A 129,555-nucleotide genomic window follows, 5' to 3' on the forward strand; every position below is an offset into this window, starting at 1 on the left:
CATTACTTGGCTGTCATGTAGCTTGCATCCTCTGCTTTTTCACTTTGAGCCTTTCAGGTGTTTTGGAGTACAATTCCATCCATCCCAATCACAGCACCCAATATGTAGGCAGGCCTGGAATTACAGTACAGAATACCTGAGGCAATAATCAGGAAAGCTTTTTTAAGTGGCTTGTGCCACCCTGCCCAATATTTGGTTTCTCCTGCGTATCCTAGATAATACAGATAGTCCTCAACATGACCGCAATTGAGCCCAAAATTTCTGTTGTTAAATGAGACATTTGTTGAGTTTTGCCTTATTTTACCACCTTTCTTGTCAATTGTTGTTAAATGAATCACTGCAGTTGAGAAGTTAGTAACCTGGTTATTAAGTGATTCTGACTTTCCCGTTGGCTTTGTCAGAAGGTTGCAAAAGATGGCCACGTGATCTTGGGACACAGCAATGGTCGCAAGTATGAATCAGTTGCCACATGCCTGAGTTTTTATCACATGTTCATGGGGATGCTGCCAAGGTTGTAACTGTGAAAAATGGTCATGTCCCTTTTTTCAATGCCGTTGTAACTTTGAACGGTCACTAAATGAACTGTTGTAAGTCGAGGACTACCTGTATCTATTTCACACTTTGACTCAGGATGTTCTTTTGAACAACAACAACAACAACAACCCAGAAATGTATGCCCCATTTACTTGGATGGCATATTGGTGTTCCTCCTTTCCTAAAGAGGAAAATAGCACTAGCACTTAGAGTTGTATACTGCTTCATAGTGCTTTACAGCCCTCTCTAGGCAGTTTATAGAGTCAGCATATGGCCCCCAACAATCTGGGTCCTCATTTTATCTGACGTTGGAAGGATGGAAAGCTGAGTCAACCTTGAGCCTGGTGACATTTGAACTGCCAAATTGCAGGCAGCCGGCAGCCAGCAGAAGTAGCCTGCAGTACTGCACTTTAACCACTGTGCCACCACAGCTTAAAATGTGCTGACTCCTGACCTACAACGGGTAGAAATCATTTAGCAACTAAGAACAAACCTGCAATTGCTGTATGGTTTTGGAGGGGGACAGTTACAGAGAAGGCTTTACCGTTTCCCTCTTTCCACCTCATTCATGTTTCCTGTGTAAAACTTCTTCAGTGTTTTTCCTTCTCCTGATCAACCCGTTTTGGAATTGTCTCTCTGGAAAGCCAAAGGGCTGGGAGGTAAGAAACCAGGTCACGTATGCTAGAATTCTGGGGAAGAAATGACGACTTGTTCTCCATACAACTTATGAAGGGAAAAATACATCGGGAATTGTGCTTCAATGATATTGGTTTGACCCATCTAAAGAGCAAATCACTCTTTGGTTTTGAAATGAAAGGGTTTCAAAATGCTTAGTTTAGGTTATTTTCCTATAAACCATTTCATAGTTCAAAGCAAGATGTAGTCCATGAGGTAAATTAAATTACCTAATGAGGGTTCTTAACTGTCTATTAAAGTTCACCAAAAATGCCTTGTACAGCAAATGCTAAATTGGGAGTGCATAGTTTTGGGATGTGTGTGTGTGTGTGTGTGTGTGTGTGTGTGTGTGTGTGCATCTGTTCCTTTTGAAGGCTAACAGAAGCAGCAGCACTTTTGGAGCACTCAAGATTACTGAACAGGATTTAGGAGTTGGACAGAGTTTTTTGATAATTTTGCCTGATGCAGATTTAGGATGGTTAGGCTGAAGTCAGTTTAGCCTTTGTGGCCAGTGTGGCTAGAGGGATTCTCAGTAGAATATTCAGTCTAATTGCTTCTAAAAAAAAAAAAGTCCCAAATCCTTGTAATTGTGTTGTACACAATCCCTTGGATGTGGAAAACTAACTTTGTGGGCATCCTTGTGATGGGACTTTATTAGATTTTTTTTAGATCCCACTTTTATTATTTAGAAGTAATTCAGGTAGTGAAGCTACCATTAGGTATCCTCCTCTTATTTCCCACAACCACAGTCCTTTGAGATGCTTTGGGCTGAAAGAGTGATTGTCTTAAAGTTACCTAGCCAGCTTTCATGTCTGACGAGGGATTAGAACTCATGATCTCATGGTTTCTAGCTTAGTACCTTAACTAATAGACCAAACTTAAGAAGTCAGTGATTGGGGTTATTTGTAATTTGGAGATAGCTTTTCCTTCTGTTTTTGAGTTTATTTCTGGAAATTGTGTTCTAGTTAGGCTGAGCACACATGCTTCAAAAAGAAAATTTAAAGAAATGAGGAGTGAGAAGGACAATCTAATTCAAATACATAATTGCTGTAGATGCTACCTCTTGAATTGCTAATGTTAACAATAGAGCAGCTTCAAACATTTGCATCATTTTCCTTTCTCTTTCCAAAGCCAAAAAAAGAAAAAAATCCAAGTTGAATTGTCAATAAAGTGTCTCAATAACAATGTTGAAATATTGAGTTGACTTGAATTATATTTTTCATAAGGTTGTATATATTTTGAGAAGGATTAGGCCACTTTGTGTGTCATCTTCATGTGTGCAAAGATACATGTATGCAGATTTAAAAAAAACATCTTATTACAATCAGATTTTTGGATGGTGTAGATCTGTATTTGAATAATTCAAGACCCACTGTATTCTGACATGAGACTATTTCTCAAGCTCTGTTTGATAACAGTGAAGAACAAATCTTAGCTTTGTATTAAAAATCAATAAATCAATGGCTTGCACCCCAGCTGTGTGTGGATGTTTCCCAATTTCTCTGAAGCATGATGTGCACATGTTCCAACAACCTCTTTCATCTGCCCTTCTAAGGTTACCTTTATTTTATCTGAACTGATCTTTCTGCATCTAAAGCACCTTCAAATTACAGACATACAACGTTCAACACTGAGCAGGTAAAATAACTATTTTTTTTACCCCACTGACAACATTTTCTCTTACCAGCATGAGGTCTTCCTCTGCGCTAGTCAAAAGCCATCATATGCACCGTAGTATATGTGAGATGGATTGTTCTCCACATTCACATAAAGTGTCCTCTGTAGGGAAGCTCAATTTTCTTAGATTGCCCTTTGATCTTCCTATCCTGATGCATAGTCTATTTAGCTATTTCCATACAGGCCAAGCTTACTCTTGACAAGGTGGCAGACAATCTTATGGTTTTGCCAAATTGCCCGGTAGATCTTTTAAAAATTATGGAGGATTCCAAAAGAGGTCTTGTTTGTGTGGATTATATTTACCCATATTTACTGTATTAAAATTAAAATAGATGCATTTGTGGTATGTATATTTATTGACTCCTATAAAAACATTAAACCTATTAGTTATTAACAAAAATGTTTTTCATTAAAAACCTGTATATTTTTTAACAAATAAAAAATAGCAATGAGAAGAGTACTTTTGTTTCAAACGTTTGTAAATTTGGCAAAGAATTTTGATTTCATGGATCCCTGAAAAGGGCTTTGGACACCCACCCCCCTCCAAGGGTTCCTTAGATCACAGTTTAGTAAACATTGGCTTACAATGATTAGCTGTAACAATGTTCAAGTAGTATTTTCTCCTCCATGCTGCATCGAGAGCCCAGGATGGGTTGACTCCTTCCTATGACGTCATTTAGCTGAGTCTGTACTAAGATATAAAAGCCAGACCCCGGAGGTTATCCCAGCTTTTGACTCAACTCCTTTCAGTCAGTAGCTGTGTCTCTGAAAGCGTTCTGTTAGTTAGCACTCACCAGCGATCTTCAGTACCTTTTTTCCTCGCTTCAAGCAGCTCCCAGGGCAGCTGCTCTTCCAGGAGAGCAGGGCTCTCTCTCTCTCCTGCAATGTTGGGAGCAGTGTTGCCAGAGCGCTCTTCAGGCAAGTTGGGCAGCGTCGGTAGTTGGGCAGCGTCTCCCCCATGCCTGCGGTTTGAGTGATCTAAAAAGAGATCAGCAAACCGATAACATCGTGTGGCCAGAGCCTGCCCTTTCCTTTGCTGACTTTGCTCGGGGCTCTTTATAGCCTAAGGAGTGATTCTTTGATCTCGGAGCCTGTTTCCCATAGTCAGTGGCCATCTTGGATTGAAGCCTTCCACCACAAGGTGAGCAGCCATATTGTAAGCCCGGGGGCCATTTATACCCTAAGAGGCTTAATAGAAAAATTGACAAACAGTTTCTTTCCATCGCAAGAGCCTTTTATTCTACAATGGAGCAAGATAAGGGTCAGGCAGAGCTCCCCTCCCCCCCAGTGAAGCAGTCTCTTTAAGCCCAATAAGAGAAAAAGACGTAGGCAACGCACCTAATAGGTCCAGAGGGAGGTGGCTGTTAAAATCAGAGCTAAGGCTGTAGCCCCTAAGAAGGCAACTGAGGCTGAGTTGAGGTTAGAAAAGCGCAGACATGAAGCCCTAGAGAGGCAGTTCAACAGAACTATTCAACAGAAGGGAGTGCAATCACAGCAGGTTTCAGGTGATACTCGTGGGCCCCAGCCAAGCCCTCCCAGGGGAGGAGAAGTTATCTTGAGCCTTTCCATCCTCCATCCTGGTCTCCTGAGGCTTTAGCAGTACAATATGATCCTTAGGATCTAAGCAGATCTGGGCCTTATTTCCAACAGGCTTCTGGGCCCTATGCTCCTCCCCCTCCCCCCAGGCCTCGAACCTCTTCTCAATCTAGGCCTGAAGGCACCTTCATTCCCACAGCAGCGGGCCTTCTGCCTTCTGCCTCTACCTTTGAGCATAGACCAGGGAATATCCAAGATATTGTCTCATTGGCCATTAGGCAAGGATTGGCTGAAGGCTTCAAGCAAATTTTTCGACCTCTGGAAAGGGCTCAGGCCCTTCTCCCTTCTCAATCTATAAGTTCCCTGCCTCATCACCCTGATTTAGGGCGAGACCTTTGACCAAAATCTTTCAGAGGAAGAGGACTCTTGCCCAGAGCAGATATCCTCTGCATTGGTCTTCAATCCTTCTCTCTTCAGGCCATTACTCACTGCCAAGTTGTCTCCAGAGGAAGTGGCTCCTGAGCCACAAGGAAATCCCTCTAGCCAGGGAGACGCACTCTTCTCCAAGCATGTAGTGAATGCAGGGGTTTTGCCTTCTCCCACTTTGCTCCTGGACATGGTCAAGGAACAGTGCACTTCCCTTTCGGCAGGTCCTCGCCCATCTTCTCTGGATAAGCATTTCTACAACATCAGTGCAGCCCTGGACAATGCCCTGGCAGTGCCTTCTGTTGACATTCTCGTGCTGCATGGGCTGTTCGGCCTTCAACAGCAGCATCCTTTTTTTACGAGGGCATCCATACAGTGGCTGCACCAACTCCAGATTAGATTGTCTACATCTGACCTTCGGTCTCATCAAGACCTTAATAAGATTATCACAGCGGCAGAATCCACTGCAGATGCCACCCTCAATTCCGCCAAATTTGCATCTAGGGCCATGGCATCTTCAATAGCAGCAAGAAGACTGTTATGGCTCAGAAATTGGCAGGCGGAGTCACGCCGTAAATGGAAGATGGCTTCAGTTCCATTCGCAGGTGATAAGCTTTTTGGCGATGCTCTGGAACCTTATTGCATTGAAACCAGAGATAAACGTAAGATTCTCTCTTCCTCTGGAAAGAGAGCCAGCTATTGCCCAGCTCCTTATCGCTCTCCTGCCTTTCGAGCGGAGACCTCATCCCACTTCCCCCAGTCTCAGAGTCCATACTCCCATCGCCAAGACCAATGTGTGGCAATCTGGCAGGCAACAACCTACTGGTAAACAGCCCTTTCGGGGGGGGGGGGTCTTCCTTCCGTTGCTCTAAGTAATCCCTCATTCTCTCCACCCATTGGAGGTCGCCTAGCCTTCTTTGCCTCCAAATGGGAGGAGTCAATGATGGATGCCTGCGTGCTCTGCACTATTAGGTCAGGGTTACGATTGGACTTCCTAATGCCACCCCCAAAAGGGGGAAAATTGTTTTTTTTGAGCTGGCATGTCTCTCGGGACATTTCAAGGCAAGACCTCATGAAACAGGCCATTCAACATCTTCTTGAAATCCGACCTATTCAACCTGTTCCCCCCTCTCAACAGGGACGTGGGCTTTACTCTCTCGCCTTTTCATCATTCCCAAAGCCTCCAGGGGGGTGGCGAACTATCCTGGATCTAAAAATACTCAACCAATTTGTAAAATACAGACAAATTAAAATGCAGACTCTGCATTCTATTTTAGAGAGTGTTCGGGAGGGCGATCTCTCTTCCATTGATCTCATGGAGCCTTCCTCCACATTGCCTTTTGGCCTCATCATCGCCAGTTTCTCCATTTCTGTTATCAGAATACCCATTCCCAGTATCGAGCACTTCCCTTCTGCCTCTCATCGGCTTCAAGGGTCTTCACAAACGTTCTGGCGGCATTGATGGCATCTCTGCATTCTGTTCCAGTGAGGATCCAATGCTGCTGGGACGACATTTTGATTCTGTCCTCCTCCATCCATGCAGCCCATCGGGATCTGCAAATTACCCTGTCATATCTCCAGAGCCACGGATTTTTCCACTCCTGTCCACTCTAATGGTTCCTGCTTCCCTACCAACGAGCAGGAACCAGCCACTCATCCATCAAGGTCCTGCTCCCGCCACAAATCCGGAGATCTCTCAATTGGTGGCATTCCCCGTTAATCTGGAAGGGACTCCCTTTCAGGGTCCCAGACAGACTAGTGATAATCGATGCCAGCCTCCTGGGTTGGGGTTCCCATATGCAGGGCCAGATAGCTCAGGACCTTGGTCCAGGCCAGAGTTGGCCCTTCCCATAAATTGGCTAAAGCTCAGAGCCATTTTTCTAGTTCTCAAGCATTTCAAGCACCCAGTGACCGGCTCTCATGTTCTAGTCCTTATGGACAACATGGCCGCCATAGCTCATGTCAACCGGCAAGGGGGGACGAGGTCCAGAGCCCTCATGGGAGAGGTGCTATGGTTGGTGTTATGGGCAGAGAAACACCTGTTGTCAATCTTGGCGGACCACATCTCCGGGATCGACAACTCACAGGCCGACTGGCTCAGCAGGAGCCTAGTCGACCAGGCAGAACGGTCCATTCCTCTGTCTCTATTCAGGGACCTTTTCCTCAGATTCGGAAAGCCGGAGGTGGATCTCTTCTCCAGTCTTCAAAATGCCCAAGTCACCAGATTCTTCACCAGGTTTCCAGATTCTTCACCAGCTAAGGGGACCAATGCTGTTTGGTGCAGATGGCCCAAAAGTCTCCTCTATGCCTTTCCCCCACTTCCCATCAATCCGGCAGTAATTCGGAAGATGTTGGAGGAACAAGTGGAGCTCCTCCTCCTGACACCCTATTGGCCAAGGATGCCCTGGTTTACAGATCTGGTTAACCTATCGGGGGCTTCTCCTTGGAGGATCCCAGCCCATCTAACCTCCCTTCATCAGGAGATTCTGATATACCTGGAGCCCCTGTGGCTCAAGCTGACCATGTGGCACTTGGGCGGTAGCGGCTAGGGGTGGCTGATCTTCCTGAAAGGGTCATCATCACTATACTGGCATCTCGCAAACCTTCTACAAGGTGCATCTATGATGCCACCTGGAAGGCCCTTCCCAAGGGTTCCTTAGGGAGGGTCTCTCTCCTGCTTCAGCCCAGTTGGCAGAGGTTCTTAGATTCCTTCAGCATGATCTGTAGAAAGGTTTGGCCCCCAGCACCTTATGCAGGCAGGTTGAGGCCCTCTCCTTGGTTCTTTCATGTGTTCGCTTCCTTCCTTATCCCATCACCCTTCAGTCAGGAAGTTTTTTTGAAAGGGGGACTTCCAATCTGCACCCCCGGTGGTTCACAGGTATCCTTTCTGGGATCTTCATGAGGTCCTTAATGCCCTTACGAAGCCCCCCTTTGAACCTCTTAGAACATTGTCTCTCTGTTTTCTGACTCAGAAGGTAGTGTTTCCCATTTCTATCACTTCAGCCAGGTGGGTGTCCGAGCTTGCTGCTCTTTCCATCAGACGGGACCTTTGTTCCTTTCACGATGATAGGATTGTCCTCAGTCTGGACCCCTCATTTCTTCCAAAGGTTAACACCTGTCCCAGGACATTATGTTGCCTGGCTTCTGCCCCCTCCCGCACCATGACTTAGAGCAGCAGTGGCACACGCTAGACGTAGGAAAGGCTCTTAGAATATACATTAAGCGCACTTCCTCCTTCAGGAAGTCAGAAGCCATGTTTGTTTCCTTTTCCCTTCTCACTTGGGGCACAAGGCCTCTTCTCCTACTATTAGCAGGTGGGTCAGATCTTGCATTGAGCAGGCCTACAAAGCTGCGGCCTTCCGGTTCCTCCAAGTCTAACGGCGCACTCTACCAGAAATGCAGCCACTTTGGCTGCCTGGGTGACCCAAGCACCCTTGGAGGAGATCTGTCGTGCGGCCACGTGGACATCTCCGTCTCCTTTCATCAGATACTGCCGTCTGGATGCCTTTGCCTTGGTAACTTCAGCCTTTGGCAGACGGGTGCTTCAATGAGTGGTTCAGCAGTCGGTGTGATGAACCGGACCAGGACCCGCCCGTGGACATGCAAGCCTTGGTATGTCCCATCCTGGGCTCTCGATGCAGCATGGAGGAGAATAGGTGTTGGTAGAAGTTACCCTGAATGCCCTTTCTATCTTTGCTGCGAACGAGCCCAGCCCCTCCCTTGATTCGTCCGGAGAGGGTAAGACATATTTCTGTGTTCATTTGTGCTTTCAGAGACACCTTTCAGTCTGTCAAGTATCTTCGCCAAAGCTGGGGTCTCTCCCGGGGGCTGGCTTTTATATCTTAGTACAGACTCAGCTAAATGACATCATAGGAAGGAGTCAACCCATCCTATCCTGGGCTCTCTCGCAGCATAAATAGAAAGGGCGTTCAGGGTAACTTCTACGAACGCCCATTCTCCCGGAAGCAAGTAATGAGCTGTGATAGTTTTGGTGGGGATACTAACTTGAATTGACCAACTCTCAGTAGGTAGCAAGAACAATCTGTCATCTATATGCAACATTAGGACTCTATGGGCATTACCCCTTTTCTCTAGTTCCTAAGCTCTTTTCCTTAAAGCCGATCTGGTTTTATTAGCAATTCAGTTCTTTTAAGCCAAATTCTCCCTATTCCCATAATATCACAGCAGTGGCCAGTTGTATGTATGGTGGTGCTGAGGTTGTATGGTGAAGCCGCTTCACAGACCACATCCTCAGCTGCTATTTTGGCTGCTTTACAACCCTTCTAGAAGAGCACTAACCTGTGTTCAGAAGCAACCTGAGCAACAATTTGTAGGTAAGATGCAATTATCTTGTGAAGCTGAAGAGAGAGATTTGTGTTTGTGTCCTCCTATCTTGTCAGTCATTCTTTGGGCTGCTCCCAATTCAAACCGACCCAGATCATTAAGCTGGAAATTGGCTCAGAGACCAAGAGGGTAAAGAACCCTTTTGTTGTACCCTTTGCCCACCAATGTGAATCCTGATGGATAGCTAACTGTAAAGACTTAGTCATCTGTCAAAATCATTGCCCTTCATAGCACTGCTGTGAAGAATAGCAGATGGTTTTCCCGCCTGCTGGTGGTGTTGAGAAAGGGGTGGATGGCATCCATCTGTGGCAGGGTGATTTGCCTTGATGGACTTGGGATGATGCAGTGGTCTCAAGATTAAAAATCCCCGCCCCCCAAATAATCAGGCTCAATGTCACACAGACATTGAGAAACTGCCTGATTAAAGTACATGTCTGTCTTACAGCTGAAACTGTGAAACAGCAGAAGTGTTAAGTAATGGGGGAAGAAGTTGTTCAGCATTCCTGGAGTTTTGTGAATGGAATACTATATGTGTCAAGGGGGAAAAGTGACATCTACATTGAGAATTAGTAAGATCATCAGTTTTTCCTTGTGATTGTGCACTGTTGATGGAAGATTTCTCATATTTTTTTCTTCAGTTATCAGGGCCTGGTCAAAACTTTTTTTCCCATCTCCCTGTCAGTGGACAATGATATGTCATACCACAGCTAATATTGTTTTCAGTTCAGTTTTACGATTTTAAATATACTTGTTCATTATTTTGGTTAAGTTGCTTTGCAAAAGTTGAGCTACAAATATTTTAAATAACCCGTGGCATGGCAATTTAAGGCCCATGGGCCATATCTGATTTCGAAGATACGTTATTTGGTTTCATCCAAGTTTCACCTAATTTAATTCAGGCTATGATAAAGATTTCATTCATTGGATAGATGGGAAGTGTTACAAACTTGACTATTCCAATTTTTATTGCAGTTTTTGTGGACTAATTAATATCAGCCACACGTTGATCCACTGTAGGATGTATAGATTTGGATCAGAATCTACCACACTGGGCTGGGCTGGAAGATAGAATTTATTATTCAACTTTTCTGTCTAGGGCTGAGAGAGTACTTGGCTAAACAATCAGAATTTCCCCACTCTTCCCTTGTTGAGCAACATAATCCCTACCATACACGTGTATATGCATATATATCAATACCTGGTCCCAGTCAGGCCAGTTTCAGAGTTGATAATCTAGCTGTTTGTTACGATAGTTGTTTATAACCCTGTGCTATCCAAATGAGATGGGTAGCATATCTGACTGGTGCTGGGGATTGGAAGACCATGCCATGCTTTGCTTTATAATGCCAAACTTTTATGAAACGCTGATAGTTCTCTGAATCCTTATGCATTCAGTAATGAGTGGCTCTCAGGTATAGAGAAATTGCCTATTCATGTATAAAGTATTAAAGGAAGGATAAATGAGGTTAGAGGTGCCAATCTTTTCTCTGTGCTGAAGAATATTATAGAAATGATTAAAAATATAAAGTTGATTTATTTTGCTTTATTTATTTATTGCAGACCTTTGCTTTCCTGGATGCAGCTGTACTGCCAGTTGCCATGGAGAAGATCAAGGAACAGTTTTCTAGGCTTCAAATAGCAAAACGTTGTTCAGTAACAGAAGACCTATCTTACTTATTGGACATAGATATTTCAAGAGGAGAAGGGAGCCATTTAGTGGCTGTTTGCTGCTCCAATAAATCAATCAGAGTTTACGACAGGGAGACATTGTCCTTGCTACAAGAATATAATAGCCATCCTGCATTGCTAAGTGGTGTCAGATTTGCACATACAAATGAAAATATATTATTTTCAGCTGGCAGTGATGGATCATTGAAGTGTTGGGATATTCGTTCATCTATTATGAAGCCTGTACAGTTGTTTTGTGGCTATCCTTCGAATGTTTTCATTAGCTGCGATATAAGCTGCAATGACCTCGTAGTATGTGCTGGCACAGAAAAAGTGGAAGAAGATGCATTTGTAACATTCTGGGATGCGAGAGGCTGCACAAATGGTGTCCCTTCCAGCAAACAGCCACTAGGTGTCTACTCAGAGTCTCATAACGATGATGTTACTAAAGTATGTTTTCATCCCAACAAACCACATTTGCTTGCTTCAGGCTCAACTGATGGATTGGTAAATGTGTTTGATATTAACGAAGACAATGAAGAAAGTGCTCTGGTTTCCACTTGTAACTCTGATTCTTCCGTAAGTTTTATTGGATGGGCTGGAAAAGATTATTGGCAGGTTTACTGCATGACACATGATGAAGGATTTTGTTACTGGGATCTTACTCAGCTGGATTCTGAAAAGTCAACTACATTATTCCATATTCCAGATGTCAGAGAAGTAGAAAATATCAAACTGGATTATTTAATTGGGGGTGTTTATCATGAAAAAGTGGACAAATTGTTTGTTTTTGGAGGCATGTCAACAGGAAGCATTTGTCTCATTGAGTGTTGTGCTCATGAGCTGAATTCTGTGGGAATACTTCAAGGGGGACACTCTGCGACCGTTCGTTCCTTCTGCTGGAATATGGTTGATGATTCTCTATTTACAGGAGGGGAGGATGCAGAGTTGTTGCTTTGGAAACCAGGAGCTGTAGAAAAAGATTTGAGTAAGAAGACTTCTATGAAAGTGGCTTCCTCTGTCTATCAGCAAACAAAAGTTCATCAACATTCCTTGAAAACAAAAAAAGTAAAGAAATGAAGAGTCCCATTTTTAAAAAGATAGTTTTGTGTGTGTGTGTGTGTGTGTGTGTGTGTGTGTGTGTGTAGAAGAAGGACTCAAAGAGTGGTTGAAATTTAAAGACAATTGAATGTGATAACTAGATAACTAGACTAGAACCTATTTCATTGTACACAGAAATATATGCTGTAATAGATTTGTTTCTGTGGTGCAACAACACCTTTTGCTTGTATGAGTTGACTTTTCAAAAAGTTGTAGTAGTTTTAAAAGGCTGAGTTCTCTCAACTTGGACAGTGTTTATACTTTTACCCTGAATATGTTTACTTACTCAATTGAAATCAATAGGGTCCAATTGAGTAGGATTGATCTTCCAGTATAAGAAATATACACAAGAATGTTTTACTTTACATAGGGCCTAGCTACTTATGAAACCCGCTTCATCTCACCGCATCAGTCTATCCCAATCATTCAGGGAGGAAAGGCATGGTTCAGACCCCATCAATCAAAGAATTTTTCTTCAAAAAATTGTTTGACTGACAGGATCAAGGAAGAGGGCCTGTTTTGCTGCTGCCCCTACTTTGTGGAACACCTTGCCCTCAGAGGTGAGGAAAGCCCTCAATCTCTTGGTCTTTCACAAAGGGTCAAAATCTGGCTATGTAGTCTTGCATGAGGGATACAGGCCCACACAGCCATGGGACTGTCTATATTAACAATTCTTATTCTCTCCACCTTGTAATTTTGTAATGTTTTAAGTTTTTTCATCTTTTCATCTTAAATTATATGGTTTTTAATGTTTTATTATGTTTTTGTTTATTTTATTATTAAGAAGTTTGATATGTACATAAATAAATGTTGCTACTTGTAGTTTTACTTGTATATTTCAGTGAACTGTATTTTTGCAAATCATTACAATATTGATACATGCAGGGAGATGGGAGTTGAAGCAGCCTTGATCTGTGATTTTGAAGAAATTGCAGCAGGGTACTTGGTCTGCAGGACATATTTGGGGAAAAATGGACTTAAATTTTATCTCAATATTCTTAAAAAACAATGTCTATACTGAGGAGGAGGAGGAGGAAAATCTGCTTAAATAACTTGATAAAGCAGACTACCCATGTTACCCATCTAAAGAGATCAAAGTACTTAAAGAACAATCATGGTATTTGAGGACACCTAAAATGAGACATAAATTGTAATTAATTTATATTGCAGTGTCAGTTCCCAGGTTCTATAAAATGTTACCTTTATTCTGATTTGAAATACATTTTAATTCAAGATGGTAAAGAACTGTAACTCTCTGGAAAAAGAATTAGGAGGTGAAATTAATGCTGTTGCATATTTAGTAAGAGTGTTTTTCTACATTGTTCTGTCATCTATATGGTGGAAGTTGGCAAATTGGTGCCCACAGCACCAGGACCTTTGTCAACACTAGGTGGCACCCACTATTCTATATTTTTTTTTTTAAATCTCAAGAGATAGCCATGTTTTGCAAGACTATTCAGTGTTATTATGTCAACTCTTATGAAATTTTGTTCATTTTTTTTCTATTTCCAAAGTTGAGTTTTTAATATTGTGAGAATACGCTTGCTATCTGATGAGGTGATTGACCCTTAATTTAAATTGAATAATATTTTGAGGAAGCTGTTCTATTTTATACATCATCTTCTGAAGATTTGTCCATGACTTAATTTGCACAGGGCACTACCATCACAATACTAGGATTTACTTATTTGGAACTCCTCACTTTAAACTGAGATGTCAGGAACAATCTAGAAAATGTTTTATTTTGACAGGAAGGAGAATAGAACAGTTTTTGGTAGAGGGGGAAGGAAAAGCCCTAATCTATGAGAATGTTGACGTTACATTTTATTTTAATTATTTTGTTCACTTATTATAAACTCAGAATCATTGACACGGGAGGAACATACAAGATTCACAAATTATTATTATACACAAAAAGATGTGAAATCACAGCTGGCAGTTCTTTATCCGGCGTTGGCCTTCATACACATCAGGTTCTTCCCAAGATTCTTGCATGTCAAAATGTGTTGCTGTAGCATATGTGTGGATCCATTTTTGTAACTGCCAGGTGAAAATTTTGTCAATGCAGATTTTCTAAGTGCCATCCAAGATTTTTTGGAATGGCAGCCATATAGGGAGGATGGAATAAACCCTGAGAATATAGAACAATATTTGAAACGGAAAGGTCTTCCAGAAATTAGAGAGGAACAGAAAGAGATATTAAATAAAGAAATAACAGTGATAAAATTGAAAAGAGCAGTTGAAAGGCAGAAAAATAATAAGACATCAGGGCTGGATGGTAAGTTCCCCTTCTATTCCCTCATCTAAGTCGTTAATGAAGATATTGAAGAGTACTGGGCCTAAGAAGGAACCTTGTGGCATCCCACTGCTTACTTCCTCCATGTAGACTTAGACCCATTAAGGACTACTCGTTGAGTATGGTATGCCAGCCAGTTGTGAGTCCATCTAGTGGTGGTGCTATCTATTCCACTTTTTTCTAGCTTACTAAGAAGTAGGTTGTGGTCTACTTTGTTGAATGCCTTGCTGAAATCTAAATATATTATGTCCACGGTATTTTGCTGGTCTACTATAATTGTTACAGATGCCCCAGTGAATCATTTTGGCAACTGCATTATGTCATTATTTGTAATCAGTTTGTGCACAATTTTCTTGCTCAAGGTGAGTATATGATGTATGTTTCTTCTGCTTCTTTGCACAATCTGCACTTTGAATCATTTGATGATTTTTCAGTCCTGGTCTTGGTTGCATCAGTTTGAACAACTTGCTCCTGAGCAGCCAAAATCAAGTAGTCTACGACAGGTCGCGAACCTTTTGGACTTCAGGGACCATCAAACTCATAATTTTAAATCCCGGGGACCACTAATATGAATTTAGACTGACGATGGCTTGCTGACGTTGGTGGGAGAGAGATAGAGATAGAGATAGATCTGATCTAACCTCTCTCTCTCCCCTCCCGCCTGTCTCTCACACACAAACCCAGAGGCAGGGGTGGGATTCAAACTTCTTAACAACCGGTTCTGTGGGTGTGGCCTAATTTGTGAGTGTGGCTTGGTGGTCATGTGACTGGCTGGGCATGGATTGTATGTAAATATTATAAATATTTATGCAAATATTGATTTTTTTTATAAAAAAAGAGCAACTTTTACCCAAACTCAAGCAAAGCAGGCAGGCAGATTGAGTTATGGCTAGTTATCCTGACTGTAAAACAGGTGTTAAAGGATTTGAAACTACTTGTTTCAAGGGATGTGTTTCAGCATAATTGTGAAGGGAGTCAGTTGATAAGGATTTATTTCCTTATGATGACATCTTCATAGAACTGGACATATGGAAGGTTACATATATTACTGTCTGATGTACTTTGCAAATGCTTGTCAAAAACGAGATATCAGTGTCTACTTTTTCAACAAGAAAAATCTTATTGTCTAATTAAATTTGTAGCTGCTTTTTCACTTTCTTTTGCAATTGAATGTGGAAAACATCCTCTAAACTTGAAAAGGGTTAAAAAAAATAAATACTGGATAGCATGCACATTTTATAATCACAAATTAATTTTATAATCATGTGTAGATATTATATCATTTCTATGGTGAAAATGGATTATTTTGAGACAATGCTGTGTCTATATGTTAGATTAAAACATAAGAATGCTTGGTAATACAAAAGCCATGAAGTTAGATCAAAGGTGATAGGAGAATTGCAGTGAAACAAATTTCCTAAATGTTGCTGACAGTTAAAAAAAAATTTCCTTTTTACAGAGGAAGTCCTATCCTGCTTCACTGCACTTTATTTCAGACAACTCTTTCTTTCTACCTTTAATAGTTATTGCTACTATGACTCTGAGTTCACCCATAATTTTCAGTGCTCCTACTTTAAGAGGCAGTTGTCTATTGTGCATGAAGCAAGATAGCTGTAGTCACAAAAAGCCTTATTATATAGAAATTTCTAACATAAAAAGTCAGCTATAGGAGACTGATTCTGAAGATTTTTATGTAGTTGGGGAGCTATCTTACTATTGCAAAACCAGTAATAGAATCTAACTGGAAAGAAGGTACCTATAATATTATGGGGCTGTATTTGCAGATGTCTCTTTTGCCTGTGCTTGTTTAGCAATAAATCTTTCACAATAAATCCAATTTAAACCTTTAGAAACAATGCCCAATCAAATAGAAAATGAAAAATATTTTGGAATTATTCAAGTTGTTCATTTAATTTTTCATCCATTTGCTTAAAAATGGATTTGCTAGTCATGAAGCTTAAAGATTCTGTCTCAGTATGCTAATATTCGTTCGCCATCAAGAGTTGTGGTGGCACAGGTGTTAGAAGGCAATACTGCAGTCTACTTGTGCTGACTGCCAGCTGACTGACAGTTCGAATCGCACCAGGCTCAAGGTTGACTCAGCCTTCCATCCTTCCAAGGTGGATAAAATGAGGACCCAGACTGTTGGGGGCAATATGCTGACTCTGTAAACTGCTTAGAGAGGGATGTAAAGCACTGTGAAGCGGTATATAAGTAAGTGCTAGTGCTAGTTTTGTTCAATTTCTTATATTGGAGTGAATAGTAAAAATGCCATTCCAAGAAAAGGAACTTGGCCCATTTAGTTTATTGTACCTGCCGTAAGGATTATTCAATTCAAATTAAAAATCAATACACTAGAAAATCTGACTAAGCTAGACATAATAATTTGATTTGTAATATTTACATTTCACATATTTCATCAGAGGCAGTCTTCATTTATTGATCACTTGTTCCATGACTATTTGAAGCCACAACAGCACTAAGAAAGAGATTTATAACCGGGTGTTGAATTTGCAGTCTATTGTACCATATCTGCAGTCATGTGATCATAATTGGGATACTTGGCAACCAGAGTGCATTTATGACACAGTATCCCGGGGCCATGATCACATTTGCATCTTCACAGCCAGCTTCCAATAAGTACAGTAAAGTCAATGGGGAAGCTGGCAGGAAGTTGCAGGCACGAAGTTGCAGGCACAGTCATGTGGTATTACACTAAACAATCATGGGTAACTTGCTTAATGACTTCAGCCAAAGTTGATATTAAAAGTCAGTGCGGTTACCTGATTACTTTATGACTGCATTGTTTAGCAATGGGAGTTGCCAGTCCCAATTGTGGTTGGTAAGTGAGGACTTTCTGTACTTTTAAAACTTACATAGTTTACAATATGAAGAAAGCATTTCAAAGGAATATTTGCCTTTGAATTTATTAACATAATAATGAAATAATGTAAAAAGAAGTGCTTTTCCTGCCATGGCACTAACCTCTTAGCACATTCCCCCTCCCCTGGAGATTAGGATGACCCTGACCAGTTAACTTTTATAAGGCCCTAAAGGTCTGGGGCTCCAAGCCTTTGAACAGTCCCATCTTCTGGTTGTGCTAACAACCATGTATTGTAACATTTTCTTCCACTATGTATTTTAAATTATGTATTAATTTATTTTTAATTTAGTTTGTGATTGTTTACTGTCCAAAATCAGAATCCAGAATACTGAGACTGGTGGACATACAAATTGAATGAATAAAGCTAACTAACCAGACTCCATTACTATTTCAGAAATGTCATCATTAATAAAAACAAGTAACCTGTGAGTGCTATTATTTGTATTAAAACTATTTCCCAACAGAAAATACATATGATAAGTCCTAATGCAGATTATCTAGGTCCTGAAAGACCTCCTAGTGGGTAGCTGTTTTCACTATCCCTTAGTTTTCTGAGTTCTGAATGATAATAAAAATAAGATTGTACTTTCTTAAGGTTAGGAGTCTGCATTTAATGTTGGAATTAAGCAGTTCAAGCATTAGAGGGCTGTTTTCAAGAGGCAAGCCTGGCTCTATATCTGAGGAAATAATTTTAATTCCTTCCAGCTTGATGTGAAACTACTGACATATTCATTTCATGTTTTAGCCCTTCTCTATTAGGAATGCCTGGGAGGCATTGTATGCTTTGCTGGAATAAAGAGGAAGGGAAAAGAAGAGGGAAAGGAAGTTGGAGAATAGATTGAAAATGTCATCTTTGCTCTTGTAAACAGATCAGGCTTTGTAAGTTCAGTAGACTACAACAAGATATAGAAATAATAGAATCTAAGTGTTTAAAAGGACTTTGGAGATTATCTAGTCCAGCTTCCTATCCAGTGTAGAAATCTACTACAACATCCCGAACAGATAACCATTCAGGTTCAAGAATTTAGCATTCAGAAAGAAAAGTACGTTACCTCTCAAGGCAAAGACTGTCTACATGTTAATTAAAACATAAGAATGTTGAATGGTTCTTAAGAATTTTTCTTAATGGATAATTAATGGATAATTATTATTTTGTTTAAAACCACTGATTCTTGTCCTGTCTTCTAGAACAACACTGAGTAATTTCCCATCTTCTGATTAGCACCATGCTAAACTTATCAAGTGTCTCTAACAGCTTCTCATAAGTTTTTCTTTCAAGCATCTTCCTTATTACCTTGGTTACTCTCTTATGACTATATTCTGGTTTGTCAATATCCTTCCTAAAATGTAGTACCTAGAACTATATACAATGCTCAAGGTGTAATCTGACCAGTGAAGTATAGCAAGAATTAATAACTTCCTTTGTTTTTGATACTGTGCAAGAATGTTTTGGGGTTTGCCTTTTTTTGCAAGTGTATTACACTTTGGCTCAGAGAGCTATCAAATGAGGTAAGAATTCAAAGAGACAGGTACAGAAAATAGAAGATCCTTGCAATCACTAATTTTTCTATTTAGCCCTTGTTATTGCATTGTCCCTTGGCTTTTTTCTTTCTCCATAGGGCTTGAAAAAAACCCCACACAAGTTTTGCAAGTTTCTAAAGTTGCTTCACCTTCTTGCCCAGTGCTTCATAGTGTCTTGCAGTGTTTAAAGTAAAGTTGCTTATATATTTGTTCCCATATGCATTGATAGAAACAGCACCCAGTCTTACATACTATGCCATAGTGCTTTACAGCACTCTCTGGGTGGCTTACAGTGTCAGCATATTTCCTTCAACAATCTGGGTCCTCATTTTACCAACCTCAGAAGGATGGAAGGCTGAGTTAACCTTGAGCTCCGTCAGGATTGAACTCCAGGCTGTGGCTTGCAATACTGTATTCTAACCACTATGATACCAGGGCTATCATCAAAGGCTCCTCTTGATTGAAGAGATTTGGCTTTAAAAATTGGTAGTATTTGTTACATTCTCTAAATGTAACAGTAGAAATGCATCTGCTGGTAGACTGTCAAGTCTATTGACTAATAGATTGATAATCTGATTCCTCCCTGTAGAGCAGGGGTCTCCAACCTTGGCCACTTGAAGCCTGGAGGACTTCAACTCCCAGAATTTGCTGGCTGGGGAATTCTGGGAGTTGAAGTCCTCCAGGCTTCAAGTGGCCAAGGTTGGAGACCCCTGCTGTAGAGGATCTCCCTTCGTTACCATCTGTTGCTTTCTCTTCAGGGTGCAGATAGGAATCTTTCCTTTGACAGAGCCTGGAGATTCTACTTCCTTGGTTTTTGAGAACTGTGGCAGTTGTTCTTCATCCAGGAGTCCAGAAACATGATCAACAAAGAAGCTTAGAAAATTCTGAAGCTCAAGAGAATATTTTTTTTTTAACAGGCTTCGTCCTTCGTATCACATTCCACCATTCCCTCTGGTAGCTTTTTATCTTCCGTTAAAAAAAATGGTAATTTTGTTCCTCTGTATATGCTTGTCAGGTCTGGTCTATGTCAGAGCCCTGACATTCATAATGTTGGCATTAGTAGTTATAGGCACACCTTGGTATGCCCATATACAATCATGCTCTGTGAGCTGTGTTAGTTCCTAGTAGGATTCAGGTGCAATTCAAGATGCTGGTTTGACATCTTCATGACACAGGACTAAGTACTTATAGGACTCTCTAACCCTTTGAATGTGCTCATCCCATGATATCTGACAAGATGCTCTAGGTTCCCTTTATATAACAGTATCATCTAGTGGCAGTCAGGAGGCACTTCTCCTTTTCTGGGATGCCTGCCCTCTAGAATTGCTTCTCGCTGGCTTTCAGTAAGGTCTTAAAGGCTTGGCCTTTTCCCAGCTGTTAGGGCAGGAGAGTACATAGACCAGCTCTTGGAAAGTGGGTGGGTAATTATTTAAGGTGAGCTAGACTCAATTGTTTTAAATTTTACTTTGTTTGGTTTTTAAATTTGTTAGCTGCTGAGAGTTACAATTCGTGAGTTCATCATATAAACTGAAACAAATCCCCCCAAAGGCCTAAAGAATAATACTTTACCCATGGGCATGGCATAAAATTACTATGGCATAAAATACATGTTCCAAAATACTTAGGAAATGATAATTGGCAACAAATAAACCATTTCTGACATCACTCCCCCCACCATGGACTCAGACATAAAGATACCAACTCTGTATCAGTTACACACAAACTGATTGGCAGAGACATTTGTCCAGACTTTCAAGTGTTTTATGAGCAAATACTGAAAAAAAATCACATTGAATCAAGAGCTTGCAAATTTTCTATTTGCATAGTTTAGTGTAGGGCACAAAATGCAAAACATCAGTGATGTTCTAAGGCAGGGGTGTCAAACTCACAGCATCACAGAGTCATCACATGACATAAGTGGGACTTCCCCCCTTCACTAAACTGGGAGTGGGTGTGGCCAGCGTGTAACGCATCTGTCCCATGGGTCAGATTTTTGACACCTCTGTTCTAAGGTAAAACCTTATAATCATAGTGAGAGCTTCTCTAATTTGAAAAAAAGTTCAAACTAGTTGTGCATACTCATACTGAAACCAGACATTCTGATATCCAGTAAGACCAGAGGTATTGCGTGACATAGTTGGGGACCCAATTGCAATCCTGAATTATCACCAATAGTGTTAGGAATGATAGTCACCTAACAGTTGGGTTGGCAATATATAAACCAGGATAGTCATTTAATACTGTTGTATCTTTGAGAGAATGTTGTAATTGTGATTGGCTGAGGTTCCTCCAACAGCCATAAGATGGAGCCAGAAACCTAGTTTGTTCTTTTTTGCATTTCCTTTGCTTTCCTTTTGCCTGATTGTCATTCTGTTTGAATTGCTGTGAGTCTTGCAACTATTCGCAAACTCCATTTACTGAACTTTGTTTATGATACTGGTAAAGAAAAGGACTTCATTTTTGGATTATCCCTGGACAGATTATTTTGAATACTAACTGCTTTAACCACGTATGATTTGGACTGTTTGTTTACCCGTGTACAGGAAGTAAAACTTACATTTTACTATTCAGTGTATCTGTGTGCTGGTTGTGTGTTATTCATCACCACTCTCACTATTCTCCTAATGGGGAATACCTCAACAAATAGCATCTACCCCTGATATAGATAGTAGATCTAGTGGCTGCTCCACAGTTACTAAAGTATCATACTGCGTATGCCCATTTGTAGGGGTATGTATTTGCATGCATATAAGAGTCTCCATAGGAGCGAGATTTGTAAATATAATGCAGAATCTATATCTTGCTGGGAAGAGGAATAACATTGGATTATGATCACTGATTGATCAAGCATGCCCATGATCTACTATTGTAACTCAGTTACTCACTCCTACCTACGTATGTTGTAATTCTTGTAATTGGCTGTTCTAGAAGTTTAAGAACTGGAAGCACCAGAAAAATATATTCTTAATTCTAGTGTTTAGTGAAAAAGACAACAAGGGTCATTTCTGGTCTACATACTGTATTGTATTCCAACTCTAAAAGCCCAAAGATGCAAACTTAACAAAGTTGGCAGTAATATATACACCCAAATTTTCCTGTTCTAAATTGTAATAATAGCTAGCTGAGGCTAAGAGGTTGTCATTTTTGTTTAAAAGTTCACATAATAACAGCATCTGTTAAAGAGCAGCAGCTGCGTTTCTTGAGAAAAAAAAATCCAATATGGTCCCTGAGAGATAGAAAATAAAGACAGGCTGATTTTGGAAAAGCTTTGTCACCCTTAATATGAAATAACTACTGAACAAGAAAAGAATTTTCTCAGTTTCTCTTTTACGAAAGGTCATTCCACATTTTTATTGGTTTGAAGTTAACTGCTTGGATACAAGTAACATTAAGCAGGGCTGTTTTTCTGTCTCTTTCATTCAATATGAAAAATGAAAAGCTAGAGCAAAAGAATTCCAATTTTCCCCACCCCTACAGTTTCACCTAGTCAACGTCATTCTCATGTCAACTGAATTAATTATGTGGAAAAAATGCATCACCTGAAATAACCCTGGAACGGTGTTCCTGGTTACTAAAATATGGTGAATTAATTCACATTATATAAAGTGTATTATTAAAACAAAAGGCATATTTATTTGTATCCTGCCTTTATTGTTTTTACAAATAACTCAAAGCAGTGAGCATATGCAACATGCCTCCTATTTTCCCAACAACACTGTGAGGTGGGTTGGACTGACAATGTGTGGCCCAGGGTCTCCCAGGACTTGAACTCATGGTCTATCTACTTTTTAGCCTGGTTCCTTAACCACTAATCCAAACTGGCTCCCAGTTTGATTCACTATATTAACTATATGAATAGTGCCTTCTCTGAACTATCATTTATGTAAGAGCCGTGTTTGTGCTATCACTATTAATTGTATCTGCCTTGAAAATAGCCCACATTAAACTATGTAGCACAGTCAAGCATTAGGATTTGACCATAGGAAATGTTTTATGACTTCTTATATTACGTTATAAATGGTTTTGTGATAATTTTTATATCATAAAATGTTCTATAAAATTTGCCAAATTTCAATTCCAGGGGAGTCATGGGTTCTGGATTTTCAACACATTCTGTAAGTCTGCCCATTTGAGTTCACTTCAGGGGTAGGATTCTACCGGTTCAGACTGGTTCGGGTGAACTGGATATTAAATTTGCACCTGGTTTGCTAAACTGGTATTTGAACCGATTGGCTGGTCCCGCTCACCCCTCCCCTCCCTTCCTAGGAGTCTCCACATGGTCCATTTTTGATGCAGGTAAGTGCAGGGTCTGCATGGAGGCTCTGTAAAGGGGAAAAATGGAACTTCTGGAAGTCTGGAAACAGGCCTGTTTCGGCCCTCCAGAGTCCAGGAGAGGCCATTTTCACCCTCCCAGAGTCCCGAAGGAAGCCTCTGGACCTTTGGGAAGGTAAAAAATGCCCCTTCCGGAAGTTCCAGTAGGCCACGCCCATCCAGCAACTGGGCAGTATTTATGAATGTTGCAAGGTCACCATGGGAGCTTGGCAACAGGCATTTATTTCTGATGGTTGCAATGACTTGGGGTCATGTGATTGTTATTTGTGACTTTTCCAACTGGCTTCTGACAAGCAAAGACAATGGGTGAAACAGGATTTCTTAATAATTGCATAATTTACTTAACAACCATGTAATTTGCTTAATGACTGTGGCAAAAAAGGTGAAAAATTCAACCATAAGACACTTAATGACCACTTTACTTGATAATGGAAATTCAGTTCCCAATTGTGATTGTAAGTGGAGGACTGCCTATACTATAAGATTATATTTATAAACAAAAAATCACTTTGTAATTAAACAATAATCATTCACATTTCTGGCTTCAAAAATATTTTCCCCAGATTAATATTTCTTATTATTTTTATTGTATTTATTAATTTATTCATTCAATTTATTTGCCACCCATCTCATTTTGAAATTACTCTGAGCAGCTTACAATATTAAAAGCCTTAAAACTATTATTTCTAAAATGATAAAAATGGAGCTACAGTCAAAAAATAAAAGATAAAAATTATAGTTAAAAGATGGGAAGAGAGGGAGCTGGATGTGCAGGGTGGGAGGTGGGATTCCCTCTTAATATTAAAAGTGTTTATTCCTAAATTTTGAAAAGCTTTGAAAATCTTGACTTTGGTCTGAGCTTGCAGTTGATGTTTATTAAAAAACAATGTTTTGCCTAAGAACAAAGAGCTTTAGAACTGATCCATGGATTTTCAAATCGTTTTGAGGAAAAATATAATTAGGACATGGAGAGCTGGTCATAAAAGCAAGCAGCAGGGGAAAAGTTGAGCCCTTCAAACAATTAATTTTTGACATTGCTTTAATACTGCATTATTTATTTATTTATTTATTTATTTATTTATTTATTTATTTAAATTTATTGATTGCCCAACTCCAGTAGACTAGAAAAAAAGCATAAAAAGCAGCGGAAAATATTAAATCAGTTCAAATTAAAATAATGTAATAAACAGCAAATTCAACAAAGCAAAAAGAGATTAATAGTTAATAGTTCCAGCTGTTCCTTTTCTATTATGACACAAAAGTGTTATAATTTGGGTTGTATGCGTGAAAGTGCTGTAGATTCTAGGTGTTACCTTATGATCTCTGCTATGAGACCAGAAAGTGGTGATCCCATAGGTGTTTCTTCGATTTGTTGATATATTTGTCCATCAAACTAAAGTATGTGGTTAAAGGTTGAGGTCGTCTATTGTTCTGGTTATTTCAACCTTGGTGTATTTGCTTAGGTGTGCTGTACAGTCATGGGGTCATGGATTCTTTTGCTCATTCTGGGTTTATGGATATAAAGAGTGCTGTGATATCAAATGAGAGCATGATTTCATTTGTCAGATCTTTCATTCTTTGTAGGCATCCTAGTAGGAAGTTGATGGAGTACTTGCTTCCCTTTGTGAAGTATCCAAGCTTCTTTAACAATTATTTAGTACAATGTTGTAGGTTGGGGTCCCTGGTAGTGATACAATTAGACAGAGAAGTATATCTGGGTTGTGTGTTTTGAGACATCCATAAAAGCATGGGAGAGCGGGCATTGGTACTTACCTGATACGCCCATTCTCTGTAAGCTGTGAAGAGCATCCAGAAGTGGGAGGTGCTTCAGTCTCTTCTGGAAAGGCTGGGCTTAAAACTCCAGGACGCTCCTCCTCCTCCACGGGACACCTCCCCAGCGTCCCCCAGTTTTGCGAAGACTGAGTGCCAAAGTCCGGAACTCATCATGTAATCTAGATCCCTGACTGGAAAGGAACCCCACCAGAGGGAAAGAAATGGGTGGGGCTGGATGCTCTTCACAGCTCACAGAGAATGGGCATATCAGGTAAATACCAATGCCCTTTCTCCCATCCAGAAGTGGGACATATCAAAGCTTGGCCTGTTCTTAGGGAGGGACTCCGTCTGGATCAAAATCCACTCCTAAACTCTGTGGACCCTCTGCAGGACTCTTCTGCCAAATGAAGCGTCTGCTGAGGCATAGACATCAATTTTATAATTTCTGACAAAGGGCGATGGTGAAGCCCAAGTTGCCGCTCTGCAAATTTCGTCTATGGAAGCCCATGTGGCCCATGCTGCTGATGTTGCCGCACTCCTTGTTGAGTGGGCTGTAATGCCCTTAGGAACTGAGATGGACTGGCATTCGTAACTTTTAGCTATGGTGGCTCTCAACCATCTACCAATGGTCGTCGACGATACCTCATGTCCTAAAGTGGATGGGTTGAAGGATAGGAATAGCCTCAGATTTTCAAAATGCCACCGTACAGTCTAGATAGATGCTTAAAGCCCTTCGAACATCAAGTCGATGCCATTGGTGCTTCAGTCTATGAGATGGTTTTGGACAAAAATTTGGAAGCACCAACTCCTGCACTCTGTGGAAGACTGAATTTACTTTAGGGGTGAACGATGGATCCGATCTGAGAACCACTCTGTCCGCATGAAACACGCACAGGTCCTTTCTCATCGACAATGCTGCCGATTTGGAAATCCTCCTTGCTGATGTGATCGCAATTAAGAAGACCACCTTATATGTCAGGAATTTGAGACTAGCAGTTCTTAAAGGCTCAAACGGGCCAGTTGTAAGTGCGGTTAACACCTTGTTGAGCTCCCAAGTGGGATAGCGGTCAATTACAGGAGGTCATAAGTTTGAAGCACCCTTAAGAAAGCTGTGGACATGTGGATGGTGCGCTATGGAATGAAGGTCACCCCAGGATATCACCGAGGCTAAGGCAGCCACCTGTCTGCGTAAAGTATTTGGAGATAGACCCTTGGTCAACCCCTCCTGTAAAAAGTCCAATAATTGTCCTATTGATGGGGCGGTTGGGTCGATCTTAGACTCCCGGCACCAGCGACAGAAAGCGGCCCATGTGGCCTCGTATATACGATTTGTTGAGGACCGTCTGGATGCTTGTATGGTGGCAATGGCATCCTCTGAAATTTGTTGGGTCCTTAAACGGCTTCGCTCGACCTCCATATGGCTAGGCTGAGCCATTGTGGGTCCGGGTGAAGCACCGGCCCTTGTGAGAGGGAAACCCTCGATGGTGGAATTTTCCAAGGTTGTTCTCTAGACAGGTCCTGTAAGTCCATGAACCACGTTCGCCTGGGCCAGTAAGGGGCGACCAATATAAATTCTGCTCGTTCCTCCAATAACTTCTGGATCAACCTGGGTATTACAGGGAGTGGAGGAAACGCATATAGAAGTTCGGGAGGCCACTGATATCGTGGGGTGTTGACGGCCTCTGCCCCGAGTTGGGTACCTTGAAATATACCAGGGCAATTGGGCGTTGAGGGGAGAGGCAAATAGATCGATCACCGGTTGCCCAAACCTCCGCACTGCTTCCTGGAAGACAGAAGGGTGTAGGCACCACTCTGTCTGATCTATCGTGGCCCTGCTGAGCCAGTCCGCTTGTGTGTTTAAGGCCCCTGCCTTAAGTGAGCTGTAGCTGCGAGTGCTCCACCAAGATCGCAGAGATAAGACGATCGGGGGATTAGATAATCTAATTGCCTGAAGTGGCCGTCTCAGGCTGCCTGCGGAGTGGCAGGCTCTGCCAGCCACAAAGAATTGCTCTTAAACTGATTGGGGGAATGACCTAATAGAGCCACAAGCCTTGAAATCGCCAAATTAATTGGGATAAAATTTACAAGCCAAATTAACCCAAGAGCAAACCTGAATTTTGACTAGCTGAATCAGAAAACCGTTCCTGTCAGGGAGTGCACAACCTTACCACGAAGGCTGAGCTAAAACTGGGAGATGCTGGGGAGGTGTCCCGTGGAGGAGGAGGAGTGTCCCGGAGTTTTAAGCCCAGCCTTTCCGGAAGAGACTGAAGCACCGCCTACTTCTGGATGCTCTGAATAGCTCATGGGAGAATGGTCCATTCTTTTCATCAGTCATTGTTTTTCTTTAGTGATTTGACCTTTCTTAGTAAGGTCACTGAGAATTCTCTTGATCTGGTTGTCTAGTTTCTATATTGAATTGGTATTTGCTAGGATGTAAGTTTGTCTTTGAGTACTTCTTTGACTTTTTGTATATATTGTGATCTGTACATAATCATGATTTGCCATTTCTCAGCTAGTAGGATGATGTTAGTTTGGTCCTGTTTTTGAGGGTTGCCCTGCAGTATGATTTTAGTTGGTTTTGTGCTTGTCTTCTCCTGCTATGGTCTATGATAGTTCTATTTTGGTCACTGTTCTATTTACAATCTTGATATTAATTACCTGTATGTTAATATTTCATGAATCCAAAATTCACAAAAACTTCACAAGTTTTCCCCCCACAATAAAGGTGCCACTTTTTAAAGGTGCTACAACAGTTTTCAGATGAACATAGTATTTTCATGTATCTATTATTTATTTATTGAGTAAATGCTACAACAGTTTTCAGACAAACATATTATTTTCATGTATTTATTATTTATTTATTGGATGTTTATCCCACCTACATTACTTTGTAAGTAGCTCAAGGTAATAAAAACACACAACATTCCTTCCTCCTCCTATTTTCTAATACAAATACATGGTTGCAGTATACTGTGCCTAGGTTCTCATATAAGAAACTGTCAGAAAGGTCACAAGAAAACAAATGTGTATTCCAGTATAAATTTGAGAATAGTAATAAGCACAATAACGTTTAAAAAAAAAAATTTAGAGGGATTTATCTGTGTTTAGTACCTTCAGAAATGTTTCTTGCTAACTAAAATATGGTATTTTTGTGCATCTCCATTTTAAAATTCTGAATAACGTCACAGGACTTTTCACCCAGAATATTCCAAACAGAATTTTCTTAAATTAGTTTCAGTGGGATTATCCCTGTTCAATAGACTAATGGAAAGCCTACACTTCAGGTTTTAAAAGACCTTGGAAGGTATAGGACAGCCACAGGATTTAAAATTCTGTTTTTATGGGATTTAAAATTCTGTTCTTTTTAGGTTGCTCACTTTGTTTTTTTCATGATAAATATATATTTTCTATTCCAATTTTTTTTCTATAGTTACATTTTTCTCCTTAAGAAATGGATACTTCATGTTAATGACATAACACAGCTGAATACATAGCTTCATTTTTTAAACATGGAAGTAAGAATTATGGAAAAATATTTTACAAAGAAACAAAGCAGCAAGAAAAAAGAAACCAGGAGAATGGTTACATTAAAAGACATAATATAAACATAATATGCTGCTGCATAATATGTGCAAGTAGAGTTACACATTGTTTCTTAGGACCCGAGAATATAAATAACATATACTTTCAACTGCAATTTAGTTGATGTTTATATGAACTGTAATACTTTTCATATGTTGCTTATTAGAGTTACATACAATTCGAAATGAAATGCAATTTAAACTGGATTTCAGTATTTTTGTTTCTGATATGAAAGAATTCTAATTACAATTTATTTCGGTTATTCTCACCAATTTGTAGCCTGCTTTTATCCAGAGGGTGGCAGCTAACCTAAGCAAACCTATTCAATGTTTTTTGCTACCTTATGCTTCAGTATCTCCTATACCTACCATTTGGGAAAAGCTGGTGAGAGTAGTCACAGTATAACACTGCTCAGTTGCTCACAGTATACTTGTCAACACTGTTGTGCAAAACAGTTTCCCCCTGTGGAAATATTACAGGAAAGCACCTGGTTTAATATTGCATACTCTCTCTATATTCAGCATAACATTACTTTCTTCATATCACAAGCAACTTACCTGAAATATTGTTATTGTGTTCAGTGCAGTGTACTTAAACCTATATTGTAGAATCAGATCTGATGACATCCATTTAAATGTTACTATAACATTCAGATATATAATTGCTGACCTTCTATTAAAAATAATTGATTTGTTTCTCATTCTTTTCTTCTGTGTCAAAATCAAACTTTAAACTGACAGAATTAAGCCACCTTCTTGGCTTTGTTGCTGGCCAAAGTAAGTCATTATCAGTATGTATTTCTGGTAGTAGCCGACATACCAGGAGAAGGGCTGGGCTCTACATTTCTTCACATTCACATAGCATGAGGACCCTGAATAGGTTAAGAGTTGGAGTGCCTAATTGTAAAACCAATATGCTGAAGTGGAGGCTCTTAGAAAATAACAAGAACTTCCACTTTACAGCATATTGGTTTTTCACTTAGGCACTCGAACTCTCAACCTATTCAGGGTCTGCCAAGTAGTATAAGGAAGAGTACACAGAAAGGGCCTTCTCAAAGATTGTGGATCAATACTTCAAACCACAATTGGGCCTGTTTGTACCGTTTGCCAGCTAATCCTTCTCACACTAGATCAAACCTGGGAAAACTAAGGAATGATTTCACCAAAAGGTCTTTGTCACGACCAATTTTAACAATGATCTCAATAAATATTGAGGGATTTTCTAGCAATAAGTACCTTATTAGTGGATATGTGCAATTTGTTCCTCATATCTTACTCAGTGCCAGTGTGACACAATTTTTTAAAAAACAGATGTAGAAAATGAAAAAATGGTTGAAATGGTAATGAATGGTAATTAAAAAACCGTTCTGTTAGGAATTCTACTTTTTAGACTTATCCACAAAGAATTTTGACTTGAGTAAGTAATGAGCAGAACATTGCAGATAGTGCTGAATTATTACAAATGGTAAATACCAAAATCAATGAGAAAAAAGTCAGAAGCATTTTTTAAAAATGGTCAATCAAATGGCAAAAGTAGATTTATTTTAAGTAACAATGAAGCGATACATGCCGAGGCAAAACCCCTAATTTCACATGTGTGCTGATGTTATCCAAGCTGGATCTTGGAGTTTTAGTAGATAATGGCATTGACTTGGTGTGCAGGGGCAATGAAAAAAAAGGCGAATTCCTGATTAGGGATCATTAAGAAAAGGACTTAAAATAAAATACCCAATGCTTTTATACAAAATTTTGGTATAAACATGTTAAAATACTCCTTTGGGAAAGGACATAATAGAGCTGGAAAATATGCAAAATGTGAGCTGAGGAAGGACATGATAGACATGCATAAAATCATACTTGGCATGTAGAAAACAGCCATAGTTTGTTTCTTACCAGATGTCATCTAATAAAGCAAATTTTTAAGAGTTTTAGAATAGGCAAAAGAAAATACTTCCACACAATACATAATTGTCTTGTGGCATTTAAAAGATGATGTGGTAATAGTTTCAAATTGGTATGGCTTTAAAAGTGGTTGTTTCATCGTGGGTTATCAATCTTGCTACTCTATTACATACCTGCTGGAGCAGCATGATTCCAAATATTAGGCACCAGGCAGAGGTGGTATTCAGCAGGTTCTGACCAGTTCTGGAGAACCAGTAGCGGAAATTTTAAGTCGTTCAGAGAACTGGCAAATATCACCTCTGAACTGAGATTTTACAGTATCCTTCCCCTGCCACACCCACCAAGCCACACCCACAGAACCAGTAATAAAAATTTTTGAATCCCACCACTGGCTCAAGGGTGAAAAGTATATCTTCTCCTCCTGGTTTGACATTGGCATAGAATCCAGTTAACCAGTGGGTGAAACAAAATGGTGAAAATAAATGAGCTGTGGCTTATTTCCTCAAAACTGTTCTTAACAAAGACTGTTTCAGAAAAGCAGCTAAAAATACAACACACATTTCATGCTGAAATGCATCTGGAAATTAAGTTCATAAAAATGATTTCTTAAGAAATAGCATCCAAAATCAGACTCAAGATTTGAAACTTTGCAGCAGTGATTGTTTAGGAAGAAATTGGTTATTTCAAATTCTATTTTTTATTGTTTAAGTCATTGATTTATATTTTATATTTCATCAAAGAAATCAAAACTGCAGTTATAGGATTCCTTTTTCATTCAGAGCAAGTGTAATCATATAGAGCAGGAAACTACTTCGTATTCCTTAAAACTATGCTTTGTATATTGTAAGACATTAAATGTAACTTTCTGCACGGTACACAGTTAATATTTTAACTGAATTCTCAAGCTCCACAACATTTAGTTACTTTGTTCAGATTTTATCAATATAGATGAATCCTTGAAGTTTTCTCAATCCAGAAAAAAATGACTGAACCAACAGTTTTCTTAAATTACTACTTTGGAAAATGAATGTATAATATGTATGAAGGTACTTCTATAAAATCATTAATAAATATTAATTTTTCCATCAGCCAAGAATGGTACCCTTAGAAAATCTGAATTGGGGTACAAGAATAAGAATTGGGGCAATGTTTTCTGATCCTTGCAAGTTGATTTAAGAGCTGTTCTCAAATCAAGAATAGGTAAATGTTTTTAAAAGTGAGAGTTACTCATTCCAAAGATGCCAACAGGCAGGATTTATGCAAATTATCTCAGAATCTTTGGCTATGACAGTTGAGAAATAACTGCTATTTCTGGTTTTCTAGAATCTATCTGATTTTCAGCAAATTTCATTTGCAATTTTATTCAGCATACAGTCAACTGAAATACAATATAGCTAATCAGTTTCCTACCAAAAGGTGCATGTCTCATCTGCTGGGTAATAACTTAAATGTTAATTTCTATTTTGGAAAAAAAATTGACAAGTATCAAAATATGAATGAACATTATGAAATGAAATCACACATTTCTGGGGTTTTTATTTGCAAGTCCTAGATATTTAACAATTTAAAATTATCAAGTCACATTTCAGATAGCTTAACTTCTTGCAGTTGTACTTCTACTTTGAATATTGTACAATGCTCTACAATTCCAAACTTGAGAATCATTTTATTTAGGGATTATTTACATGACAAATTTAAAATTAATGAGAAAACATGACCATCTTTGGATTCTTTGGAGAAAAAAATTGAGGTACTATTAATTTATGGAAATATTTCTAAGACTTTTTTTCCTCTCAATTTGTTTTGAACATGACTATAATTAAAGGTGATCTGAAACATCTGATCTCACAACACTTAAAAAGCCTTATAAATATAATGGCCTAACCACACAAATAATTTTTGCTTACCAGGCACTTGTCATTTAAATCAAAGGCAGATGTCTACATGCTATATGATGGATTATACTACCTTGCCAGACTTTCTATTTCAGAGTATATCAGTTGCTTTCAGAGATAATTCTGAGATAACCTCAGAATTATATAAATCAGAGCAAGATATAATGCATAAGCAGATAATTATTATATTTGGTGTTCCTCATGTGTAAAAAAATTGTGGTTAGTTTTTATGAATGACAAAGAAAAGTTCACTGCCACTCATGTTCCATTGTACTATCACTTCACAAACCAATTTAATTTCAGTACTGCAGATGATCAAGGTAGGTGAGAAAACTTCATAAAACAATAAATAATGACAATAAAAAAACAGAGTAAAGTTATTTTTTGTATATGAAGTCTGGTAATATTGGACTGCTTACTCCATTTTTAATACAGGATAACTATATGAACAAAGAAGCATGATTGCTTCTCCCAAATGATTTAACTGATTCCCAATTTTGGACCCAATTCTTTCAAATGGAAGAACAGTTCTGTACCATACTAGATAAAATTGGTATACTGTAATGTAGTCCTTGACTTGCAACTATTAATTTAGCAACCAATTGAATGGCCCTGAAAAAAAGTGGCTTACAGCTGTTTTTCACATTTATGACTGTTGCAGCACGCCACTGTCATGTTATCAAATTTTGGACACTTGGCAACTGGCAAGTATTTATGATGGTTGGTTGCAGTATCCTGGAGGCATGTGGTAACTTTTTGCGACCTTTTGAAAAGCAAAGTCAATGGGGTAGCCAGATCCACTTAAAAACCATGTTACCAACTTAAAAACTGCAGGGATTCACTTAACTGTGACAAGAAAGGTCATAAAATGGGGGCAAACTCACTTAATTATCTTCCTTACCAACAGACATTTTGGGCTCAATTGTGGTCATTAAATTGAGAGCTACCTGTATATAAATAGCAATTTCATTTACCCCTGGTTAATAAAAACAAGAACAAAATCATTTATGTAAAACACTTCTGCTAATATAACTAATTTATATCACATAGTACACGTAATCAGAACTGAACACAAATACAGGATTACTATCTCAATATGAATAAGGTTTGCTTACGTGTATAGACTGGCCATTTTCAAATTGAATATTCTATGATCCAAAGTCAGAGGGTTTACTGCCAGACCACACATACATAGTAAAGTTGACTTAACAAAGATTGTATATATAGCAAAGCTTTCTTTTTTTGATAGATATTTATTTATAAATATGGTCTCCAAGAAAAGTTTTAATACATCTCAGACTTCAGAACTTAATTTTTAGTGAGTGGATACAAAATATAGAAAGATAATATAAAAAATTAATGCACAGCAGTCTCAGTTATTGTACTCTTTCATATCTTTGGCTTTGTCATTGACAATGTTGAAATCAACAAGGTAACTACATCAGACTTGAAATCAACTTCAATATTGCCACTGCAATAATTGTTTGAACAACATATTGTAGGCATAGTCACTGTCTTTCCCCTCTATCCAAACAGAGATTGAAGTCTGTTTTTCATTTTCTTTGCCACTTTCAATAAGGTACAGCTTTAATAGTACCAAATGATAGCCCTAAACTTTTTATATATTATTAACATTTTATGTTAAATATTTTTTAAAAAAATAAGTTACCGTGAAATATAGTGCTAAAAAACAATTTTTTTTCCTTTTTCCAACCCTGTTCTAATATTAATAAATTGAAACATAAATTACCAAACAATTTGTCTTATGAAACATCTGAGTTATTGTTCCTTTTTTTGATTAATAAATTCATATGTCCAAAGGATTTTGTCCGCTATAGTGATGAGTAATTGATGTGATATACTATGACAGTGAACATAAATTTGCAGAGGTAACTATCAACCACTTATTGATAGTTGGAAAGAAAAAAAGCACAAAACAGTTCAAATAAGCAAATATAATTTATTTATTTGATTTATATAGTAGTCCACCTTCTATACTTGGCTTACAGAGAAAAATATAACCGAAACCATAACAACAAAAATCCATTAAAACAATCAAAAATATTACAATCCCAAGAAAACATAACCTGTAGGATAATACAATCAATCTCACTAATAGTCCAGCTGTTTTGTGTCTTCCATACTACCACTACAAGAACTATAGGCCTGATGGCAAAAATATGCCTCCAGACCCCTTCTGAAAGACCAGTAAGGTCAGAGCCTGATTGGTGAGTGAAATGCATTGGTAGATTAAAATGTAGCTGGCAAAAAAGAACAAGAGGGGAAATCTATGTTAATGAGAGGCCAAATGATGTATTGTAATGATTAATGCTAGAATGTGTTGAAGGAAAGTGAGGCTTTATATCTTTACTCGGTGAATTCAATTTTACTGGGTAACATAACAAGTACTGTATTGAACCAGCCTGATTACAACTGATTCTTAATTTTCTCAAATGGAAAAGATGGTCTCACAAAAATCACTTCAGACACTTTTTCAATTGGTTTCATCGTCCTTTGTATTATTAAGGTTAACGTACATTTTGTTAATATACACAATAGCTAGGTACTGGTCAAAATCCAATGCTGCTTCATATACTTCAAACCTTCAATCTGAAAATGTTCCATCAATTAAAAATTGCCAGCCGGGGAATAAATGAAATATACTACTATTACCTGGAATGTTAGGCTTCATTATTAGCTTTTTAATAAGGGTTACATTAGCAGGGTTACATTAGCTTTGCAGTCTAGGCCCCTTTTCTAATTTTTCTCTTTTTTGCCAAGGCCATTTTTTGTTTTGTGAGATTTCAGCAACTAAACAATATAGATAACCATCAACTTATGACCACAATTGGGATTGAAATTTTGGTCATTGAGCAAAGTGGTCATTAAACAAGATGTCACATGACTGCTTCGTTCTATGACTGCAATCCAGGTGCTCCTGGCTGTGGTCTTTAAGTGTTCTTGCACGTTATTAAGCATATGGAATACCAGTAAGGCATATTGAATGCTTAAGGGAGGCGGAGAAGACCTTGGGAGGCCTGGCACAGGCCATGCACAACTCTTCCCCATCCATGCACCCCACTTCTTATTTTATTGCACTGTCTGTCTGCTCAGGAATTTAAAAAAAATGCTTGGATTTCTGGTCTCATTCCCCTCTGGAGTTGGCTGAAAAAGCTCCCTGCCAAAGGATTTCAGTTCTGTCCTTACTTTGATTTCATAAGTAGAACAGATTGCCAAGTACCAAGATCATGTGACTAAAGAGGATGGTGCACTGTTTTGCCACAATCTGAAATGCTTTACAGGCCCTAATGCACCCTTTCTGAAGCCACTGTTAATTCGAACCATCATTAAGAAAACATTCCTAAACTGAGAACTATTTATAGATAGCATATTGTTAAAGTCCTTGAATACACTTGCAGGTTTTAAACAAGATACACTAAGAACTCTTTAACTCACCAATTTACCACTAGTGGAATGTTACCTAGAATCAGTGTTTTTTATTGTTCAATTTTCACAAAATAATAATCAGTTTTACTGTTTAATCACTTGCTTTCTGAGGTATCACATACAGTGAATATGGGCACCATTTGTTTCTAGTAAAAAAAAACCCTGTTAATCCCCTTTAATAAGTGCTTTTTGCTTTGCCTGGATTACCTGGCAATTCGAATTCTTGGTTGGGTGAAGAAGCCCCTTTGCAAAGAGAAAAGTCTCTCTCAAATTCAGATATCAAGTTTTTATCAACTCCATGCTAAATTCAGGGTCTCTGAATTTCAAGACATTACCTGCATGAAATCTTTAACTTTCAAAAGGTAATAGACGACAGGCAGCAACACATTTCCTGTTTGAAAAGAACCATACAGAAATGAAGCCGGTCCTTAGCCCAGAGAGAAGTGATTGTGGTACCCTACAAAACAAACCTTTTGCTTCAGGAAACGCGCAACCCGCAAGAAGTGTCCAATACGCTTCAGTCAATTTCCCGACATCATTTTTTTTTAGGGGGGGGGGGGAAAGAATCCAAACTTAGCACAGCTTTTTTGCCCCAGGCCCAGAAAAAAAAAGTAATTTCATTTGTAAAAATTATTTCTTTATGACAAGACAGCCGTTTAATTTGAAGACCGGGGGAAACTGACCATTCACTGCGGCGGGCGGAACTCTTGTTGTCGAAGCTCTTCTCTTGCCTCACGGTATTGTCCGCATCCGGGTAAAGAAATTCCCACGGCAATTCCAGGGAAAAACCGGACCTTTCCCAGCAAGTCCGTCAGCCGGAGAGTCGTTCAAATTTTGTGGACGAAAAGTGAGCGCCCTTTAATCGCCTTGTACACTTTACCACAGGGAGCTCTTCCTCTTGTCGGCGTGATTCCTCCTCCTCCTCCTCCTCCAGCCCCCCCTCGTCAGCACGACCATCTCTGCGGGCCTACCCAACCCAACTGCGGGAGCGGCGGGAGGAAGGCCTGTTTGAGTGATTTTCTTGCCCAATGAAGCCGCGCGTCGTACTTCACTGACATCCGCGTCGCGCGCAGCCTAACGGCTCCGCCTCCTCCTTCTCTGGCCCGTGGGCGTGTGCGCGAGGCGGAGCGGTGAGGGTAGCATGTTGGGCTGTGAATGAACGGCTGGTTTGGGTGACGGCGTGAGCGCGAGCGAGCGAAGGAGCGCGCTCCACTGAGAGCGAGCGAACGAGCGAGCGAGAGCAGGAGAGGGCGCGAGTGAGCGGGCCATGGCCGGAGCTCAGTGACTGACTGACTGACAATAGAAACCAGCGAGAGCTGCAGAAACGCCCGCAGTCCCAGGAACAGAAGCGGAAGGCCGCAGCCGCAAAACAGAACGCCGCCTCTCGTTAGATTTCGCCGAGCCTCCTTCTTCCTCTCCTCCTCCTCCTCCTCCTCTTCGCACCCCGCAGGCAGCTCGGGCCGCGCTCGCTTGGCGCCCCTCCTTTCCCCAGGCCGACTCGCCGGGAATGTGAGAGAAGCAGCCGCGGAGAAGGAGGAGGAGGAGGCCTGGCAAGCGGCGGTCGGCTCGTCAGGAGGAGGAGGAGGAGAAAGGCAGGAGAGGCCCCGGCCCGGAGCGTTGCATGGGACCGAGTGGAAGCTGCTGCTGTTGCTGCTGCCGCCGCCGCCTCCGATCCTGACTCCGCCGCTAACGTCGTTTTGCGCTGGGGAGGCCGACGAGGCCTACCAGGCTGCGGCTGCTGCTTCTGCGGCAGGGAGCGCACCGCAGAAAGAGAGAGGGAGGGAGAGACACGCGCCGACGAGGCTTGCCGCCTTCGCTTCAACCAGGGATCGACCTCATCCTTTTCTCTCCTTTTCTTGTCTCCGGATTCTCTACCAGGAGGGATCAAGGTAACTTGCTTACCAGGCCTGGGAAGCTGACGGGGAGAAATGGGGGAAACATTATTAGAGAGGGGCGGAGAAAAGGGAGCCGGTGGAAGGAGAGCGGCTTAGGGTTTTCTGTACAAACCCGGCACGCGAGATCTTTTAGGACTTGAGCTCTTCCTTCTTAGGGGTCATCTAGCATAGGCAATAGCGGCCAGCCGATCTCACATCGGGATTGGTGTCTCCTCTGTTATCCCTTCCCTTTTAATGTCCTTGGTATTATTTTTTTCAACCCCGTTTCCTAATTTTCCCTTCTCCCAATCTCTGACGTCTGTGATAAATCAGTTGCTTTATAGTAATCATCGTCTTTCGATCACATCCTTTAAAAATAATCTTTCTCGACTCGGTTGTGCTGGTGGTGGGGATAAATGCTGCGGTTCACCTTAATAAATGGCAGTTATTTCAAGAATAATTTGTTATTCCCATTTTTAAAGAATGAAGTCCTACTTTAGACGATATGAAGGGGGAAACACACACACACACCCCATGATCTTGTTTATCTTTATTGCTAAGGATGGCTAATTTCGAATGAGGTTTAATAATTTATAAAGAAGGAGAGAAGAACTGTTACTAAATTTATAGCTGAGATGTGTTGTTTCTTGTTGACACAATGATCCTGCAGCTGAACTGATCTGCTTGAGAACTTGTCAGTTAATATGGTGAGTGGTTCTGTTTAGAGACTGTGGAAATATTTCTGGAGGGATGGAGATAATGTATTCTAAGAATCATGGGCAGTGCAAATATAAACCTTCCATTATATATTCAGAACCAAAGATTCTAGTCTAAGTACAGTTAGGGAGCAAAAGTTTGTAGAACCTTTGGATTTAGTGGCTGGAATTTTGCTCTCCATGTTATAGTATCTGGAGATTTCCAATTCCCAGTGGAATTAAAGTAATACTTCAGTTATTCTTTGAAGAACATTTCTCAGTATGCATAAGGTGCTGGTTTCATGCAACTAAAATACTGATAGCAATGTTACGCTCGTAAAAAGCCTTACATATAAATTGCTTATGTTATATTAAAATTGATAACTATTATACTAATCAAGTATTACTATACTTTCATACTAGGCTATGCAACTTGGTGTAACAATGCAATGGTGGCCATGAGAATAATGACTTGATAAAGTAGCAATTGATTTTGATAAATCTGCTTTTTCCACTGAGCATCAATCGGTTTAATTTTTGTAGTAGAAAAATAGCTCTTATGCACACAATTGTGGTTTGTCCCACTTAAATTTTGGTACCTATGTTGTCATGCTAAAAGTTTATAATACGCAGATATCAATTTTCCAGTTTGATAAGATAGTGTTCAGAAGTATGTCATTATGGCAATAATACCCTCTGTCTTAAAAAGATTGTGTAGATGTCTCATTGTGTGCACTTATTGACATGATTAAGTTTACTAAAGAAATAAATGAATATTGTAGTGATCTTTAGTGAGTATTTTATAATATGTAATTTCAGTATTATGCTTAGTATTACTTGAAAATCTGTTTGGGGCATAAGCCTTGCTTTAAAAGCTTTGTATTATTTAATATATATTTAATGTATTGCTTCAGACCTACATCTCCATCAGAAAAAACAAGAAACCACTTTTTTCCCTAGGAGGACATTTATATATTTTTAAAGATATTAAAACATTTTTATTTTTATTTAGAAACTTTCCCATCTTTAGCATTATTGTCATCTTTATAAGGTGGTAGTACACAAATCTTTCTCTTATATCATGAGCAAGGTTGAGCTAAACTTGTCTGAATGCCAAGATACTCTAAGAATCTCCTCAGCCTCTATGTATTTACTATATAAATAGATGCTTTGGCTTGAATGGACTGAAAATAGTAGAGGAGAAAGCCCCTAAAACATGCAAGGTGAGAAAAGGATGATAGCTTTTTTTCAAAGTTATGACTTTGAAAAAAAATAATCTTGTGCTTGTCAGGATGCTACTGCTGCATTTATATTTTTCTCTTTCCTAGGCTATTCCCTACATTTTGCTTAACCAATGCAGGGTGGCATCTTTGACTCACTGAGAAAGGTGACCAGATGCCACATACTAGGTTTAGGAAGGAAGCAGCTACTTGACTGATAATGCTCATAGAGATAAGATGTGAAAAGCAAAAGTAGAAATCTGGTCCACCAGCAACTTCTAGATCTGAATTACTGTGAGAGGGACAGTCCGTGATGGTCAGGGAGCACAAGTAATGGCTGAGGTGGGTTTAGGGACTTGATCTACAGCTAATTTAGACAGCTTCTGTGTTCCAACAGCATACCTCTGATTGAAAATCACTATCTCATGGGAAGGCTATGTAATGATGAAAAAGCTTTAATTTTAAGTTTAAATAGACAAGTTATGTATCATCTACTGTTTCCCCCCATTTTCTGTGAAGCAAAAGATAAAAGTAGCATAATTGCTACTTTTGAAGAGTATCCGGAACCTCCAGTTGCTGCAAAATGCAGCGGCCCGCATGGTTTTGTGCAGACCCCGGTATGCACATGTGTCACCTCTCCTGCTGGAACTGCATTGGTTGCTGATTTGCTTCCGGGTGCAATTCAAGGTGCTGGTTGTCATGTTTAGAGCCCTTCATGGCTTGGGACTGGGTTATCTGAGGGAACGTCTCTTGTCCGTCACATCTACCCGACCCATGAGAGTGGGGAGGCAGGGACTGTTGTGGGTTCCATCCCTGAGGGAGATACACCTGGTGGGACCCAGAAGAAGGGCCTTCTCCATGGTGGCTCCCTCTCTCTGGAATATCATTCCCCCAAAGATTAAAATGGCCCCCACTCTCGCACTCTTCCAGAAGGCACTGAAGACCTGATTTTGCCAGCGGGCCTGGGGAACCCAGAGCGGGATGGAGCCCATTAAATGACTAGTGTGATCTGCTGTCATTGGGGTGGAGGGTGGGATTTGGGGGGTGATTTTTTTCCCCCAGATTTTGTTCTATTTACTTTATTAATTTATTTGATTCTTTTTGTTAGTTGTTATTGTTTTTTTATTTTTTGTTTTAAATATGGTTTTACACTGTGTAAGTTGCCTCAAGTCGCCATGGGCGAATAGGTGGCAATATAAATTAATTAAGTAAATAAATAATAGCAGATATATTAACTGTCTAACTTTTGCATAAACTGTTATTGGATTGGTGTCCTTGAATGTGGAATTTTTCAATAGCGATGACTGGAAGATACATTATACTCTTGCCAAAGTATGATAATTGTAGAAAAAATGAAATTCCTATGTATGTATGTATGTATGTATGTATGTATGTATGTATGTATTAATGTATGTATGTATGTATTAATTAATTACTGGAGTGCTATTGCTATTAAGATATTACAGACTTGTTTTTTTCTGCCTGTTAGTGGCAGATGAGTGTAATGCAGGAAAAGTTTGAAGAGTATCATCTCAGAAGAAGGAGAATACAATGGCAATAAAATAAATTCATGGCACAGGAAACTGTAATACTTGTAAAGCCAGACAACATGGAAAAGTTCAAGTGGTCCTTACTGTTGATAGATTGATAGATCTGACAAGATAGGGTAATCAGAACTGGATTAGGATAATGGGGCTTTAAAAAAGGTTACTGCATATGCCCAATGTATTAAAGACATTCTTCCTCAAATATATTGAGGTCACCTTCTTGAACTGTCAGCATTGGTCAAGTTGGCTGGAGACTTCTTGATAAAATTCCATACAACCAGAAGATAGGAAGGATAAACTAAACTATACAGAGTAGTTAACTATTACTTGGTACTATGATCTAAATGAGAGTAAAACATGGACAGATTAGGACTTTTTTTCCTTCATATTTACTTGAAAATAATGTCTGTTCTTTTCAGTAGGGATATGTCCTCAGCACCAACCACTCCTCCATCAGTGGATAAAGTAGACGGATTTTCTCGGAAGTCCGTCAGAAAAGCTAGGCAGAAGAGGTCGCAAAGTTCCTCCCAGTTTCGGTCTCAGGGCAAGCCTATTGAGTTAACTCCACTGCCTCTGCTAAAAGGTAAGGCTTTGTGGCCCTTTTAAATATTGAGAAACAGTGGTTATACAACATCTATTTGCAGCCATATTTACTATTGTATTAGTACATTTGAATATTTGTATGTATGTATACAGATGTGCTGTTCTTTAAGCCTGACAGGCAGATACCTATGATGCAGGAATGTAAAATAGCTGCTATTTTAGCAGGAAGTGCAGGATTTGTAAATTATTGCTTTATCATAGCATCTGACTATTTTTGAAACATTTAATCTTTAATAATTTTGTAGCTTGCTGATAGAGGAAAATGTGTGAAAAATATAAAACTATGGGGAATGTTTTCTATTCTGGGCATAATTTTACTGTCAAAACATTTCAGCCTATGCAAAAGTATAGTTCTCACTACATGTAATATTTTGTAAATATGGCAAATAGGTATCAGAACATTCTGTTTCTGCTCACATTTTTTCTTCCCTTTGGTTATTTAGTTCATTTACAAAGAACAAGGTATAGACTGTAATTGAACAAAGATAGTGCATCATCATTTTGCTAGAGTCAAACAGAAAAAAAAAGTTAATATGTATCTCACAGTAATAAAAGTACCCTGGTAATCGTGACTTTGTATTGCAGAATTGGTTTTTGTTGGATTTATGAACATACCTTGCTGATAGAGAGATTGGGTCTTTACTCAAACTCAAGCTCAGTCAGCTTGTCTACTTTAAAAAAACTTCAGATATTGGAGAAGTGTGGTAAACGATATATTGTCTTTTCCTAGTGCTATATAGTATGTCCTAAGACAAAGTAGTCAGATCCTCTGAAAATCCTATTGTAGTTGCTTTGTAGGCTTTCTTCAGTTTTCTCTATGTGCATGCATATGTTCAGAAAACACTTCTGTTAGGGCCAACTCATTATTTTAATATTTTGAGGAGGGTGCTTCGCTTGCACAGTACTTTTTGTGATACACTTTGCATTGCTCTACTAAAATACTGTAGCCAACATTCTTGCTTTAAAATATCCGATTTCTATCAGTTTCGATTGGTTTTTATGTTTTGTTTAAAATGAAACAATGTTGTATTTGAATATTAACTATTGTTTAAGGTCTCAACATAAAATTCTATGTGACACTTGAATTTTACATAAATCTATCAAAACTAAAATGCTTAGAAAGTAACGTAGCTGACTTTCCCAATGTTAGGTCAAAAAAAAAAATGCAGTTTGACTGATCAAATCATGATTGAGGTTGGAGAAATTATATAATAGAAGAGAGGGTGGTATTAATCAGAAAAGTCTTGCTTCACAGATGTATAATGGCTAAGCAGTATTCTAAACTATGATGACCTAATTATTATAAATAATTTATGGATTGTTACAGATTCTAGGAATTTAATATGGAACCTTCTGTATACAAGATGCTTATTTTATAACTTAGTACACTTTCCAAATATTGCAATGCCAAAGTTTTTTTTTTTGAGAAAGTGGATTATTTTTATTAATTAAAATTATTAATAAAATTATTAATTTAAATTTGCACTGAAACAAACTAATTATCCCATAAACAGAATAATTTTTAGTGTGGAAGTAGTGGTGATCAGGAAAATTCTTATCATGATTTAAACGGAGAAGAATATTTGTATGTGTCCAGTCCTTGTGCAGTTGGGTAGTAAAGAACATTGATTTGTTTTATAATTGTTAGAAAAACATTTCACATTTTTCATAAAAGGTATTCTTGACTTCATAGAATATTTATTTATTTGTTTGTTTGTTTATTTATTTATTTAAAAAGGCTTGTTTTCCTCTCGAATCCTGCAAGATTCCTTTCTAAAAAGTTAAAATGTAAAACTATTTAAGAAATACTGCTTAGGAATTCTATGAGTTACATATTTAATATGCAGTTATTCATATATAATTATAAATCACACATAGATAATATAAGTTCTGAATTACATACTTTTTATGATTTCTCAAATCTATTAAATTATTGGGATAAGAGAATGTTTCTGATTTCTCAATACCACCATGACATTGCACGGGGTAAATAAATATTTAGTAATTCTGTTGAACATTTCTTCAGTGTCAAAACATACCACCTACCAAACTAGTTGCTGAGATAATGTAGTTCTATATTATTCTTCATATGATGGAGGATTCTGTATTCATGATTAAAAATTAAATTGTATACTCATTTATAATTCAGTCTATGTATTACTACATTAATTTGGTTTAATTTCTTAATGTCTGGGAAAACGTTTATTAATTGAGATTTTCAGATTTAAGATAGATTTAGGGCATCAAAAATTTCATGTCTTTGGCACAAATGTGTAAAAAAAATAATTTATTAATAAACCAAGTGCATATCTGAAGTACTTAATGACAATTTTTACCCTAGGACTATGATTTACTCAGTGAGTAACTACAAGTATGTAGGTTTGATAGAACATTTTACCTTTTAATTCTAGAATGTTAACTTGAATTATTGACTACCTGCCAGGACTTCATTGATTTAGGTAGAACATTATATATTTAAAGAGCTAATAATTGTGTTGGCACAGGTGTAATTATGTCAGCTGAATAATTCATCTATCAAATGAAGACTATTGAATTTATAAAGACTGTTGAATCTCTATATTACTCTGTATTGTAAAAATAAGTTTACTTCATGATTTTCTCTCATAGTAAGTATGTTTGATATTCTTGAAATTATATTGCATTCATTTCTTATTATCATGAAATATTTCTTTTATGATATCAGAGTAATATTACCGTATTTCCCCATGTATAAGCACCCCCTTTGTATAAGCCACCCCCCCAATTTTTGGACTGTGAAGTTTTGAAAAATATTTTATTAGAGAAACAAGTTATGAAGAAAGAAAATTTACAAAGAAACAAAATTCGACGTCTAGATCTACAACTTCGGTCATGACGCCGAAAGCGGTGCGGGCGACGCTAGCAATCTACGCATCGGAACGAGAGTAGGAACGAAGCATTCAGGCCGATGCCTAGCGTATGCATTTCTATCGCGTACTCGCACTCGCAATCGTATCATCACGCACAATTTTTACAAAAAGTATAGCATACTGCTGGAAAACCAGTTTATTCCTACTTTATTATTTTATGCATTTTTCACGTATAAAAGTGTACCTTGCTTTGTATATGCCACCCCCCTACTTTTTGGGCTTGAAAATTTTGGAAAAAAGGGGTGGCTTATACATGGGGAAATACGGTAATTGCTCAAATGAAAGACCCATGATAGAAAAATGGGCAGAAAAAAATCAGTACTTTGATTGAACTACTTACTAGAATTTTATTTAGTGATGAAATCTTTTAGGTAAGCTCAGAAGATCTAGTTATGCTGATTTTAACACTTTCTAGCAGAAATTTTGATTTTGACACTTTCTAGCGGAAATATTCATGAAAAGTTATGAAAATTAATCAGCAAATCTGGACTTGGGGAGTAGAAGTATGTGAATGTATATTATTTTCATTTTCCTCATTTTTTTTCAGAATCTTTTGTGACTCTTCACATCTTTAGTTGGTACTGTTGAAAGAAGTGATAAAGAGATTTAGGTTTTACAAATTATCTAAATGAATTTATTCAGGCAAAATGTCCTAACTTAACAGATGTTGTTGGTATTTGATTGAAGACTGATTGTCCAAGGGAAGGATATTGGGTTTCTGCAGGATGGTTTGAATATGTTTATCCAATGTTTGGCTACTGTGAAAAAAGCAAAGTCTATATTAGGAATAGAGTAAGAGAAGATATTAATATCAGTATTATCATACTGATATAAGCCTGATTTATGCTATTTTTATTTTGAGTCTCAAGCAAATATATGATGCAAAATAAACTTGTATGTAAAAGGAGATATTATGATGTTTGCATTTTTAGTTGAAAACAATTACAGGTTGAAATGGTAGGAATGTATTATGCACCCTGTAGAAAAGGTTTATTCTGTATGAGAGTTGGAAAGAAAGATTTTTCTAAAGGAGCCACATTTCATTTATAGATTGTTTTGGTGTTAATGTTAAATATTTCTCTCTGGTAACAATACTGTGAGAAGGTCTGTAGAGAACTGGACACAGTATCCCAAATGAGGCCTAACAGAAGTAGAAATGGGTTCAAATTCCTATTAATTATTCAAAACAAAATTTGTCTTTTTAGCATCGTACTTTTGGGTCAAGTCCAATTTCTGATTCTTTTCATGACTGTTACCAATATAGCCCAGGCAAATTCCTCTTATCCTGTAAGGTAGCCTTCAATTTATGATCACAATAGGACCAGAAGTTTGTTCGTAAGCTGTGTCAGTTGTATATTGAGACACCCACATGATCAACCCCTTTTTACAACCATGTTTACAGTGGTCATTAAGTGAATCATACACTTGTAAGTTGTAAGTCTTAATCTATTCTCCTGAATGGATATTTTTTCCTGGAAACTGGAAAAAACATTGCAAAGTATGGCATGTGATCACAAGATTTTACAACAGCTAGAAGTGCTTTTCAGTTAAAGAACTGGTCATGAATCAAGGGCTACCTCTAATTATGACTTCTGTTTTTCTCCCCAGATGCAGAACTTTACATTTCTCACCTTAAATTCATTATAGTTGTTTCTGTATGAACTTACGTATATCTTGAGCTATTGAGCTATTTTTCCAATTTTTGTCACATCTTTATATTTGATAATCATATCCTCAATCCAAGTCATTAATAAAAGTGTGCACTCTAGGACAGGGGTCTCCAAACTTGGCTACTTTAAGACTAGTGTCCACAAGTCTTAAAGTTGCCAAGGTTGAAGACCCCTGCTCTAGGACACTTAGTACTACTCTGTAATCTATTGTATAGCCATATGTCAATATTTTTTGGATGTGAATGTTCAGTCAGTTATGAAGCCATCTAAGATTTATCACCTAACCTATATTTTATCATTTTATTAATTTTTAATTAATATTATTAAGATATTATAAAATATTTTGTTGAATGTTTTGCTGAGGTTAAGATATACTATGTCAATGGCATTCTCGAATCTATTAAAGTTGCAATTCTCTCTCAAAGAAGAAGATAAAGTTTATGTGACTTGACATATTTGTTACAGACCTATGGTGGCTGTTCTTCTGGGACCTCACTGATTTTCCAGAAGCTCACCTACAGAGGTTATCTTGGAGAAAAAATAAGACACTTAGCAAAATATGATTTAAAGCTGGAAAAACAAAATAATATTAGAAAATAGCTCTGTCTTCATTTTTTTTGGCTGCCAGGTCTTCAGTTCTGTTACTTCAGGCCTATAACAGTTCTACCTCAGTTTGGCATTTAATTCAATCATTCCTTTGGATCTAGTAGACAAACAGCCTTTTAGGCTTTAATCCTTCTTCGTGCAACTAAATTCTTGATTTTGTTATTGATAAGTCCCAGTATGTGCGAGTTGGGGCTAATATTTCTAACACCATTTTCCTGAGCACAGGTTCTCCTCAACCTGTGTCCTAAGTCTACTGTTGTCCACCCTGTTGACCCATGTCTGTTGTTCAAGATTTGTCAGCAACCATATTGTGAAGTATGTGGCTGATACAATAATAGTTGGTCTTATTCAGGACAATTACTGCAAGAAGAAATTTTAAAAAACCATTTAAATGGATATAAATTTGATCCCCATTTTTCTCTAATATTAAAACATTAATAACTATTATCATAAATTCGTATTTAAAACTTTAGGAAGAAATGAAAATAATTATGAACTTTGAGTTTTCCCTCTGGTTCCCATTTCTTGATCACCCAAGTTTTAAACATGTGATTTTATATGAACAAGGAATGGGAAGATAAATGTCTTTACAGTTTGTACTTGCTTACTGGCCACTTGTGACCATTGAAAATTATAATGGCATTGAAAAATGAGATTTATGTCTGATTTCAAAATTACATCCATTGCAGCCTCCCTGCAGTCACATGATTGTAATTCAGGGGTTTGGCAACTGACGCATGTTTAGAACAGTTGCGGTATTCTGCAGCCATGTGATCATCATTTGTGATCCTCACAACTGGCTTCTGAAAGTCAATGGGGAAGCCAGCAGGAAGTTGCAAGTCATGGTCGTGTGAAGTCGTGTTTAATGACCCACAGTGATTCACTTCATGAACACGGTAAGAACCAATGCCATAAGTCAGCAACATTGCACTCAATGACTTAGTGGTTGGTAAGTGAGGTCTACCTGGATAGAATCAAATTCTTAATTATTTATGGGAAATCTATATCTCTGAACTTATCTTGCAGAAGAATTAGTTACAAATTCCAGGCTGATTTCAAATATGATGCCTGTAATCATTTATGTTTAGGTTCATGTGATCTTACTTGATCTATTGATGAATTGTATGCCTCTACAACATTTTAAATCAAAAGAATACCTTCAGTGTTGTACAGGATTCTTAATGTCAAACACAGAAGACTCTCTTCAAAGTATGGGGAAAATTTGGACTCGGTTTGGTCATTAAATCCCTCACTTTCCATTTTATCATTAAAATGCCCAAACTTGCTGAAAAATAAACTGTATCCACTCTAGCAACTTTGGTATCTCATTGGCTCTTGTAATTTACTGTAATATCTGGTCTCTTTAAGCCCATCTCCCAGAAGTTAATAGTGTACCAACTATAGTACAAGTTGATTTTAAGAAGGTAGAATTTCTGCCTCAGTTAAGCACAACCTGCTTAACATATTTCATTTGCCATATAGTAATTTAGTGATTTTTAATTATTTAACCTAAATTATTTAATATTTCAACCATTACCAGTAGTAGTAGAGTGTTTATTGTGGATCAATGCTTCTTGTAGTTTAACTGATATGAAAACCTATCTTCTCCTATGAATGTTAATAGATTAGGTGCTTTTGGTAAGGAGTTTTTTGTCAAAGACCAAAAAACTTAAGTATATAATGTAATATTATAAAATCCAATGTTAATAAGTTGATAGGGAAGTCTGACGATGCTCTGCTGTTTCTTGAAGTCTGAAAATGATGTGCTGTTAAATAATCAACTATTTAAAAAGGACAAGCGCTTAGATTGACAAGATAGATTTTCTAAATTCACCTGGATTCTTTTTTTAAATTCTCCAATCACTTTTGCTAAACAGTTTCTTTTCCTATTTCACTATAAATAATCAACAGTGTGATTCTTTAATAGTCTATTGCCTCTGAGCTTAAGAAATTCTTTATAGTCAAATGTCCTGTTAAAATCTTTGCTATCTACTTTTTAAAATATGGTTGCAAATTCAAACTTTAAAAGGGGATGATAACCAGCCGTTTCAAAATAAAACTTCCATGCTTTGCTGTTTTCAACATTAAACCATTATTTTACACTGTCAATTAACAATAATTAACAATGATGTCTGTATTACCAAACATACAGGGAAGGTTCCTCTCATGCTTACCTATATGTTGCCTACCAACTGTACCAGTTCCAGTTCTCCCCTGGCTCTTTGAGGCACTGAGGATTAATTCCCAAGCGTAGTCAAATAAATTCTATTTCTTAATAGTTCAGTCTTCTTTTAACCCTCCAGGCATAATGCTCAGGAATAAAAAAACTGTTCTGCTTTTGAAGCCCACTTCCTATCCCTCTTTGGAAGAGGATATCATTATGTTTTTATAAAACATTTTATAAAACATATATCACTATGTTTTATTAGCTAGCCAAAAGTCCATTCATTTTTAGAGACACCCAAGTTAGCTTTCAGATCACTGTGTATAATGCTATAAATAGTTTACTGTGTTTCATTTCTCATTTTCCTGCTGACAAAGGCAAATGTAAGTTTCTTAAAATATTAAAAATAATGCAATATGCTAATAAGTACCAAAAACATAGTACAATTATATAAAAGCATATATCTTAGTATAATATGGTCACCTAAAATAAAACTCATAAAAATTATTTGAAGAAAATAGCTAAAGAAAAAGAATGGCTTAGTTCTGCATTACAAATTGCCAGTGGTGGGCATCAGGCTTCCTTTATGTTGCCATCTCATAAATTGTAGACATCTCATAACGCCACATCTGAGAAGGCCCTTTCTTTTGAGGTCATATACTTCTTTCATAGTTACATGAAAAACAAGCAGAAACAGAATCTTGTTTTCCCTTAGAGCTAGGTTGTAGGAGACAATTGACTGGTATATCTGCTAACTGATGTACTTCGTATTTTGTTTCCTGTTTCTTTGTTTTGGTGTGCTGAATAATTGTTATGGCCTGACAAACAGTAGGAAGGTATTACTTGACTATGTTACTTTCAAGTGATGCCTCTCTTCAATTTTATTTTGTTTACTATCCACCAATACCTTTCACTAGTTTTCTTGCTTGTTTCTCATAAGCTTTGCCATTTTGGATGCTCCAAATATCTTCTGCAAGTTGCAATGATTAGCTGTAGCCACTAGAGAGGGATAGACAACACTTGTCGGAGATGTTTGGCTGCCTAAAAACCCTATTTTATGAAATGAGTATTTCAAATCAGTCAAATATTTTGTATGTTCGGCAAACATACAGTATCTTCTGTAGTTTTAATATAATGAAATATTGCATAATATCCGTACGTTAAATATCCTAAGTTTTAACAATTTAACAATTGTTATTTTCAGTGCAAATGCATTTTAATGTGTATATCATAAAAGTTGATTAGTTTTGTAGAATGTTGTATATAATAACAAGTAAATGTCTTCTGATGATAAGGACTCCATAATTTAAATGAAATGAAATGTTGAAAAATGTAGGGATCGGTAGGAAAGTATTTGTATTGGTGCTTTTCAGTTGTCAGAATTTTGTTACTTTTATCAGTTCATTTTTCTAATGTATAGAATATCTGCCTCATTTCAAAGACTTCAGAATCCCTTGGTGAACTGGGGTTTGGTTAGAATTTGTGGGAGTACAAAACTGAAACTGCTGTCTCTATTTTCTGTTGAGATCTACATTAAAGAAGGATATTTGTTGCATTTATTTTATAAAACTGAAGAGAAGGAGAGAAAAAACAGCAACAGCAAAAGGGAGGGGAAGTAATGCAAATTTTTTTTAAAATGTATGTGCAAGGGTACATACATTGAATGTGTGTTTAAATTCTATGCAATTTTAATAAAAGATAAACATACTTATTATTTACAACTTGCTAATTAATTGCTTACCAATGTTGCTTATATTTGTAATATATATATGGCCAATTGCAGTGAAATATGATTATATTTTCGAATCAGAACTGGGGGAGGAGGTTCATCAGTCTTTAGTTGTCATAATTCTGTTGAGGCATTTGATCAAAGTCTTTTTCACACAGCTAGTAGCAAAGTTGCTTTTCACAACAAAGTATGTTTCCAGAAAACCATAGAGAATCCCAGTTTCTAATTACAAGAAATAATTACTTGTAACCACATGGTGGTTTTTATCCATATAATGAAGGCTGTGAATATCATATACACACAGGCTCTAGATTTTGCTCAGATATTTTCAGTATTAAAGGGTATGCTGTTATTGACATGATGTCCAAGGAAACAAATTTAGTAACTAGTTGGAATGTTTGAAAACAGTGGCATCCTTGGGGTATGTGTATGTCAAAATCAGAAAAATAATGGGTGCAGCAAGCACTGCCTGTTTTGTATATGTTTTAACATTTCACTGCAGTTTCAAAAAAGGAACAATTTGCATTACAATCCTCTGTCTGATATCTTTTCAATTTTGATTCCTCCTCCTATGAACACCACTGTTTGAAAAATCAGATATTCCAAGATAGTTTTCTCTGAAATGTTTTTTGTGGATGGCTAGCACCAGCAGATGAAACAGAGAGGTCTTAACATGGATGAGATAATGGCTTAAGGAGGAAGGATATTTAAATGTAATTATATAGAATTGCAGCTGTAATATTTTATAAACTTGATTATTTGTAGATTGGATTTGGTAAGGTGCTATACTGACAGGCCAATTAGAATAGATTCACCAGAAAACTGAATTAAAGCAAGATTCCTCTGAGAGAGACTAAAATTTGCTAATGATTCAGAGATTTAGGAATCTAGAATATGTGTGTTTAGTTATGGTAATTTTTCCCCTCATAGAAAAAAAATGGCCTAAGAGCTGAGTTGCAGAGGAAATTATAAAGTAATATTTTTGAGATTTGAGATTGAATCTAATCTTCATGTTTGGGGAACAGGTTATTTCAGTATCTTATTGTATGACTGTTTTAGAGTTTGCTTATTTTTTTAATTTTTTGCTTCTGAAAGAGGTTTGGTGGAGGTTTGGTGGAGTCTTAGAAGAATCTTGGTATAGTTTGTGGGGATGTAGAAGGGTGTAGCATTGGGTGTTTGTTTAGAAAATTCTGGATGTTCAGGTCCTTCTGCCTCTACCATATTTTGCTCACATCAATCATCTAATCCTGTCCTATTGCACTTTCTGTGGTTTAGGTTCCAGTTGAGAATTAGACCAAAAAAAGCCTTTAATTATTTTTCATTATTTACTTATTACAGTGATGGTGAAACTTTTGGGTTCAGTGTGTCAAAAATTCAGAAAACCCCTTCACTTTGCTAGCGTGTCTCCCTCCCCCTCCCTCCCTCTTTCCCTCCCCCTCTCTCTTACACACACACACGTACACGAAATAACCCTAACCCTAATTTCTGCTTGATACAATGCTGCTAAATAAATGGTTTAGGAAAACAGGTGGGTCTGGCTGTTCTTAAAAATTAGAATCTTTTATTTGAACTAAGATTTAAACTTTGATTATGTATGCAGATAGGGAATTATTGTCTTGGTTTCTATAATTAAACAGAATTTGAAGAAATTTTATAGTGGTATTTGAAAATGGTAAATGGAATTGTAACATTGCAACTTAAAATAGAAGTAAAAAAATCTGTGAGCATCTTCTATGTGTATAACACATCATTTGATGGCTACTCATCAAATTAGTATAACCTCCTTTTGACTTACACTTGTATCATACTATCATCATTGAATTGCATTCATCATCTTATTTAATACATTTTCCATTGATACGTTGAAGATACAACCTCAACTTTCAATAGTGATTGTTCTCTAGCCAATTATGGTTGTAAGTCATGACAGTCATAACGGGATCAACCCAATTTTGCAGCTTTTTTGTCGTCATTAAATGACTCACCCATATTTATTAAGCAAATGCCATGGTCATTAAGTGAACACTGTTGTTAAGCAAATGACTGTAAATGTGGGCTGGTTGCCAAGTGCCTAAAATGCAGTTGTGGGGCAGCTATCAGAACTTTGGAACCAGGTCATAAGTACCTTTGGTGGGGTCTGTCATAACTTGGAACAGTTGCAAACAACTGGCCGTACATTAAGAAATACCTGTAAACCCTACTATTCTCTTAATTCAAAGTTCTGTTATTCTAAATTGTAACTGCAAGAGTCTTGCTGCTGTATGAATAGCAAACATTATAAATGCTATATTGTGGATGAGAAGGAAATCATGATGCATATGATTAAAGAAACATAACCCACGTCAGATTAATGGTTGGTTAAATGAAGTGTGACAAATAATTTGTCACTACTTAAGAATGGGAATATATCTGCAAAAGAATGTATGCATCTTTTATACAGTTCTGGCTGGAAAAGGGAAGCATTCAGTTAGTGTGAAGCAATAGAAAACCTGTAGGAACAATATCCAAAATGGGAGATTATTATGAATACAGTATTTTTTGTGGAGCTGTATGAATCTACTTCTTTCATTTGGATTCAAAGAATCATGTTAGTGAACAAAAGAAACGTCATTTATGTAAGTGAGAGTTGTTGATACAGATAGTCCTCAATTTACAACCACAATTGAGCCTGGAAATTTGGTCATTAATCATTGTGGTTGTAAATTGAGTCACCATATGATAAGATCCAATTTTACAACCATCCTTGCTAGTTGTTAAGTGAGGCACAATGGTTATTAAGTAAATCATGTGGTTGTAAGCCCTAAACCAACTTTATCAAATGGGAGTTGTTCAGGGGTGGGATTCTACTGATTCGGACTGGTTCTATAGAACTGGTTGTTATGAATCTGCGCAGTTTGGAGAACCGGCAAATTGTGCCCCTGGCTGACTCCGTTCCTCTCTGCCTGCTCCTCCCTACCCAGTCAGTCCTTATCGCACATGCACAACATCGCGCGCATCCCCAACATCTCTGACTGTGTTCTCCTGCACCCAGTCATTCCTTAAGGTATTTCTTCCCCCCCCCCCCCTGATGATCAGTTGTTCCGATGATCAGCTATGCTGGGATCCCCCTCGCTGTCTTATTGCTTCGCCCAGGCGGCTTCCCTGAGGCCCGGGAAGCAAAAAGGGGTGCATAGGGGGGTAGTTATGCCCCCCCCCACGGTCTGTGTTTTGCCTTCCTGGGTCCCAGGGAAGCTTCCTGAGAGCAAAAACACCCCCCAGGAGGCAGAAAAAGGGGGGCTGCAAAAAAAGAAGCCACGCCCACTCAGTCACATGGCCAAACCCACCTAGCCAAACCCATTTAGCCACATCCACAGAATCGGTTGTTAAAAAGTTTGAGTCCCACCCCTGGTGTTGTTTGACACTTCTTGCCAGAAAATGGCAAAAAATGTTGCAAAATTCAATTAACTGGGATAGTGCAATTGGTTTGGTCCAGTTGTCAAACATCCAAAATGTAACTATATGATCAGGGGATGGGTATAGCAGTTGAAACTTGAGGACAGGTTTTTAAGTAACTTGCTTGGAGCCTAGTTTACCTTTGAATGCTCATTAAGTGACTGTTGTAAGTTAAGGTTTACCTGTACTCTTTTCTGACTGTATTTTATGATGTGCAGAGCTTGTTTTGTTCAGTCCTTAGTTTTTCCAGAACAGCTCTTTTGCAGGTGTAAGAGACAGTAAAAATGTCTGGTGGAAATATGGTACAATAGTTGTATAGATTTGATAAATCATATTCAATTTTCATTAAAACATCTTTTTTAAAAAAAAACTTTATTATTGCAAATGACAGCTTTTAGCCAGCTTTGTTATCTCAGAAAAGGTAAGGTGTGTCAGGCCAGTAGGAAATCCTGATGCATGAGACTGGAAAGTTGAAAAAATTGCAAGAAGGCATTGAACTTCCCTTATGTTGTAAAGAAAACAATGATCAGGTGCAAGCAACTAGAACCATTGGTAGAAAGGCACAAATAGATATTTTATTGTTGATCTCTGTATTATAAGAATCTGGCTAAACTGCCTGCCTTCCCTTAGGAAACAACAGATATAGATCTGAGGGTTTGACCTCAGATGTTTCCTCTCTTGAACAGATTCCAATTGGAATGTCTCTTTAGTGTCTCTAGAGAGGCCCCTTCACCTTCAGCTGGTGGTTCTACCACCACAACATAGTCATGTCCATTTAGTGAACAGGAGACAAAGGGAACTTTATCTTTTTGGGTGTGTGTGTGTGTCAAATAACTAGAAAGCTCAAAGCTGTTTCGATTTGAACTGTTAAAATACAGTAATATGAACAATACATTAAATAATATAAAAATAGCATTCATTTTAAGAGGGAGAATAAAAGCAGAAGCAAATTAAATGTTCATATAAGGATTGGGTGTAGTTATATTTTTCTCTCTAGCATTTTCAAGCAAATGCAGGGGCCAGTTTCTTTGGGGAACGATCAACTGAATGTTGGTCCATTGGTTGCAGCAAGAATTGACTGGCCGGTTTGTTGCTGAGTCTGACACTATGGGCTGAGAGACAATGAGTGACCTAAAGTCACACAGCCAGCTCTTATGAATAAGCCAGGATTATTTTGGGCCAGTTACTCTTTCTCAGCCACCAAAGTTCATCTCAGGTGACAGTCTGGTTGGTCAATTCCTGTTGCAAGTAATGGATCAACAGTTGGTTGATCCAGAGCAATGAACTTGATTCGATTGAGGGCTGCATCAGGGTTGTGCTTGACCTTGGAGACCAGGCCAGGGTGTGGCGGGGCCAGGGTGGCATGGCCAGCTTGATGTCATGTTGACTCATGTTGGGGGTGTCTGTGGTGGCCCAAAGCATTCTGCCAGAGAAAATGGGTTCCCAGGCTCTGTTTTCAGCCACGACAGCCTGCTGCTGCTCTCTGCCAGCGAAAATAGAGCTTGGGGGGGGGGGGTGGGAGCTCCATTTTATCTGGCAGAGGCACTGCGAGGTGGTCCTTCTCTGTTTCCAAGGCGGTCCCGTGGGCCAGATCTAAGCACCCTATGGGCTGGATGAGGTCCCCAGACCTTGAGTTTGACACCCCCGATCCAGAGGGAAAAAAGGCAGACCTTGCACTTGTGGAAAAACACTAGGAAGAGAAAATGGAAATATGTGAAAAACCAATTTCTACAACCTTTTCTATAGTAGAAAGCATCTTCATATTTTTGTATATACACAGTATTTTCTTTGAAATAATCTTAAAAAGAGAAGACATGTCTGTTAAATAAAATATTTAAACCAGTATTTTATAAAATATTTTACAACCAGCAGCAAAATAGACAGACCACCAAGGTAGCCAACCTGAAAGGCCAAGTTGAAGACAGACCATCCTCTTTGTGACTACTGTAAAGAGTTGATACTGACTTCATGATACTTAATTCAATTTTCCAAAGAATTTTTTAAAATATACTTAATATCGGATGTTGAGGTAATTCCCCTTTAGGAGAATGAGCGCATACAGGGAAACGTATAGAGAGTAGTGTTTGAATAATACACAACACAGTACACAGATACACTGTACAGTAAATGTAGGTTTTTACTTCCAGAAAGTTTAAGCAAAGTTCAAGATAAGCAGTCCAAAGTCATTCATAGGTAAATCAGTAAGTTTTTCAATCCAGGGATAATCCAATAACAAATTCCACAGCCTTCTCTGCTGTGGCTTCTGCCCTTTGGATCATCTTGTCCTCCCAAATGAAATTGGCTCCAACTTTTCTGACCTTCCACAAGAGCTTAAAGACCTGGCTCTGCCAGTTGCTTGGAGCTCCAGTGGAGGAGCTTTACATTGGAGGTGGCTGATAAATTAATAACAGATTCTACCTCCCCCACAACACTCATCTTACCCCCCCCCCACTTTCCATCTTTTAGTTAGTGTTGAGAATTCATATTTTTATAGTATATGATTTATATTATATATAGAGCTGTGATGGTGAACCTATGGCACATGTGCCGGAAGTGGCACGCAGAGCCATTTCTGCTGGCACATGAGCCGTCGCCCCAGACCAGATCCACTGCGTATTTGTGCGTGCTTTCCACCAGCCAGCTGATTGTTGGGTATCTGCCGTGCATGCATAGAGGCGTGCAATGTGTGGCGGGCTCACGCGCACATGTACAGGGGCGGATCACCCACGCATTGCATTATGGGTGCACTTTTGGCATGCAAGGACGAAAAGGTTAGCCATCACTGATATAGAGGCTTTGTATAATTTTTTATTATTGTAAACTGCCTGGAGTTAGTCTGTATTAAGATAGGTGGCCAATACATTTAATAAATAACAAATAATAACCCTAAGGAGTCACTACCAGAAAGTGCATATTTAACAGAATTAGATGGATTATTGGATTTAGTTTGTACTGGTAGGCCACAATGAAGTCCCACATTTATTTTGCTGTGAGAAATTTATTAGATGAATTTGTCCCATTTTATCACTTTTCTTGCCACATTTGTTAAGTGAATCACTGTAGTTGTTAAATTAGGAACACGGTTGTTTAGTGAATCCCATTGACTTTGCTTGTCAGAAGGTCACAGAAGGGGATTGAATGAGCCCAGGACACTGCAACTGTCAAAAATGTGAGTTCGTTGTCAAGCATCCAAATATAAATCACATGACCACGGGGATGCGGCAAAGGTCCTAAGTGTGAAAAATGGTCGTAAGTCACTTTTTCCAGTGTTGTTGTAATTTCGAATGGTTGAACTGTTGTAAGACGAGGACTACCTGTATAAGACAGCTTTTGTTATTTATGAAATGTTTGATTTATTCAGCAAATGAATAATTGGCATAAATATAAAAGATCATTTGTTCAGCAGTCATAATCCCAAAATTATACATGACTTTTACTCAATTCTTTAGGACTCACTACACCAATATTTTTGAGGAAAAAAGTTGTAATTTTTGAATAATGTAAATTTTAAAATCAAGTTCAATATCATCTAAGGTCAAGGGCTGAAAAAGATGTTTGTAGAACACACACCATCACGCAATACCCTAAAAAAGGATCTATGTTTTGTTAAGCTCTCATGTCTGTGTTTGTTTCTGAAAAGTCTAGGTACAAAAGGTCTCTATTTTGCAACTGAGTTCATCTAAATCTAGTTATTCCAGTACTATTTCTTCCAGAACCTCTACTTGAACTGCTTGAGCTGTTGGCATTCTGTTTAGCTATGGAGGAAGTAAGTTGTAGCTTGGTGGAAAATCTACATTCCAGACATAGCTAATTCAAGGGTGTGTATTTGTATATCTAATTGATGAAACAAAAAGACACACTATTTCAAATGCTTATTTTGCACCTTTGATAGAAACTGCCTTTTAAAAATGCTTGCTCAACAAAGAGATTATAATGTCTTATAAAAACAACAATATTTATTTTTTCTGAAAAAAGAATCCAGAATATTAAATAATGATATCATTAACAATTTATTAGTAGCATAAACTGATGCAGCAAAATAACATGTATTCCCTTGCTTTAAAGTACTTTTCTGTGCTTTCTAGTTTATGTAGAATAAATACATTTCTTTTCCAAATCTTTCAAAATCTTTTCTTTTCTGTTTTCCTTCCTTCCTTCTTTCTTTCTTTCTTTCTTTCTTTCTTTCTTTCTTTCTTTCTTTCTTTCTTTCTTTCTTTCTTTCTTTCTTTCTTTCTTTCTTTCTTTCTTTTTTCTTTCTTTCTCCCTCCCTCTCTCTTTATTTCTTCTCCCTCCCTCCCTCCCTCCCTCCCTCCCTCCCTCCCTCCCTCCCTCCTTTCTTTCTTTCTTTCTTTCTTTCTTTCTTTCTTTCTTTCTTTTTTCTTGTTGATTTTATTATTTTTACAAATAACTCAAGGTGATGAACATATCTAACACGCCTTCCTCTTCCTATTTTCTTCCCAACAACAACCCTGTCAGGTGGGTTGGGCTGAGAGAGAGGTGCTCAAAGTCACCCAGTTGGCTTTCAATATGGAATGGAACAAAAAAAATGTTCATTTTGCTGCTGCAAATTAGCAGAAGATTGTGGCAACCTTTTTCATAGTTGGTAAATTTCAGCATAACATTGAGGAAACTAGGACTGCAGATTATTTGGGGACTGTACATGGCCTACAGATTATCCACTCTACTTTTATCTCCAGAGGTGTTAGTGTATTTTCCTCGCCTTACACTTGGGGGTCTGGCAATAGTGGTTAGCCTTGGCAATAGCTATATTAAAGGGTATATGGTTTATGTTCACCACTTGATTATGATTGTATTTTATTATTTTTTGTGATTTTAGGATAGTTGCATGCTGTTGCATTTATATTTTTACCATTTCTATTGCTTTGTGATTGCCCAGTCACACTAGTGAGATAGGTAACTATACAAATTAAACGAAATAAATTATTTATCACATTTATATAGGCGCACTGATCTTACATGGCGACTAAATAAATAAATAAATAAAAAACACCTGTTTTACAACTGGTTTCAGTGAGATATTTTAAAAATTATATAGGGTGAATATCAACAGAAAAACATAGTTATCTTTTTGCAAAATGGATAAGGAGAGTTAGAATTTCTCCTCCATGTTGTATCAAGAGCCCAGGATAGGATGACTCCTTCCTATGATGTCATTTAGCTGAGTCTGTACTAAGATATAAAAGCCAGACCCCGGGAGAGACACCAGCTCTTGACTCAGCTCCTTTCAGTCAGTAGCTGTGTCTCTGAAAGTGTTCTGTTAGATAGCAATCACCAGCGATCTTCAGTACTTTTTTCCTCACTTCAAGCAGCTCCCAGGGATCTGGGCAGCTGCTCTTCCAGGAGAGCAGGGCTCTCTCTCCTGCAACGTTGGGAGCAGCGTTGCCAGAGCGCTCTTCAGGCAAGTTGGGCAGCTTCTGCAGACTTCCCCCATGCCTGCGGTTTGAGCGATTGTAAAAAACAACCAGCAAACCGATAGCAGCGTCAGCCAGCTGATCGTGTGGCCGGCAGCTGCCTTTTCCTTTGCTGACTTTGCTCAGGACTCTTTATAGCCTGAGGAGTGATTCTTTGATCTCGGAGCCTGTTTCCCCTAGTCAGTGGCCATCTTGGTCTGAAGCCTTCCACCATGAGGTGAGTGGCCATCTTGTAAGCCCGGGGGCCATTTATACCCTAAAGGGCTTAATAGAAAAATTGACAAACAGTTTCTTTCCATCGCAAGAGCCTTTTATTCTACAATGGAGCAAGATAAGGGTCAGGCAGAGCTTCCCCACCCCACCCCAGTGGAACAGTCTCTTAAGCCCAATAAGAGAAAAAGACGTAGGCAACGCACCCAATCAGTCCAAAGGGAGGTGGCTGCTAAAATCAGAGCTAAGGCTCTAGCCCCTAAGAAGGCAACTCAGGCTGAGTTGAGGGTAGAGAAGCGCAGACATGCAGCCCTGGAGAGGCAGTTCAACAGAACTATTCAACAGAAGGGAGTGCAACTACAGCATGTTTCAGGTGATACCCGTGGGCCCCAGCCAAGCCTTTCCAGAGGAGGAGAAGTTATAAGCATTTCCATCCTCCATCCTGGTCTCCTGAGGCTTTTGCAGAACAATCAGATTCTCAGGATTTCAGCAGATCTGGGCCCTATTTCCAACAGGCTCCTGGGCCCTATGCTTCTCCCCATCCCCCAGGCCTCGAACCTCTTCTCAATCTAGGCCTAAAGCCACCTTCACTCCCACAGCAGCGGGCCTTCTGCCTCTACCTTTGAGCATAGACCAGGGGATAATTCGGCAGGGATTGGCTGAAGGCTTCAAGCAAATTCTTCAAACTTTGGAAAGGGTTCAGGCCCTTCTCCCTTCTCAATCTATAAGTTCCTTGCCTCATCACCCTGATTTATACAGGCCCCAGGACCTCAGGGTCCATTCTTCTCTACCAGAATGGGAGGAGGTTGATGAGGAAGGAAGGGCTTCACCATCTCAACACAGTGTGAAGAGGGCAAGATTTTTGACCAAAATCTTTCAGAGGAAGAGGATTCTCACCCAGAGCAGACATCCTCTGCATTGGTCTTCAAACGTACTCTCTTCAGGTCATTACTCAGCAAGGCCTTGGTCACTGCCAAGCTGTCACTGGAGGAAGTGGCTCCTGAGCCACAAGGAAATCCCTCTAGCCAGGGAGACTCTCTCTTCTCCAAGCCTGTAGTGCATGCAGAGGTTTTGCCTTCTCCCACTTTGTTCCTGGACATGGTCAAGGAACAGTGTGCTTCCCCTCGCCCATCTTCTTTGGATAAGCGTTTCTACAACATCAGCGCAGCCCTGGACAATGCCCTGGCAGTGCCTTCTGTTGACATTCTGGTTCTGGCCTCGTTCTCATCTTCTGGTACTCCCATGGAGCCAGAAGATATCCTGAAACTGGATGATAAACGTTCTAAACAGACCCTCAAGCGCAATCACCAGGCTACTGTATGGGCTGTTCAGGTTTCAACAGCAGCATCCTTTTTCACGAGGGCATCCATACAGTGGCTGTGCCAACTCCAGAATAGATTGCCTGCTTCTGACCTTTGGTCTCACCAAGACCTTAATAAGATTATCGCAGTGGCGGAATTCACTGCGGATGCCACTCTCAATTCCGACAAATTTGCATCTAGGGCCATGGCATTTTCAGTAGCAGCAAGAGGACTGTTATGGCTCCAAAATTGGCAGGTGGAGTCACGCTGAAAATGGAAGCTGGCTTCAGTTCCATTCACAGGCAGTAAGCTTTTTGGTGATGCTCTGGAACCTTATAGAAACCATAGATAAACGTAAAATTCTCTCTTCCTCTGGGAAGAAAGCCGACTATTGCCCAGCTCCTTATCGTCCTCCTGCCTTTCGAGTGGAGACCTCATCCCACTTCCCCTGCTCTCAGAGGCTGTACTCCCAACGCCAAGACCAACGTGCAGAAGCATCTGGCAGGCAACAACCTTCTACTAGTAAACAGCCCTTTCGGGAGGGAGGGGGTCGTTCCTTCCGTCGCTCTAAGTAATCCCTCGTTCTCCCCACCCATTGGAGGTCGCCTAGCCTTCTTTGCCTCCAAACGGGAGGAGTCAACGACGGATGCCTGGGTGCTCAGCACTATTAGGTCAGGGTTACAATTGGACTTCCTAATGCCACCCCCAGAACATTTTTTGATCTTGCCTGTCTCTAGGGACATTTCAAGGCAAGCCCTCATGAATCAGGCCATTCAACACCTTCTTGAAATCTGAGCTATTCAACCTGTTACCCCCTCAATGGGGACGTGGGCTTTACTCTCGCCTTTTCATTGTTCCCAAAGCCTCGGGGTGGTGGTGAGCCATCCTTGATCTAAAATTTCTCAACCAATTTGTAAAATACAGGCGATTTAAAATGCAGACTCTGCATTCTATTTTAGAGAGCGTTTGGGAAGGCGATCTCTCTTCCATTGATCTCACAGAGGCTTACCTCCACATCCCCATTTGGCCTCATCTTCACCAGTTTCTCCGTTTCTGTTATCAGAATATCCATTACCAGTATTGAGCACTTCCCTTCGGCCTCTCATCGGCTCCAAGGATCTCCACGAAGGTTCTGGCAGCATTGATGGCAACTCTGCGTTCTGTTCCAATGGGGATCTAATGCAACTTGGACACCATTTTGATTCTGTCCTCCTCCATCCATGCGGCCCATCGGGATCTGCAAATTACCGTCACATCTCCAGAGCTATGGATTTTCCATGAACACCAAAAAGAGCCAGCCCTCTCCCACAACCAAATTGCAACACTTGGGAGCAGTCATCAATACCATGTCGTGCCAGGTTTTCCTATCCCCAACTCATGGAAAGAGCCTTGCAGCGATCATTAGCCAGATCCAGCAACATCAAGCTGTCCACTTGTCGCTGCTGTCCAAACTTCTGGGGAAGATGGTTTCCTGTATTTGCATCGTCCCATGGGCCCGGCTCCACTTCCGACTGCTCCAGTGGTTCCTACTTCCCTACCAATGAGCAGGAACCAGCCACTCATCCATCAAGGTCCCACTCCCACCACAAATCCGGAGATCTTTCAATTGGTGGCGTTCCCCGTCAATCTGGAAGGGATTCCTGTTCAGGGTCCCAGACAGGCTAGTGATAACCACTGATGCCGGCCTCCTGGGTTGGGGTTCCCATATGCAGGGCCAGATAGCTCAGGGCGTTTGGTCCAGGTCAGAGCACACCTTTCCCATAAATTGGCTAGAGGTCAGAGCCATTTTTCTGGCTTTCAAGCATTTCAGGCGCTCAGTGATTGGCTCTCATGTTGTAGTCCTTACGGACAACATGGCTGCAAAGGCTCCTGTCATCCGGCAAGGGGGGACGAGGTCCAAAGCCCTCATGAGGGAGGGTCTACGGTTGGGGTTATGGGCAGAGAAACACCTGTTGTCGATCTCGGCTGACCACATCTCTGGGGTCAACTACTCCCAGGTCGACTGGTTCAGCAGGAGCCTAGTCGACCAGGCAGAATGGTCCATTCCTCCGTCTCTCTTCAGGGACCTTTTCCTCAGATTCGGAACACCGGAGGTAGATCTCTTCTCCAGTCTTCAAAATGCCCAAGTCACCAGATTCTTCACCAGTTTTCCTTGCCAGGGAGCGGAAGGGACCAATGCTCTTCAATGCAGATGGCCCAAAGGTCTCCTCTATGCCTTTCCCCCACTTCCCATCATTCCGGCAGTAATTCGGAAGATGTTGGAGGAACGAGCGGAGCTCCTCCTCCTGGCACCCTATTGGCCAAGGAGGCCCTGCTTTGCGGACCTGGGCAACCTATCAGTGGCTTCTCCTTGGAGGATCCCAGCCCATCTAATCTCCCTTCATCAGGGGGCTCTGCTTCATCGAGAGCCCCAATGGCTCAAGTTGACCATGTGGCACTTGAACAGCAGTGGCTAGAGGAGGCTGATCTTCCAGAAAGGGTCATCCTCACTATCCTGGCGTCTCACAAACCTTCTACAAGGCGCATCTATGATGCCACCTGGAAGGCCCTTCCCAAGGGTGCCTTAGGGAGGGTCTCTCTCCTGCTTCAGCCCGGTTGACAGAAGTTCTTAGATTCCTTCAGCATGATCTGTAGAAAGGTTTGGCCCCCAGCACCTTATGCAGGCAGGTTGAGGCCCTCACCTTGGTTCTTTCATGGGGTTCGCTTCCTTCCTTATCCCATCACCCTTCAGTCAGGAGGTTTTTGAAAGGGGCTTCCAACCTGCACTCACCGGTGGTTCACAGGTATCCTTGCTGGGACCTTCATGTGGTCCTTAATGCCCTTACGCAGCCCCCTTTGAACCCCTTAGAACAGTGTCTCTCGGTTTCCTGACTCCGTAGGTAGTGTTCCTCATTTCCATCATTTCAGCCAGGCGGGTTTCCGACCACGCTCTTTCCATTAGACAGGACCTTTGTTCCTTTCACGATGATAGGGTTGTTCTCCGTCTGGGCCCCTCATTTATTCCGAAGGTTAACACGTGGTTTCACAGGTCCCAGGACATTGTGTTGCCTGATTTCTGCCCCTTCCCACACCATGACTTAGAGCGGCGCTAGACGTAAGAAGGGTTCTTAGAATATATATTAAGCGCATTTCCTCCTTCAGGAAGTCGGAAGCCATGTTTATTTCCTTTTTCCTTCTCAATTGGGGCATAAGGCCTCTTCTACTATTAGCAGGCCTACAAAGCTGCGGCCCTTCCAGTTCCCCGAGGTCTGACAGCACACTCTACCAGAAGAACGGCCACTTCTGCTGCCTGGACAACCCAAGCAGCCTTGGATGAGATCTGTCATGTGACCACATGGACATCCCTGTCTCCTTTCATCAAGCACTACCATCTGGATGCCTTTGCCTCGGCAACTGCAGTCTTCAGCAGATGGGTGCTTCAACGAGTGGTTCAACAATCGGTGTGATGAGCCGGACGAGGACCCGCCCGCGGACATGCAAGCTTTGGTATGTCCCATCCTGGGCTCTCAATGCAGCATGGATGAGAATGGGCGTTGGTAGAAGTTACCATGAACACCCTTTCTATCTATGCTGCGAGAGGGTAACTTCTACCAACGCCCATTCTCTGGTATTTGACAAAGCTGTTATTTTTTCAATATTTTTTTAATTTTTACTATATAAAGAAACAGCAACTATTTCAATGTCTATATAAACAGTGCGTTGTCTGGTTACAGTTAGTTTGAGCAATAGTCATCATCATGTTTATTAGTAGTGATCATATAATAGTATTTTCTCTGCATATTAATAGTTAATTGTTGATACTAAATCATGTTGATAATAAACATAATAAACCCTCATGGTAAAATTAATCCTTCACTTATAATTTTAAACATTCTAACTTCTGTTTCTGTTATTTAACCATAGATAAAATGAATCCCATGCTTCAAAATATTCCATATCTTCCTTCTCTGTAATTTCAAATTTTAATCTATCCATTTCTGCACATTCTAGTATTTTTTTTTTTTACTAACTTCTCATCTGTGGGGATCCCTTTTCAATGTTGTGCAAATACAATTCTGGCTGCTGTTAACACATGTAATATTAAATACATAGTCCCTTCATTATATTTTTTTTGATATGATACCCAACAGAAATATTTCTGGGATTTAAATGTACATGTTCCTTTGTCATTTTTTCTATCCAACTTTTGTCCGATATATTTTTGGTTTTGGGCCCAAACACTGTTGTTGTTATTAATATTCAAAAACAAAGTTGTTTTTTTTTAAAATCATGCCTCCTTCCTAGGATTTTGTCACCTGAGCCTGCTGTTGTGGGCTGAGAGAGAGTGACCCATACCTAAGATGGGACTAGAACTCATAGTCTCCTGGCTTCTTACCTGGTGCATTAACCACTTGACCAAACTGGCTATCTACTTTCTTCCTAGGATGTCAGGACAGTGAATAATATATTAAATATATAAACTATTAAATGTGTATAATACAATAATACCATAACACATACACACATACACAAGCGGTATATAATTTTAAACTAGGCATTAAAATGATGGTAGCATTAACAGGAAGCAAATTTGAGTGGGTAGGCTGTTTCAACACTATCATTGGGATAAAACACATGCTTTCCATTCCTATTAGGATTAATAAAACTGCTTGAAATTCTTAAGAGATGAATCCAAGATTTCTATAGGCAACCTTTCTATATTTTTGTATAAAAGCAATAAGTCTTACAAGTTACCTTAAAGATTAGCCAATATTATTATTAAAAAATTATAATTAATTTCATTAGATACATCAGGTTTTTAGAACTGAGAGAAGAATATTTTATAGATACAATTGTTTAGCAGGGCAAGCGAAGGGAAAAGGTGAAATGGTGACAAGAGAGTTTAGGGACAGAAATACAATAGTTTATTTATTGAGTACACAAATTGTTGGGGGCAATATGCTGACACTGTAAACTGCTTAGAGAGGGCTGTAAAGCACTGTAAAGTGGTATATAAGTCTAAGTGCTATTGCTAACTGTTATCAGGTATAATCCTCAGGGCAACATTCTAACTATTTGAGGTTTTCAAGTCATCTTCAAAGACAGTCTTATGTTTTTCCAGGCCAAACAAGTTATATGTGAATTTAGATAACATTTTGAATGTTGAATGGATATGATGATCTGTTGATGAAATGTGGTGGCCATGTGGACCTTTTGAATTTTGAACTGGAAAGGGATTATCTGACTGAGAATGGAAGACGGAAGCAAAGGCTATCTCTAAATGGACAGTAAGGGTGAAGTGGGGAGGGGGGTGGAGGATGGCATTGCTTTCCTTGCTGATGTAATTGGAGTAGATGCGTTACACCAGTGATTATGAATCAGGCTAGGTATAAGGAAGTACATCACATATTGCATAGTTGGGGATTTACTGGTGGTATGCTGACATAGCTTTCAAAGACTATGGCATTTCTAGTGGTTATAGTGGCTATTGGTGGGGGTTGTGATCAGGAGGAGGGATTGATATATCCGTTTCTCTATAATTACAGCTGTACTTGCGCTCACATTCTTCTTAATAAGAAACAATGGGTGAGATGAGAGTGCTCACCCCCACAGTAAGAGGTTGGGAAAGTGACACCTCTGTTGATGGGGCTCTTATTGAGGGGCAGCTGTTGCAGTTGGTTGGGCAAATCAGAGTAGCAATAGCACTTAGACTTATATACCGCTTTACAGCCCTCTCTAAGTGGTTTACAGAGTCCCCAACAATGTGGGTTTTCATTTTACCAACCTTGGAAGGATGGAAGGCTGAGTAACCTTGAGCTGGTGAGAATTGAACTGCCAAATTGTCAGCAGAAGTAGTTTGGAGTACTGCGTTCTAACCACTGTGCTACCACAGTCTTAATCTTCTTTATGCCATTTGTTTGCTAAAGTATATCTGGATGTGACTGAGGGTATGTGTTATGATTGAGATGGCTCAGGATGAGTGTAGTTCCTTAAGAGCTTTGGCAACAGCCACATGTCGGGAGTTTTCGGGGTGGCATAAAGATGAGGGGGTAAAAAAAGAAGAAACAAATTTTGGTGGTCGTGGGTTGGAGATAATGTAGTGAATGACATAGGGAACACCATTAAAGGGCAAGGAAGACCAGTGATTTAATGCTGATCCAAGGTTCTGCCCTGCAGACTCATTCCTCAGTTCAGGAGTCACTATCACAGACAGCATCTGCTGATGGTAAACACCAACTCTTGAAGTGATCGAGGATGAAAATTAAACTGTAGTGACAGGTTGGGGAACTTGCTCATTTACCATCCTGCTGCCTGACTAATTGCTTCCTGAGTTACAGGACCTCACATGGGATTGTCCTATTGGGGGATTTCAATTTCTATGATTTGGGAGTGGCTTCTAGGAAGTCTCAGCAATTAATTATCTCAATGACACACATGAATTTGGGCTAGGTAATTGAGGTGTCAATGCATACAATTAGGCTGCTCAAGAGCAGTTGATACGTGATCTGAAGATGGGAGACATTCTGTGTTCTTTGCCTTAGATAATTTTTTGGTCCAGTTGATACTTCTTGCCTTCTACTTTTAAGATGCTTTAATATACGTAAGTAATCTTAAATACTATATATATAAGTACATCGTATATACTTTTAAGTTAGTGGAACATAGGCAACAGTATATTGGTTTATGTGGTGATATCTTAATTGAAGAACTTAGATTGCATAGAATCGCAGGTATAGATGTTTGTTACCCTCCAGTGAGTTGTAATAAGAACAAAATGGTTCTGTAGAAAAATATATAGTACTCTGAATCAGTATGATCCAGAGAAAAAAAATATTTGGCTGTGTGACATGTATGGATAAGCATGAATAAGAAAATAAAGTAATTGGGCTTTCAAAGAATGAATGAGAATAGTGACCGGAGAGCATCTCCTTAGGGAAAGATGATTTTGAATACATGGAAGAAAAGAAGAAAATGAGAAAAATCTGGAGTGAAAGTAAAATTACTATATTTGTCCTATGTGAAGACAAATTAGAAGTTTATTATTCTCCAGATCTAATTAAATGGCAAGAGGATATGAAAGCTGATTCGAACAGAATAAAATAATTAGAATGCCAAGAATTGTGTAAGGGTGCATATGCCAATTCTAATTACTATAAATCTTTAACAGTTCAACTTACAAAAAACAATTATGAAAAAGCCAAAGCTACTTTAAGACACACTTTTATCTGGGAATACAGGCAAAACTGGGTAAAATAAGCCCAATAAAAATGATTTTTATAACAACACCATTGGCAACTTTAATCTTAATATTTTTGATATTAAGAATTCAGAAAAGTTCAGTCCTTCCACATGTGAATTTTAAAGTATTCAGCAAAGATGCCTCAAAAAACTCTCAGAAAAAGTTACTAATTGTAGATTGAAATTATTAAATTGTTCTAAGTGCCCAAGACTTTAGCCTTGATTATTTAAAAGGCTGTAATTGTAATAATTTAGAGGCATAACTAGTTCTCTTGGTTCATTTGTGTTTTAATTTTCTACTTTATTTCAGCTTCTCTTATTTCATTATATATTTCTGGCTGCTGATGGTTAAGGATGTCTGTGTATAGCTTACTGATGCTCTGTGGATCTCAGTTGTTAAATAAAAACAAGATGAAGAACAAAACAAATTTGACTCCTGGCCAAACTGGAGTCATGTTGAACTGCAGTTTGTTCTTCTTTCCCCTGTCAGCTGCTTGAAAATTGTATCTGGACTGCTTGTTAAAAATAATTGGTAAGCAGACATATTAATTAAACTATTTTTCTATTAAGTTTTGAATTGGGTGAGATTGAATGCCTTCTAAATACATGAAACAGACTCTTCCTGCTTCCATTTCACACACGGGGGTGGAATTATTTTAGATGGAGATAGAACAATCCCTATCAGCTGCTGATCCAATTATTCCTGTGTATAAGAGCTTGGCTCCAACAGAAGAGGCAATTGTTTTGGCTGATAACATGATTGAACATCAGAATGGAAATGTGTATCAAGCAATATTCATTGAAGAGCTGCCATCTGAAATTGAGCCAGTAGTTACTAATTTTGAGCTGATTATTATGATATATGTCTACAAGTAGAAAATCTGAGTAAAGTTGATACACTAGCAAGAGTAGCTGATTCTATGCATAAGAAAACTAAAGAGCTTCAGGGAATGTTTGAATGCATGAGAAGAAGTGAAGCAACTGAAATGAAAGACATAGCAGTTGGAAAGGAGGAAGTGGTACTAATTCAAAGTCAAAAGATATAAAGTATTACATTTTCAGTAAGTAGGGGATGAGCAGCTTCTAGTGGCTCTTATGAAGAATTTTTTTAAAAAACTGAAAGAAATTAGTCATCCTTCCTGATTTGGCTTCAGAGCTTGCTAAAAACTATAAATAATTGAACTATGACAGCAAGAGAACAGACGCTTCATTTCCTTGTTCTGCAGTTTTTCCTCTAATCTTTCAATGAAGCAACAATATTTCTTTGATTTACTTAAAATATTTATACTGCCCAACTCACTAAAGTGTGACTCCAGGGTTTGTATATCTTAACCCTCTTTCGGTTGGCTTCAGGCTCAGAGGTGGAACCCAGACAACATGTATTGCATATGTAGATAACCTCTAACAACAGTGGGATAGTAGCAGTATGTCCATTCTTGTTGTTCTTTTGACCTCTCACTGGTATTCGAAATGGTCTTTCATGGTATCCTGGATGATTGCAGGAGTTGGGAGTTGAGGAACAGAGCTGCATTAGTTTCCTTCCTCCTCTGGGGTTGGTTTCAGTCAGTGTTGATATGGTCAGTATTAAGACCGACCATTCTTTCCAATTGTCTTTACTTGCAGAATCTAATCTAGGTCAGTCATCGGGACCAGAGGTTTTGTCTTCCGAGCTTTCAGACTCATGCTGGAGCCCATCCTCAGGGAACTTCTCTGTAGCAGAGTGTGCTTTTGACTACTCTGTATGTCCCAAAAGTTCTTTTTTCAAGAGGCAACTGAACTTTCTGATCCAGAAAATCCAGTTGCCTCTTGAAAAAAGCATCTTTGGGACAACCATGACCTGGATGTTTGAAAATCTCCATGGACAGACTATTCTGTGCATTATTATATGGTGCCTGGTTGTGTATGGCTTTTTAATTGTTGATTGGGGTGTTGATAGCCAGAGATTAAGTTGTTGGGTGTTGTTTCCTTGTGCTGTCAAGCCCCTACCTCCAACTACTTGGTAAGCTCGTGGTAAATCAGCACTCCTATTAACTGATGGGGGCCAGTTTAGCAGGCTTCAGTCATTTCCCTGGCTGTTTTTGTATCTGCTCATCCAACAGTCTTGGTGCTATAAAACTGAATGTGTGTCCCTTGTTTGTTGCAATGTAAGGCTACCAATGAGTTTGTGTCTCCTTGTCTGAAGGCTTGTTTGTACTTTTGCATTCTGGTAGTTAGCTTTTTCCTACATAGTCACAGGGGATCCAGTAGATTACATTGGAAGTATCTCCCACCTCCAAGTGATCTTTACAATGCATAATTTGTCCTTGTATGGTAGCCTCTGGGTGGTGCGCAATGCCCATTTGCAGACCTTGGAAATTGTGTTCTATTGCTTCCAAAATGTTTTTGATGTATGGCAGGATATGTTGTGTGGTTAGTCTTGTATCTTGTTTCTTTCTTTCTCTTCTCACTGTGTTCCACACACATCTTGTAACAAATGCTTATGGGTGCCCATTCTGCCTGAATTGTTTGCGTAGGTACCTGCTCACCAGTTGTTTAGCTTGCTGGGTACTGCAGTGGGTTCTCAACCTATCATATAATGTTATGATGCAATTCTTTTTTGTCTTTACTTGCCCCATCAGATCTGGAAAGAGGCACCATCCATTAAAGAGGGTCATCTAGTGGGAGCCAGGGATGTGTTTCATTGGAACACCATCCCACCTAAAATTAGGATTGTCCAAGTCTGATGGTATTTTAGAAAACCCTTAAGGCCTTGCAGTTCTCCCAGGTATAGGGTTTGGAAAGGTAGTTGAGTCTGCAGGTTTTTTTTTTTTTTGCTTTTAATGTGATTACAATAATGTTTATAACCTCTTTGTTTTATTGTTACATTGATACTTTAAATTGTGCTTCCTGCCCAGAGTTGCCTTGCTGAGATGGGTGGCTATCTATATAAAATTAAGATAAGATGAATTGCCATTTTTTTACTGCGAGCACACTGGCCACATTAAAAAAGAAATTCTGTTGCCTGCTCTCAAGAGAAAGTGTATATCTACCCAACACATACATAACATACAAATATGTATACATACATATATACCTGCACCATACTTATACCAGTGTTTCCCCGAAAATAAGATCCTGTCTTATATTTTTTTTGACACCAAAAAAGCCACCAGGTCTTATTTTCAGGGGAAGTCATCCACTGACTCGCCTCACTTGTGTGTAGTACCCCCGGCCTCCTTTTCGCTATCAGAGACCTTTAGGAACTACTTGTTCTGTGGCCAGCAAAGCCGGCAAGACTTTCCTGAAGACTGATAACAGAGCTCTGGATCGATTATCACTTATATTGGGTACACAAGCTAGGACTCACTTTTAGGGTAGGTTTCATTTTCAGGGAAGTGTGTGTGTGTGTGTGTGTGTGTGTTTTGCTCGCACAAGCACGAAGCTGAAAGCACCAGCCTGAAGATGGCGAGTGGGACCTCATTGAAACGTTGCCAAGATGCTCTCAATCTTACACAGGAAAAGACCCGAACACACCAAGACCTGCATACCTGTACCCGTGAAAATCTACATACATATATCTATATCTCTATCTCTATCTCTATCTCTATCTCTATCTCTATCTATCTATCTATCTATCTATCTATCTATCTATCTATCTATCTATCTATCTATCTTTGGTTATTCAGGTTTTCTCCCATGTAAAATGGGAAGTATCGAGGCAACGTTTCAATGAATTCTCATTCATCATCTTCAGGCTTGTGTCTTCGGCTTTGTGCTTCTTGGAGTAATGTGAGCTTGCAGCCGCTTCTTCCTTTTAACTACTAGTGGGGGAGTGCCTTGATTGGGTGGGGGCTTGGCTGTGTTCTGATTTGGTGGGGGTATGTTCTCATTGGTTGGGGATTGGCTATGTTCTGATTGGCTGGGGTGTGTTCTGTTCAGGTGGGCTCAGGTTAGTTAGTTTGCTCAGAAGCCGTACCACAGCTGCATCACTACCCGCTTCAAACCCCTCCGACCCATACATGAAGCGAACTGACGCCCACCATGAAGATGTGGCATGACCACGAACGCGAAGTCAAACAACAGGATCACAGCTCACCAGCTCAAATCCCCCGGCAACTAAGACTAACCTAGATACTAGCTTAGATACTTCCAATTTTACGCGGGAGAAAACCCGAATAACCAAAGATCCACATACAAATACCCGCAAAACCTCAGAAAACACACATGTGTGTGTGTGTGTGTTTTCTTAAGTTTTCGCGGGTACTTACATGGATGGTATTCAGCTTTGTTCGGGTATTTTCCCACGTCATTATAGTTGTGCTTTTAAAGTTGTAGCAACGTTTCGGCAGAATCTCATCTACCATCATCAGGCTTCTGTATTGTGTTCGTCTGTGAGTCAGACTTTCACAGCCATTTCTGTTTTAAATTTGGAGCTAGCCTACTGCTGTGCCAGAATGGTTTTTTCTGCATCCTGATTGGTTGGGCGTCTTGGTCTGTGTTTATTGATCTTGGAGTTTGCTGTGTTCCGCTTGATTGGTGTTTCTAATATCTTCTGTCTGTTTTGTAGCTTTTTTGGTCTTGATAGGCTGGCAACATTGAGTTTCCTGTATTGGAGGCTTTTAAGTGTGGCTTGGCTCCGAGTAAACGGATGGCTATCATTTATTAGGAAGCTATCTTTCATCTGGGTGCCTGGTTGGGGTGTGTTTGAGCTGGAGGTATCGGGTGGGGGGGTCTTTTTGTGCCCAGGTGTTTGCCTGGCTTGTGGTGTGGATATTTTTTTGTTTGTGAGTGCAGGCTTCCAGATAATTGACAGTCTGGTGGAGTCATCTCTTCTATTCATGCTTTCTGGTCTTTTTTCAATCTCTATGGCTTCTCTGATAATTCTGTAGCTGGGGTTTTCTATAGTGGCGAGGGTTTTGGTGCCACTGAAGTCGATACCATGACCTGTGGCTTTAATGTGTTGGACTAGTGAGGAAGTGTGTTCCAGCTTTTTTACTGCATTTTTTGTGTTCATCCAGGCGGGTACTTATTTTTCTATTGGTCTATCCAATGTATGTGGCAGGGCATATGATGCACAGGAAACTTCATATATGCCTTGGTTTTCCAGGTCAATTTTATCTTTGGGGTTTCTTAGGATGGCTGCTATTTTTCTGTCTGTTTTGAAGGCAGTCTTGATGTGATTGATGCCTGTGTAGTATCTTACTGATTTTGTCTATAGTACCTCTTATGTAGGGCAGAACAGCTGTTCCATAGGTCTGTTCATTTTCCAGGTCTCCATTATGCCTCAGTATGTTTTTGTGGATCAGGCCTGTGATTTTGATTTTGTGGAAGCCGTTGGCTGTCAGTACTTTAGTCAGGGTGCATAGTTCAGTCTTTATGTGTGTCTTGTCTGCCAGGCGTTTGGTTCTGGCAATTAGTGTTTTGGCCATGGAGTTTATCTGTGCTGGGTGGTGGTGGGATTGGGCGTTGAGGTAGCAGTTGGTGTGTGTTTTCTTCTGGTATACAGTGTGCCCTAGTGTGCCATCTGTTTTTTTGTAGATTAGTACATGAGATTCTGCCGAAACATTGCTACAACTTTAAAAGCAAAACTATAATGACATGGGAAAATACCAAAACAAAGCTGAATACCGTGTGTGTGTGTGTGTGTGTGTGTGTGTGTGTGTTTTATTAAGTTTTCACAGGTACTTACATGTATGGTATTCAGCTTTTTTTGGGTATTTTGGAATTCTGGACCAATTGCAGTTTCTGGGTGGCTTTCTGGAGCAGTCCCATGTAGAATATGTTGCAGTAGTCCAAACAGGAGGTGACCAAGGTGTCAATGACTGTGGGCAGGTCCTTCTAATTCAGGAACAGGTACTATCCAAAATGGAATGGCCATAGCTCTCACCTCTTCCAGCAGAAGCTGGGAAACTAGGATTCCTCAAATTACATACCACTTCTGAGGTCATGCTTCACAGTCCCCACAAGCCTATAGCCACTAGGTCTCAGTAAGATTGAATTGAAGTTTTCCAATACTGGGAAAAGATCTTGTCAGTATTACTGGTTGTCCTGGAATAGAGATACAGAACTGAGTCACCATCATACTGATGAAACTTCAGCCCATTCCGACATTGCCATGGGTCCAAAAGAAGACCCAATCTGGAGTGTAATCATTGTTCCGAGTCAGACTGTGAACGACTTGGATCATGAACCCTAGAGCTGCCTGCCTCAGACTCCATTCTTAGAAAAGACAGATTAAAATCTTCCGGAACCATAAGTCTGAGGAACTCTATCACCAACCCAAAAATGAGGGTCAGGATAAACAATTACAGTCACTCGTTTAGTGGCTGTTCACAAATATGGTATTTTTTAAATAGATCATTTTCTGACCAATGCATGCATTTACAACCAATTTTTGTGTGTATGACAACAAAAGCTGTCATTTTAAAATCTACTAGAGAAAGCCAGAAGGCAATTAAAGGGGAAGTTTTAAATTTCACTAGTTGACACAGATTGGATAAAATATTCAATATTGGATGTATTGAAGAATATTTGTGAACAATGTACTAAGAAGTTAATTTTTACAATCTCTGCCAAAATGACTGCATGCATAAATAATGTTATGGATGAGGAACTAGTTCTACTGGACAAGGCTAAAATAGATTTTAATGAGGATTTTAAAATGACAGGCTACAAGAATGATCTGGAAAACGATGATATACTGGATATACAAATGAAACCAGCCGATGTCTTGATAATTAAATAGAAATTAAATTAGATAACAAATTGGAAGATAACTTGATTGGATTTACAAAGGAGACCTGTTGAAGTTTTAAAAACTGGTGAGAAGGGACACATAAAAAGAATCAAGTTCTAGGGCATTATTTGAAGGAATTAAAGACTGAGGGTTTGAAAAGTAAAGGGAAGGAGTATGAAGTTAGTTTATTTGATCAAGTAGATGTTGTTATTTCTGGTAACCCTTAATGGACTTTTGCTGACCAGGGTTGACAGAGTTTTAAAGATGTGTTTATAGACAAAGTGATGAAACATGGAATGAAGAGGTTGCTGTATTTTAAGAGAAGGTGATAAGTTGTTAAAATTGTGTATACATGTTATGGCAAAGTATACTTTTTTCTTTTCTTTTTTTCTGCACACTATCACTTTTTTAAAATTTCTTTATTTTTTGTAATTTGTATTAGTTTTTATCTGTATAAGTGTAAGGTAAAGGTAAAGATTCCCCTCCCACACACGTGCTACTAGTTTCCAGCTCTAGGGGGCGGTGCTCATCTCTGTTATGAAGCCCTGTCCAAAGAAGTTTCCGTGATCATGTGGCTGGCATGACTAAATGCTGAAGGCACACGGAACGCAGTTACCTTCCCACCAAAGTGGTCCCTATTTTTCTACTTAATTTTTACATGCTTTTGAACTGCTAGGTTGGCAGAAGCTGGGGCAAGTAACGGGAGCTCACTCCGTTACATGGTGCTAGGGATTCGAACTGCCAAACTGCCAACCTTTCTGATCAACAAGCTCACCGTCTTAGCCACTGAGCCACCACATCCTCTCTTGTATAAGTGTAATGCTTAATATATTTTTTTTAAAAAAAGAGGATAGCCAGGAGGCTATCAGAAAAAAAAAGCTGTTAAAATGAATATATTCTCTTGATTGGTACATATTTAAAGAGGGATTGTTGTTGTAGGTTGTGAAGTTGTGTCTGATTCATTGCAACCCCATGGACAACGTTCCTCCAAGACTTCCTGTCCTCTACTATCTCCCAGAGACCATTTAAGCTCACGCCAATTGTTTCATTGATTCCATCCAGCCATCTCATTCTCTGTCGTCCCCTTCTTCTATTGCCCTCAATCGATCCCAGCATTAGGCTCTTCTCCAGTGAGTCCTTCCTTCTCATTAGTTGGCCAAAGTATTAAGTTTCATCTTCAGAATCTGGCTTTCTAAAGAGAAGTCAGGGTTGATCTCCTCTAGAACTGACTGGTTTGATCGCCTTGCAGTCCAAAGGACTCATAGGTGTCTTATCAGCAAGAGGGATAATTATGGTAATTCCACTTACATTTTACATAAATGACTATTACTTTTATATGGAGTTCTTGGCACTCAAGTTTTTTTAAAAAAAATAAAATTGCCTGAGTTTTAAATTTTCCTGATTTTCAATTATATGTTGGGCATATATGTCAACTTATGGCCATTCATTTAATGATGGCTCTAAAGTACAACAGTCCAGGAAAATGTGACTTGCAACTTGTTCTTGAAATTACAACTATTGCACCAGCTCCATGGTCACATGATTACAATTGGAGCACTTGGCAAGTGGCAATGTATTTATGATGATTACAGCATCTTTAGGCCATATGATTGTGATTTGTGATCTTTCTTTTTGGTTTCTTCTAGAAACCAAAGTCACTTGCTGTCTTCGGTTAATGACCACATGATTCACTTAACTAGTGATTTGCTTAATGACTGTGGTAAAAATGGTCACAGAATCAAGTCCAATGACATGATGACTATTAATGACTGTATCACTTAGCAGCCAAAATTCCAGTCCTATTTGTGCTTGTAAGTCAAGGACTACCTGAATTTATTGACCTTTGTTTTTCATTGGAATATAAATACTATTTTCCAATTATGAATTATTGTTTTACTCTTTTGAAATCTTAGAACCTTTTTTCCCCTAATTTTTCAGGAATGAACAACCAGTCCCACACCTGTACTGTTGAATTCAAACTAGCTTTATTGTTCCATGCCCAATTCATAGGAATCTCTCCAGACTGCCATCTTTTTCAGGGAAAGACAATATAAGGCTTAGAGGCATCGGGGTGGTGGTAGTGGGTGGAATGGAAGGTCAGAACTTGACCCCTTGTGTTGATGTAATGACCCCAAACTAATTCCCTGCTGGAGCCCTCCTCCCGACTGGGACAGTTGCTCTCCAACAAATTATAGCCAAAAATGTTTTGTATTTCCAGAATTGAAGGCAGTTAGATACATTTGGATAAAATTGGGAAAGGAGTTTGCGATTTCATGAGAATTTGTTTCATTGTTAATGATACTTCAAAAACCATTGAGAGTCATGAGAAGAATATAGCCTGCCTAAACCCATTAAATGTCAGTATATCCAGAAAACTCCATATGGATGACTAAGAATCTTCATCAACATATTCATATGAACATTTGCTATTTCTCATTTTGTATCAGATGTATTGCAACTTCAGATATTCCTATGATATATAGTTTTCTTAAAACTAAGCTGACAAATCAGTTTTGTTAGCAATTAAAGATTTTTATTAAAATAAATATTTAATAATTCACAAGAAGTTTGGAATGGAGAATTGATGCTGTTCACTAAGTCTATTGCTCTCTGGATTTAAAAAGTTTGGAAATACACCAGTGTACCAGAAAGCAAAAGCTGGCTTGGCAAAAGTGTGTGAATTTTCAGCCTGAATTGGCTATCCACCAACATACAGACAATATGAATAATAGGATTTTGTATGGCCAAGGTTCAATTTATTATTTTAAAAACTGAGTTGTATACATACTGTGTGTCTGTTTGTGTGTGTGCACTTTTTATTTAGTTATTTTTCTCATATGTTCCATTTGGTTTTTTTTTTTTGTTCTATTAAAGTAATAAAATAAAAAGTTAATATAACACGTTTCTCTTTTTTCCAGAAGTAACATGTAAAAACTACTAAATGTTATAGAAGATGAAGTTATTGCATGCCACAATTGTATATGCATAGTAACATCTTTTATATTCTGTCTTAAAATTATTACAAGTAGCAGATTGATTTGCTCATTATCAAGCCCACCAAAAGGTTTTGAGGGATGTGAAAGTTTATATAATACTTTCCCTCTCTTGTGCTATTATATTTTTTAGTCATATTTGTTCTTCAGTTTTTTTCTCTTTAAGGTATATGGGTTGTTCAGCATGTTCCACTTCTGTTAGCTGGGCATTTAGAATGTTATTTTCTTTTCCGGGACATAGGCTATTTAAGCCACCATTAATTTAACCTCAAATCAGTGACCTAGCTATGTTGCTGAAATAGTACAATTATTACAAATTGATGACTAAATAAGTAATTCTCTGCCCAAAACGTTAAGAATCTAAATCACCAATTGTCCTTATTTTTCCAAAAATATGCTATTAGTTATGCTACTGTCTTCTAAATCACAAATTTGTTTTATGCAATAATTTTAAAATTCTTTTTTTTTATTCTGCAGACGTTCCATCTTCAGATCAACCTGAATTGTTTCTAAAGAAACTTCAGCAGTGCTGTGTAATTTTTGACTTCATGGACACACTGTCAGATCTTAAAATGAAAGAATACAAACGTTCAACTCTTAATGAACTTGTGGATTACATTACAATAAGCAGAGGGTGTTTGACTGAGCAGACTTACCCTGAAGTAGTTAGAATGGTAAGTTATTTTTTTAGAAAATCAAATGCTTTATAGATAGCATTATTTGGTAAGCAGGTTTATTAAAAATATTACATCTCTGTTAGTATTCCACATTAGTCTTTTCAAATGCAAAACAGGAAAGGCCATTTTCACTTTAGTCATTTAAATTGCAGTTGTTCTTAATTTCGGATAAATAATGTGCCAAGTAGAAGAAGTGGGGGAATATAAAGGCATATTTTATTCTTAGCTTATTTATATCCAGGGCTTTTATGTTAATTTGCTATATTTCAGAAAAAAATGCTTTATTTAAACACTGTGTAATATTTTGATTATTTTAGGAAAAAAATAATGTTCATCTGTGAGGTTAAGAAATTTTCTGTGCCGGCTATAATTATAAATCAGCATGTGATTTTGATTGCATCTTGTAGTGAGATTCCATTAGACTGATCTTCAGGTAACTAAGAATAATCTTGATTGCTGTACAGTAGTTAACAATTTGGAGTCTGAAATCATTTCTGGATACTTAAGGGGCTACTGACTGGAAGTGCTTTAATAAAGCCATTGCTTTATACCAGTTTTAGCTCGTGCAAAAGCTATTCATTTCTCCAGCATGCCTTTGGGATAATCCACACATATGGGTTGAATCTACCTTTCTGCCGAGAGACTGAGTCAATCTTTGCCACATCTCTTCCTGTCGGGGCAGGAAGCTCCCTAACCCCAGTCATGACTTAGTCTTGGCCCTATGGAGACATGGCAAAGGTTGGCTCCAACAATTTCTGCAAAAAGCAGCAGTTTAAAGTGTGGATTCTCCCAAAGGTTTGCAAAAACTCCCTCAAAGTATCCAAATCATCATAAATAGGCAGCAATTGGAACTTCTGCCTGCTCCATTTTTTGCAGCCCCCCTGACTTAACAATTGAAGGACTAATAGCCCAGGCAGTCAAGGGGGAGCCCTAAAATGGTCCCCCACCCCTGGGGGTGTGTGCTGAAGCTGCTATTGCCCCCAGCACGTCATGGAGCTCCTAGGCTTACCCAGGTATCTCCAGAGCAGCCGCTTTCATTTTCAAGGTCTCAGCTAGATTTTGGGGGCAGGCGGCTACCATTTTGGCCTCATGGTGAGTTGTACAGGCTATCCAGGAGACTGGTAGGGCCACCACTGCCACAGCCTAGGGAATGTTTCCAGGTCTGGAATGCCCCTTGGAGCAGCAGGATTGGAGAATTGAGAGAGCTCTCCTCTCTGCAACCTGGACATTAGCAGCATGGCTGACCAAGGCAGCAGGGAGCCCACGAGTGCAAAACAGTCCAAGCAGAGTCCCAGAAAGGGCAGATCTGCAAGTAAGGATGCTGCTAAGAAGATAAAGGCGAAGGCTCTTTATTCCAGAAAGCCCACAAGAGCAGAAGAAAGGAGGCAAAGAGCACTGGAAAAGCAGTTCTCCAGAGCTCAGAAACAAGCTGACCAGGAGAGGTATACGCCCTCCCCACAGGGGCCTGTTAGCCCCCTCTCCCAGCAGCCTTTAGCACAGGAGTTGCCTGCAGTTCTAGTGGCTTGGTCACCAGAGGGAGATAGGGAGCAGGAATTTATCCCTTCTGCTGAGGAAATCCAAACTCAGAGATTTCCTTTTGATTGCATGCTTCCTCGTCCTGCAGATTTGCAGGTCAGAGACAGGACTGGAACACCCGAGGCTACTTTTACTCCAACGGCAGCAGGGATGTGCTCAGTAGATAGGATGGACCTGAATTATCAGAGGATCTTAAGGCCCTTATTGCTCAGGCCATTTCTTATGGGGTAGCCTCCTCCCTGAGGGGGAGGAGCCAGTGTTCTTCCCCAAGATCTGATCTTCAGCCATTGCAGCCAGTGTAATACCAGGCCTCCATGGGTTTTTCCAGGCACCAGAAAGAGGCTTCTACAGCCCACTCCATCAGAAGCAGAGCATCTGGGAGGGAGGAGGACATTCAGGGGGAGCAGAGGTTCTCATCAGATGAGGACCTATCACCTGATCCACCCCATTCTCAGGTCTGTTTAGTCCGGGACTATTAAAATCCCTCCTCCACAAGACTAGGACCACTGTCCAAATTGATCCTCCGCCCACTATACCAACTGCTTCACCTGATACTCAGGGACCCAACACCAGGGTTTTTTCTGAACCTACAATTCTCCAACAGGAGATTCCTTGTTCCAAGTTATTTTTAGACATAGTTCAGAGACAATGGGCACAGCCTGGATCCTTCCCCACTCCAGGGGGCAGTGATAATTTTTTTTTCCAATATGGCTCCTCTCCTCTCCGAGTCACTTCAACTTTCCCCTTTGGATGAACCTTTGGCCTCTCCCTCTGCAATATCAGGTGACATAGCAGAGGCCCTTAAGACAGGACAAAAAGGTGGAACACCAGGCCAACTCATGGATGGTTAAAGCAGCTTCAGCCATGTCCTTTTTCACTAGGACATCCCTTCTCTGGCTTTGCCAGTTACAGTCTAGGATTCCCCCTGAGGAAATCAGAATGCATCAGGACATCAACAAACTGATGGCAGCCACTGAATTTGCGACCGACTCCTCCCTGCATGCAGCGCGATTCTCCTCTAGGGCCCTGGCCTCCAACATCACTTCTTGTCGTCTGCTGTGGCTACGACAGTGGCAAGCAGATGCTAGAACCAAATGGAAAGTGGCCTCTGCCCCCTACATGGGTTCTTCCCTATTTGGAGAGGCCTTAAATCCTTCATAGTCAAGAATAAAGGTAAGAGTAAAGTATTCTCTCTTACCAGGAGGGCCGATAGGAGGGCTTCTCCCTACATCTGTAGACAGCCATTTCGTTCCTCAGACTCAGGCCAGGAATTCTCGCAATTCCAAAGATCCTACCAGCCCAGATCAGATTGACCTGCAGATAGATCAGGATTTTGAGATAGAAACAACAGTTTCAATCTAAATGGCCCTTTCGTGGCACAGGAGATTGTTCCTACCATCGATCCAAATGACTGCCAGACCATTCTTCCCATCCGTGGCTGTCTGGCCCTATTTGCAGACTGATGGGAGACAATCACATCTGATTCCTAGGTCCTGAAAACAGTGCGATTCGGTCTCACCCTGGATTTTCTGTCCACTCCTCCAAGGACCTTTACCCATTGCCCAGCCTCCAAGAACCACGTAAGGAGAAAGCTCATGGACACGGCGGTCCAGCATTTGCTGGACGACCAGGCCATCGAGCTGGGACCAGAGTGGGCACAGGTTTTACTCCATTCTATTTGTAGTTCCCAAGTCCTCGGGGGGGGGTGGGGGGTGGAGAGTGATCCTGGATCTCAAAAAGCTCAATGCTCATTTAGATTACAAGAGATTCAAAATGCAATCTCTGCAGTCCATTTTGGAGAACATAAGGTAGGGGCGATCTAATGTCTACGATCTGACAGAGGCTTACCTCCACATCCCTATCTACTCCTCCTATCGGAGGTTTCTCAGATTCTATTATACGGGGGGCCATTATCAATACAAGGCCCTGCTATTCGGACTATCCTTGGCCCCCAGGATCTTCACAAAAGTGCTGGCAGCACTGACCATGCACCTCAGAACAATTTCAGTCCACATCCAGTGCTATCTGTATGACATCCTAATGCAGTCCAGCTCCAACCAACAACTCAAATCAGACCTGACTTAGACAAGATGGATTTTCAATCAATTTCCAGAAAAGCCAGCTGATACCTTCCACTCGCCTCCTTCTTCTGGGTGTGGTGATAGACACAAATCTATGCGAAGTATATTTATCCTAGGAGCGCCAGGACGGCATCAAGTTCTTGATGGCACAGGTCACAGTGGAGCAAGTAGCTCCCTTGGTGGTGCTTTCCCAGCTTCTGGGAAAATTAATCTTGTGCATAGCCATAGTACCATGGGCCTGATTGCACGGCAGGCCTCTCCAATGGTTCCTCCTACTGTTTCAGAGGGCAAACACCAGCACTTCCAACATCAGGGTCCGACTCCAGTTGGATGTCCTCAGATCCCTCAGGTGGTGGGTTTCCCCAGCAATCACCAAGGGGTCCCTATTCAAAGAACCCAATAGCATCACAGTCACTTCAGATGCGAGTCTGTTGGGATGGGGGGCCCTTCTACAATCCCAGCTTGCTCAGGGTCAATGGTCCACAGCGGACCTTTAACAAAACATAAACTGGTTAGAACTGAGAGCCATTCACTTAGCTCTCAAAAACTTCCAAAGCACAGTGACCTGCCAACACGTACTGATCCTAATGGACAACGTGGCGGCCAAAGCACACATCAATTGCCAGGAAGGGACCCATTCCAGATCCCTCATGTCCGAAACGCAGCAACTGGGAACCTGGGCGGAGGCTTACCTATTGTCAATCAAGGCAAAGCACATATTGAGGATAGCAAATGTCCAGGCAGATTACCTAAGCAGGACCAGGGTGGACAACTCCAAGTGGCGTCTCCATCCAGATCTGTTCCAGGACATAGCTCAGAGATTCGGGAGGCCAGTACTCAACCTCTTTGCAACTCCAACGAATACCCAGCTTCCCAGATTTTACTCCAGATCCCCATCGCCAGGTGCAGAAGGGGTAAACACCCTTCGCAGCCGCTGGCCCAAGAGTCTCCTTTACGCCTTCCCTCCTCTTCCCTTCATACCAGGGCTGATAAGGAAAGTACTTTTAGAGCAGGCAGAAATCATTCTGATCGCTCCTCACTGGCAGTCGTGGTATGCGGATCGAGTGAGCCTGTGAGTGTTCCGCCCTTGGAGGATCCCTCAGGGCAGGATATCTTTCAGCTAGGGGGTCTTGGAACACCCGGAGCCTCAGTGGCTATAATTGACCGCCTGGCACTTGAGAGGAGGATCCTGAGGAGGGATAACTTTTCCAGAAATGTCACTAAAACAATACAAGCCTCCAGGAGGCCTTCTACAAACAGAATATATGACACTACCGGGAAAGCATTCCATCAATGTTGCACCAAGAAGGGCACAGACCTGACTGTGGCCTCAGTGCCACAGATCCTGGACTTTCTACAAACCAGGACTCGACAAAGGGTTTTCTCCTAGTATGCTGTGCAGGCAGGTAGCAGCCCTATCCACTGTGCTGCACTATGGGAAGAGGAATTTGTTAGCTCATCTTCTGGTCGTCTGCTCCTTCCTCAAAGGAGCTATCTATCTTAAACCTCCAACAGTCCACAGATATCCTTCTTGGAACCTTTCAACAATATTACAAGCCCATACTCAGGACCCGTTTAAGCCTGCAGTTCTTGATGCTCAAAGTCGCCTTCTTGGTGGCCATCACATTGGCCCAGCACATATCAGATTTGGCAGCTCTTTCCATCAGGGAAGACCTCTGCACATTCCATGATAACAGGGTTGTCCTGTGCCTCAACCCCTCCTTCATCCCAAAGGGAAACTCTCATTTCCACAGGGCTCAGGAAGTTGCTCTTCCTGACTTTTTCCCTGCTCCTTCACATGACAGAGAGCACAGATGGCACAAATTGGATGTTTGGAGGGCTCTTCGCAGGTACATCAAATGTACGCTAATATATTGTAAAACCAAGGCCCTGTTTGTCTCGTTTCAGCCATCTTCAATGGGCACTAAAGTCTCCTATTCAACTATAGGCCACTGGCATACCTCTATATCCTGATCTGGCCCCTTCATCGCCAATTCCTTCGCTTTTGCTACAACAAGTACTACCAGTACCAGGCCCTTCCGTTTGGCCTCTCATCGGCCCCCATGGTCTTTACCAAGGTTATGGCAGCATTGGCACGCCCTACCTGTGAGGGTCAAATGCTACCTGGACAATATCCTGATTCAGTCATCATTAACCTGCTCTGCCATCAGTGACCTTCAGACCATGATGAGGATCCTGCAGGAACATGGTTTCTCCATAAACTTCAACAAGAGTCATCTGCTATCAACCACCCATCTCCTACACCTAGGGGCAATCATCATCATGATCCTCTGCAAGGTTTTCCTTTCCCCGGATCATCAACGGAGTCTGAACGACTTGATAAATTGGATTGAACAGCAGCATACAGTTCCTCTGTCTTTACTGTCCCAGCTCCTAGGAAAAATGATTTCCTGTATAGGCATCGTGCCATGGGCCTGACTCCATGCCTGAAATCTGCAGTGGTTCTTGCTGTTCCTTTTAACAGGCGGGAACCAGCCACTCATCCATCAGAGTCTGAGTTCTTCCACCAGTCCTGCGTTCTTTCCAGTGGTGGCAGTTCCAGGCCATCAGGAAAGGCCATTTTTTTCAAGGAGTCAGACAGGCTCATGATCACGACAGATTCCAGTCTTTATGGCTGGGGGCGCATCTGCAAAGCGAGATAGCTCAGTGTCACTGGTTCCAGACAGACAGGTGTCACCCCATTAATTGGCTCGAACTCAGGGCTATCTTCCTGACTTTGAGACATTTCAGGACAAGGTGATAGGGTCTCACATGTTGATCATGATAGACAACATGGCCGCCAAGGCCCATGTCAACAGACAGGACCTGGTCAAAATCCTTGATGCAGGACGCCGAACGTCTGAGGTGGTGGGCAGAGAGACATCTTCTGTCTCTCAGGGATGAACACATCTCGGTCGACAACATCCAAGCTGACTGGCTGAGCTTTGCCAAGGTCGAGTGGTGCCTTCATCCTTGTCCAACAGGTTTGGTTCCCCAGTAGTATTCACCACTCCCCAGAATGCACAGGTAGACAGATTCTTCACCACATTTCCTACCCAGGAAGTGGAGGGGACCAATGCACTTTGGAGCAGATGGCCTCCAGGTCTCCTCTATGCCTTCCCCCCTCTTCCGATCATTCCGGCTGTTCTTCGGAAGATGTTGGAGGAAAAGGTGGAGCTGGTTCTTCTGGCGCCTCATTGTTCCAGATAGCCCTGGTTAGCTGACCTGGTAAACTTGTCGATCGCTCGACCATGGAGAATCCCACCCAGCAGGATTTCCCTCAGCCAAGGGGCCCTACTCCACCCAGAACCTCAGCGGTTCCATTGGGTATATGGCACTTGAGTAGAAATCTCTGAAAGAGACTAAGTTACCCGATAAGGTGATAAAAACCATCCAGACATCACATAAAGCATCAGCCAGTCGCATCTATGATGCCACCTGGAGAGCCTTTTGCTGTTGGTGCTCTAGGGCTACCCTAACCCTTCATCAGCCACAGTCTCAGATGTGCTGGTGTTCCTACAGGAAGGTCTAGATAAAGGGCTCTTGCCAAACACTTTCTGTAGACAGGTTGCGGCCTTGTCCTCAATATTGTCATGGATAATTATAACTCTCTATCTTAGCACCCACCAAGATGTAGGTTTTTGAGAGGAACCTCAAACCTGCATCCCCTGGTAGTTCATAGATATCCCACTTGAGATCTCCCAAAAGTATTCCAGGCCCTGACGGGACCCCCGTTCAAACCTTTAAGGTCGATAGGTCTCCATTCCTTGACCCTCAAAGTGTCCTTCCTGGTGGCTATCACATTGGCCAGAAGTGTGTTGGAGTTGGCAGTGTGGCAGGACTTGTGCATTTTTCACGAGAACAGAGTAGTGCTACTTTTAGACCTTACCTTTGTTCCAAAGATTACTTGGTTCCACAGGGCACAAGAACTAGTCCTACTGGACTTCTTCCCTAAGCCTCAACATGAGTTGGAACACAAGTGGCATATGCTGGATGTGTGGAGAGCTCTCTGTATATATGTAAAATGAACTGCAACCTTTTGCAAGATGGAAGCAATGTTTGTGTCCTTCCACCAGCTTCCTTAGGGAGCAAGGCTTCCCCATCCATGATGGGCAGATGGATCGGGGCTTGTGTTTCCACTGCATATGAGACTTTATCTCTCCTGGTACCCAAGAAGCTTACAACTCACTCTACTAAGAGTACAGCCATGTCGGCAGCCTGGGCTACTCAGGTGTCCATTGAGGAGATCTGCAGGGCAGCTACCTGGGCATTGCCCTCTCCATTTATTCGGCACTATCGACTGGACTTCTTAGCCTCTGCAGAAGCAGCATTTGGCAAGAGAGTACTTCAGAAGGTTCTTCCAGTGTCGGACTGAGCGGACCAGACATAGAACCTTCCTTGGACATTCAGGCTTTGGTATGTCCCTATCCTGGACTCTCGTAGCAGCATGAAGGAGAATCGGCACTGGTATATTTACCTGAGATGTCCTTTCTATACATACTGCGAGAGAGTCCAGCCCCACCCTGTATTCGTCTGGTCATGGTTGGGGAGGGATCCTCTCACTGTTTTATTTTTAGAGACACGCCACATCTGTCAAGTTTCTTCGCTGAAAAGCTGGGGCCAGCAGCAAGGGCTGGCTTTTATAACTTTGGCAGACTCAGCTCGATGACATAGGAGGAGGAGTCTAACCCTATCCTATCCTGGACTCTCTTGCAGAGAAAAGGCCTCTCAGGTAAATATACCAATGCCCATTTCCCTCCTTTTTTCTTGCATCATATATCTAAAATTGCTTTTCTGATAGTTTAAAATAGAAGTTATTTCCATTCCTCAGAAGCATGCCTCATTGTTTATTCTTTTTTTGGAGGAGGTGAGGGAAATTTAAAGACATAAAATTCAGATTAGAATTGTAAGTGGGTTCTATTGTATTTGATTTCTGTAGAAAGTGTAACCCTTTCTATAACACAATTAACCACTTAATTGGAAGTGGTTGCTGTTTATTGTATTTGACTTCTGTAGAAAGTGTAACCCTTTCTATAACACAAAGGATAATTTGTTCTGGTTTGCAGAATATTTAACCATTATTGTTTCAAGTGACTATCAGTGTCATTTTTCTCAGCTTCAATAGTTTTCTTAATTTTTAATATGTTTTTACAAATTAGAGTTGACTACTATGATAAGGGCCAGCATTAATAACAGTACCACTTAGACTTATATACCACTTCACAGTGTTTTTTACAGCCTTCTCTAAGCGGTCTACAGAGTCAGCCTATTGCCCCTAACAGTCTGGCTCCTCATTTTACCTGACCTCAGAAGGATGGAAGGCTAAGTCAACCTTGAGCCTGGTGAGATTCAATCTGCCAAATTGCAGGCAGTAGAAGTAGCCTGCAGTACTGCATTCTAACCACTGCACCACCGCAGCTCTTATTAAGTTATATTTGTAGGGATAAATGACAAATACTATGTCCATTGGAACATAAAACTGTTGGAAACAGTCTTTGTAGGAAATCTTCTTCATTTCTCCCAATGTTCCTAGTATGAATAGCTGACATTGATCCTGTGAGATGGGTCTTAATTTATAGAAAACAGAACATAGATTCTGTTAACAGAAATGTCCAAAGAAAGATTAAATATATTGTGGTATTTATTACTAATTATAAGGCTTCTTTCTTCTGAAAACAACATGCTGTGTGAGATACCTTCTAAAGATCTGAGTAAAAATAATCTTGTTTTTACTAGCAGTATATTAGAATGCACCCTCTTGTGGTGAGGAGATGCAGAACAATTTATTCTTAGTCACTGTTTCTCAGTATCTGTGTTTTAATTGGAAGTGGTTGCTGTTTATTGTATTTGATAAAAATCTGAATGCCTATCAAATCCTGCGGCTATATTTCTTTTATTTCCATATATAAAAGTATGTTAATTACTACTCATTACTTCAAATTAATAATAAACTTTTAAATACTCTATATTAATGCTGTACTTCAAGAAGTGATAGCATTTACTCAGTATTGGCTAATTTGATAAGCTAAGCAGGGAATACCAATGTCATGGGCAAGACTGGTAAATTGGAAAAAATATTCTAGAAAAAAGCAATGACAGACTGAATCCTTAACAGCAAAACTTCAAGATTGCAGTTGAGATTCAAGTTCATATTGAGGACAATTTACTTTTATGCTGTTATTAGGGTGTGTGTTTGTGTGTGTCTGTGTCTGTGTGTGTATGTATATGGTATTCAGCTTTGTTCGGGTATTTTCCCACATCATTGTAGTTGTGCTTTTAAAGTTGTAGCAACGTTTTGGCAGAATCTCATCTGCCATCATCAGGCTATATATATATGTGTGTGTGTGTGTGTGTGTGTGTGTGTGTGTGTGTGAATAAAATGGCATTAAAATTTGAAACCTGTGTAATATCATTTTTACGATGCTATTAAAAGCTAAAAACAAGAGAGCCAAAAGCAAGCAATGAGGAATTCCAGTCCTCAGTTTTTATATATTAAATGTAAATGAAAATATGTTGTTTTCAAACTCATAGCATTAGTTATAGATGTATGTGAGAGAGAGCAAGACAGAGAGATGGGAGTTTCATTTCAAATCATGGTACGATTTTTGTGCTATTTAAGCTTCTTAGCCCAATGTTTCCCAAATAAGATGTGTGGATGTCAACTCCCAGAATTCCCCAGCCAGTCATGCTGGCTGATAAACCCTGTCCTACTGAAACTTGAATATCAGTGAAATGGGTTTTGGATGCAGTACAGTAGTCCTCAACTTATAACCATTCAAAGTTACAGTGACTGAAAAAAATAACCAGTCTTCATGCTTACAATGTTTGCGGCATCTTCATGGTCACATGATCAAAATAGGCACTGGGCATCCTGGCAACTGGGATGCATTTATGATAGTTGGCACCTCCCAGGTCATGTGATTGCTATTTACAATCTTCCTAACCAGCTTCTGATAAGCAAAGTAAATGGGAGAAGCCAGATTTGCTTAACAACCTCGTGATTCATGTAACTGCTTTGATTCACTGAACATCTATGGTAAAAAGATAGTAAAATCAGGTGTGATTCACTTAACATCTGCCTTGCTTAACAATGGAAATTCTGGTCTCAATTGTGGACATAAGCGGACTCTCACTTGACCTGGATTACAAATTAGGGGTCCTTGGTGGCCCTTATTTCAACCCTGAGCTACAAATATTCTCCTTTATTGGATTAAGAATATGTGGTACAAATTCCTACAGAATACATTCCATGGTTTTAGGAAGACAATATTCAAGCATAAGGTTCTCCTATTCTGTTCAGTATTGTAGCTCCTTCAGGCTGGAACTTAAAGGTGCTAATCAGTTCAGAGTACAGGTAGTCCTTGACTTACAACAGTTCATTTAGTGACCATTTGAAGTTTCAACAGCCCTGAAAAAAGTGATTTATGACCATTTTTCACATTTACAACTGTTGCAGTTGTAAATGTGGTCTTGTGATTTGTGTTCGGATGCTTGGCAACTGACTCACATTTATAATGGTTGCAGCATCCTGGTGTCATGTGACCTTCTCACAAGAAAACTCAATTGGGAAACCAGATTCCACTTAACAACTGTGTTACTAATTTAACAATGGCAGTGATTCACTTAACAAATGTGGTAAGAAAAGTCGTAAAATAGTACAAAACTCACTTAACAAATATCTCACTTAGCAACATAAATTTTGGGCTCAATTGTGATCGTAAGTTGAGGACTACTTTGTAGCAAAAATGTAGCCTCTTTAGTGTTGTCAGAAGCTGTTACCTGCTTTTATTAAAGAGTAAAAAAACTGCCAAGAATTATTAATGCACTTGTTAACCATATAGTGTCATATAAATTGTTACTATCTGAGAATAATTTTCCAGAATCTTTTGTAGAATGAATTATAATCTGTAAATTATTGAAAAAGCATTCTATTTTAATCACTGCATCTCATCTCTTGTAACTGGCTGATTTTTGTAGTAGAAATGTGAACATTCTTCTTTGCCATTTCAAGGTTTCTTGCAATATATTCCGAACACTTCCTCCAAGTGATAGCAATGAGTTTGATCCAGAAGAAGATGAACCCACTCTTGAAGCATCATGGCCACATTTACAGGTGATTGTATTTAGCACAGTCTTAAAGAAACCCCAAATGCCTGCTGAAAAGCCATGCTTTCATAGCTCTCAAATCTATAATAGGGAGGGATAGACTATTGCAGAGGTTGGGGGAACATTGGTGGGGTGTTTGAAATAAAGCAAAAGCAACACTGGATAGTGCACAACAAATGAGTAAAACCATAGATACACAAAAAACCACGTTTACAGTAAATATTACAATAACAGAAGTTTTACAAACCTCTTTAAGTAAAGAGAGAATAAAAATAGCTGGCATTTGAGCCATCTAAACATGTCTCTAGGTCCCTGGGAACACTAGGCCTGATAACCTAACCCAGGGGTGGCCTACTATGGCCCTTTTATGAATTATGGACTTCAACTCCCAGAATTCCTGAGCAAGCCATGCTAGCTCAGGAATTTTGGGAGTTGAAGTCCACAAGTCATAAAGGGGCCATAGTTGCCCACCTCTGACCTAACCAGATCTTAAGGGCTTTCCAGAATATCAAAAAAATATCTAATTTTGGGGGAAGAATCATGGTCTCTGAGGTGGGCATCTGGGCAGAGAGTGCACATTTTCTGGGACCCACCAGATGTTGGCCTTTAGCTGATGGCACCCAGAGCATGCCTCCTCTGACAGATCTAATGAAATGGTCAAAGTAAGTAGGGAGGGCAGGTCACTCAAATAGCAATATGTGCAATTACAGAATGCATTTAATCTGTACTAACCTGTGTTGTTATTTTTTGCAGCTTGTATATGAATTTTTCATACGATTTTTGGAAAGCCAAGAATTTCAGCCCAGCATTGCCAAAAAGTATATAGATCAAAAATTTGTATTACAGGTACAGAGCTCTATTTTATTTAGTCTTATTGTATTAATAAATATACCAGCCTTTGTTAATCAAGATGAATGGTAATTTTTAGTTACTTGTGCTCATTCAGTTCTGGGGATATTTTGTATGAATGTTTAATATTGGAGAATTACGGCTAAATTCAAGAAATAGCAAATGCCACCACTAAGAATTTTATACAAGAGTTTGCTAGAATCCACTAATTGAAACATTTCTTGCCTCATATGAATATACCCTAAGACCTGCAGGAAAACTGCATTGACTCTCTTCTGCTATCACTTGCTAATAAAGAAACAGATGGCAAGAATTAGGCAGGAAAATTAAAAATAATGATGTGATGTGATTTTGGAACATAGTAAACAGAAAGAAAAGTGCAGGTATTTGGATAGAATAAAGCATTTCAGCGATATTAAAAGCGGAAAGTCAAGTAGCATCAATAATCTGTTGTGTTTTTCTTTATTTTATTAGCTTTTGGAGCTATTTGACAGTGAAGATCCTCGGGAACGGGACTATTTAAAAACAGTCTTACACAGAATTTATGGCAAGTTCCTTGGTCTTAGAGCATTTATCAGAAAACAGATTAATAATATTTTTTTACGGTAAGTTTTAAGAAAATAGGGGCACAAGAAACTTTTGGGTTTTGCATGATAGTGTCACTGAATAAATATGAACATTTAATGTATGCAATTTGCTTTGCAGGTTTGTTTATGAAACTGAACACTTCAATGGTGTGGCTGAACTGCTGGAAATATTAGGAAGGTAATGAAGTCCCATTTTTATAACTAAGGATGTAAATATAATAATATGTAAATATACTGAGTTTATAGATTAAAGCTATGTTTATTTATTAATACATTAGCAAATGCTTACTTCATTAAAAGTAATATAAAAATTAAATTTAGATGCCAGATCATACAATTACATTTCCATTATATCCTGACATTCATTCATTCATTCATTCATTCATTCATTCATTCATTCATTCATTCACAAATGAAAGAAGTAAAATAATTAAAATCAGTCAAAGCCTTTACAAAAATGTATGGAGTTCTTAGTGCTCTCTGAGCTTGGTTGTTTTCTTGAAGATGTTTCATTACCAAACTAGGTAACATCATCAAAATATGTTTTCAGGGCCTTTCTAAAAACTAATAAAATTAGTTTTTTTTAATAATTTCCAGTGTATTCTTTTTGAATTCCCAAAGAAAAAGTGGAATATAAATATGAATTATGGATAATAATGATCTGCTACTTAACTATTGGAACTATCACATCCAGTATCCAGACTTAACAATTGTCAATAAGAAAGACAAAAAAGTCTGAATATTGGACATGGTTGTCTCAGGAGACAGCAATAGAAGAGAAAGAACGGAAGAAAGTCACAAAATACAAAGATCTGCAAATAGAAATAGAATGGCCATGGCAAATGAAAGCAAAGGTGATACTAATAGTATTAGGCACCTTGAGTGCAATCTTGAAACAATTTGAAGCACCACTTGAACAACATCTGCATTGACGAAATCAGCATCAATCAATTACAAAAGGCATATTTGCTTGGAACAGTTTACACTGTCTGCATAATTATTAGGCAAGTTGTATTTTGGAGGATTAATTTTATTATTGAACAACTACCGTGCTTTCAGTCAAACCAAAATGTTAATAATCCTCAAACCTGAATATTTCAGAAAGTAAAAATGATGTATTAGCTTTCTTAAGAGAATATATATGCACAATTATTGGGTGGCTATTAGTGTGCAGAATTATGCAACTAAATGAAAAATGAAAATTTACTCATTTCACTAGTTTATTTGCACCTGTTAAAGTGAAATAATAAACAACTCAAAATGTACAAACATTTCTGATAGTTCAAAAAAAAAAACCTTCCTTCTTTTCAATAACAGTCATAAGCCTAGGTCTGTTGACGATCAACATTTTGTATAGCAGCAACCACAGCTTCCACAGCCCTGTTCAGAAAGGTTACTCTTTCCTTCACCATAAATCTCCTGTTTAAGAAGGGCCCACAAGTTCTCAATAGGGCAGTGATGGCTAACCTTTTTTTGTCGCGTGCTGAAAGTGTGCGCTTATGCGCATGAGAGCACGCATGCCCCCTGTACTTGCAATGCACGCGTGACCCTCGCCCCCTGGCATGTGCTCCCCAGCCCCTGTGCATGCACACATGTCTCCCGCATGCACCCCGCCCCCCAGGCATCTGCAGTAGATACCTGAAAATTAGCTGGCTGGCAGGAGGTGTGTACGCATGCGCAGTGAAACTGAGCTGGGGCAATGGCTTGAGTGCCCGCAGAGATGGCTCTGCATGCCACTCCCAGCACGCATGCCATAGGTTCGCCATCATGGCAATAGGGTTGTCAGGTGAAGAAGGGAGCCATGTCATTATTCATTCATCTTTAAAGCCTTTACTAGCTAGCCACGCAGTGGAGTACTTTGAGGCATGCGATGGAGCCTTGTCCTGTATAAAAACCATGGTCTTTTTGAAAGATGCAGACTTTTTGCTTGAAGAAAGTGTCTTTTAAAAAATTGGCAGTAGGTTTGGGAGTTTATGTTGAATCCCTCTTCAACTCAAAAAGGTCCAACTAGTTCATCTTCAATAATACCAGCCCATACCAATACCCCACCTCCACTTTACTGGTGTCTGAGTCGAAGTGGAGCTCTTCTCATTACTGATCCAACTACGGGCCCATCCATCTGGTCCTCCAAGAGTCACTCTCATCTCATCAGTCCATAAAATCTTTGAAAAAGCTGTCTTCAGATATTCTTTGGCTCAGTCTTGCCATTTCAACTTATGTGTCTTGTTCAGTGGTGGTCGGGTTTCTGCCTTTCTTACCCTGGCCATATCTCTGAGCATTGAACACCTTGTACTTCTGGGCACTGCAGGTAGGTTGCAATTCTGGAATATGACAGCACTGGAGGATAAAGGGTTCCTGGTAGCTCCATGTTTGATTCTTCTCAAATCTTTGGCAGTTAAGGTGTGTCTTCTTTTCTTAACGTGTCTCTTGTGACCCTGTTGACTATTAGCAACAAAATGCTTGATGGTTCTGTGATCGGGCCCCAATATTTTATCAATTTCAAGAGTGCTGCATCCCTCTAAAAGACTTTTTACAATGTTTGACTTTTCAGAGTCAGCTAAATCTCTTTTTTGGCCCATTTTGCCTGAGGCAAAGAAGCTGCCTAATAATTATGCAGATAATTAATATAGGGTATTGATCTCCTTAAGCCATACCCTCCCTCATTATAGAAATACACATCACCTGATATGCTTGTATCCACTAAGCATTCAATTTTATACAGTTTGGAGGTTGAATATATGCATAAAAATGATGATAAGGTGAAAATACTCTCTTTCCTAATAATTGTGCACACGTGTACATCCTGCTTATGGTACCTTTAACACCATCAAATATCCACACCTGCCAATTCAAGGTCCTTGGGAAAGAATCAATAGAGGGACAAAAATTCTAAATCCCATCTAAACTTCTGGCTGATTTTGTGATAAACCATAATAATAAGAGAAAAATCTCTATGCTTATTTAGTTATTTATCAGTATTTATAGACTGATCTGTTCTAGCAAATGGGCAAAGTACATAAACGAACAGTACAGAATATCTCAGGAATTAAAGCAGTCAAAACAGCAAATCAGTCAGTCATCATCATTACCAAAATAGAATTATATGCACTACTTTACATGTGGTGAGCTTTCCAGAGTTTAATCCTGTGTAAAAGTGATCAGTGATTATGAATGTGCAGTATTTTGATAACATATCCATCACATTTTCTAAATTCAGAGTGTTTTCTCAGACCAACATAGCTTCTATGCAGTTTCATGAAAACACATGTCTCTTTAAGGAGTTGCTTACAGCTGCAGAAAGAGCACTTGTGCCAGATCAGAAGTAGTTTTTCTCATTTCAGATTTCAGTATATTGTACATTGAAATACAATATAAGTAAAATATAGGACAAAGTCCAGGGAGATCTGGGTTCAAGTCCACTGTTCACCATGGACAGTGACTGGGTTTAGACCAGTTGCATTCAACCTACTTCACAGGGTTTTTGTGGTGGGAATAAAATGAAGATGGAGTTCAATAAGTTTGGAGGAAAAGCAAATTATAGATCATATAACAAATAAATAAAAATTTTCTCCTTTTCTTATTTCTAGTATTATCAATGGCTTTGCTTTACCTCTTAAAGCAGAGCATAAACAGTTTTTGGTGAAAGTATTGATCCCTCTACATACTGTTAGAAGTCTATCGCTGTTCCATGCACAGGTAGAAATTTAAGTACTATGTTATGTATTACATTTTTGTAAGAACTGTGTCACATTCTGTTCCATATACAATGTACAATATTATTAAGTTAAAACATATTTACTACCATGCATAAAGATGCACAGGCTGGTCCACAAATTGTTCTAACCCATTCACTGTTGTAAACTAGGTTTATTGAATAGGCCACATTTGACTGGATTCTTATAGTACTTTAAGCTATAAAACATGTCACAATAACTGGATTTTCCCAATTTGCTAAGCCCAAATCAAAGAAATCACTGCTTTCTGGGAATCTAGTTATATAGTAGATCAGAAGATGAAACTGATTTGAGATGTGAGTTGTTAGTGGAACTAAGTCCATTTTATTATCACTCTTTATTTAGGAACTCTCATTCCCAATTTTCAAATAAAGATCTTTGTCATGTTTGGTATTTGAAACTATTGACTTCATTATATTGTACAATCTGTAGATTCTTCAGTATCTCGGTAGAATCCCTAAAACAATTGCTGTTAATGTTTTATTTCTAATAAAGCTGGAGGTCTATATATTTTAAAGTGTATGAGAAGAAATTAATATTTATTAATTAAAATGTAGATTTTAGCCTGGCTTCAATCATTTTTGTATTCAGTTTTCAACTTCTGTTTGGAGTGAGCCTCACATTATATTACTTAAAGGATAAATGCAGCCTTCAATCTTAATCTGATATTTAAAAATGCCCCCTATGTAATCTAGAGCTGTGGTTCTTAAACTTTCAAGGTCACAGCAAGCATTTTTAAATGTTATTTTTAATACTTGTAATTTTTTCTTTAAAACTGAAGGGAAAAAAAGAATATTGAAACAACAAATTTTAATAATATATTTTACAATAAAAATAGTTTAAGGGTCCTAATACAGAATATCAGTAGCAACCATCTGCCATACATTGCGAGGTCTTGATTTTGAGTCTGGTTACTTCTTGGATAGGAAGCCATGAGGAAACACTAAAATTATAGGCTAGACTGGGAAGTCAAAAGACATCCTGGGCAAAGCAAGAGGTAAACTGCTTAACTATTATTGCCAAGAAAGCAGCATGGGTAGGTTAGTACAGCCAGTAGGAGTCAAACTTGACTTGAAGGTGTCTATCTTAAAACTGAATCTTTTTTCACATCCAAATCTTTGAAAGTCTGTGCTTTAAAGCTATAAAGCAAGTATTAAAAAATTGCAAATGCCAAATTACCAGAGTAAATTGATAGCATTTAAACTCAGAAACTAATTTTTTTAGAAAGCTAAAGATGAGCTTTACTTCAACCTACAGCTCATCTTTTTACCTAGTATTTGTGTGCTCAATATCCATTTCATAGAAAACAAATGTGGTTCAGAACCATCTAAAGTGATCAAATTGTGACAGAGATTGCACCTGCATTAATAAGTGCTAAGAAAGTTATAGGAAAAAAAAGTTTGGTCTGATTAGATTTTACTAAGACTTTTTAAAACATTGTTTAATGTTGCACTGAGAGGTACGTTGGCGCAGTGGTTAGAATGCAGTATTGCAGGCTACTTCTGCTGACAGCCGGCTGCCTGCAATTTGGCAGATTGAATCTCATCAGGCTCAAGGTTGACTCAACCTTCCCTCCTTCCAAGGTGGGTAAAATGAGGACCCACATTGTTGGGGGCAATATGCTGACTCTGTAAACTGCTCAGAGAAGGCTGTAAAAAGAATTGTAAAGTGGTATATAATACTAAGTGCTATTGCTATTGCTACATCTAACAGAAAGATGGATGATGTTTTGGTAACTATGCTACAATGAATGATATTGCGTAGATTTAAGCCACATCAATATGATTGAAATTCAGGGCTGGGTAGGTTCCCTTAATTTTTTAAGAGTTAATTTTATTCTTCTGATGCATTTATTCTACCTTAAAGTCATGGAAAACTGTTACCGATTTACAGTAATCATACCACTAATATTCAACAGCTTGTTTGAAAGATGCTCTGAGGTTACAAAAGAAAGACTTTGAATCTTTATACATCTTGGGGAGTCAGAAGCCCTCCCTTCCCCCTACAAATTAGCACATTTGGATGACAACAAAAATGGAATGGGTTCTGGATTAAACAGCTATCTATCTGTATCTGTGTCTGTTTGCTAGTCTTTCTTTCAAAATAGGAAATTCAGGTTTTTATATGTCCCCATACTTGATTGGGGAAAAGCAAATAGTCACAATAATCGATCGGTACTTACAATTTTTTTTCCTTTCTTAATTTACTTCTTGGTGAATTTTATGTCAGTTGAAAGTTGTATCTGAAATGGAATTATAGAAAATAAGAGGAATGCGTTATGTTTTAAAAACAACCCCTTCTATCCAGTGAGGAGACTGGATACTGCTAAGAATGCTTGTTTCTGATGTTATACAGTTAACTACTTGTGTCAGATGTGATTATGATGGGCAAAATATCCAGCATGAATTCTGATTGGTTCCTGTACTTTATGTTATATAATAGTCTTCTTTTCTTAAACTGATAATAATTGTTACCATACTGCATGTCTAACTTTTTCCTCAATCATTAAAAGCATTGTTTGGTAAACTTTTTGTCTAACGTTCCTGCAGATGTAGCCTTGCTAGCTTTTGATATATCTATTTTCTACAAAGCCACTAACTCATCTCGCAAGTTCTCAGAAGGTGCTTAATGCAGCCAAAAATGTAAAGGAAAAATATCTTAAAGACAAATTGTTTAGTAATGAATTGTAAATGTTATTAAATTCACATTTATATGGATGTACTCTGGCACACAAGTACTCCTTGACTTATGACCACAATTGAGCCCAACATTTCATTGCTAAGCAAGTTAAGTGAATTTTGCTCCATTTTACTACTTTTCTTGCCAACTAAATCACTGCAGTTGTTATCAACACAGTTGTTAAGTGAATTTGGCTTCCCCATTGACTTTGCTTGCAAAAGATGAACACATGACCCTGGGGCACTGCAACCTCTGTAAATGTATGCCACTTGTCAAGCCTCCGAATTTTGAAGTTTGATCATGTTGCCATGGGCATGAGTCACTTTTTTCAGTCTCATTGTAACTTTAAGCGGTCACTAAATGCATGGTGGTAAATCAAGGACTACTAGAAATGTCCTTTTATTACTGTTTAAATCAGAGGTGGGGAACGATGGCTGGCTCAGGAATTCTGGCAGTTGGAAGTCCACAAGTCATAAAAGGGCCATCCTACCTCACCCCTGATTTAAATTATACACCAGTCATCATGATTGGTATTATCTGGACAACCTGTACTGTGGAATGTGATTTAGAACAAATGTGTTGCAGTCTTGCTTGCAGCAGCGGAGTATGGCTTGTAGTGAAATAGGACCTATATCCCAAACAGCCCACTTACAGACAGACAAGGCAATGCAGGAAGATGGGAATTCCCAAGCTGTCCTTTTATATTACACTTCATGCATTGCTCCTTGTTCTGTTTTAAAGGAATCCCCAGACTATAGTTGCAAAAAGTAGAATGAAAGAACCAAGAAATACTAATGGACATTCTATCCTTACTAGTTATGATTCAAACTATGCGTCAAGTTTAGTCACTTAACAACTATTTTTCTTTTCCTTTTAATTAAAGATTTAATGTTCATGTTTTCTTTTGTTTCTGCAGCTGGCGTATTGCATTGTGCAGTTTCTAGAGAAAGACCCTTCACTCACAGAACCTGTAAATATAAGAAATACATGCACAGATGAACATTTTAAAATATTGAATAAAAATTTTGCGGACTGATATATTATTATTTCTAATTGGTCTGTTTACTTTTTCTGATTTAATTTAGGTCATTAGAGGTTTAATGAAATTCTGGCCGAAAACTTGCAGTCAAAAAGAGGTATATTTGATAAGTTTAGATTGTTTTCTTATTTAAAATAGATTATTAATAAAAAGGGTAATCTTGGGACAGAAATAAATTATATTTCATAATACAGTGAATATAATTCCTAAGAAGAACTTAAAGACATGATTGTCCATAGCAAATGGAACTTTTGTCAAAGTAACAAAATCTGCATTGCCCCTTATTTATTTGCATGCAAGTTCCTGACCACTAATCCCTAAGGAGTATATTTTATATTGTAATGTCATAATGAATGTTTTTTCATTTGCTGTCATCCTCACTCCAGTGTAGATTTTTGACATAAACAATATTATTAGGCTCCATATTGTGGTAGGAATAAAGCAATACTTTCTTAAAGCTGTCTGGAAATGTAAAAGGATGTTCTTAAAAATAATATTTAAACTCTTATTTTTAATATCAGGTGCCAATCTGAAATATAAAACAGTAAACAACGTTGAAACAAGCTTTCAATGATATCAATTAAAAATGCACTTACAGTATTTCTTAAGAAACAGCCCAATAATTGCAGCTAGTATTAGCAAATGAACATTACTTTTGTTCATAAAATTCAGTTGAATTGATGCTTCTTTGGAAATTTAATAGATAAGTTCTAAGGAAAATATATTTATATTTAATATTTTTAAAACAAATTATTTTAGGTCATGTTCCTTGGAGAGCTGGAAGAAATATTGGATGTGATTGAACCTTCACAGTTTGTCAAAATTCAGGAACCCTTATTTAAACAATTAGCTAAATGTGTCTCTAGCCCTCATTTTCAGGTCAGTATTGCAACTAGATGAGACTAATTATTATAAATGTGTTATGTCTGCAAGATTAGGTTCAGACTGGAGTTTGGGAAATGGCTTAAATTGGTTCACTATGGAATCTGATTGGAATTGACATACTCATTAGATCTAATTCCTCTTCAGAATCCCATTTATATGATTTCTGTTATTACAAATTAAATAGGAGGAGATGACTGAACAAATTTCAGTCAGATAGATATAAATGGCTTTGTGTGATATTACACTAATAATAATTGCTGATATTGGCATTATAACTGCTATTATTTTTTTAAAGGAAAATAATGTTTATTCACTGGGAAAATATAATGAAATTGGCAATATTTGTTCCTTTTAGATGAATAGGTTCAGGATTTTTGTTTCTTGATTTTATTCATGCAAGACTTTCATAGTTTGTGAAAAGCAAGTTCTACATATTCATCTACCACTCACACCTTTTCTTTCTAGTAGGAGATTGTTATGAAAGAAACAGTATTGGATCCATTCCAATAAAATTCTTACAGATTAATGAAAAATAAATGGAGATAGGTATAAAAAAGTTTGTTTTTAATTGCTCAATTAGCATGGAAAGCATAGAAAAATTAATAGAATAGAGAAGAATGATAGGTAGAAAATTTATATACGATTGTGAAAGATGCATGATTTACTAAGTGTAGTGGACTCTTTGTTCGTCATCTTTCTGTGTCAATAGAGTCTATCGGATGTAATTTAATATTTCAGGTTCCCAAAGAGAGGAAATAATTAAGAGCATTTAATTGGAGATATATAAAATTAGAGGATGTAATGTTTGGATGTTCTGTGGAACATTCCATTTTTCCTCTGGTATACCAGTCCAACCAATCTCAGGGGTAGTTCAATAGTTTCTTAGAAGTCAATAATCTGGAATAGGAAATAATTTATGATATTTCAGTTGTGGTTCTGAGAACTCTGTCCTTGCCTCACATCCCCTTCCCAGTTAGTAAATTTGACTGAAGGTTGCTTTACTTTTCTCCTCCTGCCAACACAGAAGTATTTGTAGGGGTGGGGTCAACACTGGCAAGATGGTGGATGTAGTATTGTAATACAATCTGAAGGACCAGACAATTATGGCCCAGTATGCACTCACACATGCATGTATATCAAATATCTCTGCCTGTGTTGATAAAATTTTGTCAGATTTCTGAGGGAGACAACTAAGAAAATCTACATAAGTAAATTCCTGTTTTTGTCAATTGAGGAGCAAGTTGTTTTTACTTGCTTTTGTTTGTAATTTGACATAAGCAGTTTTGAAAATAATTCTGTTTTATTTCAAGGTGGCTGAAAGAGCACTTTACTATTGGAATAATGAATACATAATGAGTTTGATAGAGGAGAATTCCAATGTAATACTTCCTATCATGTTTTCCAGTCTATACAGGATTTCTAAAGAACACTGGAATCCGTAAGTTGTTGTGGTTGCTGTTAGTGCTGATTTTTCAGTACATTTGTTTATTTGTTTGAATTCAGTGCTATATTTTGTATTGTAATATGGAGAACTATATATGAATGGTGGTAATGTTATCAGTAGTTTACTATACTTACTTAGTATTTTGCATACCAGCACCAACTAGGGAAATGTAGACCATAATATTATTTCAATCATCTGACAACAAATAAAGTGTCCCTTTGCTATTTGAAAATGCATATTTTTTTGGATGGAACCTGATTAGGTTTACTTTTACAAAAATCTTCACAGTGCTTTTCATAAGGTGTTGTTTTATCAGTATGCTCTGCAGCAAAAATGACTTTGAGGAACTAAATAAGAAATGTTTAAGTGAAAGAAAACTTGTGAAGAAGAACGTGAAACTAAAGTTTCAAAATAGTGCTCACCTATGTTTAGGTATGAGATTAATAAGATCAGTATTTTTAATTTTATAATAAAGATCTTTTTTCTGAGGTTCCATATTTTTAAAGAATATAACGTGGGAAATACAATTTTAAATGTAAGGGGTTTTTTTCTTCCTCTTGTGCCTTTCTAGTAACTATTTTATCTTCTCTCTGTTTTTCTAATTTGTACCTGTACCTAAAATATAGGTCTAAATTTCCTTTTCTAGAATTGCAGACAGTTAGCATGGGTTCCTAATAGATTTGGGGACATAAAGAAAGGCAATATATCAAAACAAAATAATTGTCTTTTATGCCTAGTTCAGTGGTTGCCAACCGGTGGGCTGCAGCCCACTGGTGGTCCATGAAAAATTTTTGGTAGTCCACAGAGAAATGTCACTCGCAGAGCACCCCCAAAGCAATTAATTCAGGCTACGCAGGAACACAAGGCTGCACCGCCCACATGGTCTGCAGGAACCCTCCCCACCCACTCACTCCTTACCCGGCAAACTTGCTTGCAAGTTGCTATTTTTCCTTTTCTTTTTCCCGACCATCAGCTGTTCTGCTGTGCTGGGAGATTTAGATTAGCTAAAAAGCAGGAAACCATTGGATTTCTTGCTTTCTAGATAATCTTTAGATCTTCAGCTCAGAGCCGAACCTCCCTTAGGACTGAAGCATCTATTATTCAGTGCAGACTCAGGTAGCCGATGGTAGAAAGATAGATTTCTGAGTAAATCTGATTCTGTGAGCAACTCAATCTGCCTGCCTACTTTGCCAGCTTTCGGGTAAAAGTTGCTCTTTTTTATAAAAAAATTCAATATTTACATAAATATTTATAATATTTATATATAAGCCATGCCCACCCATAAATTAGGCCACGCCCATAAATTAGGCCACGCCCACAGAAGTGGTTAAGAAATTTGTATCCCACCCCTGCCTCTGTGTGTTTGTGTGTGTGAGAGAGAGGGGAGGAGAGAGGTTAGATCAGATCTCTCTCTCTCTCTCTCTCTCTCTCTCTCTCTCTCTCTCTCTCTCTCTCTCTCTCTTGTTTCATCAATGTTAATGTTGTAGATGAAAGCTGACATGAATCATTCAAATGAGATGTCTCCAAGGATGTCTTCAAAGGTCTTTGAGATTAGATTAGAATAGTTTATCTTTTGTGAGTAAAATGAAAGGAATTTGAATATTGCAAACATGAACACAGAACAAATCTACAACAAAATGTTGTCTAACCTTTTTTAACAGTTTGATGAGTTTCTTTCATATATTACAGGGCTATTGTGGCATTAGTATACAATGTGCTGAAGGCATTTATGGAAATGAATAGTGCCATGTTTGATGAGCTCACAGCAACTTACAAGTCAGATCGCCAGCGGTAACTTTTTAAAGCTTTTTGTCAGCTTTGCATAAAACCTGCAGTTTTTGGTTCCTTCCTTCCTTCCTTCCTTCCTTCCTTCCTTCCTTCCTTCCTTCCTTCCTCCCTCCCTCCCTCCCTCCCTCCCTCCCTCCCTCCCTTTTTGCAGTAATTGCATAATTTTCACACACAATTGATTGCAATGCCTCATTTTTCTCCCTGCATGCTCATTAGCCTGGTCCTTGCAAGACATAGATGGTTATTTTTTTTCTCCCTTTATGAGATACAGTACCCATTGCGTAGCTTGTGAACTTGCATTTCTCACAGAACTTCTTTTGGCTCTATGTTATTAAAGACTTACATGTATCAAGAATTTAGGTCTAATGAAAGCCATACAGTTACCAAAACAAAAACAATTTAATGATCAACAATTTAATCATCACTTTGCTTGAAGATAGTGTTCAGAATATGCTAGACTTTTTGGTGGGATGCGAAAGTATTTGACACTAGCCCTTGTGATTTCTACTTGATCATTTACTGAAATCTCTGAGCAAAGTGACACGTTTTCAGTCCTGCTTTTCTGCTTCTGTTATCTTGATACATCCAAGGCTTTGACATTGCAGGATCTAGAAGAAGTGCCATTCATACAATCATTAGTTGCACCTTAGATAAAATGTTTCTCTGTCTTTTCCTTAATAATCCTTCTCCAATTATAGTTCATCTTTTGTCTGAAATTTCAGCTTATCCAAAGCAGCAGGTGAAACTAATGAGGAAACTTCGGGAACTCTGGGCAGTTTGCGACTTGGTGAAAGTCGTTTCTTTTGTGAGACTTGGGGTTCCCACAAGCAAAGCGAAGGGTACTGTATGTCATCAAGCCTTGTTAGGTTAGTATAGCCTCTCACATATTTTTGGAGGCCACGATGTTGTTTAATCCGATTACCAGGCTCTCATAACTCACTACTTTAAAAAAATAGAAATATGAAATGTAATTGGTGGGGTAATAGATGCTTTTAACATTATGTGCACTTTATACCTTGTGGTAGAGACTAATTTATTCTATGTTATGCTTTCTTATTAACTTTTTCTTTCAATTAGAATGTTTAATATCAGGAATTTCTAGGAAAAATCATATAAAAAGATGCTACTAATATAATATGAATCATTTTGTAAACTTGGTTCATATTCATAGAGAAATTGTACAACTTCGGATATCAAGCATACAACTATCACATTTTGGGCATCTTGGCTGGAATCTTATATTAGTTAAACTCAGATTGTCAAAATTAATTTTCACCGATTTTCCATCAAATATATTTTAAAACGATGTCTTTTTTACATAAGAATTGAAGAAATTATTTTATAATTTAAGAATGACTTGTATGCTTTCTTTGTTCTTTTATTTTTTAAAAAAATAACGCCAAAATTTCAATTATTACAAATCTAACCACAATATTGTTTATTAACAACAATGTGGCAATTATAAATACAGAAAACATTGAGGAGCTATAGGATGCAGACCTTTTTTTGCTTTGGTTTTCATTAAAAAGAATTCTAAGATTTCAGATTGTTCATGAATGTACAATACTATAGTTTCTGCATGTGTTTGATTTGTACTATTTTTCATTCTAGGGATGAATGATTCATTCTATTATACAGATTTAGACAGTAGATCAGTTGGACTTTGAAAAATGGAATATGAAATATTACAGAGCTTGTAAAGAGGAAAAATATACACATTTAAAATAGTTATTTTGTGAAAAACTGGTCTCAAAAATTATGATCACCATTCAATTACAGTTCAGGATGAAAATTAATGCTACCAGAAAATGTTTTCGTAAATAATGAAACAGAAACATTATAAGTAAGGACACAGTAATTTCTTGTCATGAAATATACCCCTCTGGTGCAGGTTTACATTAGACTTTGTGCATTGGTAACATCTCAGTGAAGATATACATTAAACACAATATAGTTTTAAATGGCTTTAAATGCAGGAATAATAACAAACTTATTTTTTTTAAAAACCCAATACCACAGCATATATTTGATATATAGCTTTATTTCATTAACTTTTAGCAGTTTTTGTTATCTAGAACACATTTTCATTCAACAGTGAAGAAATTCAGATACATTATGAGAATAAAGTTGCCAATGATGCAACTTTTGTACTTGAAATAATTGAATATTACAAGGCGCCATTTGCTTGTATTGTTATTTAAATCCATGCTGTTGTATGAAGTTTGTCTTTTTTATATTCAGTTTTAGAATTCTTTAGAGAAAATTGAATACTTGGTGCATAATTTACATCTGTTTTTGTAGTGATTTTGTAGTGTTAAAATGTTGCCATTTTTTAAAAATTTTGCTAGTGAGAAGAAAAAAGAGAAAGAACGTGAAGAACTATGGAAGAAACTGGAAGATTTAGAACTGAAAAGAGGTCTTAGACGTGATGGAATAATTCCAACTTAACAAAAAGAAACAAAGCAGCATTAATTAACCTGTGGAGTCACACATGTATGTAGTAGAAGATGGAGCAACAGTTTCTGTATTGTGCAACTTTACAGTAGATTTCACATTTGTTTCATTATTACAACAGCACTGTATATATCTGTCTCTAAGTAAAAAAAAATAAGGACTTCAATCCAAAGTTTGGACAACAGATGGACTTTTCAGAACTTTAAAAAAAATCATTGTTTTAACCCTTTAAACCAGTCTTCAAAAGATCTGTTGATGAAAATTGCTATGTCCAAATTCCATTGTCAGGACCTGTTCCTTATTTATCATTAGCAGAGAGTGATACAACTTCAAATGTGAACAATCTTAAATTTAGCTTGTGTTTCTGCTAAACTGTTAAATGTATTTATAGTAAAAGAGAAAAAAGATTGTCATTTTCTTATGAGTTTGTGTAACATCTTTCTCCTGATAGCTATGATGTAATTTGACTTTTTTTTCTCCTTTTTGCACATCTTCTTGAGTTGAATGTTTATACAGAATAGGGCCATGAAAAATAGGAGTCCTTAATACTAAGAAGTTTTTTTCCTGGTATAAGCAACTTTTGAGTACCAGACTCGCTTTGGTGCTCCTTCAGTGTGAACTTTATAAATAGTATGAGGTGGTTATAATTAGGATTGGAAAGTATGCTCTGAATTCATCAATGAATCAATTGACAGTGAATCAAAGCTCATCTCACCAATCCTTAACTAAGTGTGCAGTGGCAACAACACAGACTTTAATATATGATCAGTGTTAAATGTACACTGTTGATCATATGACCAGATTTGTGTTAGTAATACTGAGGCTAAATTATTGTATTGCTATATATTTCTTTAGGCCATTTTAAAATAATTTTTAAAAATACATGGGTCTATAACTGTCATGATAGATCGAATATGTGTTAACGGGTGAGGGATGAGTTGAGTAAAGAGTTTGAATTATTTGAAGTTGTTGATATATATATATATATATATATATATATATATATATATATATATATATATATATTTACACACATACTCCAGCCGAAAAGAAAAGAAGAAAAAAAATGATGTAATCTTTGGGGAGGAAAGATTTAGTGGTGAGTTTGCACCCTAATGGTATTTCTCATCAGAGTAACATCTTGTTTGCTTTGGGCTGGAATGGATTATGGATAACATGTTTCAGCATCTTAAAGTTGGATGCCAATCCCAGTTTTATTTGTTATCAAAAGCAGTTCTCAAGATCCTATTGAAGGAAGAATAGCCCAATTCTGGCAATCCTAATGTCCTGAGTATTAATAATAAAATTTAAAATGATTTTATATCAAAGGTGCATTGTGACCAAATTGTTCTAGGTTTAAAAACAAAGGAAAAAAAGAGGGCTGTATTATAAGTATACATTACTGGCTATCTGCTTTGTATTTAAAAGTGGAATCTCACATCTTTGGTAGATAAAATGCTGATAAGACTTGTGTACAGTATATATTTAGCTAATGCAGGTGCATTATTATATACCGTAAGGTATGTGTTTTTCAGGATTTTTCTCCAGGATGCTTTTGAACTGTTATAGACAGCATATGACAACAGTGATTGATAATCCTAAACCATTGATCCAGCATTACTTACAGTATAAAACTGAGTTGTTGTTCATGAGTCTTTTGTGATATTTGCAAACATGAATTTACAACTGGTTGACATTGACAAAATGTGGTATTAATTATTAAGCTTATATATTTTTCTTCCTGCCATATAAATATTTGGTAGACTTTGTCGGTTTATTGTTTTCGCCCCCAGCCCCAGCTTCAGCCCCAAGACAACTGGGAGAGAGAAAAAAACAATCCTATCTGACTATATTGGGATTATCAGGTCACAGTTTGTATATATGGGTCTTTCATACTGATGGTGTGAATTGAAGAGCTTTGTAAAAACTTGACACTGCTAAATCAGGGCGGGTGGGGGATTCAGAAGTAAACTAGTCATATATAACACTGAACACAATATGGTTTAATGGTATTAATCTAAGCCTCTTTTAAGAACATTGACTGGGACTCAATGTAAACTTGGCAGATGTTGCCATAGGTGAAATGTTCTATTTTAAAAAGTGCTGGAGCAAAGGTGCAACCTGAAATTCTGAAGATGAAATAAATTTATAACAAATCATATCCCTTAGACCTTCTTGATTTTGACAGTCCTTTTTTATTGTAGGTTTTGGGTCTAATCTGTTTCTCTATAACTAAAATATTTTAAAGTAGCAATTTAAAGAAAAACACGTTTTAGTTAGTGACTTCCAGTTGTTTTCAGCAGCATTACCTTAGAGACAGTTTTCAGATCATTTTTTCTTTAGAGAGGAAAAATATTATCATACAGGCAGGCTTCTATTTGAAGAAGTATAAACATTTAATATGAGATGCCTTCCATTAAGTGGCTTTCTCTGAGTAAAGAAACAAGATGGCTGTAATTACTCAAGCCTGATTGTCGGGCTTCAATAATGCATTTCTTTCCATTGCATTTCCTTCACAGATACTAGGTTTGTTTGTTTGTTTTCCATATTTCTTCACTACTCATCTGTCTAGGAGAGGGGCTCTTGGAGAACTTTCCAGATGCTATATTGGTGGACACTAGAGTAAAAAAGCTTCCCCACAAAAAATGAGTTCATCCCAACCATATATTTTCACATAGGTAAAATAAGGAACAATAAGGAACCATATATTTTCACATAGGTAAAATAAGGAAAATAAGGAATATTGAATGAATGCTAGCAAGACATGACAATGACTATGCTATTAAACTGCTAGACTATTAAACTGCCCCCCCCACCCAATGACAAAATTATAACAAATTTATACAAGTCTAACTAACTTGTACAAGTCTAAGCCTCTATTACATCCATAATGGTGGAACACATTTAACAATTTTATAGCAAATTGGAAAAAGTGCCAAATGCAACATTTTTTAGGCTCAAAAAAGATAAATATAGACATAAGGAGAAGATAATGGGGAAGGCAGTGACAAACAAGATCATGAAGGAAAAGATTATTTCTATAGAGGAAATAGACCAAAACAGTTTTCATGCATTGCAAAGTCTGCACACTGAAAAAGAGGGAAAAATAACACCTTCAAATAATGAATTTGAAGTTAATTACTGAAAATAATAAGGACTTGTTGAAGAACTAGTCAGTCTTGAACAACATTTATGTTGAGGTGATTATGGGCAAGAAGTAATTCACATACTTTGGTCATGTGAAATTGAGCAGATGAGGGACCAGAAATAAATGGATATCTTCTGCAAGCTTGAGGAAAGGAAGAAAAGCAGACCACAAATCAGACAATGACTCAAGGACACTACGAACATGTTTATGTAAGAGCTTCAGATTGTAGCCAAGAACAGATTAAAATGAGGGCCCTTTGCCCATTCAAATATCAGGGACCAGGTGCTCAGGGCACTTAATATTTCGAATTCTTTTGTTTTTTTTAAAGGATTTATTTGAAAAGACTTTTCTTTTGTTGCAGTGGAATAAAAAAGATGTTAGGGACATAAACTGCTCTGGAGACAGTCCACTACTAAAACTGCTTTTTCATTAAAAGTCACCTACCTGCCCAAGGATGGGCAATTAATTTTCCCAAGGGACCACATGAGAAACTGGGATTGTTGTGGAAGACTACCACCCTGACTTTTGCCACCCCAGCCCCCTGATGCTGCCCATCTCCCCTCTCACTGCTGCTATCCTGATACTGCACCAACTGATGCCACTGACACAGGCAGGATTGGGACTACCTGTGGGCCAGATGTGGCCGATAGGATATAAAATGCCCATGCTAGCACTTGCTCGAGGCCACTTGATAAATGAAGCATAGCCTTTCTGCATCAAGCAGAACTCTCTAATCCACAAATTCTGAATTTTACAAGGGCAAAATTATTTCCTTTTTCAAGTTGTTAAATTATCTAGATTAATCCTAGCTGAAGATGAAGAAATAGAATTTAAGAGTAGTGCTTTGAGATATGAAATCTCAATATAATGTAAGCTGTCGAGAGTTACCCTGTGATAAGTTGGGCGGCCAGTACATTTAATTCATAAAACCTAAAATAAAAAGACCCAGAAAATAAAACCAAATTAATTTATTTCAATCTTTTTTAAATATTCAGGAATCAAGTTACAATTTTGACTTACGATCACAGCTTTGTAAACATTTCATTGCACATATTTACTTATGTTTTAAAAGTAATTAAATGCTTTAAACCTGAAATCCCCAATGTGCGACTCTTGGACCAATCTTTCTTGGGATCCATCAGAATCCTGCCCATTGTTTAATATTTTTAATTTAAACAATATGAAACCTAATGGGGTAATTCCAATTGAGATAGGTTTCTATCAGATGCCAGATTTTTCCAATCTCTTCATCATTTCTCCATTCCTTCTAATCCTGTTGTTCATTCAACCCAATAAAATCAGTATTGTGGCTCCAGGCACAATGTACAGACAAATGCTCTAAACTCTTTGTTTAAAAAACAACCCAAATTTCATTCATGGTGCACAAAGTTCCAATAATCAAAAAGCATATGTTGTTGGCTTCTTAACAGTGAGGCCAATACATTTCACTCCAGTCCAAGGGTTTCTGATTTAGAATGATGTTTCAAAAAACTTAATTGTTATATTTTGTTACACTTAAAAGGAAATCATAAGAAAACATTTATGTTCTTTCATATTTTGCTGAGCAGTCGCAGAAAAGAAAATGCATATAAAGAAACAATTCATTTGCAATTCAGTGGTGGGATTTGTGACAAAAAGGACTACATTGATAATGAGAAATTTGCAATAAATCAATTTAAAATCATCCATCCTAACATGGGTGTCTGCAAGGATACGTGTGTCAAAACCTGTCAAAGATATTGGGTGAGGTATTGCAGTCAAACACAGTCCTTTTTGCATACCTAGCAATATTGCACAGGGACTTCAATTGTGATGCTGTGACTAACATCTTACAGATTTTGACATCACTATCACAAACACATATGTTTAGATACAACTTTTTGTTGGGCTTAAAGCAAATACTGATTTAGCCTCAGTTACTAATACCTCCCTCCTCTAGGTCTATTTATTTATTAAATTTATAATTTATTCAATCTGCTCAAATTGGGTACATAAAGATCTCTATAGCAAATATAGTTAGATGATCTAAAAATTCTAGCATCCTGAGAAGGCTAAAAATGTGTCCACCTGTCTTTGTCTCCAAATCATTCCTCATTTCCAAAGCTAGTAACATGTATTATATTTAATATCACTATATCCTCATTTTTAGAAGTTTTTTGGAGGCATATATTTCTCTAACTTGGTGTCACATAGATATATTCAACTATGATGGCTGAAAATTATGGAAAATTTCTTTTACATATTTATTTGCATTATATGCTTTTTTAGTAAGTACTTGAAACAGTCTGGTGTGAAGCTAGTTCACCCCCTCCATGGTGCACTATGGTTAGGAGGAGCGTATGCGCTGAACAGATTTAACTAGTGTTCTAGGCTGTCAGGACTGCATTGTGTGTCTAGCACGTGTAGATTTCCCTGACATTGTATGCCACACACTAAATAATAATAAATACTTGAAACAGTTGATAATATTCTTAAAATATAAGATGCATAAATTAAATAAAATAGGCACAATCTGAGAGAAAGGAGATGAAAGAATGCTGATATAGGCGTATCTTCGATCAGTCTTGATTAATGCTGGTCTGGGACCATAATAAAGATTGATCATCAGTCTTGATTCCTGGCAACCACACGGACAAGTGAGGGGTTCTTGGTGCTCTCCGAGATTGCTGCTTTTCTTGCAGATGTTTCATTACCCAACTAAGTAACATCATCAGTGCTTTTTCTGAAGTGTTTGACACCTATATGTGGTTCCAACAAAGAAGAACATCTGCTAGCAATGATGATGTCACCTGGTGATGAAACGTCTGCAAGAAAACAAGTTCAGAGAGCACCAAGGACCCCTCATTTCAACCCTATTCTCTTTTATTGGTACTTATGTTCAAGCAATTTTGTGCTGAGGGAAACTTGTTGGGGCAATTAGCTTTGGTACCTAAAGCAAGAATTCAATATTCCCATTCCGAATTCAATTCCTTTTTTAAATTGTGTTGTGGTTGATGGCTTCGACACAAGAGGGCAGTAAAAGCTTATATTCTACTTTGTAAACTGTTGAGGTCCATTGACTTTTTAAAAACAGAAATCCATGAAACTATATGGAAGCTAGTGGAACTAGTACATAGGTATGAATGAATGAAAGAATGAATGATTATCATTATTTAAATAAAAGAAACGTTACCTGGAATCAATGTGAGCTTGAGTATTTCTGCAAGGGAACTGGTAATATTTGCTAGTTATGAACTAATAAAGTTGTAATCTAAATTATAAGCCTCTTGGATGTTGCTGAAGCACAAATTCCAAATCTTGGCCCACATTTGCTGAACTTCTGGGGAAGAAATAGTGAAGATTGCTCCACTGAATACGGAACTAACTACTAGGCCGAATGACGAGTCAATAAGTAGAGCAACTCTATAATTCTCCGGAAAAGAAGACAACTTGAGATCACCCACAATTGCTCCAGACAGTTGCTCCTCATGAGGATACTGCAGAAGAGATGAGAGAATGTCTTCACTCAAACCACAGTTGGCGCATTATGGACAAAGGGTTTCATAATTTTTTTTTCTAATCAGTTTTATGAATGCTTTTTTCTTGACTTACAATAGTTCATTTAGTGACCGTTTGAAGTTAGAACAGCACTGAAAAAGTGACTTAGGACTGTTTTTCACACTTTATAACCATTGCTGCATCTCCAATGGTCGTGATCAAAATTTAGAAGTTTGGCAGCGGACTCATATTTATGACAGTTATAATGTCCTGGGATCATGTGATCACTTTTTGTGACATGACATAGTCAATGGGGAAACCAGGTTCACTTAACAACCATGTCACTAATGTAATAATTGCATTGATTCACTTAACAAATGGGGCAAGAAAGGCCATAAAATGAGGCAAAATTCATTTAACTGTCTTGCTTAGCAACATTAATTTGGGGCTTAATTGTGGCCATAAGTCAAGGACTACATATATGGAACCTTTGGATTGGCATGTCTCAGAAGACCAGGTGAGTTTGCTTCAATCTTTATTGAAAGAAATTTTAAACATAAATTTAAGGAAGGGCTTAATATAATCCAGTTTTGTTTTTCTGAATAAACAGTGAATGTACAACTATAACATTGATTTTGGAAAGTTACAGGCAGCCTAAGGGTCCAGGTGGATTTGAAATAAGATTTTGAAATTAAGTATAAAAATTCTTCCTGTTTGAAAATGCTGTTTTGGATTCTTTTTTTTTTTTTAAAGAAAAATCAGTGGAATTTTGAAGGTTGGAGACTAGAGGAGATTACAGAACATTCTTAAAGACCATAAGAAAAGAACACATAAATTTGACTTAAATTCTTTGACAAAGTGATTAAATTAATAGATCAGTGAAATGCTGTGGACATAGTATATTTAAATTTCAGAAAGGCATTCAACAAAGTAGACCACAACCTACTTCTTGATAAGCTAGAAAAATGTGGGATAGATATCACCAGATGGATTTGTAAGTGGCTGACAAACCATACTCAATGAGTAGTCCTTAATGGGTCTACATCTACATGGAGGGAAGTAAGCAGTGAGGTACTACAAAGTTCCATCTTAGGCCCAATACTCAATATCTTCATGAATGACTTAGATGAGGGAAAGAAGGGGATCTCATCAAATTTGCAGATAACATTAACTTGGCAGGAATAGCCAATACCCCAGAAGACAAGCTCAGGATCCTCCCAAAATATTGACTTGAACAATGGCCCCTATCTAACAACAAATTTAATGTGGAGAAAAGCACATTTTTATACTTTGATTAGGCAAAACCTGGTTCAGAAACAGTTACCATGAGAGAGAGAGCTTGGAGTCTAGTAGATGATCACTTAAATATGAGCCAGCAGTGCATGGCAGCAACCAGAAAAGCTAATACCATCTTTGGTTGTATAAACAGGCATAAAATCAAAATCAAATTAAGTTTTAGTATTGCTTTGTAAAGCCTTAATAAGGCCATACTTGGAATATTGCATCCAGTTTTGGTCGCCACATTACAAAAAGGTTGAAACTGGAAAAAGTGCAAATAAGAGTAACAAAAGATGATTAAAGGCCTGGAGACTAAAACATGAAGGGTTGCAGGGTTTGGGTGTAGCTAGAGAAAAGAAGGAGTAGAGGTGACATGATAGTAATATTCCAGTATTTGAGAGGCTGCCACAAAGGAGGGAGTCTATTTTCCTAAGTACCAAAGGGCAGGACAAGAAACAATGGATGAAAACTAATCAAGGAGAGGAGCAACCTGGAATTGAGAAACTTCCTAACAGGACAATTAACCAGTGGAACAGCTTGCCTTCAGAAGTTGAGGGTGCTTCATAACTGGAGGTTTTTAAGAAGAGACTCAACCATCACTTGTCTGAAATTGTCATGCCCCTGGTGGAGACTGACTCTGAGGAAGAGGAGGAACAGCCAACAGGGAGTGGGAGTGTGGCTCCAGAGGTGGTGGTGGAGGCTGGGGAAGGGCAGAGGCCGGCTGAGCAGTCGGAGGAGGATCCAGGCCCATCCCCTATCCATCCTAGGTCATGCAGGGAGGAGAGGATCAAGGAAAAGTGAGGTCTACTCAAGAGGAGATTACCATGATCCTCCTCGTGGCTTGCAGGTGGGAGCTATGTATATAGGTTTGCAACTGCGCAGTTAGAATTTGCAGGAGTCAATTTAGTGTTCACCTTGAAAGAGGTTTATCTTTGCTGGCATTCTTCCCATGGACTTTTCTTGGTTATTTTCCTGAAGTTTGTGATTAGTTATCTTAGCTTGCTTCAGAATTCTCATCAATGTGGTTTGTTTTGGTTTTCTGTTTGCCTCATTATTTACTTTTGTGACTTTAAACTGTGCCTAATAAAACAGTGAAGTTAAGTTACTGGGCTTTAATATTTGTTTTGGGCTATTTTGAGAGACTGGGTAATCACATTTTGACTCCTGCCTTAGCCTTCAACTTATTTTTGCTTTTTGTGGGGTAACCATGGATCAGCTCAGAGCAGAGATTGCCCAGTTAACCCAGCAAGTGGCTCTTTTGACTGCACAGGTGGCACAAATGCAAGCTGCCTGGCCACGCCGAAAATGCCCAGTGGCAGTGCCAGATAAAATTGATGGTTCGCTGGCCCAATTTCCAGCAAGTTTTGAGCAGTGCCAGCTTTACAAGAGCCTTCGGCCTGAGGACTTTCCCACTGACCGGCATAAGGTGGGATTTTTTGATTAGTTTGTTGTCAGGCTCTGCAACACATTGGGCGATGCCTCTGCTGACCCAGCCCAACCAGGTGTTGGACAATTACGCCGAGTTTTGCCGTCAGTTTCAGGCCATGTTTGAGGAACCTGTTCAAAGCCAAACAGCAAACAGACGTTTGAGAGAGTTGAAGTAGAGGCATGGCTCACTCATGGATTATATTGCTAGTTTTTGGGTGGTTGCTCAGGATGTACAATGGAATGAGACAGCACTATTAGACCAGTTCCAGGAGGGTTTGTCGTTGGAGCTCCTGGATGAGTTGGCATGCACTGAATGCCCTCACACCCTTCAGGAGCTCATGCATTTGTGTCTTTGTATCTATGCTAGACTTCAGCAGTGACAGGTGTGACGACGGACAGAGACTGTATCTGTTACCAGCAAGATGGCACCCTTTGTGGAAGTGCATTTTGAGGAACTCATGCAGTTGGGGGCTAGCCTCCCTCGCCTGACTCAAGTAGAAAAGAATAAATGTTGTGATGGTTTATGCCTCTATTGTGGCAATCAAGGCCATTTTGCGGCCAAGTGTCCTTTTAAGACATCCACAGCAGTGATATCTGTGGTGGCGGGAAACGAGCATCGCTCAGCCTACAGGGGTCTGCAGGTCGGGGTGTAAAGTCCATAGGCCCGCCATCTTCACCAACCTTGCCACCCTCGCCACCTTTGACATCTTCGACATCACCACAATCGCTATTGATGAAGCATCTTGTGCTGAAAGCAAGTGTGTTTGGGCCTGGTATGGGAGTGGTGGAGATCCCAGCTTTGGTCAACTCAAGGGCCACAGCCAATTTCATGGATGCTCATTTTGTTAAGCAGTGGTTCATTCCTCAGCCACAGGTATCCCCACCAGTAATAGTGGAGATGATTGATGGTCGGCCCCTCAGTTCGGGACCTGTGGTTGCTGCAACCAAACCCCTTTGCATGCGTATTGGGCAGCATGTGGAGGAAATTGTGTTTTACGTTGCCGCAGTGCCTCATTTTCCAGTGGTGCTAGGTTTGGAATGGTTACAGGCCCATGATCCACAGATTCTCTGGTTGTCTGGAGCTGTGCAGTTCCTTGTTAGGAAGTGTGCCATCCATTGCTTGTGCTCCTGTGCAGGGAGTGTGGCTACGCCCGTGGACCTGGATCTACCTGCAGCGTTGGTGGACTTTGCTGATGTGTTTGGGGAGAAGGAGGCGGATCAGTTGCCTCTGCATCGGGCATATGACTGTCCAATTGACTTGTTGCCTGATGCAAAATTGCCGGTGGGTCGGATGTATTCCCTGTTGGAACCGGAGTTGGCCACGTTGCAGGATTTTATGGACAAGAACCTCCGGAAAGGGTTTATCCAGCCTTCTACCTCCCCATTGGCTGCACCAGTGCTTTTTGTGAAAAAGAAATCGGGGGAGCTGCATTTGTGTTGTGATTACTGCAAGTTGAATGCAAACACAGTGAGGAATTGGTACCCGCTTCCCCTCATCCCTGAAGTGATTGAGCGGCTTCGTCAAGCTAAGATCTTTACGAAGTTGGACTTGTGTGGGGCCTACAATCTGGTTCGCATTCGTGCAGGGGACGAGTGGAAAGCAGCTTTCCGGATGAGGTACGGGCATTTTGAGTATATCGTGATGCCTTTTGGATTAACCAATGCCCCAGCTGTGTTCATGCATTTCATGCACGATGTTTTCCATAATTTGTTGGATCAATTTGTGGTCATTTATTTAGATGACATTTTGATTTACTCAGACTCCCTGCAGGAACATTGGCAGCATGTGCGGCTGGTGTTGCAACGTTTGCGTGATAACCACCTGTTTGCTAAACGTGAGAAGTGTCAGTTTGCACAAACCATGATTGAATTCTTGGGGCATCGTATTTCACCTGCTGGGGTGGAAATGGACCCAGAAAAAATTCAATCATTGCAGGAGTGGGGACCTCCACAGAGGGTTAAGGATGTGCAATGACTGTTGGGGTTTGTGAACTACTACCACACATTTATTCCCCGCTTTGCTGCCTTGACTGCTCCCCTTTGTAATTTGCTCAGGAAGGTGGAGAAGTTCCATTGGGGTGCTGAGGAGCAGGCAGCTTTCGAGGTGTTGAAAGTCGCCTTTGCTTCTGAGCCTATGCTCAAACACCCTGATCCAGGCCAGCCATTTGTGGTGGAAACAGATGCTTCTGACGTGGCTGTTGGTGCGGTGCTCCTCCAGGCCTATGCTCCCGCATGCACCTTGTTCCTGTGCACTTATTATTCCTGTAAGTTGTCAGCTCCAGAGCGCAACTATACGATTTGGGACAAGGAGCTATTTGCAGTTAAGGTCACTTTTGAGACATGGCGGCACCACCTGGAGGGGGCTCATCACCAAACAAAAGGTTCGGACGGATCATCGCAATTTGGAACACCTACGTACAGCTCAGACATTGAACCAGCATCAGGTGAGATGGTCCTTATTCTTTGCTCAATTCGATTTCCGGGTGACCTATGTTCTGAGTGGAGGGAATCAAAGCACCGATAGCCTCTCTCGGAAGCCTGAGTATACCCGAAGGCATGGTAAAATCTGGGGCAAGATCATTCCGTTGGAGTGATTTGTGGCCACCAAGGAACCTGTGGACCTTCCAGTGAGGATTCAGGAAGCGCAGTGGCAGGACCCATTTGTAGCAGCGAGATGTCAAGAATTGGATGAAAATGGGAGACAAGAAACTCCTTGGCCATATATTGGGGACCTGTTTTGGTTCCCTGATCGCATTTATGTGCCTGGAGGTCCTCTTCGTGGCCTTATCCTACGTCAATGTCATGATAGTCCGGTGGCAGGACACTTTGGGGTGTTCAAAATACTGCACCTTATCTCTAGGACATTTTGGTGGCCGAGACTTAAACATGATGTGTCAGGATAGGTGGTGTCCTGTGGGATCTGTCGCCAAGCCAAGTATGCTTCTGGTGCGCCCCCTGGTCTCTTGCAGCCCTTGCCTGCACCAGAACGATTGTGGGAGGCAGTTTAATTGGATTTCATCGTTGAGTTACCACCATTGAATGGTGCCACAACCATTTTGGTGGTGATGGATATGTTGACTAAAATGGCCCACTTTATTCTGTGTGCAGGTCTTGCATCAGCCAAGATAACGGCTCATTTGTTTATCTACCATGTTTTCCGGTTGCATGGGTTACCAGACCGCATGGTATCAGATCGGGGGGTACAATTTATGGCATGCTTCTGACGGACCCTACTCATGAAACTGCAGGTTCAGGCGTGTCTGTCATCTGCTCATCACCCCGAAACTGATGGGGGGACAGAATGAATGCTATTTTGGAGTGGGACCTCCGCTGTTTCAGCAATACTCAACAAGACAATTGGGTGGAAGTGCTGCCAGTGGCAGAATTTGCTTATAACAATGTTCAACATGCATCCACCCATGTTCCCTTTCTTTGCTCACTATGGGTTTCATCCACTACTTTTCCCTCTAGCCCTGTCTGATTCCCCAGTTCCGGCAGTGGATACGTTTTTGCAGGAGTTAAAACCCGTGCACCACATGGTCCACAATCAACTAGAGAGAGCCAAGGAAGACTTTAAACGGTTTGCAGACCGACATCATTGCGATGTTCCACCTTTAGTGGTCGGCGATTGGATTTGGCTCTACTCAATATTTACCAACAATGCGACCATCGAAAAAGCCTGATCACCATTTCTTGGGACCTTTTCTGGTCGAGGTGGTGATCAATCCTGTGGCTTATCGTCTCTCCTTGCCATGGACCATGCGTATCCATCCTGTTTTTCATCATTCCCTGTTAGTCCCTGCCTCAGCTGACAATCCGCATAGACCGGCTCCATCACTGCTAGCCCCAGTAGCCCCTCTGGGTGAGGAGGAGTATGAAATGGATAGCATCCAAGCTTCGTGCCAGTTGCGGGGCCAATTTCAGTATTTGGTGGCATGGAAATGTTATGGACCAGAGGATTTCACCTGGGTCAATGCTACTGATGTTCATGCTCCTCATTTGGTCCAGGACTTTCACGCTCTGTTTCCTCAACGTCCTCATCCACCTGGTCCAGGGGAGGGGGCCCTGCAGGGGAGGATAGTGTCATGCCCCTGGTGGAGACTGAGTCTGAGGAAGAGGAGGAACAGCCAACAGGGAGTGGGAGTGTGGCTCCAGAGGTGGTGGAGGAGGCTGGGGAAGGGCAGAGGCCGGCTGAGCAGTCGGAGGAGGATCCAGGCCCATCCCCTATCCATCCTAGGTCATGCAGGGAGGAGAGAATCAAGGAAAAGTGAGATCTACTCAAGAGGAGATTACCATGATCCTCCTCGTGCCTTGCAGGTGGGAGCTATGTATATAAGTTTGCAACTGCGCAGTTAGAATTTGCAGGAGTCAATTTAGTGTTCACCTTGAAAGAGGTTTATCTTTGCTGGCATTCTTCCCATGGACTTTTCTTGGTTATTTTCCTGAAGTTTATGATTAGTTATCTTGGCTTGCTTCAGAATTCTCATCAATGTGGTTTGTTTTGGTTTTCTGTTTGCCTCATTATTTACTTTTGTGACTTTAAACTGTGCCTAATAAAACAGTGAAGTTAAGTTGAAGGCCTTACTGGACTTTAATATATGTTTTGGGTTTTGGGTTATTTTGAGAGACTACGGGTCATCACAGAAATGGTATAGAGTCTCTTACTTAAGCAGGGGTAGGACTAATAGACCTCCAAGATCCCTTCCAGCTCTATTCTGGTTTATTGATTGAAATGCTTTATGGAATGAAATGCTTTAACATTGGATGTAAACAATAGACTCAAAAGTTAATTTTGTGAATGGCGGTCTGTATAGGTAGATTGTGTTTACAAATGTTATGGAAGTTTGCCAGATAAGACAGACTGAACTGAAAATAGATTTAAAAAGAACAGGCTACAAGAATGATATGGTAAAAGAATGCTACACTGGAATGAAACTAATTGTTATATTAATAATAAGATACCAAAGGAATGATCTGGATAATTTTCCTATACTGAATTTACAAAAGAGACTTGTTAAAGTTTTAAGAATTTTGTAAGAAGCAACAAAGAAAAAAAAAGTTCAAGGATATTTGAAGGGATTCCAGATCAAGTTACAAGGAATTGGAAGTTGATTTATTTGATCATAGTTAAAATAGATACATTATTTTTCCTGGTAAAGAACTTTTGCTGACCAGGTCTGAATGTCAAGACTTTAAAGATTTATTTATAGATAAAGAGCTGATTTATGGAAAGAAGAGATAATTTATTGTATTTTAAATGAAAGTGATTACTAAAATTGTTTATATTTGTGATGAATGGGAAAGTAATTTTTTTTCTTTATTATATTCTTTGTTTTTCTTGTATTTTTTTATCCTGTTTTTTCCCTGCATTTTCTATTCTAATGCTTTTATTTATTACTATAAAAATCTTGGCCCTCATTTACTCATAAGGTGTATATTAACAGTAAAAAAGAGCAACCAAACTCATAATTAAAAACAGATTTCCTTTCTGGTTCAGGCCTGTTTCATAATCGAACCATTATTTAAGTTTGATTTTGTTATTATTATTAGCTTTGTGTTTCCCTGTTCTAGTGGAAGAGATTAATAATAGTATTTTTCTGGCTATATTCAACAATATCTGAGGCCACAGCAGATTTAATTATAGTTCCATGGTTCCTAGCAGCCTCACAAGTATAGTTGACAACATCCCCAAATTTAAGATTCTATACAATCTATTTCCCCCTATTGTTCCTGATGCCCTCGGTTTGTGCTATGAATGCTGTGGAAATAATTTAGCTTGGGGAATAGCAAATAATCTTCTAAGATAGAAACAAGGTATCTAACACTACTTCTAATGCACAGGCAGGAGAAAATATCAGGGTTTGAATGGAAAGAGACAGAGTTCTAGGTTTTGTCATATTTATTTCATTTATTGTATTTACATAGCCATTCTATCTCACAAGAGGTGACTTTTCTTAAAATTAAGTTGGGGTACAATGAGACCTAAACTTTGAATGATCTTGTAATTGAAAATTAAATTGGTGTATTCAATAAAGAGTATGCAGTATTTAAATATTTTCCTTACTTCTTCCCTATTACTGAGGACATTTGGTCTTTCACTAGAATTGACCTTGCTCAAAACAGATGGCTTAGTGATGGAGTTTTTCCTGCAGGTAGAACTCCAAACATCCCCTATTAAATTTATCTCAAATAGTGGATGATGTGGAAGATCCTGTAATACTGCTATTGGTCAGAATATTGGACATTCCCATATAAAGGGCGTCATGCTTTATGTAAGTAGTGTTAATAAATGAGCAATATGCACAAATAATTTTCCCTTTCTTACAGGACAGCTCAGGATATCATGTCTGAATTACAAAAGTCTGCACTATCACTAGATGGCATCATTTTTTATATTCCCCTGTTGCCATTTCTGTACGTAAATTTCTGTGGCCTAAATGTGGTAGCCCTAAAATAGTTCCTGAAATCTAGTCATAACATTTGTTTTTTATGAACCATTCAAACTAATGTTGACTGGAGGATGACCTCCTAAAGACATCATTGTCCTCAGTATAGCCTTTGGAGAAAAGTATCATTCATTACCTGCCAAATATCTGATTTCCTGCCCTTGGATGCTGGGAACTGTGTATTATTGCATTGTTTTGTCTCCATGCTGAATAAATCTAATGAAATCAGATGGATGTGATGAAGCTGAATGCAGTTTAATTGTGCATTATTAAAATAGAGCCTGTATGGATGAATTGCAGGGGAAAATGTTCTTTTGTCATGAGAAGTGCTGTCAGTTCACTGATACCATGAATTGATTACTTAGTTAAACATGAAGACATGGCTGAATTGTGCAAGTCAGTTATGGTTTGAGGACAGATATGCCCTTTCCTCAAGACTTAAACACAATACCTTCTTTGTATTTCTGTGGTAATTTGATTGAATTGAATAATTGATTTGGGTGCCTGAGTTCCATATTTCCTTACTCAAACAAACTTGGACTTTTTTTGGAATTTTCAGTAATCAGGATTAAGCCCTTCACCTCAGCTCACCAAGCAGCCAACTTAATAAGATTTGAACACTTCAGGATGAGATCACAAAAGCAAATTTTCTGCAGAATGAACAAGAGGGAAAGCTACTTTACCCCAGTTCTTGGGGAAAATGGCATGTGCTTGAATATTGTGTCTATATTTCTGCTTTTTAATTCTCCTTTGTATGATATAGTATTTACTACAAATGTATTGTATTACTTACAGGGTCTTTATAAAATTATTGTATTAATTGGGTCACTTCCAAAGTTCCCCTGCTATTTCATAGGCTTACAAAAGTACAGGCTACATGTAGACCAGTGAAATTCTTCACTTCATTCCATCTGGTCTGTTGCACTTGTCATCTTTTATCTTTATATTTTATCCTTTACTGATTTTATAATAACTTCTTTTATTATTGTGAATCTAGCCCCAGAGCCACTGAGAATCAGGTGGCATACAAGTTTATTAATAATAATAATAATAATAATAATAATAATAATAATAATAACAACAACAACAACAACAACAACAACAACAACAACAACCAGGTCCTTGGGAAGGACTTGATAGGTGGATGAAAATGTCAAATTCAGTCTAACCATCTGGCTGTGTGATAAACAGTAGCAATAGCAATAGTACTTAGACTTATATATTGTTTCATAATGTTCTTCAGCACTCTCTTAAGCAGTTTACAGAGTTAGCATATTGCCCCCAACAATCTGGGTCCCCATTTTATCAATGGATGGATGGCTAAATAAACCTTGAGCCAGTCAGGATCAAACTCCTGACAGTAGCCAGAGTTAGCCTGCAGTAGTGCATTCTAACTACTGCACCACTACTATTAATAATAATAATACCATGCTACAGTAGACTAGAAGAAAATCACAAAATATCAAGATCTGAAAATGAAAATTGAAACATAGCATAAACTGGTTATGGGGGTTCCAGTGGGTATGTTGGATGCCAAACAAAACATCATTTAGAAAATCTGCACATTGACAAAATTTCTATCAATTGCAAAAGGCCAGACTGCTTGGATCTGCACATATTACATACTATGCACATGATATCTTAGGTTTTTGAGAAGAGCTCAGTGTGCATGAAGGCCAAAACTAGCTAAAGAACTGGCCTCGGTGACTTCCCATTGCTGTAATCAGATTATAATAATAGTTCTGGTCTGGAGTATTGTAGGAAATGAAAATAGTTGCTTTTGTTCTCTTTGAGTCCTACAGAATTTGCTATTTTCACTACATCTAAGGTTACTGAATTGTTTTTAAAGAAAAATGACCTATATAAATTTAAGATAAATTTAACCAGTTCTTGTCATCATATTTGCTTAACATTAATAAGATTTTTATAAACTATTAGACTTACCAATACAATTTTTCCATGGATGGACCTATTGAATATGGATAATTGAAAAGTTTGCATTCCTTCTTAAGCATATTTTTTCTCTCTTTGTCTTTACACACACATGCACACATGCACACACATGTACACATGCACACATGTCTTTATAATCACACAAATTTTCATAGTTTTAAATAAATGGAAATTTATGGATAATTTAAAAAAAAAATCAATTTGGGACCAGATCCAAAAGAAACTGACATAAGTTCTTTTTGTATGTGTGTTGTGTGTGTTTATACAGAAGAAATGGGTGAACAATACAGAAATGTTTGCCATTTCAGTATTTCATAATGCCACATAGTTGTTTGAACAGAATTTTCTAGTTTTGTGATGGGAAATGACAAGTAAAAGTACAGATAGTCCTTGGTACTGTATATGGTGACATTTGGAACCAGAATTTCCACCACTAACTACATAGTAATAAACAATGTCATCTGATCACACTGCTTAGATCATGTGACCATGGGATGCTGTGATGTAATTGCAAGCTGGTTGCCAATGGCCCAGATCATGATCAACTGACTGAAGATGCTGCGATGGCCACAACTATGAGGTCCTGTCATAAATATTATTTGTTTAGGGCCATTGTATGTTTGAAAAGTCACTGAATGGTGTTAAGCGAGGACTATCTGTAGTCCTATTTAAAAAAATAATCTCATTTTTTAAAAAACTATTCTTATTTAGGTACATAAATTTCCCCCCAAATGAGAATATTCTGTTCAACCTCTCATAGGTGGAGAATGGGACTATCTTACAGATAGCTGGAGGGTAATTATGTCACTATCTCTGGGATAGGCCACCTTCAGTTGGTAGGAAGATTTGATGCATTCCAAAAAGTAAGCAATGCACCAGATGTATTCATATCAACACTTGATGGAACTCTATTCAAATTGCTATTGTGAATGGAAAGCAAAATATATGTGTTTGGCTTAATTGCCAGGGAAAACAGAAATTCCTAGGTAAGCCATTAAAAGGATTCTCTTGTGATGGGAACTGAATTAGTTACTACGGCAAGAAATCCAACCTCAGTTGCATCATGCCTGGAAAACTTAGGCAGGGTGTGTATGAGCTGGAAGGGAGGTGGTTATTTTCGTTTAAAGAAAAGCTGTATTTTAAAGCCAACCCTTGCCCCTCCTATGATTTCAAGTGATAATTCTTTGTAACCGTTTCTGAAATGAGTTGAAATAGCTTAATACCAAGCATAGAACTGATTTTGCTGAGGGTGCAGGTTAGAATCAAGTATTGCAGGCTAATTCACTGCTCATCGCCAGGGGTTCAGTTCTGACCAGCTCTAGGTTGACTTAGCCTTCTATCCTTTCAAGGTCAGTAAAATGAGGACACAGATTGTTGGGAGCAATATGATGATTTTGTAAACCACTTAGAGAGGGCTGTAAAGCACTATGGAGTGGTATATAAATCTAAGTGCTACTGCTATTGCATGATAGATGACAAATGACTGATAGGTAAATAGTAGATAGATAGATAGATAGATAGATAGATAGATAGATAGATAGATAGATAGATAGATAGATAGATAGATGAAACTGTGCTGCAAAATATCAAAGTCCAGTAACATTTATTTTTATTAGAAAGAACAGAACAACAGAGTTGGAAAGGACCTTGGAGGTTTGCTAGTCCAACCCCCTGCAGAAGCAGGAGGCTCTATACCATTCTGGACAAATGGCGAGCCAATCTCCTCTTAAAAACTTCCATTGATGGAGCACCCACAACTTCTGAAGGCAAGCTAGTTCCACTAATTATCGTAATTGTTCTCACTGTCAAGAAACTTCTCCTTAATTTTCTAGGTTACTTCTCTTATTGTTCAGTTCCCATCCATTGCTTCTTGTCTTGCCATCTGGTGCTTTGGAAAATACTTGACATCCTCTTTTTTGTGTCAGCCCTTCAAATATTGGAACACTGCTATCGTGTCCTTCTTTTCACTAGACTAGACATATCCAATTCCTGCAACTGTTCTTCATATGTTTTAGTCTCCCAGCCCCCTTACCTTTGTTGCTCTTCTCTGCACTCTTTCCAGAACCTCAAGTGTCACTATTTTATTTATTTATCAGATTGACTGCCTACCTCACAGAGCAACAAGTAAAAACAAAAACTATATTAAAATGTTGTATCTCAGTAAAGGAGGCATTTAAAACAAGGATAGACAAATTATAGTTAAAAGAGTGGGGAGAAGACCTTCAAAGTGCTAACCAACTCCAAAGTTACAACCCCATGTAAGTTGGAAGAGTCAGTTCTTCAAACACTTCTGAAAGGTCAGGAGACTATTACTTACATCACTTGACCCCTTTCTTTGGCATTCTCAAAGTAGTTGCCATCCAGGACCTCTCATATGAGAATATGTTCACCTAACCAGCAGCACAGAAAAAGGGTAATGGAAAAATGATTATATATTTGTTATACATAAAAGACTGCTGAGTGTCTGAATGGATTGCTAGCAAAATATAAATGCATAGTTGGACACTGCTGGGAAACATAACGTGGTGTTAAGTCACATTATGTGAAACCGAGCGTCCAAGTCACAAGATCACTATTCCACTGTATTCTGAGTTAGTCAGGCCACCTTTTAAACACCACTTACAGATTGGGTATCACGGTTTAAGCATGTTTTGATCAACTAGTGCATCTCCAGAAAAGAAGGGCCACAGAGTTGAAGGTCCTAGAAATTGAGGCCTAGAAGAAAAAACAATTACTACTGACCTGCCTTCAATCGAGGATCTGTATACTGCATGAGTCAAAAAAAGGGCTGTGAACATACAGTATTTATGGATCCTGGATATAAACTGTTTCAACTCCTTCCCTCAAAACAACGCTGTAGAGCATTGCACACCAGAACAACTAGACAAAAGAACAGTTTTTCCCAAAAGCCATCACTCCATTGAACAAATAATTGCCTCAACACTGTTCAACTGTTACAAAGTCTACACTACTACTACTGTTAATCTTCTCATCACTCCTTATCACCCATCCCCTCCCACTTGTGACTGTATGACTATAACTTTGTCGCTTGTATCCTTACGATCTATATTGACTTTTTCCCTGATTTGATTGCTTATTGTACCCTGACTATCATAAAGTGTTGTACCTTATGATTCTTGACTCTTGACGAATGTATCTTTTCTTTTATGTATACTGAGAGTATTTGCATCAAGACAAATTCCTTGTGTGTCCAACCACACTTGGCCAATAAAGAATTCTATTCTATTCTATTCTATAAGGAATCATTCAAACCACTTCTTCATTTATTCTGGAATAGACAAGGTTAAGGGGAGATAATGGCAGCAATCATACTTGAAAAACTGCTAAATAGAAGATGGAATTAAAGTGTTCTCCTTTGCTCCAGAGGACAGGAGTAAGACCTATGCCTGGAAATTGCAGAGAATCAAGAATCAACTTTTGGAAGGAAGTGAGTATTGTTCAACAGAAAAAACAATTTACTTTCATATGGATGGCCTCAGTTTTGCCTTAAGCAAAAAGGATTAAAGTTTTGGGGAGCCAAGCCTCTATAAACTACCCAAGGTCAGGACAAACATGGGCATGGTGTCAGAACAAAAAATAAACCTGATGTACTGTAATTTAATTTACCGTAGATTTAAACCAAATGAAATTATTTTGCAAAAATCTTTAAAGTGTGAAATGCTCCCTGTAATCAGTTACAGCCCCCCTTCCATTAAATTGCCATCTTTTTGAAAACTCTTGCAGTGTGCCAGAATTGTTCTTATCAGATCTTGATCTGCAATTAATTCAAACATAAAAAGTTCACTGAGAAAAAGACAAATGGGACATGGAAAATACACAATGAACCCATTGTGTAATTGAACTTGTTTTCCCTCTTTCAGTTAATCAGTTCTGAATGGAAGAAGGCTTGTGTCTCTTTACAGAAAATGTAATGGTATTGTCCAAAGCTATATTTTTGACTTATTTTTATTGGCGTAAAAAGTTGTCATGTGGCACCTTTTGATATAATTGCACAGCAGAATGAATTTGTTTATCCTCTTGTAAATTGCTTAGAGAGGGCTGCAAAGCGATATATAAGTTTAAATGCCATTGCTATGCTATATGGTTTAATTTTGATGTTCTTGCTTTTTTCTTTTCATTGGAAGATCCTGAATTCCCAAAGGCAGCTACACCTCTGATTCAGCTTTTCACAGATTTATTTATTCTTATTTGTTCTTTTGGAAGAAAATTGTTGAGAATAATGTTCCACATATTAGTGGATGTGATAGAAAGGATTCCCGCCTTCAGATTTTAGCTTGTTTACTGTCTTTCAGTTTTAACTGAAAAAAAATCATCTCAGTAATAAGCTAATCTGATGTTATGTATGCAAAGGAATAAGGCGATTAGGAAAATTGTTGCTTTCTTATCTTGGGAGATCATTATCAGAAGCTTATAGAAGGATAAAAAAACTGGGAACAATGTTTTCTTGAATGAGACACATTAAGTCTCACTAGTATCACCATTTCCATTCAGCATAGCAGTTTCCAGGGCAACATTTATATACAACAGAATTTAAAAGGGGGAGGACGATCAAGCAAGTAAGTGTGCGTAACACATTAAATCATTTCTTTTCATGATAAGCCAGATAAACTGTCTGTCAGTATTACCTTATTCTGCCCAATATTCTGGCAAGTTTAGGATCTCTACAAAATGGTCCTTCCAGTTGTCATCTGTAAATCTGACTTTTGGGATATGCAACTATGGGAGAAAACAGTAGGAGGCTTACCTTATTTGGGTCTTCAATTGGGGGGGAGACTCTTAATTCTGCGTAGTAAGCAGAGGTGGTATTCAGCATGTTCTGACCAGTTCTGGAGAACCGGTAGTGAAATTTTGAGTAATTCAGACAACCAGCAAATATCACCTTTGATTGGAGATTTTACAGCACCCTTTCCCTGCTATGCCCACCAAGCCACGTCCACAGAACCAGTAGTAAAAAAAATTGAATCCCACCACTGATAGTAAGCATTTTTTTAAAACGGCTATTTCCTTAGTGTAGAAACAGACCTCCCTTTGCTGGCTGGAAATTGTGCTTAACGTCCTTGGTCAGGACTGGGGCTGAATTCTACAATTTGCTACGTAAAGCACATGGGCACAGTGTGTGGGAAAGGATTTTTTTTGTCTTCTGGTTTTTGGGGAATGGGAATTCTGGTGGCTTTCTTGTTAAAATGATTTAAAAACAGTTTTAGAACATTGATTTTATGATTTTCACCATAAAAAGATAGGGAGTCTTGACAATTGTGGGTGGAAGGGGCTTCTGGTTGCTCATTCCAATTTTAGTGTTGGGAGACCTAGTTGAGTCAGGATCCTAGATAGGTGTGCTATTGCCTTCCTCTTTCTCTTATCTCTCAGGTGGTGCTTCTTCTTTGTCCACTGACAGTAAAGCAAATGAGGAGATGACTGCAAGGTATTCTTGTAAAGGAGATTTCTGGGATGTTTTACATAAAAAGAAATAATGATCAAAACATATACACCCCTGGAATTTCGCTTATTCCTGAGGAATATTGATCCCTCTCTCTTGCCATTCCATACATTGATGAAAATAACTCTATTAAACTCTATAGTTTATTGTTTCATGGTGTCCCTCTTGGGTGGGTTGATTAATCTTATATGCTGCTTTAATGCATTTATTCAGTTGTTACACTATCCAGAATCTTTGGATTAGGCTGAGTTAAAAAAAAAACAGTTTAAATAATGCATGAATGAATAAATGCATTGGTGATCATCTCCAGAGCTGCACACATATACATAAACACACAGAGATAATGCCTTGAATAATCACTACACAAAAATCAAAATAAGAAAGCAATCTAAATCCCATATAGGCAAAGTAAAACACATACCAAGAGCATTCAAGTTAACCCGGGATTTTCTTTGTATATTCTTTTTGTTTTGTCTAATGGACTTAGTTTTTTTTTCCTACGCGTAATGGATAACTGAGAGACTGACTTCACACAGTTCAGAATTGCAAGACTTTGAAAATGCCATGAAGGCGGGGGTGGGTGGGGGGAATTCAGTGG

General features: G+C 38.9%; 2 protein-coding genes across 9 annotated transcripts; both read left to right on the plus strand.

Annotated features, from left to right (window-relative positions):
* Positions 1 to 10,791: 10,791 nt before the first annotated feature.
* Positions 10,792 to 12,797, plus strand: WDR89 (WD repeat domain 89). Its single transcript, XM_087922324.1, has one exon. The coding sequence runs from the start codon at positions 10,792 to 10,794 to the stop codon at positions 11,938 to 11,940; it is 1,149 nt and encodes a 382-aa protein (XP_087778450.1). The 3' UTR covers positions 11,941 to 12,797.
* A 23,894-nt stretch (positions 12,798 to 36,691) lies between these two features.
* On the plus strand, positions 36,692 to 107,928 carry PPP2R5E (protein phosphatase 2 regulatory subunit B'epsilon). 8 transcript variants are annotated; one of them, XM_026698626.2, is made up of 15 exons: positions 36,708 to 37,481; positions 41,348 to 41,511; positions 78,388 to 78,584; positions 90,216 to 90,317; positions 91,064 to 91,156; positions 91,634 to 91,764; positions 91,865 to 91,924; positions 95,334 to 95,442; positions 99,076 to 99,129; positions 99,245 to 99,295; positions 99,958 to 100,077; positions 101,394 to 101,521; positions 103,217 to 103,318; positions 104,038 to 104,181; positions 105,664 to 107,928. In XM_026698626.2, the coding sequence occupies exons 2-15, from the start codon at positions 41,355 to 41,357 to the stop codon at positions 105,761 to 105,763; spliced, it is 1,548 nt and encodes a 515-aa protein (XP_026554411.1). In that variant the 5' UTR covers positions 36,708 to 37,481; positions 41,348 to 41,354; the 3' UTR covers positions 105,764 to 107,928. The 8 variants fall into 8 exon arrangements, with proteins under 8 accessions (XP_026554414.1, XP_026554411.1, XP_087778447.1 ...); XM_026698627.2 differs by having other exon boundaries at positions 36,739 to 37,481; positions 41,351 to 41,511; XM_026698629.2 differs by lacking the exon at positions 104,038 to 104,181 and having other exon boundaries at positions 36,692 to 37,481.
* Positions 107,929 to 129,555: the final 21,627 nt, after the last annotated feature.

The sequence above is a fragment of the Pseudonaja textilis genome, chromosome 1, assembly GCF_049901715.1.
Source record: "Pseudonaja textilis isolate UNSWEBS1 chromosome 1, rPseTex1.2, whole genome shotgun sequence".
NCBI lineage: Eukaryota > Metazoa > Chordata > Lepidosauria > Squamata > Elapidae > Pseudonaja > Pseudonaja textilis.

Excerpts from the sequence above, each read along its gene's own strand:
- WDR89 (XM_087922324.1), top strand. The coding sequence starts at position 10,792 with ATGGAGAAGATCAAGGAACAGTTTTCTAGGCTTCAAATAGCAAAACGT.
- PPP2R5E (XM_026698626.2), top strand. The coding sequence starts at position 41,355 with ATGTCCTCAGCACCAACCACTCCTCCATCAGTGGATAAAGTAGACGGA. Across the intron at positions 91,925-95,333 it reads CTGCTGGAAATATTAGGAAG|TATTATCAATGGCTTTGCTT; the intron begins GTAATGAAGTCC and ends TCTTATTTCTAG. Across the intron at positions 101,522-103,216 it reads TCTAAAGAACACTGGAATCC|GGCTATTGTGGCATTAGTAT; the intron begins GTAAGTTGTTGT and ends CATATATTACAG.